Source organism: Hyalella azteca, unplaced genomic scaffold (genome assembly GCF_000764305.2).
Source record: "Hyalella azteca isolate HAZT.00-mixed unplaced genomic scaffold, Hazt_2.0.2 contig8321, whole genome shotgun sequence".
Classification (NCBI taxonomy): Eukaryota; Metazoa; Arthropoda; class Malacostraca; order Amphipoda; family Hyalellidae; genus Hyalella; species Hyalella azteca.
The window spans coordinates 1-130,640 of NW_025938418.1; the positions used below are offsets into that span (position 1 = coordinate 1).

The 130,640-nt window shown below is 36.8% G+C and overlaps 2 protein-coding genes across 6 annotated transcripts in view; one reads left to right on the forward strand and one right to left on the reverse strand.

Annotated features, from left to right (window-relative positions):
* Positions 1-19,382: 19,382 nt before the first annotated feature.
* On the forward strand, positions 19,383-97,249 carry LOC108667827 (receptor-type tyrosine-protein phosphatase kappa). 4 transcript variants are annotated; one of them, XM_018154900.2, is made up of 16 exons: positions 19,383-19,676; positions 62,334-62,449; positions 66,711-66,798; positions 67,978-68,054; positions 68,690-68,824; positions 73,494-73,628; positions 74,870-75,018; positions 75,470-75,605; positions 77,835-77,981; positions 83,833-83,932; positions 84,664-84,740; positions 89,746-89,883; positions 92,504-92,629; positions 93,707-93,894; positions 96,380-96,515; positions 96,946-97,249. In XM_018154900.2, the coding sequence occupies exons 2-16, from the start codon at positions 62,360-62,362 to the stop codon at positions 97,018-97,020; spliced, it is 1,797 nt and encodes a 598-aa protein (XP_018010389.1). In that variant the 5' UTR covers positions 19,383-19,676; positions 62,334-62,359; the 3' UTR covers positions 97,021-97,249. The 4 variants fall into 4 exon arrangements, with proteins under 4 accessions (XP_018010389.1, XP_018010386.1, XP_018010387.1 ...); XM_018154897.2 differs by lacking the exon at positions 19,383-19,676 and adding an exon at positions 24,907-25,858; XM_018154898.2 differs by lacking the exons at positions 19,383-19,676; positions 89,746-89,883 and adding exons at positions 24,907-25,858; positions 91,177-91,308.
* Positions 97,250-99,388: 2,139 nt separating this feature from the next.
* Positions 99,389-130,640, reverse strand: part of LOC108667826 — a 48,223-nt gene continuing 16,971 nt past the window's right edge. Inside the window, exons 2-12 of one of the 2 annotated variants that reach the window (XM_018154896.2) lie at positions 112,157-112,238; positions 111,438-111,528; positions 106,278-106,355; positions 105,640-105,782; positions 105,085-105,318; positions 104,125-104,598; positions 102,999-103,108; positions 102,618-102,765; positions 102,124-102,289; positions 101,134-101,520; positions 99,389-100,890 (exon numbers count right to left, since the gene is read on the reverse strand). In XM_018154896.2, the coding sequence (XP_018010385.1) occupies positions 99,655-100,890; positions 101,134-101,520; positions 102,124-102,289; positions 102,618-102,765; positions 102,999-103,108; positions 104,125-104,598; positions 105,085-105,318; positions 105,640-105,782; positions 106,278-106,355; positions 111,438-111,528; positions 112,157-112,238 (3,149 nt within the window). In that variant the 3' untranslated portion in view covers positions 99,389-99,654. Of the gene's footprint in view, positions 100,891-101,133; positions 101,521-102,123; positions 102,290-102,617; positions 102,766-102,998; positions 103,109-104,124; positions 104,599-105,084; positions 105,319-105,639; positions 105,783-106,277; positions 106,356-108,377; positions 108,533-111,437; positions 111,529-112,156; positions 112,239-130,640 lie in introns of those variants that run through there. The other variant, XM_047881587.1, reaches the window with a different exon arrangement.

Here is a 130,640-nt window from a genome sequence, read left to right on the forward strand (position 1 = left end):
CGAAACTTAATCTTTGTAATTGTCAAATTGTTAAGTTTAGGTGTCGTCGATGCATTCATTAGCCGACTTTCTGCACCATATTTTACCGAGGATTAACTGATTATTGTAATGGAACACGCACTGCACGTCTTCTCGGTGCGAAAGAATTTACATCGCGCATTGTACACAACATTTTTTATGCATGTGTCTTGTTGCAATCGCGTAATTGCAGATTCTATGGAATCGGCAGCCAGCTTGCCGGTTCTGTAGCATCAGCATTTTTATACTATATAAATCTGAGGTTAGGTCAGTCGTAACATTTTTTAAAATATTTAAATATGAAGGAACTTGAACGAACATGCCCTAACCTTTCTAACTCTATATGTCGATTAATGTTCTAAATCTAACTCTAACGTTTGATTTCGTTTGTCGTTTCTCGTGCATGTTTGTCGTTTCTCGTGCAGGCAAGACCTACACAATGATTGATTGGCTGTGGCGAAAGTCCTGGGATGCTCCCTCTTGCCTTCAAGAGCGATAACTGCGACTTCGTTACAAGATAATCTTCGTACTAAACTATAACTAAAATTTTTGCCTCAAATTTACTAATCCAATCTCTAAAACTGTTTCGAAAATCGAAGACAATATCAATAGCTTTTTGCGAAAACTCAAGGGCAAAAGTTGACTGCCACGCATCAGCCCAGTCAACTAAACTATCAAGATCATTTGCAGTTGCATTTTATTTGACGCATCCTTAACTGTATTATAAACTTTTGTGTCATCGGCATACATGGAGCACACGCTTGACACTACTTCTGGTAGATCGTTTATAAAAGCGACGAACAAAACAGGTCCAAGAACGCTTCCTTGCGGTACGCCACTTCGCACAGTTACCCAGTCTGATACGGTTCCGTTAATGCTGACACGTTGTCTTCTGCCTACTAGGAAATTCCTGATCCATTGGAGTACATTTCCCTCTATTCCCAAAGAATTCACTTTACGTAACAGTCGCTCATGCGGAACACTATCAAATGCCTTGGCAAAATCGAGGTACAGTGCATCCACTGGCACCCTTTCATCCAGCAGGCGAGTCCAATTATTCAAGGTAGACAGGAGATTAGTGGTGCATGATCCTGTCTCTTATACACATCTAGATGTGTATAAGAGACAACAGTTAACAGTTCATTTCTTTTGTTCAAAACGGAATCAGAGTTCGTGTAGAAACATTTCAAAACTTTTTGTGCACTTCCATCTTGATGTATGAATAAACTTTTTACCTTATTTACAGAACTAGATTTATATACATGATTTCCATTAGGTGAATAGTTCAAACAATAAATATTTAGATCATGTTGAAGTAACAAAATTATATGTTTTAGAAAAATAAGCAAGTGTTTACGCCGGGAGAGCAACGACGAATGATATTATTTTCATGGATTATTTAAATAGGTACGTTTCAAGTTTAAACTCCAGATTTAACACAATATAGAATAGAATAGACAGAGCTGGGCAGCGCCACTTTGAAATGTAGCGGCGCTACCGCTACCGCTACATGCTCTAAATGTAGCGGGCGCTACCGCTACCGTTACACCCACTATATTGTAGTGAGCGCTACCGCTACCGCTACAGTAAAATGTAGCGCCGCTACATTGGCCGATACAATGGCCAAAATTATTGGAAATATCTAAATATTTATTGTTCTGCTATTGGGATTTACTCATAAACATTTAATGATAATAAAACCTTTTCATAATATATCAATGCAACTTTATTGCAATTAACCCAACCGAACTAGTACGGGTTAGATACAGTAAATAAAAGATACAGTTATTTATATGTTTTACCTTCCCCTATATAGATGTGTACTTTAATCTACCAATCTCAAAAATTATCCATATATACATATAAAAATCAGTCTTTTATTTGTATATATGTGTGGATTATTTTTGAAATTGGTAGATTAATGAAGACATCCATGTAGGGAAGGTGAAACATAAAAATAACTGTGTAAAAATAACTGTAAGCAAACTGAAACATGAAAAAATTCCTGTAAGTGGTAACTGGTAACAACTTAACAAGTAACAACTAACATGTTGACACTAGTAACAGGCTGAGGTTGGCAACATTACACCGAAATCTTTCGTACAGTTTTATTCTGTAATTTATATTATGTATGTATCATGCTGGTTCTTAAATAATATTTAATAGTATTAAGTAAAATCTAAAGGCTTTATCTATAAATGAAGCGGTAACGCTGTAGCGGCAAAACCTCGTATCGCTACTTAAATATGTAGCGGACGCTACCGCTACCGCTAAATTGCCTTAACTGTAGCGCCGCTACCGCTACATGTAGCGCGCTACTGCCCACCTCTGAGAATAGAATAGAATAGTCTGAATAGAATAGAATAGAATAGAATTTAATAGAATAGAATAGAATTTAATAGAATAGAATAGAATAGAAGTGTCGGCATTGAAGAAATAGGCCCATGGCCTGTTGCCGATCCATGTACTTTTCGTGACTTGATTCACAAGATCCGGCGTTAGGAACCCGATCTTTCTATAGCTGACGATTGATTGAGATAGCTGCTGGACTTATTGCCTGGTCCGTAATTTGCTAGGCATTTTAAGACTGAACATATGCTCCTGCATAGCTTCGTCTAGTCTGTTCTTGAAGGCGTTCATACTCGGAGCGTCAACGATGCTATCAGGGAGGCTGTTCCACAGGTCGGTGACTCGAAGCGAGAAGAAATGTTGTCGCATGAATGTGTTACAACGCAATTTTTTTAGTTTTTTCAAATTCTAGTAATCCTTCTGGGACCTTGTATATACCATGAGTATACTTGTAAGCTTCAATGAGGTCCCCACGCAGACGTCGATAACTGACGCTTGGAAGCTTCATTTTCTTTAATCTTTCCTCATAGGACTTGCATTTCAAGCCCGGAAATATCCTTGTTGCACGTCTTTGAACACTCTCGACTAAATTTTTGTCCTTTTCTAGTTTGGTGACCACAAGACGTTTTCAAACCACAGACGTTTAGGTGACCACAAGACGGTTAGGACGCACGACAGCGACAAACAACAGCTTCATCGCTTCAGCATCTATATACTCAGCGTCTGATCAGTCCAAGTCGTTTATTGGCTTCATTAACTTTAGCTTCAATATGCTTAGAGGCATATGTGCAGAGTGTTTATGAAAACTCTTTTGATTAATTATATGGCAAAAATTCCCCGACACAACGGGTTGCGTAAATAACCGTTGAACAGAGAATCTATTCGATCAAAATAAGCCTGAATAAATTAATATATGCGACGCAGGCTTATGTTGCGTGTCGCCATTAAGGACTGTCGAGGCGTCCATTACGCGGAGTGTGTGCCCAAGCTCTCGCCAGGCTCTCGCGCTGCCTCAGCTATTATGACAACACTTCAATAACTATTGAAACTAATTCTAAAACTGCTTAAACTTTATTTCATATACATTATTTTATTTATGCTTGTAGCTTTCCTCATTTATATGCGGCCAAATTTAAGATCATGCATTGGAAGAAATTTAAATCACCCAGATGGAGATAGGCTGAAGATAATTTATTTTCAGCTTTTATTGCGGTTGAAGTATATGATCAATGCTCTGTGATCAGACTAACTGTCACTCATCAATTGTAATACAATTATGTATTGAAGAAAAATCCATTTGTTAAGTTTCAAAATCTAAAACTAGCGTTAACAAAGCCTGAATATAAAAACATATGGAAAGAACGAATGAACTTCATTCTTTCAAAAAGAGATTGGACTAGGAAACAATAATTGGACTAGAATTGAATAATATTGAAAGTGGATAAGGAATTGACAATGTTGAGTTATCTTTTTGAGGTAATCTACGGTAACGAGCCCCGGTGAGGTGCAAAGGTAGAACTTATTTTTCAGACCAGAGGAGTTATTAGGAGTCAGACCAGGGCTTACGATCAATACATTGCAAAGCCTTATTCTACCACACAACTGCCGAAAACGGCCATTAGAACTAAGCATATAGCAAGGTATCACATACCAAAACTAAGAAATTTTCCTCTGGTCAATTATATAGAAGCTTGCTCAATGCAATAAGTGCAGGTAAGTCTACAAAATATAAATGCGACATAAAAATATCAAAATTGGTTTCGCAATGATGAGCGTTATTTTGCAAGCAGGTGCGGAGCAAGGCTGTAAGTTATGTTAAAAATTATGAGCTACTGAAAACTCAGAACACGCAAAAAATGAACAGAAAAATAAATGATAAAAAATCAAAATTGTATAATTTAATAAACCCCATAAGCGCTGTAGCACCGCATTTGAAACTGGTGCTTCTGGTGCAAGAAGAAGCAGGAGTGAAGTTTGCACGAGATGAAATTCAATTTTTTTAGGAGAAAGCGGAGAAGCATATCGGCGGTGAAGCAAAATGAAGCGAGAATCGTTTAACTTAAATGAAATTACTTTTAAATAACATGCATTTAAGAAGTACTTATTGAATACCACACATCTGAAGAGGCCGGTGTCTTTGATGTTACAATTGAACAATGAATTTCTTATTTTTATTTATATACATATTTAAATATATATACATAGTTCGAACAATTACCGGACAAAATTAATTACAATTCGTAACATTACCGGACATCGGGTACAAAACCGGACAAAAATCGAGTCCGGTAATTGACGCTAGTACTTATTTATGTATAATAACCGGACACGAAAATAAATGAACTACACTACCGGACACCAAAAAAACGCCAACCTCGTTAGGTTAGGGTTAGAGTTAGGGTTTGAAGTGTCTAAAACCCTTCTTTAGGTTGCTAGAGACCGTTTTACTGAGGTTAGGTCCAGCCAGGTCAAGTTTTTTTTTATATATATATTTTGCAATTTAGAAAAAAAATTAATTAAAGTCCGGTAAAGTGGAACTATAAATATATATATATATATATATATATATATTTATAGTTCCACTTTAATATATATTTTAGTTATTAGGAACTTTTTTAATTAATATTTTATTCTGTTAATTGATTCATGCATTGTCTCCAACTTTACGCAAGTGTGCGAAATTTCAGATCGATTGAACAGGTAGAATTGTGTTAAATATCGATTATAAGATTTGTCGCAGACATACTATTGAATTTTTTTATAATTTTTAATAATTATTTATTCTATCAATTAATACATGCATTGTGTCCGACTTTACGCAAATGTGCAAAATTTAAGATCGATTGGGGATGTTGAAGTGTGTTAAATTTGATTATAAGATTTGTAGCAGACAGACAAACAAACAAAAAAACAAGAAGTGAAGTTAAAGAGAAGTGTTGTAAAAATAGAATACAATTACTTTTTTATGTAAGCACTAACAAATCTCATTTATTTGCTTCTTTGTGTTAGGACTCAAGGAATCTTCGAGACGCTCAGGCTAACCCTCAGAGGAGGCTCATATTTTACTTGCAGGAGTTTCATGGTGCTTTACTTTATCGTAATAATTTCTATTAATAATAATAATATAATTATTAATAAATAATAATATTATAATATAATAATTCTATAATAATAATATTACCAGAAATTTTGTGATTTTTAATTTTTCTGTGTTGCTGTCATTCTTAATTTTTTAGGAATTAGTGAAGTTACGACAATAATTCTATTATCATAATATTCTATTTTTATCATAATAATTTCATAATCATAATTAATTTCTGCAGGGCGCCATGGTGCTTTATTTCTTCCGATTTGTCGCAAATTTAGAAAATTTAGATTTTTTCAGTTACTATTTTACAAAAATTTTGAGGGGTTGGCAAAATATTTGTTAGGATTTCAACCTAAAAACCAATCACTATTTAACAGTTTTCGATTCCATTGATTCATCATCACATCCCATTTAACATGTAGAATTAGAACAACTCAATAACAAGTTTGAACAACTAATTTCTTTCTAATTTCTAACTAATTTTTAATTTCTTTTGATTTCTAATGATGCTAAAACAAATTTTATTATTTATGAGAATTTTCGCATTTTTTAATGCATTACATGCTTCTGCTTGCACCGCGAGCTCCGCTCAGATCGTCGTCGCTGTAATCTGTGCAGAGCTCGTCTTGGACGCTCAGATTATCCATGACTATGCTTATTAAACTTTACTTTTTTAAAGTGCATCTTTGCCACGTTTGTTCCATTTCACTTTATTTTAATCCACAAAACCAAAAACATAAAAAATAATAATAGTGTGAATTGTTGTAAACTTACGTCTGAACAAATTTAGAGGCACCATCAGAATAAAATCAAGTTGAATATGAACCAAACAAATTTTCTACTCATTTCCTTGGAAAAAATAGATGAATTGTGCTAAATAATTAAAAAATTAATTTATCGTGTCGTAGCAAATAAATTTGTGTTAAAGACATTTGTAAAGACACTGGCATGCGTAAATATATTTATGTACTTAATAATATTAATTGACAAGCAATTTGATAATTGGGGAGAATAATAAGGCCATGCTTTTTGAAAAGTAAACAACACAAAGTGAAATCTGGAAAATGAGACACTTAGAAATTAAAAATAGTCCCAGTTTTGAGAGGCGAGAAGCTGCAACAAGCGTCCCTAATTAAATAGAAATGTAAGCCTTACGCCGCACACGGCCAACTCCAGATTTTCACTGAATAAATATATTGCAAGGAAGTAATCAATCCCCGCATAATACAAAAGCTATTATTAACTATTATAAAAAAGAGTTAGAGTTAACAAAAGCAGTCATTTTGAGATTTAATTTACTTTAGATTGAATAATATATTAAAATTTTTAGTCGCAGGCGCGTCTCACCTGGCGAGGCGCGTGATCCACACGCACGGTCAGGACACGAGGGAGCGAGGGAGGGGGGGGAGGCTCCCAGACAAGGAGGGGGGGAGGAGACGTGCAGCCATGGGGGAGTTTTTGTGTTAGTAAAACATTCAAGCAGTTAATAACTGACTAACTGAACATTTTTCGTTAGCTTGCATGATAGGGAAAATTAGAAATTGACGAACTTAGCAATAATGTACGTACTGGCTGCATGCTAAGGAATATCATCTTCACATAAAGTGCAAGAGATGGTGAGGGTGAGACGGAGAGTGAACAGGAGGGAGGGGAGTGAAAGAGTATGTACGGCGAGAGGAGAGAGGAGGGAAGGGGTGGGGATGGGTAAGAGAAAGAGAGGCCAGGAGAGGCATGGAAGCTGAGCTCTCATTCCACCTCGCATTCGATCCGTGTTCTTAAAATCCATTCCAACGATTGCGAGTTCAGTACAGCGATGAAACACTTAGGTCCAGTGGTAAGATTCACGTTGAAAAATCATTAATTATTTTTGTTTTCATTCCACAATAAATTTTCACCTCGGAAATTTTGTACCTGCAGATGTAAAGTTTGCCCCTCCCTGACTGAGTGACCTATCCTCTAGGAGCCTCCCTACAGGATGACCTGATCCTATCCTGCCTCTCAGTGTACCTGTGGCCACGGCCGTTACCGCACCTGCAAACGCAGCGCGCACAATCCTTTTTCCGACGTCAATGACGGACGTCCAACATCGACGGACAACGTCTAATTCACTCATTTTAGCAATCACAAATCTTCGACGTCCGAGCTAGCCTCGTCGACAGCCAACGACGTTCGAAGTTGGATGTGACTAAGTGACTTGGCCAAGAAAGCCAACCGACTTCAATATATATTGCAGGTTGAATTGCATAAATTTTTTTGCAAATTTCACATAACTGAACTTTAATGACCTGGTATGGCTTATTGTATGCAATCGAGAATATTCATAGAATTGGTACAGCTTTTTATTACGTTCATATGTGTTTGTTATTCGAATAGATTCATTAGTGGAGGCCTTAATTCGCTTACACTCGACTCCCCAAAGAATTTTGACTCGAAGAAAATTTTTCCGTTGGGGAGAATGTTGAATTTTGAATATGGTACTCGAAGTGCAAATATCTTCCGTTCCATTCCGTTGACATCCGTTGAATCAAAAGCGATTTTAGTTTTGAGTCTTCGTTGAACTTGACTATCACATTTTGTGTTGAACTGCCCCCCGAATTAAAATTTGTGTTTATTTTCGTAACGCATTTCAATTGTGAGAGGCTGTCTGGACCAAAATTGAACTAATGTGTTCAAATTAAAATTATTTGTTCTGCGTTATAGTGCAATATTTTTTCCAGTTAATACTATTCCCGTCAAGTGTTTTTCATTTAATAATTTAACAATATTAATTTCTCTCGTTTGCACATGATGAAATTTATATTATGTTATGAGAAAAAGAGGTGATCGGTTTTAATGTAAAACATGTTATTTGTGTCTCTATGAATAATTTCTTCGCACTGACATCATACAGTCACCAATTATTATAAGCCATCGGATGTTTTTTTACCAGAAAGCCAATACCAATTAAACTGGTACAGGTTTTCGGGTACTCAATGGCATTTCATTGGTATTGGTTTCAAAAACCAATACCAATAAAATAGGTATAGGTATACCATTTTCATTCCCGTAGAAATTCTATACCAATTTCATTGGTATAGGTTTTCTATATTTATACTTTTCTTAAGGATCGCTGAGTTTATTGAAAATAGAAGCTAGTAATTAATTTACATGTAGAATGACAGTTGAGAATCGTTTCGATGGATCTTTTCATTTTGTTCTATTTTCATGAAGACTAAACTTTCAGATGGACTCTGTTAGAATCTAGCCGAAATCGTTACATGATTTGAATAGAATCAGTTTCATTTACAGCTTTTGGAACAAAACTGAAAATATTTTCAGCTGCCATCTAGTCTTAGATGTCGTGAGCCGCATCGAAATTATAAAGTGATTTGCCGATATGTGAACCATTTCTTTGGAGTCGAAAGCTGTGAGCACAGTTGAAAATTGATACGAGTAATTGCGTTTTGCGCGGGTTCCTTCCTTGAACATAATGAACATTTAACGTTGTTAGTTGATACTGATGGTGGCAGCTGAGGTTTGCGAACTCACGGAAAAGTATAATTTTGGTATAAAGCTTAGATTTTTTACTAAGTCAGTGGTGTAACACACAGTGCCTACCACTTCTGTAACTGTTATCTACATTTGCCTTGATTGCATGTAGTAGTGCAGTAGAACTAGCTGGCAAGGGTGACTTAGGTAATTGTGTTAGCAAATAAAAATCGATCGCAACCGAGTAACTGCCAGTAAATATTCACTAGGATCGTGAATATTTTATTCAAGCAGCTCTCAACTCAGAAAAAAACAGTCAAATTTTTGATCGGATGATCAAGTGCTGCGAGCAATGTTGTATGATGTTGAACGGTCCACGAACGTACGGAGAAAACAGCGGTGGATGTTTCCACAATACTGACTCGAGGCGTGCATCAACATATTTCAGGTATGGATGAAAAATTTAGCAGTTGTGATGCTGGATATGTTGATCCTGTGTCCCTTAATTAGTGCTAAATTACCAGTGAAATATTATATATTCAAGAATGGGCAAAGAAATCCATTGCATGTGCTCCTTGCTTATTGAATTACTTTCAACATATCAAAACATAGTTTACTCGCGATAACATTATTTACCTGGCTGTGGCTAAAGCTAATGTCCCCAATTTTATTTTATTGAAAGATTTATTTATTTATTTATTGATAGCCAACGTTGGACAAATTTTGAGGGATATAAACGAAATCCCACCAACAAAGGAACAAAATAATTTACAGAAAATCACAAATAAATACGAAGTCAAACGAACTTTTTGCGAGCTTGCCTCATTGGCTGGAGAATATCAAGAAGTGTATAGATGTATGGGATGACACATGTTCTATATTCTTTGCAAAGCCGCACCTTCATACCAGAATTCTATTTTATTATTTTTTATACAACCGCTCCATCACACCAGAATTGTACGTTTGAACATATATCTGTGAAAATACCGCAACTTCTCAATAATGCACATTTGATAAACAGTAGGAAGACAATAGCGTCATGTGACCAATATTATTTACCATTTGCAAATTAGTCATCAGATAAATTTGCGAAGTGATTCTATTTTTACCATAAAATTACCTGAAACGATTCTATTTCTACAATAAAAATTTCAGCATTTAGGCTGTAAAAGTTTAAAATACTCAAAAATAAAAATACTGTGAGACTAGAATGAGTTTCCGAGCATTTCTCATACATACTGACATTATTCCCATCTAGAGGCATAATTTCTATTACTTTTCTCATACTGCTTTAATCTCGTGCGAAGAGATTTTAGCTCGAGAGACGGAAGGCCTGGAGATTTCCCGAGGGCGTCTAAGGTGGCAAATTAATTTCAGGAGCCCAGCAGCAATCTTGCTCATGGAGGTGCATTTTTCTTACCAAATTAGACCTGGTCAAACAACGGCAGGCAAAACCGGCCCATTTATGTCGATGTGGGGCGGTGAGGAGGCCGAGTTTATTAGATTTTCACTCATTCGATGATAGTTGATTTTGAATGGGATATCGTTATTAGACTGCAACTTCTGACAAAGTATACAAGATATATTATAAGATCTGTTTATTTTTTTGGTCAGTACCCAATGCGAATATTGGAATAGTAATATTGGATGGGAATTTAACTTCAAATCGGTACGCGTATAATGTGAAATAAATTTTTGAAAAAATCCGTGTTTATTTGCAATAGGTAAAAAGTGAACTGTTCAATTTAAGTGTGACATAAAGTAGGAGAAAAAAATGCGTTTTATTGATAGTTTAATTTATTCATTCGTTCATATCGGGCAGGAGTAAAACCTTATTGCACAATCAACAGTTATTATTTGAACCAATACTATTTAAAATCAACATTAAAGTCTATACATTGCTTCTCATTCCACTTCGAGCTGAACAGCTTTTGCAAGGTCTTCATTCCTTGTATTATATCCCCACAATAACTAAGACAACATGCATCACATTCCGTACACATTTTCCACTGAATGCATCAAACCGACAAAACATTTTTCGCAAGGCCCAGCCGGCTCATTCGAGGACGAGTAATCCGCTTACTTCTGGCAGCGGCGGCTCTGCATTAGCGGGACGGTTGGACGACGTCAGTCTCGAAGGATTTTCCTAATCAGATGCGTGATAGATTCCAGTACCTCCGGTTTGATCGAGTCCTTATCTGCCGGTTGGTGCATTCCGTTACCTTGTAAAATGCGGGGCTTGTTTTATTGTTTCAATATATATATTAATATACAATATATATTTATATCATTAACAATATATTGTTCAATATATTGTTATATATTGTTTATTCAATGCATCTTTCAAGAAAACCCGTCCTTGGACGTAGATGTTGATTCTGGTGTCTGCAGTCTGACTCATTTTGTGTGCCAATAGTTTATTTCTCATGGCATCAGTAATTTTATGATTAATAAGATAAGCGTCAATTAATCAATTATTTTCATTTCGATGCATCAACTATTGCATAAATTCCGGTACCAACATCTTTTTATGATCATTTGAGCCTACGTTCAAAAAAATTCCGTTCCAGCAATTAATCTTCGATTTTGATATTACATTTTCTTTGTCTTACGCTCACCTGCAATTTTTTGCCAGCTGGTGCCCAATATGAGCGAGATGATGCATTTCACTGTTATGTTGAAAACATTCCAAGGTTAATAAGAATTTGGTTCATGAACAATTTGAAGCATGGATTCAGAGTTCGGCGGCCTGTTGGAATTCAGTATCAACTGAATTAATGGCTCCTAGTAAGATTTAGAATGTTCAAAGTAAGAAAACTCCTATATATATGATACTCATTGATGAAATCTGGTTGTACTTTGGAGGCCTGAATATGCAATCGGTCATTAATTAAATCACCTCAAAATCAAAAATGATTACAACTTTGACACTGCCAGAGTGCTTCTACATTTCAAGGAATCTCGCTAGCGACGACGCACACCACGTTCCCTGCTCGTTGATGGCAACACAAAGTGCGTTTCTTCTCGCTTGTGAATAAAATACACAGCTTTATAAGAATTGTCTTTATACGGTCCATATGAGAAAATATATACCGGACTCGACTTTTAAAAGAATCATTTTCGTAGTTGCTGTTTCCAGCAATACGGACATTCAGTCTAGACTCCAAGTGAAATATTATTACACGACTTTACTCCATAGATAAAAGACGCATAAATGTGCGAATTTTCATGGGATAGATTGAGAAATTTTTTGGCTATATGATGTAACAACAAATCTCACAGTTATTGATTAAAGTTATTAGCAAATGATTGAGTCTCATGAGAGCTGTAATTGTACTAAATTTCATGTTCCAGGAAATGAAATCGGAGTATTGAAAAAGTTGCCTGCAAGAGGTGGCGTGACCTTCAGTAGTTTAGGAAATTTTGTGAAGTCATCTGAAACTCAGGTGCGTGGCAAACTTGGAAATAAGCAGCAGGCTTTCCAATTTTTCCCCGAAGCGTTTTTGTGCTCTTCCGAGAGGTTGAGGTTTTATGGGCTAGCGTCTCTCGCATTGAGTCCAGTTTTGGCTAAAGCTTTTAGGCTGAGACCAGGTAAAAGCGCTCAGGAGCTTCCTCAAGCTTTGGCTTTTCCCTAGAAATTTTTCGACTTTATGAAAGGTTAGCTTACGCACGACTTTCACGAGAGGATTTGCATGGAGGAGTCATTGGACGCATACTGAATAGAATATCTCGAACTCGACTCCTAAATGTGTAAAAAATCGCTCGGAACGAAGGCTGCACATTGTACCCATTTATCTGTTGAAGCAACATCCAAAGTATTGCTACTCCTATTTGGCGTTCAGCAATTTTTCTTCCGCAGTCAATTGCGCCGGTAGCTCTGGTCAAGTTTTAAAAGCGAGCCTCGCTGGAAAGTCTGGAGCTTTGGATGGCAATCAATTCTCCCAATCTCTTTCCGGCTGGGCACCAGTGGGTTCAATCAAAGATTGACTCTTAAACGCATTTCCGCTAGCATTGACTTCCCTGAAAAACGCCTAGTAAAATTGATTGGAATAAATTGGAATTGATTGCATTTAGTCTAAATTTTAGATGTGCAGAAATTGCATGACATTTGCAGATCAGCTTGTCAAGTCAAATATATGCAAACTTGACTTGTGAACATCGAGCATTCCACTCACATTAATTTAGCAAGAGTGATCAGAAACATTGTATTATGCCTAATAGTTTTAATATCTTGGAATCAAAGAGAGTATTGAATCATGCAAGAATTGTTCTCTGCAAATTCATACAATCAGGAAGTGTCAACTTGCAATTTCAGTCAGGTTTTCACTGCATTAGTGTGCAGCATTTATATATTTTCTACAATTATTTTGTGGTTTGGGTCATAAACGAGCCATGCAGTGAATGTTTCTGAAAAATAACATGGGTGATTTTATCTAAGAATAGTCTTCATGTACTTTATGTAAAATTCGTAACTGAATAAAATCAGATAATTTTCTGCTGGAGTCCCTTTTCAAGAAGCGGACAATACGTACAATATTTTTTCGCTACGCTGGCAATCAGGTAGTTCGCATAGTTGGAAGAGCGATATCATTCTTATTTTGATTGTAAAGCGATCGTTTGAAATGAAAAGTCACCGTTGCGTTGAACAAAAAATTGCGTTGAAAAGTCATCGTTGAACTGGAAAGCGATCGTATGCACCTGAAACGATAGTTTGGACTGTAAAACGATCATGTGAACTGGAAAGCGACCGCTTGGAGTGGATCACGATCGTATGCTATGTAAACGATCGTTTGGATTGTAAAAAGATGAGAAATTAGCTGCATCCATTCACTGCTAAGAAGCTTCTAGGAATCTGGTTAGACTTAGATGAATATTACCGTCTGAAGCCTTACTTAATTTTACAGAGGGAAGTAGTTAATTTGTTGTTGATTTCGTTGCTGAGGGTATTTTTAACGGAGAACATAGTAAAAACGTTTACATTTAAATTAGTGAAATAGGAAAATAACTTTGTCCATTACGCCGATTGTAAAATTTGTGGATAAATAATAAATTACTGAATCAATTTCATGTTGTGCAAATTGACAATAAACCAACTAGAAGTGGAGTAAATTACATGTCAGTTATAGAAGAAATTGATCAGACTGTTGTGAGGTCAAAGAAATATTCGAATCCGTAGAGTGAAGCGGGGAGGCACAGGACAAATTAAATAGAAAAGATTAGGTTTTCAAAGAAACCAAGAAGTTTGATCTCACGAAATAAGTATTAAAAAGCGTTCTGGTAATTGCTACGCAAAAGTTAGTTTGAAAAAATTAGAAAAATTGAGAGTCTGGAATAAAAGAATAAAAGAACTACGGCAACAAGTTTACGTAATTAATTAAATTAATATAACTTCGTCTTACTTTTTAACCTCGTTGTTACTCTGATTTTAAAATTTCAAGTAACTCTTGAATATGGAGACAGAGTTATGAAACCAACATTGAAGAGCATGCATGCCATAAATGAAATTACGGTGATCAGAAACACGAGGTCGGGCGCGGATGGCGACATTTTCACCATTGATGCCAGGCCGCTCGTTTTACGAGCAATGAAGACGAGCGCAATTATTGCCACGTCACAGCTGCTGGAAATGCGGGCAACATTCAGTCGACATAACGCCTGGCGATAATTTGGTGGTCCAGTCAAACAGCATCATCCCGATATGCAAAACGCAGTCGATGATAAGCATGTCAGTTCATGAATGTTTATACCATCATTGTGACAACACACTCATGTCGAGGCGATCACGATAGCTACAAATGAAACTTTATTTTGTAATCATAATGCCAACACATGCTTTTCTATGCTATCAATAGAAACACATGCCACTTCATACCATCGTACTGTCAACATGTGCCTCTTCCTGCCATCGTAATGCCAACATATGCCACTTCATTCCATCGTAATGTCAACACATGCCACTTCATTCCATCGTAATGTCAACACATGCCACTTCATTCCATCGTAATATCAACACATGCCACTTCATTCCATCGTAATATCAACATATTCCACTTCATGCCATCCACTGAAACACATGCCACTTCGTGCCATCCTAATATCAACATATATGCCAATTCATGTCATCGTTCATCGTAATGCCAACATATGCCACTTCATATTATCGTAATGTCAACATATGCCACTCCATGCCATTGTAATGCCAACATATGTCACTTCATGCCATCGTAATGTCAACATATGCCACTTCATGCCATCCTAATGTCAACATATGCCACTTCATGCCATCGTAATGTCAACATATGCCACTTCAAGCTCTCATCCTGTCCACGATCAAATTTTTTTTCGAGAGTTCACATTTAAAGTCAGGAAACAAGACTTATCATAAAGTGATTTTTCGGAGGTCAAAATATTAATATTTACCGTTCAGTAAAATCGACGGGCTTGACTAATGATGCTCTCAAGTTCGCGCGGGACTAGAGTACCAGGAATTGCGTTGGAGGCGCAGGGAAAAAATAAATATGATACTTGTAAAATTAACCGAATGGATATAATATATAGCTGAACTTTTGATTTTCTCTTAATTTATTCACGAAAATATTTTATGGATTGATTCAAGTTTATAGAATATCATAAAAATTCGTTCCCAACATTTTAAATTAAATTTTTTAACTCATAATTTTGCATGGCACGCAAGTGTCAAAGATTCCGTGCCATATTTGAACATTTCAAGCGGTTTTTGCGCCCTTACGGGCACTGCCCCAGCCTTGTGACTCTAATTAGTCTGGGATAAATCTCCCAAAAATTTGTAAAGCTCTGCGGATGCGAGACCACACGGCAAAATATGAAGGCTAAGGGAAAAATTAGCCTTCATATAGCCTCCATATAATTTTTTTTTTCATAATTAGTCTTCATTAGAAAAAAAAATAATTAAATTGAGAATGTTTAGCATGTTGTTCTTCCAGAATATATTATTTATGAGAGATGGCGTAAAAAATTTTAATTGCCTTGTTAATTAAATTTTTAGTATTTATAACAATTAATTTTAATGGAAAAACCTTTGAATTTTTGTGCCACCAAAACATGTCCCAACTCAAATATTAGGCTCGTAGGCTGCTGGTATTCGGCAAGACGAGAAATAAAAGCTGACACATACACTATTATTTACTATTATTACACTATTAATAATTAATATTATATACACTAATAAATATTAAAATCAATATTACATACACTATTATTATTTGCATTGTTATTTTGATTGCGCTAAAAAAATCGCACAATTTTATGTCTTTTAAAAAAAATTACTTCTTCTAATGCTCAATATTCGTTGTGAAATCTTATTAGTATTTGGGATTAATACATTAGAGTATATAGAGCGTGTTTTATTTACAGGCAAGAACGAAATTTTCGATAAAAAATTCTAGTTTTATTTAAAAAAATTGATTTTCTTCTTTATAATTAAAAAATGGTTCCTTAGTAATTCATGTTGATATCACACTTTATTCGTTTTTATTTTTTTCAGGTTTGCGTGGACTTGCGGTGGGTGCAGCAAGTCACGAAGATAAGTGATTCTTTCATCCATTCAACTCCAAATAAGTTTTTACAAGGAGAAATCAGTCACAAATAAGCAATTCAGGAAAATTTGTGATTGTAGCTCGAGAATTTAATTACAGGTTCAAGTCAACCGTTCAACCAGTACCTGGTTTCAATAAATTGAATGGAAAACAAGGAAGGATAAAGGTTTCGTATCTATTTAATATGCATATCCATTGTATAATTCATTGAAAATTCTTCCAAATAGCCCTTTGATTTTTCAGCCATTGTTTATTTTATGAAGTATATTTGACCTTCAAAGCTGGCTTACGAGCGAATACGACGGGATCATAATGCGCTAAATGGCTCATCTACTGTTTCGTTCAAGAGTAGGTTGAAAAGTCCAGGTACGAGGAGAAAATTGAGAAGTAATCTCATATATACTCTAGTCAAATAGAATAATTGACATTTTACATTTACAATGAACAGTGATAACGGCAGGTCGTCAGTTGGAGATCAAAGAAGAGCCAAACTAGGAGCCATCGGTCGATCGAGCACACTATCCCAGTCCTTTGAGATCAGTAGCTATCCTCGAGAAGACATCGTCACTTGTGCCGAGTACCCGAATCCTTTCCCGAAAAGGTATTACAGTCGAAGATACCGACAAGGGCCTGGTGCCTGTGGAGGAAAAGATGGACTCAATGATTTCTACAAAAGTGAGTACACTATCCCCGAGAATCCGGTGTCATGTGCTTCAGATTCTACCCCACTTCTAAGGTTGTCATCGTTATCGTCGCAGTACAACGTTGGCGTCTACTCTCAGTCTCCACCTCTTTGCTCATCTTCCGCGCCATCGGAAGAAAATATTGGAGGTTCCACTTCTTCTCTTCACCAAAAAAACTTAAATGTTCACCACAACGAAAGCCGTAGCATGGACAGACTTTCTACTGGGGATTTGGGATCACATTGTGAGTGCCAGAGATCGCCAGGAGTTCTCTCCAAAGTCAATTCTAACGAATCCCTTATTTTCGACCCCACGGAGCTCACAATCGAAAGTCGCACTTTGAGCAAATGCAGTATCAAAGACACTAACAAAATGAAGTTTGGATCTACTGGAAATTTACACAACAGCTGGTCGTTTGGTAGGAATGGCAGGCCTGGATTTGAGACTGGTATTGCAGCCTCTAAAACAATTTCTGGAAGTCTGGGCTCCAGAGGCATAGTCGGAGCAGCCGGATTGGGTATAGGCATCGGTGCAGGGAATATGGTTACGGCTCCAAGCATTAGCCATTTTGGGCGGGAATTTACTGGAACAAGGAGCGTCCAAGCTACATTGAGCATAGAAGAAGACGACGAACCAAGGAGAACTCTGAAGCTGGTACTTAGCGCCGTAGGGTGGTGGGGAGTTCGCATCTTCCTGTACAGCTTTTATCTCGGAGTTCTTATTATTTTGCTGACATACACTCACGTCGCCACGGTGTCCATGGTCCCAATTAACGTCTTCCTGATCGTACTCTCAGTGTTCCTCTTCGTTTTCATTCTGTTTTGTGTGTGCTTTATTGTGTTTATTTGATAATGAGCGGGACGGGTCATTGGTCCGTCCCGCGTCAACAAATATTATCACTTCACTGCTGTGCTCTTCCCCAAGGTGTTCAACAACTACAACCACAGCTACTTATTGCTGCTCTTCAACGATCGAGTCCTCTTCAATACTTTTACCTCCGTCTTCACCTCCTTATGTTCAAACTGAAATTGATAACCTAGCTTCTTCTTCATCATCTTTTCCTAACTTAGATACGAATTTTCTTCAACTGCCTCTTCCATCTTCACGTAGTCTGCCTTCCACTTCCTCGTCTCCTACAGACATGGAATTGACGCCGTTTTCATCTTCCTCTACATGTTCTCCACCTGGACCAATCCGTTCATCTCGTTGTCAGATTTCAAATTCGTCAATTCCACATGCAGTAAACTCAAGGAAGTTGGTGATCAACAAACGCACTTCTGTCACAGCTCGAGTCACCAGGCGTCAGTCGCTCAGGAAAATAAGGCTTCAACCACCGGATAGCAAAAAAACATCGAAAGGCTGCAAGAACATCATAGCTTCCGACGAAGCGACTACGGTTCAATTTACCGATCGTGAATTTGTAAGCTATTTTTATATTTAGCTGCAAATGGTATGTTGAAATTACATCTTTGCTGGTATATATACTGTAAGTCTGTACGGCTTGTATCGTGTGTCTTGCAGTGGGTGTTTCTGATTATATAATTTACCGACCCTGAAAACGTTTTTTGATGTCGAAATAGGAAATAAGTCTTCTAGTGTTGTGTTTGTTGTCTGAAAATAAAATAATCCTCTTTGAGAACCAACATTTTTTGCTACTGTTGATCGTTCCAATCCCAAGAAAAACAAATGTCATAACTGTGGACTCTTGAACATGACTGATGAGCTGTTAAGATAAATTTTTATACCCATTATACAATTACGCACTAGCATGCAGATCTCGTAGGATTAGTAGGAAGCAAATGTATGCCTACTAACCACTCAAGTGAATATATGTGCTTGCTGTGCAACGCTCAGTTACGTTAGAACTTAGTTGCAACTAGAAAAATTTAGTCATCGATTCCTTCATTACTCACTGTAACCATCATCGTATTACTTCACCTTCGTCGTTTACTGGGAAAGTGTAACACATGTGTCACTTTTTTCACCATTTAACTGCACATTATGAGAGCCCACTTTCAATTATTGTTGCACGAAAAAAGTGTTGGGAAATTTATCTAGTTATTGAGTAAAAAACTCATCGTCACATTTGTACATTGGCCTGCATTGCGGGCGAAGATGTAAGAAATTCATCGTGAAATAAAATACGGAGTCAACCGATGAGAGCAAAATTTTGAAATAATGTATGAAACTATGAAAAAAAAGATGAATAAAAATTCAAGCTTAAAGATATTTCGTAAAACTTTCAATTTTCGATGTCATTTTTTCGTCTATGGAAGAGCTGATTCAGTTTGAAGCTTAATAATCCGTAAAATTACGGCTTTAATAATATTGGTTTCTGAATTGAAAAAAAAACAGAACCGAAAACCAATAAAATGAAATATTTGATTTATTCGCTACACTGAAGAAATTCGTCCCGCAGCGCAAACTTTCAACGCAGAAGACTTTTCACACAAGAATCGCCAGCCCACGGTCCGTCAAGCTGCTCAATCACAGCTGGTGAGTACCGATGCAGGCAACACGGCAGCTATACACAGGTCTTGTTCCCTGATTGTTAAACGTAAGTAGTGATGTCACTAATTTATTGTAAATATTTAAATATGTAAGTAGTGATGTCACTAATTTATTGTAAGTATTTAAATATGTAAGTAGTGATGCCACACAACTTATTATAAATATTTAAATATGTGTAATGAAGATCAAATTTAAAGTCGAATTTTATGTCTTCGGACTGTAATTCTAGTTATCAGGCACTTGGAAACGCTAGACGCACTGGTAATTATTGTTAATCCATCTTTAGACATAAAGTGACATGCTGAATACTTGACAACAATTCAAGAACATAAAGTAGACCCACAACGTACCTTTCCGAGCAGACTCCTCATTTTTGAGAAATTCTGAATTCTGCGTCTCATCCAGCAAGCATGTTTCTGTCTTATGTTTGTCACGCCAGAAAAGTTCGCTATATTAGGCGACTATTTTGCTGCGCAACTCCATCGGCAATAACTTCGCCTCGAAGGCAGATGTCACCGCAATGCACAGTGCAATAAGCCTATTTAAATTATATTAGAGCAATGAAACCTTTTAAAATTCTTATTTTTGTGGGTGGCAGGGATTTTTCGTCCGTTTTACAATTCCCCCCTCCCCTTTTTTGCAAAATATATTCCAAGCTATAACGAAATTACAAAAAAGCTACGACCATTCTCTAGATCGTTTATTTACGAATCGAATGGTGTATCTCTCAATGCTGTAGCTTAAAATCATAGGAGAAGATATGTTTTTAAGATTGAAATATAACTTTTCATGAGAGCCAAAAACCGAAATTTGTCATCATTGAAGGTATAGGCTTTACTTGCGCTTCGACGGCTGTCGTGAACGAACAAATGAACGCACAAACATGACTTTGGGCTTTTTAGATGCGCAATTTCTGGACCTTTAAAATGGTACTAAAAACCGGAAAAGTCAAACTGTTCGATTTTTGACCGAGACGCTCCCCATTTAAGCCTATATATGGAGCTCTGGAAACAGTATAATATAAACAAAAAGAATTAGAGGATGTCAAACTGAAGTATGGATGATGCAGCATATAATTTTTTGGGGTTGAGACAAATCGAAAGACAAAGAAAATTTTCTATAAAATTCGGAATTGCCGCGTCGTAATTTATAAATGTGGTCATCAAACGAATATTTTCGGAAATTTATAGGAAATATTACTTGATTGGATGAGCTTCCTCTAGACATAATTGAATAAATGCCTATAACACCAAAGTAACTTTAAATGATATATAATTATACTGAAAATAGTAGAAAATTAAAAAGTCTTTTAATTTTTTGATAATTTTTTTCAAAGAACTACGCGCGAAGAAGGGTAATTCGCGTTTCTAAAACAACTCAACATAAATCAATATATTTATAATTATATTAAAACAAATAATTACCTATATTTGGCGAATTCTAATATTAATCCATATGGTTTTTCTAATTTAAATCTTGTATATAATGCTTAAATTGTTGAGTTACAGCGCTCCCGAATATCTCTCCCCCAACATGCAGAATTTTCTTGAGGTTCGATTGTTTTGTTTTCATTTGATCGTTTCTGAGCGCAACAATAATCTTTAAGTGATGTATCATGACTTACACTTGCATTAAAAGTTTGCATTATTGAGAGGAACTAAAAAACATTAAAATTCGTTCCTTTTATAACCATAAAAACGCCTCGTGGTGCCAGAGATTAGTTTGTGTTGAGAGGCTAGACGCACAAACGAAAACAAGTGAATCATCGACTTCCCAGCGCTGATGTAGCCACTTCTATTTTTGTCATTGCTCTATCGAAAAACAAACGGCGGATGATTTGGGTAAAATTAAGGTACATTTTCGTCGCTATCTTGCTACACTTTTCGCCGTTCGTGACTCGCGCGCACGACACTTCGATGAAAGCAGGCATGAACTCACCTGAGAATAATATTAAAAAAATATAACTCAGTACTCACTGCAGTGAGTGACAGAGAGCGCATTTTCTCGTCGACGAAAACTTGAGGTCACGGACGGACAGACAGACGAACGGACAGACGGACATGGCCAGCACAATAGTGCATTTTTTCCATAAATGAGAAAATGCGCTAAAAATGGACATGTATATGCACCATCCATCGATTATCGTCGAGTTTTTTATATCTGCGTCCTACTTATGAACGTTCATCAAAATATGTATTCATGTTCATTTTTACTTCAGACGCTACCAACGAAAACAAGTGTACTGCACGAATTTAGCCGCAGGTAAGCCATGAATATGAGCAATGTAATAGTGATAATGATGTACAGCAAGATGACTGGGTGTTGCGGATGCTAGTTTTAACATGTGGAAGATATTTTCGTGATCAGTAATTAATTTTTATACTGATAATTACGTTGTTTCTAACAGATACTCTTCCCAGTTGCTGCCAATGTTATGTCAGGACGTCTTTATCGTTACAAATGTATTAGTACACGCTAATGGATTCGCATGCGTACATGAGTTATAGCATAACCAGTGTTTGTTCCGGATGCTATAGGCAAATATAAGTTTTAAAAACAATAATGGAATCAAATCGCGGGGGTCCAGCTGTTGGTTTTCTTTTTCGAACTGACTATATCCAAACAATTGAAAAATTGTTGCACAAATTCAGATCTCATCGCTTGAGTTTTCTAATAAACGCTAGGATGTGTTGATGGAGGTTTCATTGACGTGCGTATCGACGGTGACAATATTCAAAGCGACGAGCGGCGGTAAGCTTTTGACATATGAATCCTTCCCACACATATTGCAGCTGAGCTGAAATTGTTCGTTCCTGCATGTTATGTCACTAATGAAACTGCCTCGTACGACAATTAACTTTCCAGGCAATTTTTCTTCGAACGCTGAATTTATGTAGCCAAAAATTTGTGTAGCTTTTCATACGATGGAAATACTAATTATTATGTTATTATGTTATTATATTAATCAGCATCCTTAAATGTATATAAAGGTTTCCCCAAAATTCCGTGAAAGTAATATGATGAATATGAGACTTTGTATCGGATTTATTAATGGTAATTTCTGCAAAATTCAAAAGACAATTTTGTGACACGAAATAAAAAGGGTAACGTGATATTCAACAATATGATGCAAGTAGATAACATACAAGAGACTATAGACTAAATGAACTCACTGAATCATCGGAAGAATTGGCGTAAATTTCTAGGTACAAAGTAGGGAAGCGAACAGCGAATTCCAAGGTTGTGTACAGTCATGAGTCTATAAATGTTCCATCTGCCGAAGAATTTGGACCAGATTACACATCCTATAGCAGCATTAATTAATGGATGGTATAAATAAAAGCATTAACAATGTTACCATTGCGATCAGAATAGTTTCATATAGAATTAGTATATATCGGCAACAGAACCAGTGAATATAGTATAAAATATGGCGGTACACTGTTAGAAAAAACGGTGAAAAAACGTTCTAGTGACCAGTCACTCCGTGAAAATAAACTGTTTCACCGTTTTTATCAGACGTTTTACGGATTTATAGTGTTAAATTAGAATAAAAACGGCGACACGGTGTTTCTTTTCACGTCCCGACCGGCCACTGAAACGCCGGTAATACCGTTAACGGTAATTTTTCTAACAGAGTACATCACGTTTTGTGGTGAAGGAACTTAAGGAACATGCATGAGCATAGAAAAATATTGTGGTGCAGTGACACACATATGCAGCTTACTCCTTTCTGCTGCACAAACTGCATGGCACAAACAGGCGTCTCCTGTACTCGTGACCACATCTTGTGTTGCAGTCAGGATCCAAGATGAAACGTAGCGTAGGATATATTTGTGTGATCACGGCCTATGCCCACATATATAAGATGACGGTTGTACATGCATGTTACAACATCTGCGATGCTAACACAGTAACTTATAACTAGCAGAAACAGACGATTTGAGGGCGCGACGAGATACCAGCGGCTCAACACGAACGATTTACCTTTGCGGTCAAGTGAAATGACCGAAATTTGTGACCGGTTGGTTAAGACGCGTTCAAGATGAACGAATACCATTTCGAACGCATCGTGTGATAGATTTTTCGTAATAGTTTGTGCATCATAATGGCGAATGCTTCATAATAAACTTAAGAGAATTCTGTTCCTCGCTCGACATCCTGTGTTATTCAAACCAACTTCGATTATGTATTTTTTATGTATCGTAATGTACTGTTATTTCGAGGGCTTGCACAGTGAGGTTGCATGTGTCGTGATGATATTTGTGCCCTGTTGGTATTCATATCTTGGAGATGTATATTCGGTGGAGACGGATTTTTCGAAACAAAATAATTTGTATCATGAAAATATATGTTTCATGGTGTTAGATGTGTCGTGATGGTATGTGTGTCATGATAGTGCATGCATTTGGTCTATTTAGTATGAGAAACGTTACAAGCGTTTGATTTGGTCCCAAGACAAAGTGTCCTTGGCACGGCCGTACTGCAGCAGCAGCAGCAGCTGCAGCAGCTGCAGCAGCTGCAGCAGCTGCAGCAGCTGCAGCTGCTGCAGCTCATGCAGCTTCTAGCGGGTAGGCGGTTCAGTGCTGTCGTAAATGTGTTCCGTTGCTGCAGCTCCGTCCGCTGCCTCGAGGTGGATTCCCGTGCTTACAGCAAATTTTTAGTGACAATTTGGTCTTTGTAAATTCGCGTTTCGCAAACGTCTAGTGTTCCTCATTATTAATTAACGGGGAGAGCGTTAACATATTCATCCTGTGAAATTTATTCAAAAGTGAATATTAGATTTGTAACAAATATTCTCAATATTTTGATTGCCATCACGCAATGTTGTTCGATAGCTTGTGGAGCATAAGCAGCTGATACTTATTATTAACGAACTCAAGACTCTTCCTGATAATGTAAACAGTGCAGACATCATTCGTACTGATGAGTTGTAATTAATGTTACCCAGAAGTTTTCGAGAATATGTTCAATCGTGTTAATTGCTTAACTTTTCTTAGACGAAACAATTTATTAACATGAATTTAAAATATGTCTTTCAAGTTTATTATTTTTATAGCACCAAGCTAAGAACGCATTAACGTTGCTAAAATTTCGTTGATTTATTATTACCATATAAGTGAGCTCTCATTCTTCAGGCAAGTGTCATCAAAATTCAAAGCATGAAGTGAATTTTAGATTAATTTTATAATTTGTCCTGCTTTTTTCAGGGAAATGTCGTGTATTTTAAGTTTATATTAATACGAGTATTTTCAAAATGATGAAGAGACGCTCGATTGCCAAGCATCTACTGCCGCAGTTCTAGTTTTGGTCGTCAGCTTATGACTTGAGGAATATGTGCGCGGTATAATCACGAATCGGTATAATCACCACTACGATAAAAATATTGAATGAATATACTTCAGTACTCTATTGATAAAACAGAAAATTATTCGTAGAGGAGCGTGAAGAAATATATGTGTCAGATAACTTTAATATGATACTTCTGAAATCTGATTATTTTTTGAAAATTAGATTGATGGGTTTATGAAATCCTGAAATTAAGGAAACATTCCATATAATCTTCAGAAATTTTACTAGGAATCAGATGCAAACCAATAGCTTATCAGGTTGAAAAATTCGGGAGTTTAAACTTTACATTCATTCGCCATAAATTTTTGTCTGCATAGAAAGGGTGATTCAGTAAGTGGATTGATTCGGTTTTTGTTGCGAATCGGAAAGCGTTTGATATCATAAAAAATCTAGGATTTTCTGGCGTTTAACGAGCAAAAAATACATTTAAAATTAGGCCCTGTTATTGACGGGATAAATACATAATTTTTTTCGCAACAAAATGCGGGACAGAGGAACTGTTGGGGTGAATATGCCGAGCCACGCGTCAGAGAATTTGGAGCGGGCAGCGTCCTTGGGCGCGGATGGAACCGAAATTTCCGTCAACGAAGACTCCAGACTCCGAGGAAGCGAAGGCAGCGACACCGCCGTTGCCGTCAATGGAAGTTCATCGCATAAAAGTCGGTCTAGACCAAAAGGAAGATCTAAATCTTCATCACGGACTGAAGAGAGGCCTCGCAGGTCAAGAAGTGTCTTTAATTCTGCTTCTGCTTCGCTGTCTTCCATACCCAACAGAATACAGCTCTCCATGCTGTCTTACGGACTCATCAAAATTAGTAAGTGTGTAATGTTCTTAGTGTTTTATTAGCATTCATGTGAGTCCATCTCGAGAAGCTGAATTTGACTACAGAGATATTCAGTTTACTATCCATCAAAGTTGTTGGATAATTTTAGAACAGCTTGTAAGTGAATGTACATCTAAGTTTAAATCTTGAAATTCCAAATTCAGATTGGATGCTTGACTTGTTTGGTTTACATCTGGTGCTAAATTAACTAGATGATCGTGCTTTTTAATTTGAGTGTATAAACTGATATCTGATTAATGGTGATTTGCGATGCTATAGACTCAGAGTATTTTGACTTTTTTTTCCTAAATTCATCTTGATTTTTCGTGAGCAGCTAAAAAAATCATATGATATAAGAGGAAACTGAACATTTATTGTTATGAACACGCCGAAGACATTCAACGTTTCTGTTGCTTGCTGTGCACTGTTGCTTGCCGTGTGATGGTGTGCACTGCTGCTTGCCGTGTGATGGTGTGCACTGCTGCTTGCCGTGTGATGGTGTGCACTGTTGCTTGCCGTGTGATGGTGTGCACTGCTGCTTGCCGTGTGATGGTGTACACTGCTGCTTGCCGTGTGATGGTGTGCACTGCTGCTTGCCGTGTGATGGTGTACACTGCTGCTTGCCGTGTGATGGTGTACACTGCTGCTTGCCGTGTGATGGTGTACACTGCTGCTTGCCGTGTGATGGTGTGCACGTTGCTTGCCGTGTGATGGTGTACACTGCTGCTTGCCGTGTGATAGTGTGCACTGTTGCTTGCCGTGTGATAGTGTGCACTGTTGCTTGCCGTGTGACGGTGTGCACTGTTGCACACGGTGCTTCAAAGCACTGCTCTCTCTGGTCGATTGTCATAATAACGGACATTGACAACAGGAAATTTTTTAACTACATTAACTTTGAAGGCCTGCACCTGAAAGCAATTTATGTTTTCATTTCTTTCGTATTTTTCATTTCTTTAGTCTCTCTGCAGCGAAAAATTTTGATTGCTCTACACGCTATTTTATAGCACGCGCGATTTCACTCGAGTCATAACCAGCTACGTTCAACATAACAGCAGCAATTTGAATTTTTTAGCTCACATTCTGGCTTGTTACTCAGCTGTCACTCATCAAATGTGAAACCTGAATTCGTGACGATCTTCAAAACGATCTTCTGGAAGACTTGATTCATATTAAAATTTTAGATAAGAAACTTAAATTTTTTCTTCATAACTCGACTAACTCTCCATCGACTTAGCCATTTATCCTAACAGTTCTTTACCACTTAATATGGAGGAATAAAAAAAGTAGCTAATCAGAGACGGCCGACAGTCGGCGTGTTTAAGCAATCAACAAGGTTTTTTTTTATTTTTCTCATGATTTTTTTATTGAAAAATCGAAAAATTGATAGAGCGCGAGACGACATTCAGTCGATTTTGCAAATGAGAAGCTTCTTTATATCTATATAGTGATTTTACGGTAAAACTGACGCTTGTTTTCACCAGCTGCGCTCAAAAAAGTGAGGCACGTCAGTCGATTCTTCTTGCATAAAAACGACGGTGAATGAAAGGTGGATTGTTTTGTCCTGCATTTGTAGCTATGATAAACAGAGGAGCAAATGGAAATATGAAATTTAACTGCAATAAATCAAAGGATACAGAAGATATATTTTCAAGTGATATTGAAACATTATGATAGTGTGTACGGAAGACGGAATGTGTGTTGCAAGGTCAATAGCCGAGGAGATATCTTTCAATACAATCAAACGAATGCATGAGCATTTGTGGGAATATAAAAGATATTGTTTGAAAATTCCGTCACGAATGGGATTTATAACATAATGTTATAATCATCCTTCATAATGTTATGAAGAACATTCTAGGACGAGTTTTATACACGTGCACTAACTGTGCTTGTTACGTAATTACGTTAAACTTTTAGATTAATTGAAATTTTTCGCAAAAGAATATATCAATTTTTTCCTAATATGGGATTGAGTGTTGGATAGTTTTCGTTTCATTTAAGCAAATCTTTAAAAATATATAAGTTTACTTCATACGAAAAAATGATCGAAGCATCAATGAGAATGCATATTTGAATTCCAAAAAGTTTAATTTCAGATGATCAGCGCCCATCACATGGTTTGTGAATGCTGTAACATCTTTCGCGGGTAATGAACAGTAACCCAATTTATAATACAAGCAATTATAACTCAAGAAGCCAGAATAAAACTAACATTGTATTTTATACTCGATACACAGACGAAAACAACAGTCTCTGGTCTACTATCAGTCAAAACTATTTTAAAAATTATCTTAACTCTTATCTTTCCAAACAAATCCAATATGAGATTTCCTTTTGAATCTGACAATGAACCATTTATCACCACATCGAGCAAACTCATGATTTTTCAACATTCAAATAGACGAGTTCCATCTTTAACCCACAACTTCAAGATGTTTAGGGATGAAAAAATATAACTCAGTACTCACTGCAGTGAGTGACAGAGAGCGCATTTTCTCGTCGACGAAAACTTGAGGTCACGGACAGACAGACTGACAAACAGACAGACAGACGGACATGGTGAGCAAAGTAGTGAATTTTTTCCATAAATAAGAAAATGCGCTAAAAATGCTCAGTACTTAACACAGGCTTGGTAAGAATTCCCTCCTGTCTCTTTCATTTAATCAAAATTCAGCTTCCTCCTTCAATTGACTGTCTCTCCCTGTCCTGGATTTAGAAGGCTTCTAAACATTGAAGTGCAAGGACTGTCGTTAATTAATTTTGATGACACCTCATTGAAAATTAATTAACAGACAAACTATTCAGACCTGAACGTTTAGGGGAACATTCGTTTTAATTTGAGTCTGAATATATGGTTATTGAAACATGTTCACTTTTTGACGTAGATTTCTGAACGAATGCTTTCCCAAGATTTTACTCGTTTATTTATAATCAAAATATTAGTTTAATTGATGATGTTAGTAAAAATATCATTTCCAAACATTTCACTGGAGCCAGCAACAAAGTTATGATATTACCTAGAAATTTCCCATTTAAAGACAGAACAGATGGTCGATTGTCCAAGTTATCTAATTTGCTCTCCAACTAAATAAAATTTTGTGAGCGTACTTAAATGATTTAAAAATGTAAAATATTATGGTCATAAATGGAAAGATTAGAATGTACCTTCTGACATGGCGCAGAACCAAAATCTTCCAAGCAATTTTCAAAATAGTCTCTCCAAATAACTTAAATTCATGTCGAAACATTTTAATGGGCTTGCCAAAGACAACTATTGCGAGGCTGATGTTCACTTATGAACGTGGTTATTCAATCAAGGAAATCAAGCGATGAACTTTGCAAATCAGAGGCCGCTAAAGCAATGATTTTCGCCGAAGTGCACGGTGTATAGTTTACGTAATTACACGAAGGATGTCTCTCAATGGAAAGTACGGCAAACGAAGAGAAGAATTTGTTTCCATTGACTTATTTTATAAAACGACTCCACTATATGGGATTTAAAGTTGTATTTTGAAATTGCATTACATAAAGTAAGGAAATTGCGTGCTTTTGGCAAGCGTCAGTTGGCACCCGTTCAGGAATGAATACAAACCTTAAAACTGTGTACGGAGGAGGAGCAGCCAAACGTCTGTTCTTGAAAGGCCTTTTGTTGCATGGTCAAGATTTTCATCAAGGTTTTCAGCAGCTACGCGCAACTTCCGCCTGGCCGATATATCAGGACAGACCTGCGGAACCAACAAACTTCTTATTCTTCTCTCTTACTATAGTCTCCACTTTGTTATTTTCCTTTTATTGTCAATCAAGGCTTACATTATAGTCTGTTATTACATTACAAGGCTTACATTATAGTCATTATAGTCTGTTAGTAAGCTAGTCAACTGTTCAAGCAACAGATGAGTCAGGTAACATTTATCATCACTTAATTCAGTTTTCTCTGCATTTACTAAGGTTTTTTGCCTACGTACCCTTCGCTGCAGCCTTTCGTTGCAATTCTTTCTGAGCAAAATCTAAGTTTAACAAAGCTATTAATTCTAGTCCCGTACAGTATTATTGGAGCTATTAATAATAAATCACAGGACAAACCAAGAATTTCAGAAACAATGCTTGTAACACAAAAAAATGTGCTTAATTAGTATAAAATGTCAGTATAATTACATTCATGAGCCTATACATGCAAATATTGAAGTTTAAGGATTCAAATTCACCAAAAAAACTCTATATTAAGCTTGCAACGCCCAGATTTTCATAATGTACGTTGAAGGTTTCAGCTGCTATTTTGGTGTTATGAACGCGTAAAATGCATTAGTGCTTATTAACTAACAATTATAGGTTTTTACAAGCAGTACCATCTGAGTCCACTCTGAGAAACGAAATCTATTTTGCACGGGTTATTACCCGGTCTCAGATGTTCATGAATTATCTAGATTCGTGCTTCAGCCATCATCACGCTCTCGTTCTTGCGCAATCGCGCTTCAGCCATCGCGCCTCAGCATTTGCGCTATGGTGCTAGAAGAGTCGCACTCTTGGATTCTACTAGCGTACTTCAGCCGTCACGCTGTTGTATTTGCGCTAGCGTGCTTCAGCCGTTGCGCTGTTGCATTTGCGCTAGCGTGCATCAGCCTTATGATGAGTTCGGGACACTACTCTCCCCTGAAAAATAAAAATACAAATTATCATCGGCTAATACTATATCCTAATATTATTATCACAACGCACAAGCTCCTTACTTACGGCTCGTGGGGGCGGACCACTCGAGGGCGTAGAATTTTGTACATATGTGGAGAAAGCTAGGTCGTGTTCTTCGATGCTGGCCGTGCATGTTAACTATGAACATTCTTGTAATAAGTGCACCGCTTGTCGTGCGCCAGAGGAAGACCGACTGTTGCTGCGCGCATTAAGCAGCGTCTGTTACCTATGCGGACCTAGACAGGCAACAATTGCGTAGGTTGTAGAGGCTTCGTCGTAAGGAAGCGCAACTCTAATTACGAGTCAATGACATCCTTCCTCAAAATATTGAAATTAGACCAACGCCGTAACAAAATCTTCTCTCTGTTAGAATATTGTTAACATTTCTCGCATTACATGGTAGAAGATTCCGGCTTTCAGCACTAATCCAATTAAAGTATAATTTTGCGAAGATTGAATGTTTCTCCTGCGATATTGTCTTATTAATGGAACACTAGTTTTTGCTGGATGTATTATATTTATAATTGCTTTTGTTTTAATGAACTGTGCGGTCTTTTTTCATACAGCTAACAATATACTGCATGGTGTGAACTGATCTACGATCAAAGACGCGATATCTCATGTGAAGGGAGACCCATATTCATAAGATGACAAATAGAGGCAGCTGAGGCAGACGTCACCTATACAACAGCTGAGAGAATACACGTTTTTTCCATTGTGATGAAGTCAAAGCAACTGAACAGCAATTTTATTCTTATGCGGGAATTTTAATGAAACCATTTCAAACGCGATTAAATCCACAATGCACCAGATATTTTAAATGTATTGGCCCATTTTCTTTGGCCGTAAGGAAGACTGAAGTCAAAATGTAGCGGTATTTCTGTTGCTGAAAGTCGGTCGAGTTATCACGGCAGACAAATGGCTGGGTTAGGCAGGAGGGCACGTGTGACGATTAGGCAGCAGTCGCGATTAGGCAGCTTTTAGCCATAATATTTTAGTATTTAAACTTTATTAATATCTGCATAGGATTTAAGCAAATAATTTTGTGCACAAAAAATATTTGTTACGAGAAATGAATTCGGAAAATCATGGATTTTTAAATTGTTACAAAAAATATTTCCGTATTGTCATAGCATGATCATGCAGTTCGAGCGATGAATCATAATTATTGAAGATATCAGAGTTGACTTAAGTACCAGCTGCTGAAAAATACTGAAAACTTGTCATGTAATTTATTTAATAATATGTGGATACCGATCATATATGATACACTCTGTACGTTTCAGCAGCATAACAGATCACAATTTAAATTATTGGAATTTGATCGCATTAACAGGACCTAACATTTGTTTATAATAAATTTTATTGACGCTTCAAACATCCATTGTGCATACAGACGAAATATTACTAAATCCAATAAATAATGCACGAAAATAACATTTATCATCCGAGAGTTAGTTGGCCTCAGCATTTAAGTATTATTCCTGAGAGTGAATATGGCACCCGAAACTGTAGGAGGAAGTCGCCAACAAAGGCTTAACAAATTGCCTTGTTGACTTACCGCCCACTCAGAGCCCCCGTACGAGCCAACTTGTGCAACCATAATAATACGCGTGCCAAAGTTCCCTTACCGTTCAAGTTACCCAATAGCTTCCACTAGGTCATATCATATATTGATATTTGCATGAAATATCAATTGTCCGTAGCTACCATTGCGCAACAGTTGATGCATGATGTAGATTATGATATTGAGGCATTTAATTCTGAGTTCTTTAAGTAACTCAATATGGTATTAGTTTAACTTAAGTTTAAGCAACTCAATATGGTATAGGTCTCCATTATAATTATCAATGACAATCAATCGCGTGTTTCCGCCTTCTGCATCATATAATGAGAGTTACAGATATACTTAAAATATATAATATAATGTAATAGCTTTAGTGGCAAAATATAATATAATTGACCTGGCTTGACGCAACTCCATTAAAAAATATAACTCAGATACTCACTGCAGTGAGTGACAGAGAGCGCATTTTCTCGTCGATCAGTTGCACATTTAATTACACATTAAACTGTGAGCATACCCATCTTTTAAATGAACAACTAATATTTTCTTTAAGGGTTACGTCCTAACCCTAACCTAACCCTTCTAACACCCCTAACCATAACTTAACGAGGTTGGCGTTAAAAAGCATGTGGTACAATACGAATATTTGGTCCATCTGTTGCCTGCCGGACAATTTTATATAAACTAAGTACCGAATAATATGTGTTTAAAAATTAATTTTTATAGACAACACTTCCAAAGAGGCCATTGCCTCCGATGTTACACATTGAAAATGAATTTCTAATTTTATTTGTAAATATCAAGAAATTTAATATTAAAAAATTTATAATTTAAGAATATTAATTCTGTCAAATAATTCAAGCATTGACTGCGATTTTACGCAAGCGTGCGAAATTTCAGATCGATTGGACAATTACAAGTGAAGTTAAAGAGAAGTGTTGTAAAATGTAGTAGTGCTGCGCGGTTTTGTTGCCTAATTACCTCGCGTCGCGAAATTCCATCAAAAACGTCTTGCTATTGGCAGACTTATGTATATTTATCTTAATATATTATATATAGTATATTTTATAAATTAATATTAAACATAATATGTATGGTATCGATATTATTATGATATTATATAATCTGGACAATAACCGCAAAACTAATTTTAGAGGATTCATCGAATAAAGGTTATTGTTGGTCTATAATTAATTTATTTAACATTAAATTTACTCAAAACGAAATTGTAGCTAATTACACTCATTCCACAGTTAATTACAACTCTGAGTTGCACACGAAGTAATTCATCGCTGCATGAATCATATAAGCAGTAATTCTGCAATCAGAAAGCTATAGTCAATTAAGACCGATTTGGATCGAGATGTAATATTGCTGATTCGACGCTGATGTGCTAATGAAGTCATTAAAGACAATCTCTGAACCTTGAGACACTTTGTAGTCGCTGGGCTCATCTTGTGCTGAATGTATGGCACCTGAAATAAACAACTTGAGCAACGTAAGCTTCAATCAATGTTACGTCTCAAGATTTAAAGTTGGGATATTGCAACATCTAGAAACATTTTTATATCTGTCATTGAGGACTGTAATTGCGGGAATATATAATTAAGTGCATTTGTCATTCTAGCGCCTATCCACCCCATCCGCAGCACTTATCGTTTAATAATACTTCCATGACAGGTAAGTTAAGACCAAAATCTATTATTTGACAGGCATTAGTGAAGGAAAATGAAAGTTCTACGTGCAATTAGTAATTAATGAATTGGTTAATTGAAAACTTAATGGCAATAGAACGTTCACTATCGCATGTATTACACAGGAATACTGAGTAGACTAGCTTCATGAATACCCAAAATATTATTCTTGCAATGCAAAATTCACTGTTCAATAAGACCGGGAATTTCAGCTAATTATTATGAAAAATTTACGATGCAGAATTTTTTCTAAGCTCAACAAATTTCGTGTACAACATTTACTAAAATCAAAAAGAAATCAAAGAAATGTCCCAGTGAGGACATTAAATACATTAATAACAATAAATACAGATTAAGTCAAACGAAATTAAACCTTACATTTTTAAAAGGTACTCCAGGAAAAGCTGGACAGAATTAATTATAGTATGGGACTGTTTTAGCGACATATAATCAAAATTTGCAGAAAAACACACATTTTTATCCTGAAATAACCAAAACTGCCACCGGAATCACGCAATTTAAAGCAAGAAATAAAGTGCGCCTTACAGCCCGGCGTACGCGAGTTATGATCGCGCGAGGACGCAACCATTTCCCGAGAAAATTTCACTTATAAAAATGGAGAAAATTCTATGAATAAATTACCTTGGATCCCTCCTTTTATTAAAATGTGTCATATGCTTACAAATATTTAACAGAATTAATCAACCTTTAATTAAAATTAACTTTTAATACATAAGCGCTTCAAGTTTTGTGAGGCATCAATTCGCATTTCAAAAATTGTGAATGAGGATTCATGAACACATCCCGCGTGAACTCTTGATTTGATTAATCGCTCAAGAATATCAAATCACTTCAGAATTCTCGATAGCTCACGAGGTCAATTGTTATTGGACCTGTGTTTGAAATGCTAGCTCCGTATGTAGCGAAGGGATTCGGAACGGTGGTGATAATGAATAAATAGGAATTCGGAATGATGAATAGATTGTATTATTTAACACGCCGCAGTAGTCGAGAAAGAAGTTCATGTTGGAAAATTTCTATAAAACATATCTTCACATATATGCCACTCTCAATTTTGACGTGCTGTTAGGAAATAAAAGTGGATGTTTTGTCGTTAGCCACTTGAATTGTTTTACGCTTAGAATTCCTGGTTCATAACAGTGAGCAAACTGGATTTACAGCGATTGTAAAAATAGCGAGAATGAGAACTGAAAGAATATCGCAAACAGGGGAAAATGCAGAAGAAAAAAAAACAAATGTTGCAAGCAGAGTTAGAAAAACATGAATACGACTATGTTACTTAACTATAAACTCGTATTAACTTCTTGGGAGGAAGGGCATTAAACTTTTTAGAAGAAGGGCATATTATAATTTCTCTCTTTCAGGGCACCAACTCCAGAATTCCCTCAAGAATCGGGCAATAAGACCAAAATCGATTTTCTCGGGTTTTTAGCGTTTTGTGAATACATTTACCTACGTTACACAAGCAAAATTGCAATTTCGCGCCATCAAAGCTCGGCTTGCCGCAGACTTCCAAATTCATGAAAGCGGTCAATACTTATCTACATTTAATGAACTTGCAGTAAAGCACAGTTGAAACAGCATAGCGGAGCAGATTGGCGACCAGCGAACATATACTGCAAAAGGAAGAAATTTGTGAGAGACTTAATAAAATAATAGTTCAAAGTGAAAGTTTTTCAATATAACTGTATTTAATTGCAGGAGCTAATTTTTCATTTCGAATTTGTGTTGAGTTCAATAATTCATTAGATATTATTATCTAAATGATGAATTTCATTGATTATATTATATTATAGCGCATCTCCGCATCCACAAAGTTTCAACGATCAACATAGCCTATCACGCGCTAAAGCTGTATGGATTTCATTACATTGCTTTACAGGCTGACAATTGGTGACAATTGATATTTATCAATGAATTTCAGATTGGCTGGCATGTAGTATAGGTCGTATGGAATTTCCTATACACAAATGTAGCTGTGAAAATGTAGAAACGAAGGGCACCAAATGACGTTTCCGCCGCCCGAATACAGGCTTTTCGCTCAAACAGAGGAGCCAAGCAATCCTCGACTGGCCACATCTTTGATTTCCCCTGCAAACGCAGGCCGCTGAATTGCTCGTGTAATTTCGTATGCCCACTGCCTGAATATCGAAGGGTTTTTATGAGTGCAATGTTGGGAAGTCGAAGGACGCTCGCTCCTGCAAATGAGGTCGCGCGCGCTTTTCTGCGGCCAGCTTCATTTGAGATGGTATGAAATCCCCCGTTTCGAGTTCGACACAGTGAATTTATTTACGGTGAATTTACGGCAGGAATTTTCTCAGCTAAAAACTCAATGCAACTTTTGTATAATCTCAAAAGAATTTGAGTATCTAGAATTTTTTCGCTTGCACGTGTTTCGATAAGTTATTTCAGATATGAAATTCAATATAATTATATATCTCCGGTGCATTTAATATGGCATAGTTACCTATTTATTCCAGTAAAGAAATAATCCATTTTTCTAGTATGCTAATCATTTTCCACATAAAGACTTTATTTTCCACTACCTAAATGTTTTCCGTTCATAACGCGAAACAGATGAAAAATTGTCAGCGTTCCTTCTTTTATTTGTATTTTTGAAAAGGACACTCTGCACTGCTGGCCATATCGAGCCTCGCACGGCACTCCAGTAACTCAAGGCGCCAGGCGATGTCAATATTCCGCGGTACACAGACAGCGGTGCATAGCAGCATAGGAAATATGAACACACCTTGACCTGAGCACTCAGCCGATCGACGCGCGATTGAATAAATATGGAATCAGAGATGCACCTGAAATCCATCACTTTGTGAAACTCAGCATTTCATGAAATATACCGATGCATTCATCTAGTAAACGAACGACCTAAGAAGCGACCATTTCATTGCCAGTAGACTGACACTAAAATGTTAATTGACGATGCCAGAATGGCCAGTAAAATTCCTCTCGGTGAATCATCATTACTTCTGAAGCAAATAATAATTAATAATTTTTAACACGGCATTCATCACAACGACTATCATGTCAAAAATTTATTTATAGCTTTGGAATCACTATTTCCTTGACGCCTTTAGCTTTGTGGAAGGTGGAAGAGACCGTAAAGACCTCAATGGAATGTAAATCTTTATTCACCGTAATCCCTGCGGAGCCACATACTTGGTTCGATGTTAATGCGGAATGCGGCCAAGCAGTTTTAGCTCGGGGTTCATGGGGATGAAAATTGGGGTTGGAACTCCGTAAAGGCAAATCAAATTTCAAGTCAAATAGTAAGCTGAATTAATGCTAACCAGCAAACTCCCAACGTCTTGTACTTTAGCTGTAGAAACGAAACTATATAGAACCCTTGTCCACAGTGTGACAAAATATAATTCAAAATAATTCTCATTCTCTCGCAACGTTCCACAAGCTAAGTAGGTACTCTTTGATGAAAAATCTAAAATTTACTCCCAATTAATATAAATGATTTGTTTTACATATTTACTTGATTAGAGCTTGAAATACTACTCAAAAATATTGCTGATCTCTGTTGATCTCTGTTGGATTCTCAGAACCCAGATTCTCCAGACATCAATTGCTGTCATAACCAAAAGTTCTTCGCCTGTGTTTTGGAAGGTCTAAGTTTGTCTGTTTTTTAGGAAGGACCATCGCGAGATTTAGGATTTGCATTTGAATGCGGTAATTTGTTTCCAATGTCACAACTTCAACAGGAACTACCGTCATATCAAAGATATTTTTCTAAGCGATGAAGTCAAGCATTCAGTCATAGAAAGTTAGGTTTTAAATTTTTTTGCTTGTCATACGTCTATAGTGCGGCGAAGATGAATTAACTATAAGGCAGTAGAATAAAGCCCTCACAGCTCACGGTGAAAAGTTATCAGTATTAATTTCCTTTCAGCCGTAGTTCTATTTGTTCCTCGACCCTATTGTTGCCTTCCTTTATACTCCTAACTTTTTAAGGGAATATTTACTTTGATATGCACAAAATTTTATTTCTTTTGAGCACAAGAATTTGTATCGTATAATAATAAATATTACTGCGCTTACGCTTCCTCTGAAAATGACTCGGATTAGTAGAGCGTATTACCTCAAGTTATGCCTTTTTAAAGCTGAAATACTCATATTGATCCTGCTCTATAGTTGAATACACTTTAAATACCACTCCTAATCAAATCCTTTAATTATTACCGAGGCGTGTTGTAACGGGACGACTAACTACATTCAAATATCGAGGATCTCTGCACGCGGGCCCTAACATTCGAGGTTGAGAAATTACAGAGTACGAAATAGTAAAGGGACACGTAACGTACTTACTTAATACTTTGCTTATTAAGAGCTTACACAATGGGCATGGTAATAGAAATACTAATACAACATGCAAAAATACTAACAAAAGATCAATGACATGAGTTCAGAGGGGAGCCCAGCTACAGCTAGACTAATGATTTCCACGTTATACGTAAGATTCGTTCCTATACTTTTCATCTTCATACTTTTTTAGTCGGAGAATTGCGGCGACTTAAAACTAACATACCGGACGAAAATTGGCTCGCTACAGTGTCAATTAAGTCCACTTTGAATAGCATTAAGTCCACTTTGAATAGCTGGTCAATGATTATTTACTGGCCATCCGTAACTTCAATTTAGCAAAACATAAACTTTCTCAATTTTATCCCAAAACTGAAATTGTCAAAGTGTTCAAAATTGACTGTGGCGAATACCTACAACCATCCGATCCTTAAATTTTACTTGCTCGTTTGTAGCACAGTTCTATAGGAGCACAGGTGTTCACATATATATATGAACAATATGACCATTTATGAAAAGTGAATTAGTTAACTAATAATAATATTACACACAAAAAAAAAGACTCGCAAAATAGCGATGATGCAGCGCACGCTATTTCTCTTATGGAGTTCTCTCCACCCAAATCCTGCGACGTGAACTATTATCAGGATTATTTGGAGTGAATAACTTATGCGAGATACCACCTTAGAAAACTATCCTTGATTAACATATATCTGCGCTTGTATCGTTTGCAGCGAGCCTTGCTTCATAAAACTAACTTCGTAATATAACTGATCCGTCTCTATAAATTCTCTGCATTCTAGGAGTCAACTTTATTTTTAAAAATGAAGAATCCATCGCTAAATTGCCAAAGATTGTCTTTCCTCCACATTTATTTTTGCGTACAGATGTTCTAGCAATAAATACTCCTTGTGACCACAAAAACTCTACCCAGTTTCAATTTATTTCTTGCTCGTTATGTCTTATCGTTGCATTAAATATCATGAACTGCTTTTAGTAAATGAACGTCATATTCAATATTAAGACATTCTTGACGACGAGCAACTCTCAATGAGATATGGTGGCATACGAGCATTCGTTTACACTGCGGTATGCATGCTAACATTATTAGTGGCAGAAGGGTCGAAACTGAACTGCTCCTTCAATGAATCATAGAATAAAAAAATAGTCGAGCACGCACATAACTGTTAGAAGCCTTTTATTTTGGGTCACTCAGGCCGGGCTTTAAAACTCAATGCACCATGCGACTGAAAATGACAGCATCGGGATGGTTCGAGGAAATAATCTTGATGAATAAGCACATGTTGTGTGTCCTTGTGGGTTGCCCCTCTGCAGTTGGATCGATGAAAGGCGCTATTAATTAATTGCACCTTCGAAGAATCGCCTGCGTCTAAAATGAACTCCTGGCCATTCCACGGGCAAATGATATCACGCCTCTCTGGCAACTTTTTTGTCGAATATAGCTGCACATATCTGCTATAGATGACAAGCTAAATCAACAGGTCATTATTTCATTGAGGTTTTGTGGGAAGACGATAATGTTCCAGGCTTTTTTAATTTACAAACAATTGGTAGCATTTGGTCTCGGACATTCGATCCAAGAAAGAAACTCGCAGCGGATTTATCTTCTTTATTAAGGTGTAAATCTGAAAAACCTGAAAAACGTATTGACATTGCGAAGGGCTTTCGACGTGAACAAACAAACAAACAAAAAATATAACTCATTACTAACTGCAGTGAGTGACAGAGAGCGCATTTTCTCGTCGACGATAACGTGAAGTCACGGACGGACAGACGGACGTGACGAGCACAATAGCGCTTATTTCCATTAATGAGAAAATGCTCTAAAAAGGATGCAATCCGAACGTATTAACAAATTAAAAAACACACTTGCAATTTATTAATTATTGCAATTACGAGGGTGGGAGTACGAAGTCAGAGGCTGTTATAGTGAGACTGGTAAGTATGCCGTGCGAATTAAATTGCTAGCTAAGTTCTTTATCTCCTGATATCGGGTTTAGGAATACTGGCACACATTTATTTAGGGGCTTATTTGAGAATTGGGCCAGCCGAGCAACTAGAATGAAACGGTGTAAAAATACTTAAAGAGAGATTTTCTATATAATGCTTTGGTAAATATATAACAATTCATTCTAGCCTAATATTCTAATAACGGAAAACTATCCGAAGGGAAAATGACAATGAATATTAAATAAAAAGTAACTGGCTATGAAAAGTAATCGTAATGAATAATAAACGACTAATAATCAAGCTAAAATAAATTTTTCGGCTATTTAATGGATTAGTGTTCCAAATCAAAATTCAAAGTCGAAATCTTAAATGAATTCATGCAATTTATCCGCACCTACTGTGTTTTAATTCATTTATGAGAATAATTTTTGAGCAAATTTTGCTATTCAGTCAAAGCCGCTGCACTTTAAAAATAAATGTTGCAAATGCAATCAACGCTGCTGATAATTGGAAAATTAACTACTTTATTGGTCAAATAACACATGAATTTTATTATGTGTGAAATTTTCAACTTATAGTTGGCCGTATTCAGCCTGCTGAACAGTTTTGCAGCAATGACTACAGGAAGAAACCTTGAGAAATTTGGGAATAGTTCCATCGGCCACATGCAAAATTCAGCGCCTGACTCACCTGACTTTCAGAGAATTGAAACAAACTATGAAGTAAAATTTTTTGTAAACCTACGATAATTTGTCCACAAGTAAACAGTATGAAAATTGCTATTTTATATTAAAATCACAATCAAGTTACAATTCAGATCGTTGCATCACCTACAATCAAAATTGCAGTGGCGATAATTAGCTCAAAGTCATTATGAAGCATAAGATCACTAAGAATTCGATCATTGTTCAACATGCAATCATTGTTCAACGAAAATCAGTGAAAATCTAATCATTTTAGTATGTACGATCATTGTATAACATAAATTATTGTTCTATGTACGATCTTTGCGCAGAGTGCAATCAACGTACAAATGCGATCAATGAAGAATGTCGAAAATAATTGTTAAACATATATCATTCTAAACGATTCTCGTAAAGAGTACGGTCACTGCAATTATAGGACGCTTGTTGTTTACGAAACAGTCAATGTACATCGTGCGATCATTGTACACTGTACGATCAATGGGGAACTCACGGTTAATATTTCACTGCGTAACACAAAGTCATGGTAAAACTTTTGTTCATGTTAAACTCAATTTCTCGCATAAGAAATACTTCGCCGAATCAGAGGCGTGATGAAGATCGGACTTTATAGTCTGCCATAGCGGGCCAAGCTAGAGTATATGTTTGTTGTGCTCCGCTGCTACTGTGTCAAGGTTAGTCGCTCGCTGGGTAGATTTGGGTCGCGTAGATGCCGAAAATAACCGGTAGATGCTCTGCCACAAGTAGAACTCAAGGGTAGAGCGATGTATGTAGCTTTGTACTCACGTCCTTGGCAGTGCTCACGAATAGCAGGAATAATTGAATGTCAACACAACATTTTCTCTTAAATACAATCTTTGGCTCGAATAAAAGTCGCTGTAACTACGTAGGAAGGCTGATAAAAGTTAGCTAAAATCTACCTCAAGTTTTTTTATTAGCAGACTTTCTATCGGCAAAATATTCATAGGTCCCCCATTAGAGCATTCTAAAAATTTTAAAATTTTCAAAATTTGCAATTCATCGCATGAAAGTCGTGAGGCTTCAGCGTCGTCGTGTCTTAAGTTTAAGAAGTTCTAGTCTCGACAAGCTTACGTTACGTGGTTCACGTACGGCGACGTTTTAAGGTTATGAAGTTAAAGCGTCACGATGTTTTGCTGCCACGAAGTTCAGGTGCCGTACATATTAGCGTCATGAAGATTAAGTGCCGCGCCGTTTTAGCGCCATGGAGTTTGAGTACCGCGGCGTTTTAGCGTCATGAAATTCGAGTGCCATTCATTTTAGCGTCATGAAGTTTAAGAGCAGTGAATATCCAACGTCGTTAAGTTTTAGCGTCGTGAAATTACTTCGTATTTCAGTTTTAGCATCGTGAAGTTCACGCGTATTAAGTTCATGCCAAAAATTGACAGTAAAACACCATTAAGTGTATTAGTGCAAATGAGAGTAAATTAGTGCACCTAATTTCCATTAATGAATAATCGATTATTTAGGGTCTGAATTATCGATGACGAATTCCTGGCACACTTTTTATAAGGTACCGACAAACCATCCGCCAATACTGAGCAGCGCACGAAGAAATATGTTTCTGAAAATAGGCTTATACCATGACCTCGTTCGCCGTGCTTGACTCTTAAGATTTTGATTCAAGCAAATAAAGTAATCGGAAATTTAGCGTTGAAATCACTTGAAACATCATCGTAAACGTATTAAGGCAATCCCGTCAACAGGTTAAACACCATCGTCAACAAATTTAGACACCAAAGTTATCAGGTAAGCGCGCCCCAGACGACTGATTAAACCGCCCACAGCTGGCTAAAATACTACCGTCAACATTTATATATTTCACTGTTAGCAGGTTAAAGATACACCTTTAACCTGCACGTGACGCTAGAAGTCAGCGCGGTTGCTGCGAGCAGGAATGTCAGCGATAGTTGGTCAGCGCGGTTGCTGCGAGCAGGAATGTCAGCGCTAGTTGGTCAGCGCGGTTGCTGTGAGCAGGAATGTCAGCGCTAGTTGGTCAGCGCAGTTGCTGCGAGCAGGAATGTCAACGCTAGTTGGTCAGCGCAGTTGCTGTGAGCAGGAATGTCAGCGCTAGTTGGTCAGCGCAGTTGCTGCGAGCAGGAATGTCAGGGCGGTGGAGGGCAGCAGCGTCAGGCTATTCTCGTACGCAGAGCTGCAGGCCTCCAATGCAGTTCAGCGCGCGTACCTTGAATTCACTGCCGTTGTTCTCATCTCAAGTATTGGCATTCCTCTGTTGGATGAGGATAGGGCAATATCGTTATCGCACTAAAAATTGTAGATTCGTGTAACTTGATGTCGTCGTGAACTTAATGTTTACTTACAGCATGGCCGTTGAATATAATAATAATAATAATAATAATAATAATAATAATAATAATAGCGGTTTCAGCGTTTATTAGGCCGTAGGCCTGTCGCCGATTCTTAACATCGCAGAATATTCACAGCATTTTGAGGTCTCGAACTCGCAACGCACTTCTACAATTCTGCTGTGCTTAACCGCCCGGCCTCCTTGCCGATTCTGACCAGAAACTGACGCACAGAGCTGGGATCGAACCCGCGCCTATCTAGTGCGTCAATCTTGGTACTCTGAACTGTAACCACTGGGCCACCCTGCCACATAATGTGGCCGAATATCATTCAACTCATTACTCATATGGGTACTCATTGTTTTGAAATAAATGCATGTTCTTACTCATGTCAAAAAGTCTTATTCACAATTGACACGCATTCTCCCTGTTATGTTTTCCTAGACATTCATGCGTAAAAATACGATATTTGTTTCAAAAAACACGGATTGAAATTAATTAAATGATTCAGGGTCAACTACAAAAATCTCCCAGACTTTATAATGGAATATATTTCTCCTTAAAATTTAATTACATTCTTTTACAAAGATGTATTTTTTTATTTTTTTCAAATTAATACATTTTTTGGAAATTGGTTAAATAATCACTGTACAATGATTGAGTTACTGAATGGGGTAGAATTTTTTTCAAAAGAAAATTTTTCTGGGTTTATTGTCATGTTATATTTATTTATATTTATATTTATTTATATTTATATTTATCGATGGTTCGCTCGAAGCAAACGAACTCTGGGTCTCCTGAGGGACTTAGTCTCAGACCGTCAAGTGAACGGAAAGTTTCATTGCCATCAAATTTTGGCTGTCACGGGATCCATGACTCAAAATATTAAGCTATCGGCAATAAAAATATAATTCATTCATAATATTCTACAATTTTAAATCGATTCGTTCTCACACACTATTTACCAACGTTACGGCTCATGATATTGATTTCTATTATGATTTGGCTTTAATATTTTGGCCTACCATTAAGCGTGCCACAACGAAAACCTGAATGAAAGACTTAATTAACTGACGAAAATATTTAAATAACTTAATTTATTTCGTCGAACACTTTTACTGTTTCTCTCGTAACGTAGACCGTACAGGACTTTTTCGAATGCTAGTCCTTGAAGAAAATTTACCGCACTATTCAAGAAAATACGAAAAAATGCTCCGTGACGTATGGTTTCTAGAAAACTACAAATACATGAGATGACAATATTAACCAAGACAATCAATATTAAAAAAAACAGAACATTTATTTAACTCAGACACAAATCAAACGGATCAAATAGCTGGTTTCCTTAGGTACTGCGGGCATCGGTATCTATATGATGGTGGTGGTGGTGGTGGTGGTGGTGTTGGCAGGGTGGTGGTGGTGTTGGTGGTTGTCTGTTTTTTCTCAAGAATATAGAGTCTTCCATCATGCAAGGCACCTCACGGCTCAAGCTGGCTCCTTCGGTAGGCAAGCCAATCTGCAACAAGAAGTGTCATTAGACTTCACTGGCACGGCAGGACCGTTATGGGCTCTCAGGGCTGGTCTAATAGTTAGTAACCCTTACCTAAGTCTAGGTTTGAGTTTTGGACACATATGAGCTCATTGGGCCAGATGGTCCAGGCTGAGCTGCATTGCGCAGTTTGGAGCATCTATATTATTTTCTCGGATATCAAAGACTTGTGAACATAACGTGTAACAGTCGCCGTTTACTCCACCACTACCACTTCCAGACTTGGGGGCAAATTCATGATCCGAAGACTTAACCTACGAACAGCAAGATATACGTGCAGCAACTCTCCTTTACAAGTTATGTACTTACATGTCCTATGTATACACGTGCAAGAGGAATGTTGGAGGTCAGTTGCTAAAGGGTTCCTTTAAAATTTAACTTCAATTATGGTTACTCGTTAGTCCTAAAATTCCTTCAACCTTCCAGTGAATGCCAGAAAAAGTGACACATATTGCACTCTTTCAAATTGAATTTTGGGCGGTCATTCTCGACCTAGGATACATTTCAAGATAACAGAGACTCGAATTGAATGTAATTAGGTCTACATAATTGTGCGACTGTTAAAAAGTAATGGACAAGGCAGAAAAAATTCTCACTTGATTCCACTTTCCCTCATAAACAAAGATCCGTGTTGGATTAAACAAGTTAGATTAAACTTTGCAGGTGTTGCTTGAGCCCAACAAGCCCTAAATTAAATTTGTTAGATGCAGCTTCCATGATCCTGGTATCATAATTTTATACAAATGATACAGGAGTTAGGAAAGTGATCTATGTCGAATACACTGTTTCTTGTTCGACAAATTCCACTAGACATGGAAAGTTAAAAATATTGAAACTGCGACTAACTAGACTCCAAATTCATATCTATGAAAGTTATTTTACACACGATTGCAGTATTTGAAAATGTAATGTCTTTGAAACACTACATAACGCAGTTATAGACAACTGAATAAGAAACAGGAAACTTTGAAATACATTACTAGAATATTAACGGTTGAGCAAGGGTTTGTTGTTCAATTATTCGTTGGAAATGTGAAGTTCAAATAAATTGTTCGCTTTTTTGCAATGATATCAAGGTGCGTGGTTTCAACCAATACTGATCGAACGTTAAAAAATGATTATCGTTAGAAGCTAGTAAGATTCAATAATTTGACTCACAAAATTTCTTACTTGAATTAATCGCATAAAATTAATCTATCGTTATTTATTCGAGTCAACGGCAATTAAGGTTGCGGCGACGTGAGAAATGATTTGTCATCAGTGAAGCCGTTGACACGGCACAGTTCTAAAGTTGGGACTTAATTGCCTCAATTTAATATAACAAACTCTTCGTGTTAGATATTCGTGAACCATTACATAAATGGATGGCTCATCGTAGACAGATTTCCCTGGGTAAATACAATGACTATTTAATAAAATAACACAAATGAATTTGAGGCCGAGTAAATAATAAAGTAGTGAAAGGCACGCCTTAACAAGTACATGCAAAGTTTTGCTAAAAATTAATACGACTACAACGCATATGAGACTCGTGTATACAGAACACGTGTAACTCGAGTTCTAGAACAACATTCAGCAGCCGTTGCTTTAATGTCAATAGTTCATATGATAATTGAATGAAAAGTTAAATGGAATGACCTGATGCGCTAAAAATATTGCGAATTTTTACGACTTTAGTTATAAAATCATTCGCTAGCCTTGGGTCAAGGTTATGCTGTTGAAATTAATGATAATTCTGATACGATTGGGGTAGCAATTTCATTTGTAAAAGAGAATAAAAAATATTGTCAATTTAAAATTAAGAAATAAATGAAATAAAGTTGTGTTTGAGGTCTGGCTTTTGTTAGTAAGCGCATAAAAAGATTATTTAAATTAATAATAACATAAAATAAACATTAATCTTTTACCAAGCGATTAAAGGATTGAATTATAGAAAGTTCCACACGCGATCAAACTGTCGCCCTCTGACGATTATCATGGGAGGGAATTAAGGCCATTATGCGGCCTAGTCTCATTACAGTTGAGGACGCTGGGATGATTAGCTCATGTCTCTTCTAATTAGCGGAGCCTCCATCGAGCAATGATGGTTCACGGATGATATTGGGAGAATGCGTACAGTGATCATACTGATGCTAATTAATTTCTTCTATTCCACGCATTTCATATCTGGGAAATAGGGAATCCTACTTTCCCCTGACGCTCCAAAGCCAGGAATTGAAACACGCTGAATGAAAAATTTTAGAGTAGTATATGGATGAGTTTTGTTAAAACACTTTTAAAATTCGGAATCATTTCTAGTATCTAACATCGCTTTCATTCAGCATTAATTTTCTAGACTCAACCTCTCACGATTTCACTCTGAGCTCAGCTGGAGCGGCAGTGGGATCACGCACTTACTTCTGGGGCCAAGTAATATCAAATGCAAGCAAAAAACTTTAAAACCAATAATAAATTTTCACCTGTGAAAATTTCTTAGATCACGTTTATCCTATTGATCTCAGTTTTGGGACCGCCGTCGACTGACCTTGTAAATAACAGTGATGGTCTATATATGAAGCAAGGTGCAGTTGCTTATAGTCGCTTAGTGTGTGAGGTTTGACAGATGGTTGAACGGTGACGTTCACAGCTGGTGAAAGCACGCACAGCTTAAAATAGTCCCTCTGACGTGTACAGAGTACAAACATGAATGAACCCTAAAATAAACGCTGGCAGTCAATATTATTTCATTGACAAATACTCTTCAATATGATTGTGGTTTACCACCGAATATGTGCGCAAGTGCGCAGAGAGCAGTAATTTATAGATTTTCGAGGGCTTCAATAACTTGAATTAGCTTTTAGTGTCAATAATATCGTTACCAATAAATGTAAGTAAAGAAAAATAATTTTAGCAAGAATTCATAATCTACATAGCAGTATTTAAATACTTTAGATAGTAAAAAGTATGAACCTATTAACCATTGAATAACCTTAACTTCTGGATGTGGAATTAGGATAAAAATACATCAAGGTCTCGTATTTTCGAATGTTGTCTTATATGTTGTAAATCAAGATCAAATACACACGTTTAAATTTTTTGTATTACGTAATACGGAGTATTTTTGATGTTTCATCCAAGGTTGTATTGAACTTAGAAAATTTGTAGATTTGATTTGTTTATTTCTTCATCAATATAATGAGATCCCACTCTGTATATTCCGAGCACAACTCTCTCAAATTATTGTTCCGCTTGAAATTGCGCATCAATCTCTACGCGCTCCAGTTTTTTAGCAGCCCGTCTATAACATTGTGTCAATTTGGCTTGTGTCTTGGCGAGGCAGAAGCAGTTCCATAACCTGTCTTTATTCAAATGGAAAAACAGCAGCTATCATATAATCACGCCTTTTATCCCTCATTTGCATTTGTTAACTGCACATGACGCGATGTTTTCTAAGTACGTACACATATAAATGATAAGTGAAGCTGCAAAGAGATTCAAAAATTCAAACAATGTCTTCAATGTGTTTATTTTAATACGTTTAGAAAAATGCTGTACGATTCACCGTTGAACGTATTAATTTTATATTGACTTTGTCACCTATAGTATAGTTTATTATTTTGAAATATTTTAATAAAAACGTATACTTAACTCTGTAACCACCTAGAAATACTTTAAAGATTCGTGGCAGCAAAAAACAATTCTGAAATAATGCAATGATACATACTTCATAATAATGGCTTTGTTTTACTATCCAATTCCTCAATGAATGAATCCAATTCCTAAATTCCTGTAGACTGAGATGTCAAGAAATTGTTGTTTTTCAGCTATGAAATGAACTCCCTCTGAAATATCCCAAAATCACCGGCACACGAGGCAGCTTCCATGCATCACTAGTCCTGCAGCTTCGGCTTCAAAGTATCGATGCGACGTCGGACTTACCAAGCTCCTCTGTCACTTCGGAGAGCTGCCCAAGGATTCTTCATTTAGGATAAAGGGTGAAAAAATATTCAACAAATTTTATGTTAAACTTTTTTGCTAAGTAATTTAAAATGCGCTATAATTTATCTGATAATTGCCAAAAATCCAGAAAAAAATATAACGGAGAAAATTATTCGTGTACATACGCCAGGAATTCTTTTCAACATCTTCGTGCGAAATTCCACCGAATAAGGGTTGTGAATGAAGGAGAATAAAATAAAAGAATTTGAAATTGTTTTCTGGAGAAAGAAGTTAAAAATAAGAATAGAGGGAAACAAATAACATTATTCTAAGAACAAAATTAGGAATACAATATTATCAGAAGCAATGACCTGGCGTGAAGGCTTGCATTTGCGTGAGGTCAAGTGAGAAATTTAGTAGATTCAGATATATCTCCCTCAAAGCCGTGCAGTAATATTAGGCTCGCATTAGACTCACCGCAGCGGATCAGCTGAGCAACAATACGCTTGTCTCGTCGAGCATAAAACTTGCTAATTTCTATTCCTGTTCTGCGATTTGACCGTATTAATATGTCCAGCTCTCTCGCGAAGTGGATCTACAGCGGCTGTACTATCAGAACTCGCTTGAGTACACACGTACATATATATTGAGTACACACGTACACACTGCCTGATGCACTGCTCAGTGCCCACTGCTCAGCAGTAGCAACCGTATTCTCGTCTGAAATTCGTGATTTATCTTGAAAAACCCGACTAGTGACGGGATGGCAGATGGGTTCACGAACTCCTCACCATTTTTTATATTGATGTTGCGGCCCTGGTTGGGCACTTGGCGTTAAACCACCTCCTGACGCCGATGTATAACAAATTCCATTGTGTTTCGCAGATATCATTGCTAACACACTACTTATGTCAGCGTATGCAAAGTTTCAGTATTTTTGTAGGCCATGATAATTGTGCAAGCAGTGACACGTAGAAGATTCAAAACTAAAATTAATTTACAGTTAGGATGAGTGTACAGTGTACACGGTAAAAGTAGAGTCAGCTAGTGTATCAATCTTTTCCGTCTCGAGTATGTGTGCGCTATTGGCCAGAAAGGACCCAGTAATTCTTAACACGAGGCCAATAACATGATAGTCAGTAGCTATTAGAAGGGGTAAATGGCGGTCACTACTGTCCCGTTTACTGGCACCTTAATTATGAAGGATGGGACAAGAATTGTCCCTTGTCGCTGATGGAAAAATGCTCAACATGGCAGCAGTCTTCTTCTGGAGATGTGTGCATCATTAGTTAAATTTTCTTCTGAATCCTGAGATGAGCATGAGAAAGTGTGGCTTATTTATCCCTAATTTGTCAAAAATGACAAATAATTTTTGTTGACCACGAGCTACTCTACTTATCTTTACATTTATATTAAACTTTAATATCTCGAGCGATCAGCTCCGTTCAATTTATATCAGTGTCTACAGCCCGAAATTATCGGACTTTTAATAATTTAGAAATTTGATTTATTCAAAGTCAGGATACAAGATTTATGACGAATTTCATGACTAGAAGGCTATAAGTGATGATCAATGTGCTAGTCCGGAAACAAAATACATGTGGAATGCCATGACAAGAGGCAAACACGTTTTTTACGAATATGGTACCCAGAAACCAAGATACATGTAGAATGTTATGACTAGAACGATAAGCGTTGTGAAGTTTATGGTAGTACGGATACAACACATATTCACGGAATGTTATGACTAGAATAAAATACGTTGTATAAAATATGGCAGCTAGAATACAACAGAAATATACATATTGAATCTCATGACTAGAAAGAAATACGTCTTTAGGAACACGGCAGTCATGATACAACCAACTGGCATAACGTTCCGAATAGAAGCAAAAACGATCGTAGAAATCTTTTAGACAGGATACAACAAACAACTCTAATATGGACTAATCCATTGCATGCCCATCTAATATGGACTAATCCATTGACTAATCCATTGCATTGCATTGCAAGTACAACATGCAGACTACAGAGTCGGCGATTTCCAGATGTTCATACGCAGTTTCAAATAATTTTAGTTTAATGGTGAGATACGAAGAACCCAGATGACGAAAGATCACATGTCACTAAATTGACCCATTGAATGCGAGTGACAGAAGTTCCATCGTATATCTGACTACTGCTTGAAATATTAACGATTTTATTTCGAATCCGAGTTACAAATTTGCTTTCATAACAAACCAGATTGGTATATTTCCTAGTTGATAAAATAATATATGTTATTGTTGTTGTAGATTAGTCATTAAATAAATAAGCACTCTCTGTCCTCGAACACTTGGCCAATGATCGCAATTAAAGGATGAAGAAAAACTGATGAATTAAGAAATATAATAATAAATGAACGATAAATACAAGAAAACAAATATCAAAAACTATAGACCGTGTGTCTATCTAGCCCTTCACTTTCAACTTTTAAGAATCCTAGGTTCGGAGCCTCGCTCTGTGGTGGATCACATAACAATGACAAGTTACATGACGGATCTACACGAGGTGACGTAATAGTTCACTCAAAAAGCAAAATAACAAAACCTGTAGCCTAACTATCTATGAAATTATTATCTATAGGCAATCCCTAACATTATAACGTTGTATTGAGATGGCATAATTTGTTCAGGATTCTATGCAACGGTGAAGATTTGAACAGAGAACAGGGATCGAGCAATGCCAGGCTAGGAGATTGTCCTGCGGATTTGGCGATGTTCCAACTCATTCACTGTGGCAGTGGATAATGTACACGCAGGAATGTTGGCACTGCCACAACATTGCTCGTGTGCATGCCGGGCAACACGGACATGTACAGTTGAGCTCTGCGCTCACACATTGTAAAATTACACAGAATTTGTCTCCTCAATTTTGGGTCAGAGAAACACAATGAGGAAATTTCTGTATGTAAAATCGTTTTTCAGAACGTTCTCTACAGCTGGATGGATATTTGTGTCGCTATTCATGGCTTGCGACTGGTGCGACAGCCCGGTGCCCGCACTGTGTGGTAAGGGACTATTGCTTTATCCTGATTATTTATCTTGTATATATACGTCTTAATTTCTGAATATTTATGTTGCACAATTGTGCTTGTATCAAAGAATATTTTTTATAAAGTCTAAATTTGTTCATTTATTTGTTTTCAGCAACCGTTGCGATAAAAAGAAAATTCGTGGCAATATTTGACATCCTGCGCCGCGTAAATTTTACAATAATACACATATTGAATACGAAAGTCATTCAATAAATTTATGCAAATATAGGGGACGTCATTATCCGTAATATTGAATACAATATGAATTGAAATTGGCAGGAAATTATTTTAAAGCCTCAGTTGAACTTAATAATTAATCGGTGCATTCGTACAAAATTAAAAACGCTTGCAAACCTATGTGAAGATGTCTATAGAAAAAAAAACATTATAATTGAAAAATTTCCACAGCAGTGGAAAGTTTTATTTTGATGAGTTGTGAAATTGAACGCTTTGAGCCTAGAAATCGAGAAAACAATCCTTCATTATTCAAATTATTTTCCCTGAGATTTCATGCCGTGTCGCATCAAAAGTTTTGCACAAAAACGAACAAGCGGCCTCGTAAGCTGACGGCGATACAGTCTTACACGACTAAGGGATTTTCTTTTTCTCCCTTAACCCTCTGCCGCCGTATGTCACTCTCCGGGAACATAACTTTCAACTTAAATTATGCGTAAACTATTGAGTGTAGCAACCTGAGTACGTTTGTACACAACAGCTAGAGAACATTTTAAAGTTGTCGTGCGTTGCGGCAACCATCAGTGCAAGTCATTTTGCGCTCACTAGAACGTATCCTTTTAAGGAAGTAGGCGCGTGACAATATTGCTCCGGTTACTCATGTCAGGCGGTAGAGGGTTAAGTCGTAATGTTTTTGGAAGTCGCCTGAAGATGCGCTTTAATTGTTCTAAATCTTAAGTTTTATATTGTCCTCTTAAATCAAATAACGATGAAAGAGATGCACTTGTACAGTAACAAACGATTCCTGTTTACTTGACTGTGTATAATAACTATTATATCTTTGATTTGGCTTCACGCTTTGATGTCGACATATTGTTTGGACTTTCATTGTATTGTTCGTTTGTATTGTCTGAATTCAGAAAATATTTTTCTCACTGACAGGATTTTCTAGTTTGAATGTTAACAAATTTTTATTTTCTATCCCATTAATATTCGGGCAGGTCACAATTCCTCACTTTCTTTTCATTTTAGGAAAACTTCGGCGATTAGGATTAGGAAAACTTCAACGTCATCATGGAACTTGGCGTGCAATCAACACATCATATTAGGTAATAAAATAACTTTTATAGCAAATCTTTCACTGATTCCCGGCTAATCAAACGATTACTGATGACGCTGCCCCTTTTGCAGCTATTATATTTATGTGCATAAATAATTGTAAATATAAATAAATTATTATATTTATGTGCAGCACCTATTATATTTATGTATTGGCAACCGTTGAAACGTAATTAAGCTCTCTACTCAACATCTCTGCACTCGTGCTGCGGCAACTGGCGCAATGTTCGTCCCGTAATCCTCCAAGTGCACAATAAATCAGACGTCAGTTCAAACATATAGGAAATACGGTATAATATGAGGTTTAGCATCTATATTCAATTATTGAGCAATAGAAGCTCAGCGCAGTGCACAAAATCTACGGATTTCTTCTCTTAGATTTACATTACTTGTTCCTTCTGATATGCAAAGATAATTCTTGCTGTCTTCGTGTGGTGTTTTTGAGCAACGAAACTTTGTTTCGAAACCAAAAGCTTACTATAGTGACTTGGTTCATCGTTTATATTTGATGCAGCTAGCATCAGAAAAAACGCCGTTCCCGTTTTTAAATCTAATAAAATTTTTCATGCTGCTTCGCGATATCCCAAGTAAAAAGCTTAACTTTTTTCTGTTGACAAATCGGAAAGAAAAATCGAGTTTCCGACAGCAACGGACTGGAAAATTTAACGGTGTTTGATTTATTTAAAGGAGCAAAATTCATTTCAGAACTCCAAAAATTATCCGTTCTCTTCTTTCTCTGTGCGTCTATATGGCACTGTTTTCAAGCAATTTTATAGTACTTAAATCCACAGATATTCAATTAATTACGTGGATGTTACAATGTCTTTACAAGTGTTTGGTATTTGTTGCGATTTTAATGTTTAATATTATTAATATACTGTATGTGACATTGGTAGTCGGAGCTGCAATTGTTTCATCAACGCTAACGTTGACATTGCAATTAATTGTAATTAAGTTGTAGGAATGATCTCACGTTAAAAGACGCAAAAAATGCAGCGCCATATTTCCACACAGTTACTCGTGTCTGCCAAGCATCGTCGGTCAGCTCGTGAAACAATTCAATTGCTATGCATCGCTCGATGGTGAGAACGTTTTATTAGAGCCACTGTATTTTTATTTAAATTTCTGCTTAATGAGTTAGATGAATAAATTGGAGCCGGAGTCCTTCTCACTCGCAAGCTCATTAATTAATAATATTTTATAACATAATTATTTTTACCCTCAGCTAATAATATCGCCCATAAAGTGAAAATTTTCTGGCATTAAAATCTGCTCACACTTAAGCGTCACCGTTTGTGGGAACATTTTGTTTCTGTTTGAATGCAATCCTGTCAAATTGTGACATGACGTTACAGTCAGAAATTGAATAGAATCTTCTGAAACAATCTAAGGTTTAAGCAAGTCTTAATTATCAAGATCTTCAGAAGAAGAACGGCGTTCTAACTCCAATTACAAACTTGTTCTATCCAAACTCATCTGCATTATTTGATTTGCTTCTGTCGCGACGATATTTACAAAGCTGTATATCTACATAGTTTCCGTCGACGCTACAACCTTGAAGTCTTCCATGTACATAAGTTTCCTTTCTTTGACTCAGGATTCATCACAGAAAGACATAATTGATCGTCCACATTTATTAAATAAAGCTTGATTAATATTTTCATGATCATAATCTATTGCAAAGTGGTCTTAGAGATACCATGGCATCGTAAGCCAGCATGGATCAATGTTTTAGAAATAAAAAAGGCAGGTATGATCCGATGGATGGAGTCAAAGGTTGGATGAAACTAAGCTAAAACTGAAGTCGGTGTTCATGTTTGGGATGATCAGAGCCATACAGGCTGCTGGGAAAATATTGCAGATAAGAGTTTGCGATAAACCAATTACCAAATACATTCCTTGTATAACAATCCTTATTATTACTTTACATACTTATTTACAATCCTTTAATCCTTACAAAATTATTTATACCTTATTTTGCATTCGTTGGAATTCACATAGATATATTTACACCGCCAACTGCTACCATTGAAATCTGCGAAAAAAAAATTAAGCTCTTGCCTTTATAGACTGGTTAGGATTGCAGAATGCGCCGGGAAAAAATTTCTGCTGTTAAGGTTCTAATTAAAGATAACTGTCTTAAAGGAAACAAGTTTAATAATGCCCGTACTGAAACGGATAACTGTTTAGAGTCGTTAACACAGTAAGTTATGGCTCCTTCTTGTGGTGTGCTTAGACGCTTGAAGCTATGTTTTGAAGCTTTCCTTACAGGACAATTATGCAGTACGAAAATTTCCAACGAGTAGTGTGCAAATCATAATAGAAGTATTCAGAAAAATGAAGTCTGAATATTCGCAAAATCTATTGACCTTACTTTTTTACAAATTAGCATCACATCCTAACGAAGCACATATATCCCTGCTGCTGCAGCTTAGCTTCCATCTCACAACCATCTTCCAGCTATGGCCTACAGCTCTTTAGCTATGGTTAACTCTTCATTAAAACAACGAACTTATGAAACACATATAACTGCGTTGTTATGGTGCATGTAGCATGAATGGTTAAGGATTTCTATCCCTTACACTGCTCAGTCGTGTAAAAATGTACTATCGTTACGTAATTTTATGTGATCGCCTGTCGTGGTGAGCATTTCATGAATAATCTGGCTTCAAAAATAGACTGAAATAAGAAATTGCCATTTTTTAGGAAATGACTGAAAAAATATCAAAATAAAAATATCTTTGCAATAAATATTGAACGCTTGTCATGAATCAGTTAAATAGATCAACGGTCGAGAAGTCTACGGGCGCGAACAGAGCTGAATGATATGCTAAATTATTTTCTATTGCCGTGGAAAATACAAGAATTTTTTAGCTTTTCTCATCAGAATTAAGAGAATATTAATGATTCATCATCATTATCATGATAATGCAATCAATGATTGATTACTATTATCGCAATTTTATTAGCGAAAAATCCATACATTGATAAAAAATAATTGAGATACAAAATTAAAAATATTAGACTCTAATAGTAAGATTGTTTGAATTAGTTGACATGTGACAGCTTATAAGAGCTCAAAGTAATACCTCATCAAGTCTTAAATTTCTAGATCGGCAGCATGTTTCTCCCTAAAATCTGGAGGAACCTGTTTCTCTCCAGCAAATGTTTCTCCCCACACCATCAAAATTTATTCTCCAATAAGATCATTAGGAATAATTTTATAAATGTTTTACTCATCGATTTATCACAGTAGCATATTACCGGTTCAACATGAACGACCATTTTCACAAGTTTTCGTTCTATTTTTTGTTTCATCCATGCAGCATGATTAAAGAACTTTGGGAAGGAATTCGATTGCCTGGTATTGACACGAGTCAAATTAAATTTTCCAAGTTACATAGTCGTCTACCCTCAACTCGTGTATCTGTAGCACAACTTTTCAAGTCGCAAGGATCCCTCAAACTTTGGAATAAGTTTCATCAGCTGCATTTGAGGCTTCAAGACCCGAGAAACACATTCCCTGAATTTGAAGTAATTTCAGACGGTTCGATGAAACCCGGGAAGCAGCGTAATATGGGGTAGAAATTATTAAACCTTATTATTTATTTCCCTAAACATTTAGAAACGCTGCCTATAGGAATGTTTTCTTCATCCTTAAATATTGACTACTTAATCCCAATTGAAAATTTATCCTAAAAAAGTGATTTTATCGAGGAGTAAAAAGTGTGATAATTTTTGTGGTATCATTTGCATTTATGTTTGTTTTAGTGGCCTTAGCTGCTATTGCGCTTCAGATCGAGCTATCTTGCGCCGAGTGTCGCGTCATTTGTGTATAGAAACGACAATGTTTCTTAGAACAGCTAAAAAGGCTATAGATCTCCTATAATAAAAAATTTCATAGATTTCTTTTATTCTCATAAAACTTTCAGAAATAACATTTAAACTTTTAGGGTAGTATTCATGACCATAACATCTGGTGCGTTTTGTTTCGGAATTTAAGTTGCCCAGTGCTGGTCACGCTTTGTTTTTTCAGTGCTGACTGTCAGCATGAACAGAAACAGGCGTCGTGATTCTCTAGCCATCAATATAATTTGTTTGAATGCAAGACCGTGGAGCGAGTGAATAATTTTGCTATTTCTTTTGAAATAGAAAAGAATTAGTTCGATGTTTTCTTGCATGTTAAAGAAACTTCCAAGTAACTGGACCGTGATAGAGCACTAGAATTCCTTCTTTGTAATCCAATGTGGGACAGCAATTACGTCAAACTGCTCAGAATGAGACTGTTTATTGAGTTAGAAGACAATTAATTCGTGTAATAAGAGACTCGGTAGAACAGTGCAGCGTCGTCTGACAACAGCTAGAGCTCGAGAACACCGCATATTAAAGGCAAATATTTGGTCGTCACTGGCAACAAGTGCGGCGCTGCTTCGGGACTCAGGCGAATCTTGTGCCCTCGTCCAAGAGAAAGTCTTGCATAGAAATCAAATGGACGTTGGAATTGCTAAGAGCATTGTCAAATCTCAGGAATGAAAAGCTTGCTTGTTTTCAAAGCTTGGCGAAGTAAGCTAGAGCAAGGGAGGAATACTTTGATCGCCGCATGATACAGAAATGGAAATCTGAGCAATGCACTGTCGTAATTGGAAAGCAATTGTAGCACTCCACATCTCTCTCGGAATATCATTTCAATTTTTATAATCACATGCTATGCCCCAAACCCTGCCCGGAAAATTCCTACATTTTCCTAAAATTCCTAAATTCCTAAATTCAAAAATTCCTACATTTTCCTAAAAATTCCTAAAATTCCTAAATTTTTAACTGTCAACAAATTCCTACTCTTAGTTCACTCGACATTTTTGTATAGGGATTTATTCTTGATATTTTAAATCAATCTTTTTGCCTATCTATCGTATTTATCTTGAGTAATTTAATTTCAGTTAGAAGAAAGCGAGTTATCGTGCTTTGCTTATATACATGCAGTATTTTAGCGAAGGCTTCGGTTTTAAGGTCAGTGTAATTAGAGGCGGAAAGGCCAGGCAGCTCAGCGGGGCCCAATTCGTCTGCAAGCTCTGAAATCAAAGGAGAAATTCATTGGAGGATTTCCAGGGCTCAATAGGCTAGAAATAGGCTCCTTAGGAGCCGAGATTTCAGTAGAGCAGCACAAATTTAATTTGATAGTCTGTGAAAGTTAGAGTTTAAAACTTTTTCATTTCTTCGCTACATGCATTTAAACGATGAGAAAATAGGAATTTTTTTAATCTCCTTAGTTTGGTTTTCGATTAACATAAATGCAGTTTTGATGAATTTAAACACACGTGTCAGGACAATGCTCTTCCACCGTAGATATATTTGTCTATGCATCCCGATATAGATCCAAGTGAATGTCAATTTATGATTAAATTACACTGTACTACGATGCTGCATTCAGCATTGTTGAAAACCCTTGGCCACTATTTAGTTTTCTGATGTTTATTTTCCTGCGTAGCGCATTTTGTCCTGATCAGCACGCTACACATATAGGTGTTAAGATGTACCACGAGAGTTGTAGCCAGAATATGGGGTATAATTTCTTACCGTGCCCTAAAACTTAATAGGATCTTTAAAATTAAACTTGATTTTTTTCCCCAGGTGTGTGGTTTACAACCAAATTAAAAGAATCGTACAAATATTTGTGCAAAATGTCATATCTTCCTACTGTAAACTATTAATATATATTTCCCTCGTTACGATATAGTCTTCATTTGACCAACATAACGTTTTGATTTACCGATAAATATTTTATTACATCAGCAGGCAGAGAAATGAATGACAACTAACGCAATCGGACATTTCTTAAACAGACTCCTGATTTTTTTTAATGAAAGTTGGCTGACTACAGAACTAACTTGTCCGAGAAATAGGCTCGAGATCCTCCGTATATGGTTGATTGGCTAGCGCTAGACGGTTCCTAAACTTATTCTTGCTCTGTTAAAATGTTGCTCTTTGTGTGATTTGAAGGTTGGTTCTGTACTAAATTTTTTAGTATCAATTCCTTGGGTAAGCTCGGCACACATTTACTCCAGAATTTAGGTGTCAGCCACAGTTCCGCAGCACTTCTCCGTCGAGTAGTCAAGCTGCCTCTAACAAGCGTCTTCAGTCTAATGAGCTTCGTCAAGCGCGTTGTTTTTGTAAGCTTAAACATAACGAGGTCGCCGCGGCAATGTCGAAACACTTTTGACGAAAATTTTTGTTCATGTTGTATGCTTGGGCTTGGTCTCAAGCATGAGTAATTCCATGTTTTTATAGTTAAATAATTCTGTTTATAACATCTAACAATTGCTTTTGGTCAGCATTCACACAAATTTATCCGCAATAAAGGTTTTGTTTCTACATGTATTGATCTGATCAGTTGTTTTTAAAAGTAGGATTAAAGAACTCCAATAATTTTCCTGGTCATTCACTGCTTTCTAAATGTGCAATATAAGCATTTCACAATCACTCTATCATATTTTTTTGCTATATCTATAGTAAAGACCCGTGAATTTCGTCTACACCAAAAATGAATATTACTAGCCTGTGACGACAAATTTTAACTTTAAGTATTCGTTATTGATTGGTTCTAATTTTGTTTTAACGATGAAGTGCGATGAGAATATGGCAAGACGTGATTCGAAATTATTCCGCTTAGTAATGTTTATCAGGCTCTACACTTATATTTAGTAGTGCCTAGTAGTAATTTTTACCAGGCAAATGTTTACCAGGCACTACAAGCGCTTTCGGCACCTTCAATACTTGTTGTTTCTCACAACATCGTTCTAAATATCGTCTAGGAAGCCTGTACATGAAGAGAACAGCACCTTCAATACTTGTTGTTTCTCACAACATCGTTCAAAATATCGTCTAGGAAGCCTGTAGATGAAGAGAACGTTGCGACATAAGTCGGATATCTGGGTGACATCAAGAGACAAGCCGTGGCTCTCAGACGACTCGAGTCTTACAATGCCGTCGCTTTGGCCGGAGTAAAACGAAAATGGTCTGGAATTGAAGACAAATTTTGCACTCCACCACCACTTCAGCTTCACGCGCGAGACCATTTCTTCACAAATTTTACCTCAATAATAAATCTCAACAAAGTCCTAAATTCTGCAGTGGAAACATTATTCACACACTGGTTTTTCTACCTCAAAAGCTTCAGGCAACAGCGCGATTACGATTAGTTTATTCGGAATGATTATTTTTTTCTAAGATGTCGTCGTGCGAGACTGTATCAGGGCAAGAATAGTAACGTCCTTGAACAAAAAAAATCGTGCTCGAGTAATACCATAAAATCATATAACAAGATACCATTTGGTATCTATTTTTGTCATATATATACTTTATAGCAGCCTATAGAAAAGTAAAGGATAGTCCCTTCAACTGTCAACAAATTCGTGCATAATCAAAATTTTTTAATAATGTAAGTTGAATTGCGGAAGGAATTTCATCATGCGTTGAAATATAAACTGAAGATAGAATCATTACTTTTAAAGATTAATTTCAAACAGTAAGATTAGTAATATTCAAACTGGTATCATGACTAATAATATTGAGCTCACTTTCATCAGTCAGTACCTAGCCTCATGAACTCATGCGCCTCATGGATAAATAAGGCAAGATTTATAAGTTAGATGAAGGCGTAGACGAGTTGCGTTCACGTGTAACAATCTTCTATTAGTCTCTGCTCATTGAGTCGCCAGCTTCTCTTTTTGTTTCAGATTTACACTTTCAAAGCTATTAAATTGTTAGGTACCAAATAAACCCAGTTCAGGCAAGGGGCTTTATGGACTAGTTTCCAGTGCTCCTATAAGAATAAATAAGAAGAAGAAGAAGAGTCGCCAGCTAGCACTAACACTCTGCATGCTACGTGTGCTTGACTGATGCACGATAACGAACAGCCAGCCCAGCCAACATTGTGTACTAGTGTGTAGTAATGTGTACATTGTGTACTAGTGTGTAGTAATGTGTACATTGTGTAGTAATGTGTACTAGTGTAGTAATGTGTACATTGTGTACTAGTGTGTAGAGAGCGTGCAACTATCATTATCATTGAGCTGCCAGAATGGTAAGCTCAACGTACCCGGGTTAAAGAGTTACTTTCCTATATGTTATGAAAAACATTTTACACTTTCATACACTTTTGGGCATTAATATCTATGAAAACATAAAAGATCCATTAAAATGATCATCATCAAAATGATTATGTATCCATGGATCCATCATCATTTTGATCCATTAGGTTCAGCAACATCAAATAACCAAGGCAATAAAACTAATAGGAATCTAGTAACAGGGGAAACATCCTTCTCAAAAGATGCATAAGATGCTGTGCAAGACAATCACTTTCTTTCAGTTTACATGGCGTACGCTGCAGGCATGCAGATGACAAACAAGTAATCTTCATGGACTATCATTCGTATTTCGAGAATGCATTATTTCAGAAATCTGAAACCATTATTTGTGAAAGTGAAAAGAAAACGCACCGCCGACAATTGACGTTACTTCACCAACCAGTGGCACTGTCTCAAACGTTATATGTTACAACGGTTAATGAATAATGATATCCGTCACAATGGTAAGACAAGAATTAAAGTGAATATATCGAGGGCGGAGTGGCCGTTTGAGAGCGCTATAAATTAGGGCGTTTGAAGGCCTTCTTCCATATCGCTGCAGTCATAAATAAAATCAAATTAAGGCACATGCAGTCATAAATAAGAATATAAAACCTCATTTGATTAAACTGCATATAAAGTCATTGCGACATTTTCGAAATTTTCTACATTATGTAGAAAACTTCATGCTACAGCATCAAGTCGCCTCATGTTAGACAATTCTACAAACTTAACATTTTTCTTTCACGTAACTTCCTCATTGTGTTTCAAATCCATTTGCTGCTTAAACATCGGCACCGGGCTTTTTACTGTAAAAATGTAGAAGCGAGTGTGCGTTTGCATTAATGGAGTAAAGATTCAGAATTTTAAATACTCTTAATCATGGGAAGAGAAACAGGTAATCCATCATAGGTACAACCAAGCCAACCTAACTCCCCACTACTCCACTGCAGCATTTGATACATGGCCATTGGCCAACTACCCTGTGACGCGTCTGGATGAATGTCGATGATTTCTTTCCAGTATTTTTATGCTATTGGATGAGACAAGGACTGTTTAGACTTTCTTAATAGTCCCTAGAGTGTCAAGTCGTTTGGTAATCTGTCCTAATATCTTATAATTGCAAAGTTTGACAATAGGTAATTTTTTCAGAGTTGTGAGATATTTGTCTGTGCTGCCTATTATAATTTTAATTTGTCCTTTTGTTCTTGCAGCCGAGGAAGCGAAAGCCATCAACTCTATGAGCACGCGCCCCTACCCCGCCAGCGATCACATCCGAGTGTGCGCTCTGCACCGGCGCTTTCCCATCCTCTATAAAGTCGAATTCCAGGTAACTTTACCTCGTTAAAATTCTAAGCAGAGTTTAGCTGTGCCGGCAGTGACCAAGGCAAGCAAGACGCAGCAAGAGAGGTAGAATCAGGCCGGAATGTTGGGTTTGGATGCTTTTTATACTCGTACATTAACTGCTGTGCGTTTTGCAATTTAGGCCATAAATAAAAAGAATGAAATGCTTTTGCGGGTAGGAAGAGCTAAATAATTAATTTTAATTTCAATTATTATGTATTAATCATCATGATCTGTGCCCAAGTAGATTGCAAGAAACACAAGTCTACAGGGTTGGCGGCGGAGATCTAGGAAATTAATTAAATCGATCAATCACATTTTGCATAGTTAAGTGCATAGGTGGGTGGATGGTTTGTGGCAAATAATTTGGGAAACTACCAGTTCTCTACCTCATAATGTGTATTATTGCATATCTATGAATAACAATAAATTGTCAACCGTGCGACAAAAATTACGTGCCAACGTACATGCGTATCAGCTACAACCAATCCATATTGTTGATTTGCTAGTTTTTGGCATTTCAGCATCAGCGCATATTGAACTTTCGTAGGAAAAAGCTCCCCAGAGTCGACAATTTACCGTTCAGCAAGCATAGAAATTTCATCAGCGTTCTTCTTCACCTCAACCTTGAGCGCAATCTATATTCACAATCTAGTCCGTAGCAGAGCAACGTTGTCGCCGAAACTCCATTCTCTGGTAACCAAAGGTGAACTCTAATTAACCCAATAGAGCATTTGCATCCCGGGCCTTGACACTGGGTTCTAGTGAAGGCAATTATAGCATAAACTGTTCATTCGTTCGCATTTCTGACGGTGTTGCCTTCCTGTTCTCAACAACGTTCAATTTCCAGGCCACCTAATTCAGTGGTTCTAATCCTAGGCTGCCAAAGTAAGTTTAAATCAAGTTTCAGATTGCAATATGGATGTAGCGCCACTTCGTATATCCATGAGGGTCTTGTATTTTGAAATTGGAAATCCGGGGCGTAGCCTCCTTGGCCTTTTGAGTCATCGCCAATTTCTGTGAATGGGAAATGATTTAAGATGCAAATCAATTCTATCGACGACATAAATAGGTTGGCTGTGTGCAATCCCGTCACTTTAATTTTCAGTAACATCGATGAAAACATTATCCCGTTCATTATGAATACGAGTTCGGATGTTTTCGTTTGTGAAATTCGAATGAATGTTTTTCCTAGTTTCAGTGCTAATCTTTCCATAATATTTGACTGATATACACGATTTGCATGCGCGGATAAAACGCAGCTTTGAACTTTAACGAACGTCATATTTTCAATGGGGTTGGGTTAATGGACGAAGCATTAATGGAGTTGCGTGCCTGCAGTGCGCTTATACACCTGCAAAAGTTGGCTCTTAAATTTGAGCATCTTGCTACTTTGTGACCAATTAAAAAGAGCTCAGCTTCACAGCTTAAACTACAACTGCAGTCGAGTTACGTTCCATGGGAGATTTGAATAAAAACTTGATGGATAGCTCTGTTCAACAGGATATTCATTCCAATCAAGTGTCTTCCTTAGGAGTTCTAGTAACCTGTGGAATGAGCTGTTTTAAAAGCAGGTTCTATTAGATTAACACTTTGAGCGCATCACCTGTCTCAACCTGCATCCTGCTCCACATGTGGTACACCCGTTGAAATTCACAGTATCTCTTGAAATATTATTTCGACTTACTTGTAACTCCTTCCTCATAGGACGCTACATCTAGAACGGTTCATTTCACTGCACTATTTCTACTTCCTGACGCGCTGAGCTCTAAGCTAAAGAGGAGGTTCAATAATTGTATACTATAAGTTCGCTTCGTCGGTGTGCGAAATGAAGTAATTAACGAACCAGTTGCAATTATTGAACAAATCTGTACATAACATAAAAAATTGATACACAATAGAAATGCTGGCAAGGCTGTGATAAATAAATATCAGATAATTAATGAAATGCACAAGAAAAAATATGAGTAAGGAACACTGATCAGGTAAAGCGACATTGGTCACAGACGTAGGAACAGTTGACGGCGGAGATATATATGTACTTGTCCGCTACATGCTTATTCTAGCAGATGTTGCAGTACGGGAATCTCAAAAATGAACAATTTCTAAAGGTAATGAGCTGCGGCTATATTACTGATTTACTTTTCGGTCAAAACAACCTTCCAAAGTTGAAGAAAAATGATTGAAAAATTATAATAAAAATGTTTATTGATGCTATACCTTTACAGTGATCAGTATATTTTAGCATCGTGTCCGTTAGGTAGAATAAGTGAACTAAAAAAGTAATATATTATAATAACTGACAAAAATAGATCTATTTTCTTGCTCAGCTGCATCAAAGCATGAATATTTTCTCAGTCTTTAATTCTATTTTATAATGAAAAATTACTCGGAATGCCTCAAATTGAAGCTCGATGATCACTGATGGTGTAAGCCTTCACACGAGTCGCTTCATTAGCATAAATAAAGTGAAAACCATTTCAAATAATGAACCAGATTTACCTATCAAGATGAAGCAATGTATTATAATAATAATAGCGGTTTCAGCGTTATTAGGCCGTAGGCCTGTCGCCGATTCTTATCATCGCAGAACATTCACAGCATTTTGCGGTCTCGAACTCGCAACTCACTGTTACAATTCTGCTATGCTTAACCGCCCGGCCTCCTTGCCGATTCTGACCAGAAACTAGCGCACAGAGCTGGGATCGAACCCGCGCCTCTCTGCGCCAATCCTGGTACTCGATCTGAACTTTAACCACTGGGCCACCCTGCCCTTAACCACTGGGCCACCCTGCCCAGGTATTAGGTATAACAAACCAAAGATAATCTTTATAAACTCGGTTACCCCGCTGACTCACCTGAAAACAGTGGGAGGACGTGAACTAAATCTTTTAATGAAATTCTACCCCAAATAAACAATGGTATGGGTGTATTATGACTGCTGAAATAAGGCGGACGTACGAATGCCCTTTCATCTGTATTTATTTGTAATGATAAATACAATCCTCCCGTTCTCCGGAGAAGTCGCTTTTTCGTCAGTTTTAGTTAAAAAGTTTTTCAGTGAAGCTTCAATCCTTTGCGGCAATAAGCTGATAAAGAATGATCATTTACTGGGGCCCATTACATATAGCGTATGAAAAACTCCTTTTATTGCATTTATTTGTCTGGAGTAGCTCTCTTAACGACTGAAATTCCACCGATATCTTCTCACTGACCATTTTCTAGCTTTCTGATTGACTCCGTCTCCCTGTGTAACTTTCTGTCTGACGAACTTTCTGTGTGAGATGATCACTGTCGGAAGAACTTTCTGTGTGAGATGATCACTGTCGGAAGAACTTTCTGTGTGAGAGGATCGCTGTCTGAAGAACTTTGTCTCTGGAACTTTTTTCCTGACGAATTCTCTGTATGACAAACTTCGTCCGAGATCTTTTCTAAATTAGGATTTTTATATCTGAAATAAATTATGTATGATAAAATTTCTAATAAATTTTCTGTTTGAGAAACACGCCTGAAATACTTCCTACATATATGAGGACACTTTCTGTCAGATGAACTTTCTGTCAGATGAACTTTCTGCCTGATGAACTTTCTGTCTAATAAACTTTCTGTCTGAGGATTATTTTCTCTAATGAACTTCATGTCAGAAGAACTCTCTGCCTGAGGTCTTTAGCGAGGCCGGCCAAATCGACCGTTCATTTGATGAGCTTTAATCAGTCCCTGGTCTTCCTGCCTGCCAGATAGACACTTTGAAAATCTGGCGTTTGGATAAATGTGGAGTTTTTGGTCATTCCTATATTTCTTCTGAACATCACAAACGAGTCTCAAGTTGATAATTTTTGCTCTCCTCTTTTTTTGCTACCATTACGTTTCTTTTACACATACCTATTCCATCTTGCTCTCATGTAGCTCTGTCCATTATGTGCCCCGCTCTTTCTCCCGTACTCATGAATAAGGCAATAAATAATTTTGTATTCCCATTCCCCCGCACCTTTAGTTTTCCGCTCAATGTGCAGGAGCCACTCACGATCTAAACTTCTAGCTGATTCTTAAATGTTTTCCCAACATCAAGGCCCGTTTCATACCGGTATGATATTGCTACTGCTATCCGAGTATGCTTATTTGCCTTTTTTAGCCTTCAACTTGATAACCCAGTTGTATGTATTACCTTCCAGGCAATCTATAATGACTGTAATATATCTCAGAAATTGAAATTTCTCAATAGTAATACAAGTTTTCTCTTTCCTCAGATGGCTACGAAAGTCGAACCGCACACAATCAGACACGCGCTCAAAGAAGCCAACGAGCCCAAAAACCAAAACAAGCGCATCGTCCCATGTGAGTAAACTCTGATTTTCTTCAAGTTTTTCCATCTCGTTGACAAGTTATTTATTGTTTCGCCCGTAACTAAGCGGAAAGTATCTTATTTTGACTCTGTTTTTGGTGACTCATTCGTATTCGAGTATTTTCTAGGCAGGTACAATATTTTCCTCTTACCTATTGCCTTCTTTCTGTAATGGGGATAGAATCTATCACAAATTATTTTAAATACTTTCTTTTGAAGAAATGCGTTCGAAAATCTTCGTTCTTCGTACCGATTTCGGAAGACATTTGTGAACCAAAACCCAATACTCATCACTAACCCAATATTTGATTCCATCTCGGTTTGTTGTTCACGTAAAATTTTGCAATCATTTGCGTATGTCGATCCAATTTCACTAAAGATTTGTTTTCCAGCTTCTTTCCAGCTCTTCCAACTATTAGAGGAAGAGTTGTTATTCGTGAACTAACTTATAATGCATGAACCTTATTTAATTACGATTCAAATTGATAGCCGTGCTCGCATCAACCTGTAATTTTCAATACACTTTAAAAGAGAAGCAGGAAAAAATTACCGCTCGTGCTATTTAGGTTTTTGTAGTCCCAGTCGACCACATATCCCGCGAACTTTAATCAAGTGTCAGTCCAGCGATAATTAATCCGATTATTCTCATTTGCAAGCGTCATTAGGTCCAGACTAAAATCCGAGAGGATTGGTTTATTTGATGGTTCATAACTTAGGCAAGGTTTCAATGATTTATTTCAGACATACAAAATTTTCGTTGAACCTAAAAAGTGGACACACCAGCTTTTGACCCTTCTATGTTTATTCATGTATGCATTTTACATTTATTGAATTCAATCAGTTGGTTTGTCTTGAATACGTACTAACCTTCTTGAACCAATTCACAACCTGATTGTCCGAAGGAGATTATTTGCTGAATATTCGTTACTTTAGAGAAATATCAGGTGCACGGCGTGTCAATTGATGATGCGTACAAATATTTTAATTCGAAACCTGCAATTAATTAAAAACCTTTTGATTAGGAATCTGCAAATCAAAGCAGAACTGGACGCTCTGGCACAGTAGTCAAAAATCTGACATTAATGAGCTTTGTTTTATGAAAATTTAAATCTATACGTGCACTTGGGTTGTAAATGCTATGCTAGCTTTTCATCATTTTGCTATCGTTCCAGATGACTACAACAGAGTGGTACTTGATCCAATACCAGACGTACCAGACTCCGACTACATCAACGCGTCCTACGTCGACGTGAGCAATTAAGATGATTTTAAACAGTATGCCATAAGTCGATTTAAATGCTAAGAAATTTATATTGATATCGAAGACTTGCCGCAATAATTTTCGTCGAGCGCTGAAATACTATGTATTAAGTACCCTTCAGTACAGTAAGAATTAGCATCGAGATTGCTTCCTGCAGATTTCCAGTATAAATCTTTTTTATTTCCTGAACCTAGATCAATTTGGATGAACCTAAATTTCTGTTTGAGATGGAACATTTCTGGAGGCTCTCTAGCTGGAACGTTGGCCGCGGCTACGAGGTCACTTCATAGCCTAGCATATATTGCATTACTTCTAGCCAGCTTAAGCCATTGTTGAAAACTCGTTCATGTCGCTCTGACAAAAACGTGCAAAATCGTTGAAAGTTTTAGTTTTTTACACATCTTCAAGTTATCTAAGTGACAGAATTAAATTAGACAGAACTAATTTGAAGTATGAGAAAATCCGTAACATTCGATCACTTACTGAGCAATTTACAAAATTAATCTACCGACGTCGCAGTGATGTTTCTTCATGTAGGGCAAGAGAAAATATTCTGTTGCATAAATCACTATATTAAGTGCCTCGTGGCACTCTGATCAATTTGGGATTTGTGTCTGCCGCAGAGCTTGCTTACACCCAAGTACTACATCTGCTCGCAAGGACCCAAGGAAGGAACCGTGCCGGACTTCTGGCGCCTCGTCTGGCAGAAGAACTGCAGGATTATCATCATGCTCACCAAGACATTCGACTTCATCAAGGTGAAGAACTAATTTAAAAATTAAAGACAATAGGTGGATGAACTTGGAGACATATTGTAAAATAATTTACGATTGAGAGTACTCGCTGACAATTAGTCAGCGCTCTTCAATGAAACAGTAGATGCTCAAAAGACTATAAGAAATATCAAGTAAGTCAGAGGTTTCAATACTGAAGGTTAGCAGCAAACGAACACTATTTCATGTTTCTCAAAGAATGGAGAAACCTTGATCATTGGTGCAAACATGTGTGATTAGTTCATCATAGCATGAAAAAATTCAGGCACGCCATCGAAGGTGTAGTGGTATCAAATAACATAATTCATTCAACCAAGAAGATATGCAGAAAGTCTGCTGAAGCGCGCTCCTCGTATCACGTGTGCATCCGAGACTAGAACATTTGAATCAATAACTAGAATATTTGAATCAATAACTAGAATATTTGAATCAATAACTAGAATATTTGAATCAATAACTAGAATATTTGAATCAATAACTAGAATATTTAAATCAATAACTAATCTATTGCATGTACATGCAATTCATTATAGTTTGACATCAAATGACAGCCAAGAAATGACCATTGAACCGCCAGCAACATTTAATGAATATTGATTGAATCGCCAGCAACATGTGTAAAGTTGGATTTATCATGTTTACATTCACGAGAATCCGGATCGGAATATATTTCTGGATGAATACAATTTTTCAGGTTCTCACTCATTAAAACGACGAATTTTTCCTTGATAAAGACGAGGAAAATACGCAGCCTTTTAGCCTCAGGCTAAGTTGTAATCCTGACGGAATCATCAACATGAGCTGAAAAAGAAATTTGTCTTCATTGTATAACGCATGCTGTAGCAGAGCAGCTTGTCCATCTTTTAGCAGGGTACCACTGGTTTCTTCTATAGGAATTTATAATTTCCCCGGTTCACTACCAATGACCTTCTTTAATTACTTTTTTCCTTCTTTTGTCGCTTTGCTTGCAACATCATTTCGTTATTTTTCTTTTCAAATGATATAGTGACTCGTAATAACTAATAACTCATTATGGGGTGCGATGACGTCGTGGCGCGAGGGTGCGGGCGTTTGCTTTATGTCGTTAATTCGCTGTTCGATCCAAAACCATTAACCTGGTCTGATATTAATACATAAATCAAATCTGAAGCCTTCATGTTTTATCTTTACTTTGAATTATGAAGCTTCTAGTCTCGATTCTGCTTCTCCACTATCATTTCGAATGTAATTAGTGATATAAAAATATGTAGGAAGCTGTCAGGAAAGGTGGCTGATGGAATGAAATGTATCAGCAGTAAGAAAAACAGCTCGTTCACTTGATCAATTAACGGTTCGTCTCAAAATTACCTAAATATTTTAGTCTCTTGACATAGACTAATAAACATTGCAAGTAAGACGTGAAGTGCTTCAATATCGAGTACTGCCCACCGGCTAAAAAATGCGACGAAAAAAAACTTATTAAGAAAACATGCGAGGTTCTGTGAGCTTCGCTAGCAAAATTCAAACGATCTCAAAGTTTGACGAACACGAAATTAATTTTCGTGACTATTTTCCAAATGAAGCCACAAACGCGCTGCCATCTGAACAGATAAAGGCTCTAAAAGAGAGGCATCCCGAAATTGAACCATCAAAAATGGATGTAGCCGCGAGCAGCAGCATCAGGGGAGTGTGTGGAGGGAAGAAGAGGGGAAAACGAGGGAGAGAAGAAGGAACATAATAAAGAGATAAAATCGAGGTCGAGGCCGAGCGAAATAGATTTAAAAACTGTATTGTGTGTGTTGGAATATTGAAGGCAAGGGAGAATGATCGAGGGTTACTAGGATTGAGGAGAGGGTATAGTTACGGACGAAGGCTTAAGCAAGATCGCCTGATGAAGTAAGCATTACCAAAAATATGTAAATAATAATAAGTTTCTGTGCTTTATTTAGAATGAAATCAAATTCTAATTCGTTTCTGATTTTGAGGCGTTGAATGCCAAAATATAAAAAAATATATTAGATCGCATTTTATTTTGGATGACCTGGATGATTATTGAACCTAACACGAGTTCTAGAAAAAATCCTCAAGAAAATTCCTTAAGCAGGAATGAACCATGCGCTCTTCAATGGTCTGTTTATTGAGCGAAATTTCGGATTGTGGGCTTCGGAGATTCAAATAAACATACACCAATGTTCAATTCACGCTTATTCTTCAATGATTAGAAGGGCACCCAATCATCGCCTCTCTGATGAGCCTCTTTTGAAAAAGTCAACATAAATTCCGTGAACTCTTTATCTGAACTGGTGCGGACTAATGCTTCAATGCAAATGATGAGACATGAAATCGAAGTTTGCATCAAAACGAAAGTCTTAACTGACAAGATGGAGCTCCGCAGGAGTTACAATTATAAGAAAAAGAGATCTAAGAAATATTTGTTTTGCCATTCTAAGTTAAAAATTATTGTGAAAAGTTTTCCGTCCTAATCTAAAAAATTCCTATTCAGGAGGGACCCATACATAACTTGAAGCGGACATACTTGGGGAGCGAAGAGCATGCAATTAGGAGTGAGGAATGTACGGGGGAGCAAGGCAGCCATGGGGAGAGTGGGATACCTGTAGGAAATACTTAAATGCATGAGCGAGGGATACTGCGTGAGGGTAAGGGGAATGGGCGTAGTTGGAAGAAAATTAATTGGGAGATGAAATGCACGTGGAGTTAGGATATGCATGGGGAGAGGACATGCATGGGGAGAAGGGGATGAGAATGTGGGGAGGAGAAGGAGGGTTGGTGGGCGGCAGAGCTGCACGTTAAAGCGGCACACGCGGCCTGTCCATCCGCAGCTCGTGCGATACACGCTGCTGTTCCTGCGATACACGGTTCAGGTGCTGCGATACACGGTTTAGGTGCTGCGATACACGGTTCAGGTGCTGCGATACACGGTTCAGGTGCTGCGATACACGGTTCAAGTGCTGCGATACGCGCTTCTGTTCCTGCGATACACGGTTCAGTATATGCAATACACGACTCAGCTTCAGCGATACGCGACGCAGCGCAGCCCCAGCAGCCACATTTGCATCGTGTTGCGCAGCTGCGGCGGCCGTCTGCAATTCACCAAACGATGCAGGAAATAATTCACTGTGGAGACTTCGAAAATTTTTGTTAGCCTTTCTTGATCGAACATTCAAACTTGGAAATGACTCCCCTAGTCATTGGTCAAATTTTATCGGCCCCGAAACCAAGCAAGTTGTCTGAGGACCAGTGTTAAAACGTATATATTTGCTACACTATTTTAAATTGAACTACTCTTCGCTCCAAGTACTGAAGAACTGCAGTCATATATTCAAGCTTCACACTGAACCAACAGCCAGTTCTTGGTAGCGGCGTGCCAGTTCTACTAAGAAATGTTGGTTTAAATTAAACTATTATTGCTTCTACTAAAATATTGCATAACATTTTTACTTTACGCTACCTCTTTTGTGGAAGATCGACAGAGTACATTTTTTAGCGTCGTAAAACAGACCAAACGACTTCTTCTTTGCAATAGATAATAAATGACTTCTGCCTTGCATTTTGGGTTCAGAATGCATCTTATTCATCTCTTCTGGCCCAGTATTTCAGAGTTCAGTTCAGTTAATTTCAGAGCAACATAATGCAGGATTGGCGCAGAGAGGCGCGGGTTTGATCCCAGCTCTGTGCGCCAGTTTCTGGTCAGAATCGGCAAGGAGGCCGGGCGGTTGAGCAAAGCAAAATTGTAGCAGTGAGTTGCGAGTTCAAGACCGCAGCAAGCTGTGAATATTCTGCGATGTTAAGAACCGGCGACAAGCCTAAGGCCTAATAAACGCTGAACCCGCTATAACTATTGCTTTATTTCATCAGCGATCGGTTCACAAGACAGAATTCGTCTTCTTATATACGATATTATATAAACCTTGTTGAATATAATACATGATCATTCTTTTTTTCTGTCTATAGTCTGCAGCTATTTTGCGTTATTTGAGTAATGGCCTGCCTCGTTATCTTCGTTTAGTTCAAATTTCAGAAAATAAATCCGGCAGCCTCAAGATTACGAACAAGTCTTTCCATTTCTTCAATCATTTTTTAGATAAAAAATTGAAACTGGTTTTAATTTGTGCGCGTAATTAATTTATTGGATCCCATTAGGGCTGGGATCTTTCTTTAATGAGAAAAGTTTTAATTTTGATGCAAAAATGAAAACGTTTCCTACATTCCGTGTTAGTTTATATTGATATAATAATTATAATAATTGACTCATTTGCATTCGCTACCTACGTTATAGTATGATTTTGCCGGATGAGGATACATCATTCACTTTTGGAGGCTAAAATAATTCTTCCCAACACTAGATTAGCTAAATTTTTCTACTTTAGGCGATCATAACTCGCATTTTAATCTAACGACGACAGCAGAACTCTTTATTTATTCTATCTCCTTTTTTCGTCGCTTAATTAATTAACCACGATTTTTTTTGTCTGTTAATTAATTACCCACGGGTTTTTCGTATGTTAATTAATTAAGCACGGTTTGTTTATCTGTTAATTAATTAACCATGGCTTTTCTTGTCGCTTAATAAATTAACTACGGCTGTTTAGTCGCCTAATTAATTAACTACGGCTAATTAATATTGTAAGTACGAACAACAGCTTTTTTGTCTCAGGTGATGTGCATTCAGTACTGGCCTGCCAATGTCGGCACCAAAGACGACTACGACGGCATTAAAGTCGAGCTTCTCAAAGAAGAAGAACTCGCAAACTTCCAGATGCGAACACTGCGCGTGTCCAAAGGCAACGAGGTGAGCTTGCAACTACATTATGTCAGTTGGTTACATCAACATTTTGTCACTTAGTTGCAACAACATTTTGTCGTTTGATTGCAACAACATTTTGTCACTTGGTTGCAACTACATTTTATCACTTGCTTCCTATAAGATTTTGTCACTTGGTTGCTACAACATTTTGTCACTTGATTGCAACAACATTTTGTCACTTGGTTGCAACAACATTTTATCACTTGCTTGCAACAACATTTTGTCACTTGGTTGCAACAACATTTTGTCACTTGCTTGCTACAACATTTTGTCAGTTGGTTGCAACAACATTATGTCACTTGGTTGCAACAACATTATGTTACTTGGTTGAAGCAACATTTTGTCACTTGGTTGCAACAACATTTTGTCACTTGTGGTTGAAGCAACATTTTATCACTTGGTTGCAACAACATGTTGTCACTTGGTTGCAACAACACTTTGTCACTTGGTTGAAGCAACATTTTGTCACACCCTTCAGTTGCCTTTTTCGTATTAAATTTAACAAAGTTTTTATGAAGACCACCATGGAAAAGTTCTACAGACGAATGAAAAATTATAGTATCAATTATTATATGGTAAAACATGCGCTTCAAAGGTGAACCATTTCCTAAATAATACTCATATTTTGTTCAGAGTATTTGAAGTAAAGATTTTATTAATGAGTCTGAACAAGGCGGACGTCCAAGTCCCATTCTTACTATGAATGCTTCGTTAATGATAAATGTGAATATTAATTAATCAGCATTACGCATTTTCTTGCGCGTAAATTTACTTCTATCCAATAAACGGGAGCCATAATTATGCATTTCTTCTACTTTTAAGATGATCTCTCTAGCTCTTTTTAAACGATAGAAATGCACTGAATTCGAGACGCAATCATTAATAATTATTCTATGTTGCACCTGTATAACTGAACTGAACTCCAGCGCTGATACATTCATAATATGAGACTTCCTGCACTTGAAGTGTCAGAATCAATGTGAAAGAATTTATCATTAGAAAAGTTCAAATCTTTACACAAGTTCATCATACTTTATTTCTGCTGCTCTGATCACAGTGATGTAACCCACCAGACATCTCACGTTGAATTAACGTTGATTTAACGTGGTATCAGCGGAATTAACTGACAATCAACTTTGTTCCAACAAATCAACTTTTAATCAACGTTTTCCCAACATCATTTGTCTGAAGAGAATTAATCCTTGAAATGTATACAAAATATTCAGGTGCGGGAGGTGGTGCAGTTCCACTACACAGGGTGGCCGTCGCACGCGATGCCGTTCATCAACGCGCTGCTCGAGTTCCGGCGCCGCATTATGTTGTGGCGGATGGAAAAATCCACGCCTCGAGATGGTCCAGAACTCGTGCATTGCAGGTGATGATTGTGCCCAGTACTTTGACTCCGATAAAACTTAAGCGAATGACGTAGAACAGACGTGGATTACGAGTTGATTTCGTTGAAACAACGTTTTATTAATAATAACTCAGGTTTTATGGCCATGTTAATACCAAATACTTCAGACTTGCGCGCGTCCTTGCTCGATCATGGCTCTCTTTTATGACTCACCACAACTCAATTTATCCAAGTTGACGATCAGACTTGAAAAATACTATCTAATCTAATAATTTTACCGTTGGATCCCTGATTGGTGGCTGCTCTGTGTTCGACACGAAGAGTGCCGTTCGGAGACGAAGTGCTTCAGAAAAACGCTAGTTAAATCAAGGGTTTGTTTTTCCTACGAGATGATATTGTTAAAACAACGTTTTATCAATGTAATTTTACCGTTGGATCCCTGATTAGACTATTGAAATTCATTCTGTAACAGCGACGGCGGTGGACGGTCTGGAGTGTTTATGGCCATTGACGCCAACCTGCAGCAGTACGAGGAGGACGGTCTCTTCGATATCTACGGTTACCTGAAGAAGCTGCGTCAGGCCAGGAGGGGACTCATCGAGAGCGTCGTAAGATCAATCTTGATTACTTCCTTGAAATAGGCACAACTCAACGTTATTATCATCGTCATGCGTTTATCTGATTCAATATGAAACCAGTTTCCAAAAAATTGGTGGCATGGGTAGACTAAATAGGTATAGAGGCGAAATAGGCAACATTAATTCCATTAAATAACATAGAACTTTGCAATAAATCGTTTTGTGAAATCATTTTAGTGTGAAAAAAAGTATTCCCCAACTATAAATACGCGTACAAGATCTGATAGTTGTTTTAGTTCTATGCAATGATTTCTGTAATGGAATCAATTCCTTAATTTCCTCATTATTCATAATACCTTTTAGAAATTAATTAAATTTTCTGCCAAATAGTTACATATATCCTTAGCATCACTATCTAATTACTTTTACCCAATCACGAAAAATTATTTTTTTTTTATATCAATTTATCGAAAATATATGTATTATTTTTTATTTTGCATTTTTTGCTTAGTTGTTACCGATGACTTCATAGTGCCTTTTGGAATCGAGCGGGTTTTACTTTCATAAGTTTGCGCTTATTCAGACTTGCGCGCGTCCGCACTCGATCATGGCTCACTTTTATGACTTAACACAACTGAATTTATTCAAGTTGACGACCAGACTTAAAAAATGCTATCTAATCTAATAAGTTCAAGCGCCTTTCAAAATTATATTTGAGTCATCACTGAACAAGCTTAAAGTTTACATGAGGCAGCTGCTCCGAGTGCCAATTAATTCTTGGTTCTTAGCCCCCTCCTTACCAAAGAACTTAAAATTTACGTACAAGAACAAATCAAATATTAGAAGTCAAGACGAAAATATCTACAGCCGAATTATAATATTGGAATAGAAATTCAAATAATTATTTCCATGAACGAGTGCAATAAATGAACATTGAAATCCTTTCTGAAGTCAGCAAATCTTGTGATTCCTATATATGAACAGAACTATATAATTGAAATGTATTAGCCAATTATTAACCTCGTTACAGGTCAAAGGAAATCTAGGTTCACATTAATTGTATGACACTGCCCCTGCACTTACTTTTTTTAATTCTTTTACTTTTACTTAACTTTTTCCTAAATTTTATTTTGGCTTCTTCTTTAGCGATATCTTTAATTCGTACACCAATAGCAGTGTTTCACGACGAATTCTTCAAAACATTCAAACAATTACAAGTGTGTTCAAAAATTTCCTCCATTGTCTTCATGAGCAGCGACTCTTGTTTTGTTCCTGGTCGTATCGATATATTTCTGTTCATGTTCGGCTGACAGGGATTGTCAGATTTGCTTCGTAAAATAGACATGGGTCGCAACATTTGGTATAAGAGAAATCAGGAGACATTTCAAGAACTCGAGAAAAGCTACGAGGCAACTTCGCGGGGGTTCAAGTTTATCGTAGCTTGTTCGTCTAAGTCGTATCGTAGTTTTTCAAGGGGGTTTATCGTGAGGTTGCATCAAGAAAATAACTGATACTTTTCGTGGCTTCGGGTTACAAGAACTCCTCGCGTACTTACAGAATTCATAGTAACTGATTTTATTATTCTATCATTAAATTACAAAGTGAGGTTAAGGGGACCGTCTAACCTAAAATTTTCAATTTTGGCGTTTTCCACTTTTTGGGCTCATCTTAAAGCTCACTTTTCAACGCATTCAACGGTACCAGAATCATCCCTGTGCGTCAAAAAATGATTTCGTGACAGCTTCCCAAAGAAGGGCAGTAAGATTTTCTGAAGTACCCGTTATTTGTCCGTTTTCTATGAATATCACGTTTTCTATCAATTTTTTCGAAAAATTCACAGGAGCAAAATGTTTTTCTTTTTACATTTTACGTATGTATGTGAAGTTTCATGTCAATCGGATAATAACTATAGAAGTTATCAAAATTATCAATCGGTCCCCTTAATGCAAGGTTTTCATAAATACCAAGTTATTCAGTGGGTCGATAGGCATATATTTTTTGTGCCACCACTTTTGTGTCAGACCCTGGACTTCAGCCTCTAAATACAGGTGAAATTCGTAAGCATTTCAGGGAGGACTTTTTTATACACAGCTAAATTTTAATGATTTTTTTTTATACACAGCTAAAATAATCTATTAGAAAAACCCAAATTTTTTCAGGAAGGATATTAAGGAGGAATTTTTATACTCAGCTAAATTTTAGGGAATTTTTTTATACACATAAAAAACGATCTATAAGAAAGACTAACATTTTTTTCAGGAAGGATACAAGTTTGTTTACGAAGCGTTGGAAGAATATCTTACGTGCGCGCAAAGCTACTTTCCCGTGAGCGAGCTATCGCAGCGCCTCAAGCATAAGTCCACCAAGGGACCTAATGGCAAGAGTGAATATCAAATGGAGTTCGAGGTAAGAAATTCTGAAAATAAGATTAATATTTCTTAATTAAGCTTTTTCTGTCAGGATCGAGAAGATTTTCGAGTTCCATCTAATCATTTGTTACATGATTTAGAACCTAATAATGTTATATGAGAACTGGGAATATCGATTGCTGCCCCTTTTAGAATTTTTGCAAAAATTAGAGTGAGTGTAAAGCTGATCACGTTCGTAAAGTGTCATTGAACTCTAATTGGAAACTACGGTAAGGTACCCATTAGAAATATGTGTGCAACTCATGGGCTGGTTGTATGTCGAATGTAGTGAACGTCGTAGCTATTCTGTAATTAATTAACTCTTCATTATGGTTCCTCAAAGCGCAAATGTAGCTCAATTGGATTTTAAAATTTTGAGGTTTCAGATTTATATTAATAACCCCGTATTTAACGAAATTAATGTAATAAAACTCGGCAAATCTGAATGTAACCTGCATGTTCTTTTCTTTCTCTATCTACATCAATGAATTTTCCATTTAGGTTAAAAAATTTCTAATATCCTCCAGCAGAGGCTACTAAATAAGAATGTTCTTCTTTTCATGCAGCGTCTGCATAGGAACTCGGAGTCTTTTATCTTCACAAAACACAACTCAAAGTAATATTCATGGCGATCATATGTACCCAGCAATGAAACAGTTTGTTCTCGATTCATTAGAACCAATGGAAAACTTGCTCGTCGTTGAACATAAACATTAAGTTTATATTCAATTGCTACTCGGGATTCAACAGTCATGTGGAAGTCGAATGATTTTTTCCGATTCAAAACAAGTAGTTATCACGTGTCCTTATTATCTACTTCAATTCGGTTCCATCCAAAATTTAAAATTTTTTACAATGCCGTGATGCATCTTTTCTCTATGAACAGAGCTGCAACTTTTGAATATACTCTGTATATGTGAATCGGTTATGAAAGAGATGTCAAAACTAAAACACCTACATATTTAGAGCCGATGCCGTGCGAAATTATTCAATAATCTCTTTTAATTTCCATAAGATGATTTTCATTTCAGTAATGACGATGACGTTGTCAACAGATTCGTTCCTTGATCACTTAACTCGTCTCCAACTTTTTGGTCGTTTAAAAACAAGAGTGGCTGTGCCTGGTAGAAAGAAATACTTAGCATATTGTTATAGAATGAGTCAACTAGCTTTGTCATGGCCACATATGCCACCTTCTAATTCAATTTTATTCAAGTATCGCCTGTTAACTCAATGATTCGATTGTAAACAATATACAATCAGTCTCAGCTCTCACGGCAGTAGGGGGCAAATCGTTAGCATCGTTGTGGACTTGCAAGGAATAATGTTCATCTAAAATTTGTAAACTAAAGTTCAAATGAAAAGATTAAAAGCTCGACTAAAAGTCATTTAAATGATAAAATTAAAATCTAATTCATCCAGCTAACAATTTTCTAATGAGGGCTTGCCACGGTTTTCCTTCTTATCTTGCCCGTGTATGAACGTGTATTATTCTATTTTCCATGTTGATCGACACTTGCTATATCATCATATTTGAAAGGCAGCCTCATATTTCACGCATGCCATTGACATAATAGGCCTGAAATTTCATGGATTCTTTCCTCAACGTAGTAAGGTAATGGTTACTTGTGTTAACAATATATTTCATGCAACAGCTTGTACATAACAATTAATCTCTATTTTAGTATGCACCTATAAAGAAAGATCTACTTTTCTTATACGAAAGTTAGGCAGATTTCGTGGAGCGATAGGATATTGGCTTCGAGTCGAAGTTTGTGATAAAGAAAAGCAGTTTCGTCACCTCTCGTTAATTTAAGTTTGTATGCACTGAGATAGTGAAGTGATTTACTTGGAGGAGAGAAATCGAAAATTTGGTCAGGACATTCACCGTAGATAAAATTGGCGAAGAAAATTAGCAAATACACAAATTCAACTTGTGTATTTTTTTGTAAATTATAAGATCAAGCAAATCAGAAAACAGTTATGTCTACTAAATCTAATAAAAAACATTGTTATAAATAAAGTCGAAGTCACGTAGTTTCCATGAATATTTTCTAAGGTGATGAAGCAATTGCCAGAGGAATGTAGAGTGACGCACGGGACTCGCGACTGTATAATTAAGCGGTGTGGCTGTTTCTATTTTACTATCATATGTTTGTATTGAGCTCCTATGGCTGTATTTTAATACTATCTAGCATTTATACGAATATTATGCGTGTATATAAGGAATATGTACGACTTCCCACAAACTTTATTTTTCCATTTTTCATTCCAGAAGCCAGAGTTTTTTCAGCTTTCTCACTTACACTCGTTGAATGGTCTGATGAATCTGATTCTCCATTTGGAAAAGCATGAACTAATTGCACGAAATTCTAATATATTTAATTAATTTTATGAATTATTAATCAAACTCATTAGTTGCTGACCATATATTTCAAAGCATAGTGGTTCGGTGCTACTCCAATGCATTGTCAGCTCTTTATACTGTTGATTATCATTTCCATTTCTATTTTAATCCTTCTCAATACACTGAGTTTTTCCCGTTTCGCTTGCAATGCTTCTCAAATCTTGAGTTACTAGATTGTAAAGGGTTAAAATCTTCTCGTATATCCCCGCTTTTCGCGGTTGCCTGTGATGCTTACATGCATAGCAACGGATAGATGATTTAGAAGCGTTATTAGTCCGCTCATCGATGCACTGTGGTGATAACTAAGAATCTGTTCACTTAGGCGATTCACTTCGCACCCTTTATTCAGTACATATAAAGTTACTTTTACCGTAAGAATGCTTAGAAAACAAGTTGGTTTATGACCTGAAACTGAACAATTAGCGCGGTCGTTACCCGCATCGGTCACGCTGGTTCCATTTCTTGTGAGCTTTGAAATGATAATTTTTTTCAAAAAATTATAACGATTTTTTTAGCAGATCTCTCTTTTAAAACTAAAATATAGGCAGTAAATCTAATGCATAAAGTTTGTCATAATTTTATTTTATAATTCCCATTATCCAAAATAAGTTTACTGGGACACAAATATCATTAATCGCAAGTTAATCAGGCATTGAAATACAAAGAAATTACTAAATAAATTCACCATGTATTCTTTGGAGACGTTTCAGAGGCCATCTCTATCATCAGTTTAAAAAACTTTGTTGAATGATGATGGAGCTGGTCCTCGAAACATTTTCTATAAAGATATGATGAAAGTTACTAGGCATAATTTTTTCATTTAAATTAATGGTTCACTTAGATTAATCAGCATTATATAATGTTTTTATAGTGCCAATAAATTTTGATTGGATTTTTTTTTATTTTCATTTATGTCAGTAGGTTGTCTCTGCCCACTCACATCTGAATTATTTGTAAATATTGTACATAGTTTGCCGGTCCCAGCCTAAGCCGCTTCATTTCTAGCTTCCCACGATCAGAAATTTTAAGCAAATTAATTTCCCCCTTCATATATTTGTGTGCTAGATAAGTATATTATTTGTAATTTTGCATCAACTGATGTCATTCTGGAACGTTTCCTCTATAAAGAGAAAAATCAAAACCATGATGTGCACCGCTTCAGCATTATTAACTTCAATAAGACAATCTTTAGGTGATAATTCAATTTGTGAACAAGTTCTGTTTTGCTTGTAATGTGTGCGATCGAATATTTCATTGGTCTGCATTGAAAAGTTATTTCTACTTTATTAGGCTACAAGAGTACGAGTATAGATTACTGAATTGTCATATCGATGATCTAAAAAAGTTAACTATGCATGTAAAACTGTGCTCCATATTCATTCAGTTTGGCAAAAATACTACTAATTTCCTTGGCTCAAGTAGGATATTTCAAGTGTTGTTATCCTTTTTGAAAGGTAGATGTTCTCATATATCCTGGTCCCCAGCGTTAATTTCAAATTAACATATACTTTTGGTGTATAGTGGTGGTTTTCAATGGAGCAGAAATAGGAAATTAGTCAGTGCGTTCTCACAAAAACTTGAAGTGTAATGGTCATTCAGCGGTCAAGTTTTACAAAAAAAATTTGCAATTTGCAGTTTTCCATTCTGACCTTGCGATGTTTCAATAAGTAGAGAGTTGTGCTAATCTACTTTTGATTTGCTTGCAGGTTGATTACGTATCATATAAATCTTATTCGTGTATTATGTGTCTTAAATTTCATGATAGTAATTTTAATGAAAGATGAAATTATCATTTAGGATTCAGCGAAAAAATGTAATTTTTATTACCGTACTTGAATGTTTTCGAAGCCCTTAATACTCAGAGTCATTCTAATTTATTCGTTGATATACTCATCCTAATTCCATACGAATATGACACTGCTATGTGGACCTCTTCGATCATTTCACACCGACTACTTTAAACTTTTGGCTCCATCAAGAAGCATATAACATAATTTGTCCACAAAATTGAACCTGCAATTCCAGTTAAATTTCTTTAATTGTTTGCAATCGTACATTAGAACTTAAGCTGAGACTCATCAGTTTGGTCATAATGGTTCCTTTGATGATATAGGTTTGCAATTTTCGAATCAAGTTGTATTATTGCAATTGGGGTCTTGTCGATATCGGAGGCATGGTTGAGGCGTTCCCGATTTGCTCATTAATCATAGCCCAATAATATTGTAATAAAGTGTGTATCATCTGTCATTGATCCTTTCACATCGATTGTAGCTGGAGTTACTCTGATAATAAAATTCTTAGTATTTTGTTGTGTGTTTCCTACCAAGTCTAATTCACAGAAACTGCAGTGTCTATTGTGGCAATTGTTGCATTTAGTGTCTTGCATAGATATTAATTTAGGAATGGAATTTTATTCACGAAAATGTTTTAAACAATTTTTTAACGCATGAGATGAATTCCACGAAGCCGTCAATGATATTACGACTGGTTAAAGTAAAGTAAACTTTACCTTCTATTTATACAAATACCTTTTGCTTCAGATTTGAATATTCTTTAAAACAAATTCAAATGTATGGTCGGTATTTGGTTAAATTTTTCCCTACCTTTCATTAAAGATTCTTCCTAAATTGAAGTGCTAATTTATGAAAAAGTCCTCTACATTTTTGGGAAAACACAGAAAACTTAATTTTTCCTTTAATAATTTTTGAGAATTATTTTTTAAGAAGCCACATTTTCTCGGGTAGTAAAATCAAAATGTGTATTATGGTTTACGCCACTTTGGCGTCGAAAAAAGAAGACCTGGAATAAAAAGACGGGTTGCCAGTGGGAGCTCATATTTAATAGTCAGCATGCAAATGACGTCGAAACAACGTTTAATAAACGTTGACTCAACGAAATAACATTAAATTCAGCGTTCGTGGTCTTGTGGGAAGGTGCTCAACAATTTAAGTCTTTGCATACCTCCTTACCAATACTGCGTAGAGTCAAGTTCAACATTTCAATTCATTTATTGCGTCCCTATCATATGTCATATTGTAAAACAAATTTGTTGAATAGACTTGAATTAATTGCTCTGATCACACTTTCAAAGACAGCATCATTCAATGCTAGTTAGGTATTAACCAAATTCTGTTAGAATTTATTAATGAGTAAAGTTTTCTTAAGCAATATCATTTTTCAGACATGCTAGAATATTTTCCCTGATTAATCATTTTCTTCGTGATCTTATTTTTCAGTTATCACCATTAGAATTTTAAGTTCATTGGAAAGTCAACTCTATTCCATGTACCTAATGAACCATCTAATCTGGCAATAATGTGTTTTAACAATCAATCAATTTGCATTTGTGAGGACATTGTGATGTTCACTTATAGTCGACGCGAAGAACATTTTTTCGTGTTGACCAAATAATAAAATTTGATACTAACCAACATTTCAACAGACAATTTGCAAGATGACTCCTCGTTTTACAATCGGCGACTGCGCCGGAGGCCACAGAGCTGACAACCGCTTCAAGAACAGGAACGTTCTCTGTGTGCCGCGTGAGTTACTGTGAATAACATTGTATTTGTGCTGTTGTACGTATGTATTTTACTGTAAATATTTTGCATTCATAAATTAGTGTCTTCTTATTTGCTGCTTATATCAACTGGACTTTATATGCTACCACCAGTCATTATTATATATTATATTATATTATATTATATTATATAAAGCGATTTATTCATGATCATGAAGTGAATCATCTGAAGGTATCAACAATTAATTAATAAGTTCAACCTGCAAACATTAACACACAATTCCAAATTACCTTTGGCGGAAGCGAACACAACCAATTAGCGAATTTCGCGATTTTATTTTCTGCGGTTTGAATCCTCATTCAAAGAAAAATTTTTGTTTTCACCTGAAATAGAATTATTTCAAATAAAATTGTATTTTTCACTTTCGTTCCGTGGCACAGTAACCATTAAGTGTTTTTTTCTTAAATAAAATATTTACAGTTAGAATCATTGTTATAAATAATGAAATTCAGGACGAGCATCGGTAACTATCAACAGCAAATAAAATCCAGAACAGGATTTCAAGCGAACGTTGAATTTCATCCTGCTGTCGAAATTATTTTTAATTTTATAAAAAGAAAATAAAAACTATTGTCCAATTTTTCGTGATGCTGGGCAACTCATTCACTTCAGTTAAATTTTTTCAGTGCAGCTATTTTTCATCATTCTAAAAGATAAATTTTTGATAAATCTATTTCCATTTCACTAACCAGCGGACAACTTCCGGCCGTACCTGACTTCCTTCCAAGGCAACGCCTGCACCGACTACATCAACAGCGTCTTTGTCGACGTGAGTTTACAAAAAAATAAGTCTTTTTTTTCCCCATAGATTCCAGAAAATCTACCAGATACGTGGATTCTATCAATATTCGGATATAAAAGTTCCAAGTTCAAGGATTCGGATATAAAAGTTCTAAGTTCATTCTAAGTTGATGAAGTTGCTATTGGCGGGCTCATGGAAGAATGAATGTTCTTCTTTTCCGCGATAATATTGAATTGTGTAAGCACTAATCGGTAAATTGATTAGTTCAAACATGAAAAAAGAAATCGTGCAATTCAACGTGCATACCATGTTGACATGCACCGTTCATTAGTAAATTGACGAGTTTTGCTTCTATCAAGAGAAAAATTTTCCTTCCCCATTGTAAAATGTTGATTTTAAAATTTGGCACAGCTTGTAATAAAATCGAAGGTAAAACTAGCAAATTGTTGAGGTTATTACATCAATTTCACTAGTGTGACGAATAACTTTGTTTCTACCTGCATATCCCTCAAAAAAGCGTAACAAGATATAAATGTATTTAGTATGGAAACCTAATGCTACATGTACAGGAAACTGACCATATTCGTTACTTTTTTAAAATTTAATCACAATCTGATGCGGACATTCGATGTTTTTTTTAATCAAGGTCACAACATGTGTACCTGTTAAGCGCACAAATGTGACCACTGAGGTAAATTCCAGTTATATCAAATTTACCCATTCATAAAATTCAATTTCTACGCGTGCTATTTGATTTTATGGCAGAGATGAAACTTTAGTCATTTTCGAACGAAAATTTGAATAATTCACACTCAAATGCTACGGTTTCAATAATTCATTTCGTGTCCAAAGATCTTCCCTTCTTTTCAGCGAGTACCGCTAAATAATAAAATATCTTAAATTTGGAAACTGTGAACCTTTTCTACGTGTAGTTCATTAAGATCTTGAAAACAACATTCAAATTAATTGAGAAGCAGTCCCTCTACTTATAACTGAAGTAATCAAAAGGTAGTAAATAATCGAATTTCTGAACGTCTTGTTAATTTGAAGCACTCAATATCTTCGAATTGATGATATCAACTGTCTTTCATTAGTTGTTGAGTTAGGTTGATACGAGACCAAAACGTGTAGTGTTGGCTCGGTAATAGTGGGAGACTTGACAAATTATACGGTATATATGTATAACGTGGAAGAGCCATTGCTAGAATAAAGTCAGGAGTCGGCATGATATATTTTGCTTTAATGTTGGAGAAAAATTACAAAAATTACTGAACAATTACAAAGTCGAAGTAACGCGGACTGATTGAAAAGATTGAACATTGATGATATATTTGTTACAGATAAATGTTGTTCTGATTGAAAAAAATTGTAATTCCGTTAACAAATCATTGTTGAGTAATTTTTTGTAAAGTGCCCTAATATTAATAAATCAAAATCAATTATGCAAATTAAATTATTTTCATATCAAAAGCCATATATTTCATATGTTCAGGTTTTGCTAAACATCAAATCATTGAACAATGGGCACGTAAAAAATTTCAAATGAATACAAAAACCAAACAAAAATTCATGACTTCCCAAACGATTTTACAAGAATTGCATTATATAGTTTGACTTCTAATCATTATTTTATAATATTTTGCACATATATATCTGTAACAGTTACGTGAAAATACCTGTAAAATTTTCCCGATATTGAATTGAGATATTTCAAATTTTATGTCTGAATGGCCGACGTTCGGGCTTCGGTAGTGCACCGATGATTTCCAATGAAGAGCTGGAGCGACTCCAGCATCGCGACGCTATCAGATGATTGCGACCATTGATGCCATCGAGTTTTCTGGCTGTCATCAACATGACGTTCATTTTATCGTTTTTCAGAAGCGCGTGAATGCGAGATTCGAAATATTTTCCACGCGATGACGAAGATGAGCGACGTTCAGAACGTAGCTGGAACACTTCGTTGGTAATTAATCAAAGTACGTGCGTAATTTCCATACGAAATTTGTTTCACACTTCCTGTTCTAAGGATTTATCAATTCAGAAAAAACTCGATGCAAAATTTCGAGAACTTGTCTAAATTAGGATAAATGCCAAATGAAAAATATGTTGAGATAAATGACTTGATTTGCTCTGTTGTTTATACCTTATAACTTCAATTTCTCTGAGAAATTGCTCATGGGAATATTATCCAAAATAACAGCCATATCCTTCATTCAACCTGGTAAACATTATTGCTGTGAAACCCACATAAGTTGTTTTAAATGGTGACCAGTTTACAGTCCCACATGAAATCCGTAATATTTTGATTACGTGGAGCATTTTGTGTAAGCAAATTCGGATTCGAATTTGCGAGTTTAGAGAGGATCTTTGTATTGCCTGCTTCTTTTCATCGTCCAAAAACTGAACAAGTTTAAGGTGTTTGATATGCACAGTGAATATCCCCATTATCTCTCCCTAGCAGCTGTCGATTGTTAGAGTTTTAAAATTTTTGGACTCGTAGCTCGTTTTAATGATTTTAATATACAGAAGATTCGATATCAGCAAACTCATGCCAATGTCATTTCGTTCAGAATCAGAAGTTATCGGGTTTCCATAAGCCTATTAACCCCAATACCTGAAAACCGAGAGTCCATGGCATTTATTCCTCATCTATTCTCCGGATTATTTACGAATCAATAAAATTTTCGAATTGTCTGTTCCGCACCCAATAAAATTATTACATAGCAATAAGCTAATTTCAAGGCGTAATGTTAGCCACCATAATCTTGTTAGAGTACAAAATTTTATCGCGTAATTTTTGATTCGTAGAAGACGCCACCAGGAAGACAAGACGCGATTGATGGTCTTATGTTGTGTTCTCTTTATGTGTGAATGTTCTCCTCCGAGTGGCCTTAGAGCTTTACTGCAACACGGGCGCCTTGGCTGCGTCAATAATACAGAAGAAACAGTTTGAATGTTATGCTAAGTTTGCATGAACTGAATAGATTAGTATAAATTATTAAAAATATATCTACTTATTATATATATATTATATACAATTATATATTGTATCGATATATTTAAATAATATAATATATTAATAATAATATAACTATTAATATATACTTATATAATTAATTATATTATATAATTATTATATAGTATAGATTAATATAAATATAATATAAACAGTATATACGTGGATAGCAATTAAACTATTTTACATGCAATTAAACCACTCCTTAAAACAATGGTTTTATACAGAGACATCACGGAGGTGCATTTTTATATTTTATTTCATAATTAATGCAGTTGTTGTATTATATTTTATAGATAGGCTTTTGGTCTTCAAGTTCAAAAATTATAAAGACAATATTTACCAGCATTGTAGGTATTCCTTAAAGTTACTATGTAATTTGGAGCTTTATACTTCATGTGAACTTTCGGACCGTCATGAAACGTTTCTTGAATGTTCGAAGTGAAGGAGAAGGCAAGTTTTGCAGCTCAATCAGCCGAATTTTTGAGAGTTGAATACATGAGCTTAAACATTCATAGTTTAAATTTTGAAATCATGGCAACCAACTATAACCTTGTTTAAAAACTTCATAGAAGAAAAAAACTCAATGTCACTAGAAACCTTGTATTAAGAGATTTCAACATGGAGAAACATCAATCGAACTAAAGAATATTCTATTGAATAACAAACAAAAGACAGGCTCATTGAAAATACAAGAACGCTGGCAGCGTAAAAACCGGCGAGCGCAGCATCGGAGCATCTTAAAGAGGAACGTTCGACTTGCTGCTCTTCCACGCGCACCTAAATACTGTTCTCTCTTATATTTATTGGTCGAACACTTCTCCCATTAACGATATTTTAAAGTTTTATTGTTTTAATAATAACAGGGATGGTAGTGGTGAAATGTTACTTATCATGAGAATTATAGGTATTTATATGGGTATTTTCTTTTGAGAAAAATTAGGTATTATTGATCGCTAATTTAGTGAAATATGACCTGAATTTTCACACATAAGTGTCCATTATAACAAAAGATTTGGTGCAACCTTTATTTTTTAAGTTCTTTAATGTTACCGGTATCAATGGTGGCTGAATGCCTTCAGGTGTATTTTTTCGGCTGAAAACTTTGATTAAAGAAAATGTCTAAATGTCGCCGCATTCATTCACAGGAAGTTCTTTAATAACTCGCACTTCAGATATATTATGTAGGCCTGAAATACCTATTAAATAATTCATAAGCTACTGTTAACGAATGGACTTCTTGTTCACTTCGATTTATTACCATTAATTTTACTTGTTTTCAATGGCCTAAGGGCCCCTTAACATGACCCTTAGGGCACCGAAACATGATGGCCGGTCAAAGCGCAGTCGAAACTTCTTCACAAAAAACTACTCGTCTTCCACGTATTTCCTTGTCCGTTTCCAATTGTTATTTTTGTCAGCAAAAATCAACGCCCATAAGAGATGGTTAGAGCCTAGAGGTCAGTAAAGTTTTCTATATCGACCCCTGGATTCTGAAGACAGAACTGAAGGATTCGATATATATACTGGAGGTCGTATGTATGAGGCAGTAAAAAACACTATATTTTAAAAAACACTATATTTTAAAAAACACTATATTTTGCAATGCTTCGCATTCAGACATGTGCTGAGAAAAATGCAGAATTACTTCTCAACTTCCAATCTACAAAATTACAGCCGTAAACACCAAATAAATTTGTTATAAATCAAATTATAGTCTTTTAGAGAACTATGCAGTAACCGCATTTAATACATGTTATCCAACTATATACGGGTATTTGTATATATTCACGTGATGGGACCGATATAAAGTAAAATATATTTCTAGACGGCGAAGTGCATAAGAAACAAAAATTTGTGAGAATAAATCTCAGTCTTGTGGATCATTCAGTTAACATGAATAAGCTGGAAGAGGCCTGCCGAAATTTTTTTTCAAGACAAACATCACGAAATAATTTTACGAGGAATTTGATGTGATATTAAATACGTGCGGCGTTGCCCTGTCGTCACCAGGGCTACGTAAGACCACGCGAGTACGTTGTGTCTGAGTGGCCCATAAAATCAACGCTCGGTGACTTCTGGTCCCTGGTATACGATCACGACGTAACCTCTGTCGTGGTGCTCTATTGTCCGCACGCGTCAGAACACTCGGTAAGAAGCTGACTTCGGTGATTCAATTTCCAACACTTCCCAAAAATGTATACTTCGCTATCGCTTATGGATCAAGAAGCAGCGCTATCTGTACGCGTGTAAATAATAAGGCATAGAACTTTTTATCGAACAAGTTTATCAAATAATGCATCAGTTGTAAAGTTTTGTCATTAATTTGATTAAAGTTGGAGTTTTTCGCCAATTGTCTTTACAATTTATTAAATATCGTAATGAATCAAGACCGCTTGCTCGATAAATGGTTAATAGCAAAGAAATGTGACAAAGAAGCCACCGGATAATCATGAGTTTTCTGCAGTTGGCAAGTCCCAACAACAGTTGAACTCTACCCTTCCAATCATAAGCTTCAACTCGATGACTCATTCATAATTCTTTGCTTCCTAATTCCTTGCCTAATTGATAGTTCTATAACTAGATGATTTGTTTGTAAATAATTATTCTTTTGATGACAATTTCGTGCGTAACTCACTGACGAGATGTGTTTTAAATAATTTGTTATAAACTGTTCATCATTCTCGGGAAGATTTCCACCTGCAGACGCTCCTCTAACCGATATTTAATTGGTCCAGCACAAGACTCAGAATGTGACTGTGAAAGTTTTACACCTTCGAACATATTTTCTTTTGGTGTCCACATAAGTTCACACTACTTCATGGATGTTACAGCTCGGCAACATTAATTACTCCTGCTTTGAAATACTCGCTCAATAAACGTTTTAAATTTCTGATGTTGGTAGTCTATGCTGCTTTTTAACATCTGCAAAACAATTTTTGCTAGCTTTTCCATTTCTCATGCATTATTTGCGCTTTAAAGTATGCTATAAATGATCGAGGATCTGTTGAAATTCACTACCATTCACTCAAACGGCGAATAATCTTTTGCGGACTGTTGATTCAATATTCATTCATAATGTTAGACCTCTTTCCTTAATATCAAATTTCGCTCGCTAGATAATTATAATGGAGTTTGAAGCGTGTAGGAATGATAGTGTGCGATTCATTCGACTCATTTCTTGCGATTCTTTCGGCCTATTCCGATCAAACACTCTCTTCTAGTTACGTTTTAAAATAACGTTTAGTTAATGTTACTTGTCATTTGAATATCATTTTAACGCCAACTTCACGCTGCGTCACTAAGGAAAGTTGAAGAATTTACTACGTTAGCATGAGTACGCATGCGGTCGGCGAACAAAGCCGAATCTCTTCATGGTAACTTAATTAAAAAAGTTCGTATTGACTTGCGACTTAAAACTGTACAGTGACTGCATGTCCACAGGGCTACACACATCCTCGAGAGTACATTGTGACAGAATGGCCTATTCAGACTTCGTTAGGAGACATTTGGTCGCTGGTTTACGACTACGATTGCAGCTCTGTAGTCGTACTCTGCAATCCACCTGTTACCGCGGTATGAACTGCAATCCCTTCCGTGTTTGGCAATCCCTCAGAAAATCCCATATTCAACCAGTCGTTTGTTGAAACTCTACTACAATTTTCATCCCTCGTCCTTAGCGCAATGATCCTTCTGACGTATTATGATCCCTGAGACGATGCCCTATTCAATCCGTCGTTTATTTTAAACACAAATTATTGAACCCCGACTTAATTTTGATCCTAAAGTAGTCCTGCCTGCTGATTGTGAACCAGTGCCGTACTGTACCTCGTGTAAGAATGTTTATTAAGTTCATGAATTATTCATCATAAACTACTTAACCGCTATTGGCCTAGATTAGAAAATAATCGTGTTGCTTATGAGCCATCAAATTCTGGCCCGCCATTTTACTGTTAGGTGTCCAGCGGTGGAGCGTAGATTGATTTATTTTGGTTTCCTTCGGAAGCTCGTTTTAAAGCGTACAATTTTATTTTTTTCACGGTGCAAATTAATAGCCGTTAGCCAATAGCCGAGCCTTTTTTCATCAATATTAGAAATGTTGGCATTCTAATTTTTCATTACTTAGCAACTTAATGAGTATGACCACCAGCGAAATTATTCCTTCATTTTTCCCCCTATGATCCATTTTGTCTGCTATTCCCACAAAACTTGCAAAACTTGGGTGAACTACTCTAACAAGCTATACTAATTCTTCCTTGGTTGGCTTGCTATCTAATCAAAAGCTACGAATGTGATAATTGAGTTTTTTAGCTAACATTATTGGCACAAAAGAAGCATATTGCTGGAACCTGCCCAAGGCAGCCAGGTAAAATGCCGTATATGTTGTTAGAAAAATTGGTTTAGTGTGAATAATCACTCAAAATATTTCTATTTTGCACGTGTGTTGGTGTTCCACTGTGTCTTACATGTGTGGTTTTTCTTACGTTAAAAATAATACAAAACCTAATGGTGCATTGCGTTCACTCTAATAAATAATTATAGAACTTCTAGGACTATTTCTAAGGAAAATAATTTACATGCCATGCAAATAAATTCATTCTCAATTTTTCCCTTTTGTGTTATAAATTATTTCAAATGACTCTCATTTTCCACACTAGTTTAAATGATCCTGTAAATTATTCTTGAGAATAAGAGTATTTTTTCATATAAACTTTTATGTATACCTAACTAAACATGCCCAGAACTCGAACTGACGAATTTTCATGCACAGAATTATCCCCCGTTTTGGCCTGAGAAACAAAGAACCGTCAAGTACGGCCCAGTATTTACTCTGGAACATCAGTCGCATGAACACTACGATAACATTCATACATGGGTCTTCAAACTACAAAAGAAGGTGAGATTAATAGTTCTTTCTTCATAGTTGCCATGCACATTCTGATTATTATCACTTGACATTGTTGTATATGACTTCGCTGCTTTCATTTCAACCAAAGTGTCTGAAATAGAGAAGTGTCACAGGTCATAAGATATACAACAATTGTTTCAATTGAAAATAAGAGATTAGGGTGTGCAAGTTAACTAATTATTAACTTAATAACACGTGCCCGGTTCACCGTTGAAGATAGCAGTGAATTTGGGCGAGAAGTGCGACGGTCAGGAAAGTCTGCGGAAATTGGACCTAATATTTAGTTATCACTCGACATTTCAGCCTTGGATGTCTACGCCGAGTTCAGCCTTGGAAGTTTACCGATGGCCGTGTCTCGCGAACGTCAAAGTTTTTCCCAATGAAAACTTTATTATCTTAAAATTAAGACGTTTCTCAGCCCTGGTTTGGAATTTGCTGGGTACTCAGATAAATAAATCATATAGGGACCGACTCCGTACAATGTAAATCGCGTATTAATGAGAGGAAATTTCTTAATATAATTCATAATTTTTAATCAACATGGAGCGTGTAGAATTTACATGAATGATGGACATGGCTGACCATCAAAATTCAGAATGGGTTCTTCAAATGAAAATAGGAAAGAATGAACTTATTCCATTTAATCTTGATAATTATAATTTGCTTGTCCAAAACCTCCATAAAAACGATCTCATGGCTGATTAACATGGCCGTTTAAACTGAAGCCAAGCATTTTCCCGTGGTAATAGCATGGACAAAAACATTTATTTAATGAGAGGAACTTTTTCTTTGACACCAGGTCGTCATTAATTTGTTTTAATTGGAGGATACATGATCCCGAGCTGAATACGCTTGACGCTAATTTCTATTCAAAGGACACCGCACTACGCAGCTTCTATCGGAAAAGATCAGTTTTATATTTCAGTTTTAACAACCCTGCAATCAAACTTCTGTGCATCGTCCGGTTTCTTTTGGTCTTCTTGGGTCGAAATATACAGGAGTTGGAGTTTGCTTTCTATTTCCTTGTTTGTTCTTGTAATTTTATTTAGAAACTCGATTTGGCAGATAGTCTCGCTGACCGAGCTGATGGCAGGCATCAAGGCTGAAGTGAAGACATGTCAGCTGTTCCAGCTGATGTGCTGGCCTCAAGGGCACAAAGTTCCTTCGTCCACGAACGCGCTCGTCGAGCTCATGAACATGGTCGAGAAGTGGAGACAACGAACTGGATACGGACCTGTCATCGTTGTCAGTCCGTGCGTCATGGGGAGAGGGTTATATTTCGCTATTTACATTTTTTATTCTGCATAAATATGCAACATGTATGACTGTGAATACACTGTCATACACTGTAAGTCATACACATTGTACACAGTCATACACTGTAAGTCATACACATTGTACACAGTCATACACTGTAAGTCATGCACACTGTACATAGCCATACACGGGAAGTCATGCACAGTATACACAGTCATGCGCTGTGAGTCATACACACTGTACACAGTCATACACGGTAAGTCATGCACAGTATACACAGTCATGCGCTGTGAGTCATACACACTGTACACAGTCATACACGGTAAGTCATGCACAGTATACACAGTCATACAAAGTGAGTCACACACTGTACACAGTCATCAGTATCAAGATTTACATTAAATTAATATATACAATTACTATTATTAATAATTACCCTCCTAGACATGAATGAGACAATATAAAGAAAAACGCTCTTTTTTCACCTGTATGGGTCAACCTGACCCAGTTTGGCCAGCCAAAAGGACTTATCAGTGCTACGTCCGCTCTCTGCTCATGCTGTGTGTAAAGTTTGTCACTATTAAGACAATATGACTCATTTATTCCTCTGCGTGAAGATTTAGTGTTAGTGCGTAATCAGGTCCTGTAATTTATTTTGGAGGGAAAATCAACGGTCTTATTAAAGAAAATCTGACTTTTCTGGTCAAGAAATGACGATTATCTTCCCGTATTTTTAAAAATATAATATATAAACAATAATTAAATCCTAAAAAGCGCTTCTTGAGTCGCCAGATGTTTGCATTACGACTCGATGTTGTAAAAAAGGAAAAGATTGATATGATGACGTAAAATCTAAATTTCAATTGCTTAGGATAACCGAAACGGATCCAAGAAGAAGCAAAAAAATATTTATAGGTACAGTACCTTCATTTCCCGTCACTTAATACTCGTATTGAGGGTACCATTATTGGCCACTTAACATATTTTCCTGTTCAACGCAAATAATAATGTATAAATAAAATTTTTATCAAAGAAATCTTTGCGCCGATTGTGAGAAAATGGTCCTTCATTACATGTTAGAAACTGTTGCACGCACTAACTAAACACATTGTTTCATACCTACAAAACGAGATCATAAAACAAATTATCAATTTTTTTTAACTTTGTAGTTAGGCCGTCCCCTTGTTCTGTTTATTCGGCAGACTCAATGTATAACTTTAACAAGGTAAATTTGGGCTTATAGGTTTCACAAACTTACCAATCCTACTGGCATTTGACAGTTTAAATTTTCAGTAAAACTCCAGCATATCCTCTTCACACATTTTATTTGGACAGAATTTCAATAATTTGTATTCGTCAACCCAAACTGAGTACTATTTATACCCTGAATGCAACGCATAGTACAATTTAGTTCATTCAACTCCTCAGCATTTCCAGTTGCCGCACTTGTAGCGGAAATTGTTGTTCTGTTTGCTCGGGCAGTTTTTAGAAAACTTGTCGTGCAGCTCGCCTCCAAACTTTCTGACCAAAATAATTGCCTGTTTTTTGGCATTTTCTTTGTTCAAAGCAGACCAGTAATCTCAATTCTAATTCGGGCAATATTGATTGCATAATACGAGTATTTCAGTGATCTCAGGCAATATCGCTTTCAACAGCATTAACTGCACATTGTTCAATACAATATCTGTATATTTGGCTTGTTCTTCTGTAGTTTTATGGCATAGCGACGTTACCTGGTCATAGAAATTTAATCCAATTAAATTTTACTTAGAATAAGGAGAAGAATATCTGAAATTGAGCGTAATTTGCAGAGACGGCATGAGTCGAGCGGGTGAATAATACGAGTATTTCAGTGATCTTAGGCAATATATTGCTTTCAACAGCATTAACTGCACATTGTTCGATACAATTAATGTATATTTGGGCTTCTTCTTCTGTAGTTTTATGGCATAGCGACGTTCCCTAGTCATAGAAATTTCCGATTAATTTTTTACTTAGAATAATGAGAAGAATATATGAAATTGACCGTAATTTGCAGAGACGGCATGAGCCGAGCGGGCGAATAATACGAGTATTTCAGTGATCTCAGGCAATATTGCTTTCTACAGCATTAACTACACATTGTTCGATACAATATATGTATATTTGGCTTGTTCTTCTGTAGTTCCATGGCATAGCTACATTACCTGGTCATAGAAATTTAATCTAATCAAATTTTTACTTAGAATAATGAGAAGAACATCTGAAATTGACCGTAATTTGCAGAGACGGCATGAGTCGAGCAGGTGAATAATACGAGTATTTCAGTGATCTTATTGCTTTCAACAGCATTAACTGTAAATTGTTCGATACAATTAATGCATATTTGGCTTCTTCTTCTGTAGTTTTATGGCATAGCGACGTTCCCTATTCATTGAAATTTCACATTATTTTTTACTTAGAATAATGAGAAGAATGTATGAAATTGACCGTAATTTGCAGAGACGGCATGAGCCGAGCGGGCGTGTACTGTGCTGCGAACGCGTGCATAGAGCAGGTGGTGCAGCACGGCGAGGTAGACGTGTTCCAGGCCGTCCGAACTGTGCGCCGTCACCGTCCTCAGCTCGTCAGCAGCATGGTCGGTCTATACAATTATCATAAAACATCATGATATGTGAACAGCATGGTCGGTCTATACAATAATCATAATACATCATGATGTGTGAACAGCATGGTTAGTTAATACAATTATCATAATTCATTATGATATCTGAACGAACAGCATGGTTATTCAATACAAGGAATAATTATTTATAATTGCATCGCATCGAACAACACGGCCGATGAATACAACTAATCATTATTTATTATGATATCGGAGTGAAATCTGTAGGCGTAAGGCGCCGTTTTAATAGACTCTTTACCCATGAAAAAGTCATATATAAAGGTTAAAACTCTGCGTTCTAAATCTTGAACATATTAACTAACGAAATTCAAGTCATTTCATGTCTAAAAGTAGTAAGTCGTGTTGCAATAATGCTTAAATGGTATTTCCCTTACGTTTACAGACGGAATACAAATACTGCTATGACTTGGTCCTGCACTACGTCCTACATTTCCTGCAAAAGGAAGTCAAGCAGTAAAACTTGCCCAACCTTGTCTTGCCCAACGTTTTCTTGCCCAAGTTATAGCGGGTAAAGTTCGTCGGGAATCACCGGATCTGCTTTAAGTTGTCCCGCAGGAAACGTAAAATTTAAGATTGCCTTTCCCTCGTTTCCACACTTGTATTCCTAGACTTATTTATCATCCATCGTCAGTTTTCGTGCATTCAACCAGAAGTTCTAGGACAATTTTTTAGGATTTTTTTTTTTTCATTTGAACAATCAATTGAAATTCTCGTGCACCGCACAATTAAAAAAAATCAGTTAGATTCTAATACCAAAGCTTGTTCTATATAGCCTAGGAAAGGTCTAATTCTATTTTCTTTTCAAATGCCATTCAAAGAACAAGTGCGAAACATTCGTTAAAGTTTCAGTTGCAAAAATTAACTTTCTATCTCCTCGATCATTCAAACATAATTTTTCCCTAGACGATTGCGCCCGTTGCTCATGTCCTTTGAGTAACCTGCTATGCGTAATTTCCATTAATATGATTAAAGATTAGAAAGATTTGTCCTATTTTAAGTCACAATTTTCCCCTTTATTATATTGTAGTTAACACACGACCACACAGTCCAGCTGAACTACGCCGTACTGGAGTGGTTGCTTCCCATTTCCGGAGTTCAATTTATGAATATCCATTCTTTTTTCGAGTTGCACTTCTGATGAGTATGACGTTTTTGCATTCAGGTATTCTTATTATTTCCCATTATTTTGAAATGTTTTCAGTTATGTCAGAAGATTTTGCAAAGCTTTAGATCAATTTTAGTGCGAATCTGGATTTAAATTCGGATAAAATTAGAAGTTCCTTATTGCAGGGATAGGAAAAATCAAATTGGCAGCTATTATGTATACTTTAACAAATGTTAACGTATAATTAACATAAAAAGGAGCAGAATTCTTGCTAGTCTGGAAATTCTCACAAAAAAGCCTAGTCTAGTTTCCCCAAAAGAATGCAAGGATAATCACCGAAATGAGCGAAGTTTACGAAATTAGGCGTTGTACGTGGGTTCTCGTATGATAAATAAGATGTTATTTGGATGTCTGTTGCTCCAATCGACAAACGGTTATAACAGCAGTGCTAAACAGATGCCCATAATTCGTATAACGCAAGTCCACATATGGAACATTGTATTGTAATGTCCTTATTTGGAACATTGGATTACCAGGGACTACTTCTGCAATGATGGAATGAATGTCTGTATCGTTGCAAAGTTTCTTCAGGATCTAAAATAAGCTACACAAATTTCTATTGTGAAATACTGTTTGAATAATGTGTTACATTTTTATGGAATTTTATTTAATGAAGATCTACCAATCAAATTATACACACATTTTTGTCAATTATTTTCATTAATTAAATATCGCAACAATTCACCCACCGTGCTCATATTCTTTATTATTAAGGCCAAGTTTTCCCCCGTTTGTTCCATTCATATAATTAAAATATTGTTTAAAGAATACTTTCACAATAAAATTTAAGAATACTACAGAAAATTATTTTATTTACATTCCCAAATCCTCTTGTACGAGTGAGAACTTATGGGATATGAGCAACTCATACGAGCGAGTAGTAGACTTGAATTGTTGAGGATAATTTGACGTTATTTGAATGTTTGACACTATACGAATAAGTAAGAAAACCATGTCGGTAGCTAATATAAATTCTAGTACTTAATTTTTCTAGAATACCTTTATACTCTTCAATTTTCATTATATTCAAACAACGAGCTGCGACCTAGAAAAAACCTTTGCGCTTACGAATAATAGAGATTAATATAAAATAAAGTACGCAATAAACGTTTGCCTGATGAAACAATTATTCCTTCTCATCAGCTTGTGAGATCAATAAAAAACTCTCGCAATAACTGCGAGTTTTAACCGTGGCAACTTAATTACGGATAACTTACAGAATAAACACACAAATTTCGACTATTTACTGCCATTGCCGTACATTTGTTTGAGATTATATCTTGAAAATTACGTTAATTTTTCATGAATATACGATATTCACTCATGAGTTTAACACTCCAAATAGCACAATTAACCACGACATGATAGTAGGTTAAACATGAATAATGATGAAAGTTACATTTCCATAGATGACAACACATTTTAGTCAAGGGTGGGCAGGGTGGCCCAGTGGTTAAAGTTCAGAGTACCAAGATTGGCGCAGAGAGGCGCGGGTTCGATCCCAGCTCTGTGCGCCAGTTTCTGGTCAGAGTCGGCAAGGAGGCCGGGCGGTTAAGCACAGCAGAATTGTAGCAGTGAGATGCGAGTTCGAGACCGCAAAATGCTGTGAATGTTCTGCGATGTTAAGAATCGGCGACAGGCCTACGACCTAATAACGCTGAAACCGCTATTATTATTATTATTATTATTATAAGTTAAGTTGCCAGAGTAACCTCTTCTGTGCTTATAAATGACGGAATTTGAATGTGCGTTTCCGGCCTCGTACGTCATAGGACATAGATGATCAAGCCAAATCATAATTTTCAGTTAGATTGTGACAATAATGAAGTATTATTATTAATACAAACATCCAAACATATATGAAGTTAAAGCTTGTTATCTATTATAGTATTATGCTATGTAACCAAGATGAAGCATCACTGCCTCTCAGCACCAGTCGCCCGGATCGTTGGCAGCGCCCGCTAGCTTCATAACAGAACTATGGCGAGGTGTGAGTGGCGTGGCGGGGGCATGGTCTGATGAAGCCTTGTTACTCCGAGCAGTGTGTCTTTTCAACGATGAAAATAAGTCATGATGTGATGAATAATTATCAAAAACATATGAAGAATAGCAGTCACCAGGGTAATTCTCTTTCGCTTTGATAGGGTTCAGCGACGTCGAACTTCTTTGTTTGTGAGGCCTTAGCTCTCGTCCGTCCCGACCATCATTTGGGGATATTTTTAACCGGTTGTTGGTATCTCGGGTGAGGTTTCTCTGGTTGTGAATGGAGGATAATGTTTGAGATTTCGGATTTATTACTGGAGAAACATTTTCCTCTAGCTTGTATAACATAGATGGAAGCAAAGGTTGCGTCTGTTTTAAATGCTGTGCGAAGCGATTAGAATCCTCAGATATAGCTTTGCATTGTTGCAATTCACCATTGCACTGTTTTTCAATTTTTAATGCACAAAATTTTGTAGGGGAGTTGGTCGGGGTTACTGATTGACTTCGGTCGTCAATAAAAGAGCCGCTAAACACCGTTTCGTTGAAATTATCATCGATTTCAGGGTCGTACGATTTTCTACTTGTGTTGCATGAACTCCCATCCGAGGATTGAGTTTGAGTTAAAGAATTATTTTTGTGTGGGCCAGAGTCAGAACTTGGTTTGAAAAAATCGGTCTTGGCAGCAGAAGACCAGATATCTCTCAAATGAGGATATTTTTCGTCCTTGCCCCGTGGCCTGGAAATATCTGAGATTATTTCCCTTCGTGAGCTCGAGTTTTCTGGGATTATGCATGACTTGAAATTTTCAGATTGACGTCTTCGGTATGATGAGTCACCTTTAATTGTTGAGCTTGTCCTAATCACTTCATATTCTCTGTGTGTTCTAGATCTTCTCTTGTGTATCACGTCGGATCTGTAACTTGAAACACTTACTCTACCAGAAACTTGAGATGACACTTCACAGTCAGTTTCCACGTAGTCTCCGTTCAGACCATCCCCTATAGACTTCCATGCACTGGCAGAGCGCATCCGTTCTTCATTACCTCGACGTTTCAAAGACCGCGAGCTGCTCGCAATGACCTGATCCACACTCAGCAAACTCGTAGCTCTGTGCAGGCTCAGACGTTCCGGCTTTTTAGGAGGCACAGGTTTGGTTCGAGACGCTGGGTGCATGTCCGTCTGTAAGTCGGAAAACATTCACATGATTGTCGTTAAGCATGTGCATAGGGTTAAAGGCTGTTTAAACCTGGTTTATCTCGATTCTATTAAATCAATATTAATTAAAAAATTGCTCCTAAAGAGATGAATTTTTTCGAATTTATTTAGGAACTTGACGAAAGTATAGGGCGTGACATGTGTTTCAAGATACCACAAAACTCATCGAAATGCAGCAATGAATAAGTAAGAATTAGTCAGACTTACCGTGATTTGTGAATCAGGTCTCGGTGATGTCACTCTTCTGGACTTCCTGGGTTCTGTATTGGAGGCTGGTCGTGTCAGGTCTCGTTCTTCCACCTCATCCGAATGTTTCCCAGAACTTGCAGGTTTGACTTCCAGACCCGCGCTAGTTCTTAGCGATGGATAGGACGAATATCCAGAAGAAGATGAATCACACGAAGGATTGTGGGTGCTGGATTTGCTGGATGAAGAGGATGAGGTGCGTCGTGGAGATGATCCTGGGAAACTTACATTCGGTCGAGAGAGATCATTTGGTGACATCGACGGATGATCGGTGCAAAGATCGTCCGAAGAGGAAATTTCTGAGTTTGAATTTGTTGCAACCAAAGGATGCTGACCTCGCTGGTGCACCTGCATACAGAACTTGAATTATTCTTCTCGTATAAATGCGGAAAGTAAAACGTGCCTACTTTCTATGACAAGAAAAAATTCCAAGAATCTCGAATTAGATTGATCGGAAGCCATTTTCAGAAATTTCCAATAACAACCTAGGAAATGATTACTTTGATTGATGTTAGTTAGAATTTTGCAAGAGAATCCACTGTGAGAATATGTGAAAATGAGTGTCCACTGTGAAAATATGTACAAATTATAATGAAATAAGAAAGCACCCATTCATGTTCCTATAGTCAGCAAATATCTCGATTAACAAATCTTCGTCACCATATTCACCACCTTCAGCCTTCATAAAAATTGGAAAAGAACATTACTCACATAGATAGTTACATATATTTTACCGAACTAAATTCACTTAGGCACCTTACGACACATCCCGATTAAAAATTTGACACAATATCACTGCAATGACCAACCTGGATGACCGTGGCTCCCGAAAAACATAGGGCGGGTGAGGATGAAACCGAGGACGGAGCAGCAGAACTCTGCGAGCCCTCGTTCTTATTAATATTAATTAATTTAATATTAATTTGACACAATATCACTGCAATGACCAACCTGGATGACCGTGGCTCCCGAAAAACATAACGCGGGCGAGGATGAAACCGAGGACGGAGAAGTATAACTCTGCGAGCCCTCGCTCTTATGCTGAGCGGCGGCCTCGAACTCTGCCACTTGGTCCTCGAGGTACGAGATGCGGTGCGTGAGACGCGTTGCGTCGTTTCTGTAAGTAAAAGCGTAATTAATTTTATAGCTTTTACTCTGAAATATTAATATAATTTGTACGAAATGAGCATGTAATTTTATTAGATTATTCTTGTATAATATTGATTACAATGAAAAATCGACAGAAGCCAGGAGACTAGAAGTTAGGACGACACTAAATTTCTCCTCAAATATTAATATAATTTGTATGGAATGAGACTATAATTTTATCAGATTATTCCTGCCTTTTTAATGACAATGGAAAATCAAAAAAAGCCAGGAGACTAAAAGTAAGAACGACACTAAAATTTCTCGCGAGAAGGTCCGATGAAACAATGGAGACCTACTTGGCGGTCTCCTTCTCCTTGAGTGCTCGGTCGAGCTTCATTTGCAGCTCTCTGAGTTCCCTGGAGCGGTCCTCAACTTGCCTCTCAGCTCGTCGTTGAGAACTTGAGCATTGAATGTCTGGTCCACTTGAGGGCGACACTGAGCTTGCTGTCGAAAATTGAAATACCTTCAGACACAATTTTCTCATTTTTTATATAGATTCGCTTATAAAAAGCATAGCGCTGCAAATAATTTTTAGAAATACTTTCCAATGTGTAACTCCTAATTAACAAAATAATTTTTAGCAGGAACCATATTTATTTAAAAAATCATCACGACTATTTTATTTTACATTGCACGAGTGAGGATATTTTTAGAAGAGATATTTTTTTAATTCGAACCTGCCAAAATTCTGAGCACGACGATGTCCATGAAGGCGTGAGCAGCGATGAGCTGCAGCACAGCCTGCATGGAGGCACCCAGCACCATGTGACCGTTCACCTCCAGCAACCTGTGCAGTCATCCACCATGTAATTATTCATCCATCGTGTAATTATTCATCCACCATGTAATTATTCATTTAACGTGTAACTATTCATCCACCGTGTATTATCGTGTATTATTATATTATTATTCACTATCCATCCGCCATGTAATTATTCATCCACCATGTAGTTTTATAACCATCATGTAATTATTCATACACCATGTAGCCTAATTATCAATCCATCATGTAATTATTCATACACCATGTAGCCTAATTATCAATCCACCATGTAATTATTCATCCACCATGTAGCCTAATCATCAATCCATCATGTAATTATTCATACACCATGTAGCCTAATTATCAATCCATCATGTAATTATTCATACACCATGTAGCCTAATTATCAATCCACCATGTAATTATTCATCCACCATGTAGCCTAATCATCAATCCATCATGTAATTATTCATCCACCATGTAGCCTAATCATCAATCCATCATGTAATTATTCATCCACCATGTAGCCTAATCATCAATCCATCATGTAATTATTCATACACCATGTAGCCTAATTATTCATCCACCATGTAATTATTCATCCACCATGTAGCCTTATGAAAATTATTCTGTTCGAATATTATTCGAAGAACTATAAAAACTTCTTGACGTAAAACCTCGTTTCGAATATCCTTACGAGTCTAGATACTTCGAATGATTTATTTCAAGTAATTTTCACACATGAAATGCCTTTAGCGATTACGTTACTTTTATGCAGTCAATTTATATTATAATTTACATTGTAGTGATACACAGTTTAATTTTCTTCAGAATTATTACCTGTATTTTCATTTCTCAAACAAATTGGAATGAGCGACGATTACCGACGTTGATTATTTATAGATTGTGTCTTTGAAAAGCGGCTTGCAAAAGAGATGGCCGAGGACGTAGACCTCTACAATATTACTTTAAACATGATAGAAATTGATTATTTTTAATGTTCGCAAATATTGTACAAGATATGTGCAATAGTAACCAACCTGTCGCCCCGCTTGAGTCGCGTTTCATCGGTGGCCCAGTTCACTATACATCCTGGGGAGTGTGTGCGCCAGCTGATCCTAAAAGAGGGGTTCGAGGGGTTATATAGCACCCGTACCGACACGAGCGTTGGGATCACTGGCCCTTGAATCTCAGGATCTTGCAGGAGATCTTTTAATGACGTAACGGCGCCTTGGTTTAGCGTCTTGTGTAGGGCGCAGGCAACATGTCGCGTACTCTGGGGTGAATGAGGAACACTTGTGAATGACGACCTGGACATTTGTGACGAGTTCAACGAACTGCACGACTCTTCGGCTCTCAAAGTTGAGTTGACGTTCGGCGGTGGCAAATATTTTGATGGTTCCTTAAGTCGGGCCTCGAGAATTGTGGACTCTTCTCTCAAGTTCAAAATATTGAGTTCCTCGCGCTCCAGTTCGTACTCGACTTCAGCGGCTCGGATCCTAACGTCAATGTTCCTGCAACAGGAGGATAAGTTTCAGTTTCATCATTTGCCGTTGGAAGTGACATCAGATCACTAACAATTTACGATGCAATAATTCAATGCAAAGGTTATAGGGCAGTATTTCAATTTTTCTGCGAGTCATGGATAGTTTAAATTGTGCATAAACTCGAGAAAATTATGAAATTTTTACGATAATACAATTAAGGAATTAAGGCTTGAAAGTCATGATGAATTAACAAGAAGAAAACCTGTTAATTATCGCGTGCTAAATCACAATGAGCCTCAAATGTTGTGAATACCCTGTTTCGATCGTATAAAATAACGAATATTGCAATATTTTGAGTCAGGTAGATTCTCACATTGCATTGCTCATTAGTATAGTATTAGAAAAAGGATGCAACAGAACTGCAGTGAGTTATTGTATAAAGCCAACCAAAGAAATTTTCCAGAGTAAAAAATCATTCTATACCGCTGGCGTCATACAAACGGTTCTGCTCACTCTGTTGTATCCAGGTTGTCAAGAGTCAACTTGAGATTCTTCACTGCTATTCGCTTCGAGTCAATTTCCTTCGTGATCGACGATATTCTTTCTTCGATTCGCTTTCGTTCTGAGGCTGACAATAAAGTCGGAAGCGTTGGTGCCAACTGGACTACGGACGAAGAATCAGCAATCCGGACGTCTGCAGGGTCGAAGTTTGCGTTGCCACCGAGAGCTGTGACTTGGCACTTCAGGCTGTGCGAGTATAAAGAGAATAGAGCATCACTAATGAGACAAACTTTTGTTAAAATCATACAAAAATAATAATTATGCTCTTTTAATACTCCTGAACTTTTCTTCAAAACCTCATCGTAAATAGTGTGGCCTAGAATTCAGCCTTTTTTAAACTCCAAGATAAACTGCCAAAGACTATAGCAGGGGGACGACACAATTCAGACAAAACTTTATGGTTTTCTCATCACCATTAAAGCCGTGTTATAACTCACGCCTGAATGGCGCTGTCTTTGTCGTGATAACTCACGCCTGAATGGCGCTGTCTTTATCGTTATAACTCACGCCTGGATGGCGCTGTCTTTGTCGTGCAGCGCTTGCTGCATGACGTCCAGCTCGCGCACCAGCTCCCGCGCCGCGCGAGGCAGCGTCTCCAGCAACACCTCGCGCCGCTTACGAGACCCCAGCGAGACCTCGATGCTCGCCATCTGATAACACGAATAAATAAAAAATACAATTTATATAAAATTATCATATTTCATACCGCACATAAATAGATCTGATATCACAAATTGATAAGGTGATATTTCAATCAGATCACCTAGCATTTTCCTCGTTGGGCTTCCACATCAATTAGAGGATGGAATATTGACGTATTATTTTTCATCTGAAATTAATAGAATTCCACAAGTAAATGTTTAGAAAATTTAATATATTGACTTGATTCACTACTCAAGAGCGCAGTATCTAATTGCTTCGTGTTTTTAGATGCATTGCAATTACCCCGTAAGTCATTTTCATCAAAATAATGTATAGTCAATTAACGGTATTTCGTTAATCTTTTCAATATTTCATAATCAAAAAACTTTTAGCATAATTATTACAAATTTATGCTGCAAAGTTAGACGCCTAATAACATAAAAAAATTAAAGAAAACATGAAAAATAATATCTTGAATATTTAACGCACATAAAATGACTCACCTTCGCCTCGACGGTCTGGAGCTTGTCCACGCGGGGCCTGCGGTTGCCTGTTGATGGTCCGGAGGGCAGGAGGGTGGACTGAAATAACAAGGTGCAGAAAGTCATCCATCGGAATTATTTATCTATTCACACAAAAATAATTATTTAAAGAAATAAAACGGTTATTTTGAGTAACAACACATGTTTAGTTGCACGCGCCAAATCAAACAAAATGAACAAAAATTTAGCATTGTTAATTTTCTCAACAGAATTTGTGTAGTCCTAATTAATATTACTCAAATTCACACAATGCTCATAGACACGAAGCTAATTGCCCGACGTTAATTTCTGTGATACTGATAGATGTGGCGTTGATTGACTTTACAAGTAGTCATGAAGCTGATTCATACGACTAATAGATTTACGAAGATGATTCATATGAAGCGAAGAGACATGAAGCTGAGTCACATGAAGCGTGGATTTATGAAGATTATTAACATCACGCGTAGTGATTTGAAAATTGGCATTACGACTTATGATTTAAAACTTTATGATTTAATTCATGGAAATATGAAGCCGATTTACATGCTGCGTAAAAATATGAAGCTGATTGCAGTCAACTCAACTCCATTGAAGAGTAAAAAAAATCATTAAGCATAATGGCCTTGGAGGGAAGAGCTACGCGCGGGTTTGAGTTGAAGGCAGGAGCGGTGAGAGGAAGTCATTGAGTAAAAGTATCGACGAGGCTCATTACGAGATTATCGCATGATGAGGCTGTAGCAGATGGTGTGACTTTTATAACGCAACGTGACAGTGTGGCAGAGGGTGGAAAAAAGGTTATAACGATACGTGACCGTGGAGGAAAGGGTGTATCTTGCATAACGCAGCGTGACAATAAGGCAAATCTTGTCGATAGTTTTCCAAATTTGATCGCATGTGCAAAACAATATGACGCGAAACTCAAGTCAGACGTTGTGCAAATTTTTCAACATAGACATGGTTTGGTCGGTCACTGCATTATATCTAGGAACATTTGAGCCCCTAATTATGTGTCATCGCCCGTGGAGCTTATTCCGAAAACCAAAAATTAACTGACTCTTTTTGCGCGCAATGGCATTAGATATTACGGGATACTTTACCATTATGTGTAATATTTCATAACTGATACATAATACATATGATCGAATACCTATAATACCCTATAACATGCCACTGTAGAGGCAGGAAAGAAGTTATCATACGTATGTACGGGACAATGTATAGGTCATAATAAGAACGGGCTTATGACTAGTGAGTATTACAGAGCTACGCATATTAAAGCAGGCTCTGTCGAGCAGGAAGTGTGGAAGATAAACAGCAATCGATGGCTTCGACCCTGCCCCACTACATGCGTCACGATCATCTAACGTATACGAATACGTTCAACGATCGTTGCGTTCGCCCAACGGTCGTTGGACGTACGTTCATCGATCGCTGCCAAATGGTTATCTTCTCGTAACTCAAACTACTACTACTTGCGTCAGGCAGATGCAATTAAACCATGATATATCTTGCCCCCATGAGTTATGGAAGAAGAAATGTGATAGGATTAAATGTTATATGTTCAATTATTTTGCTTGTCGGGTTTGATTGCGCTCCCGAGGCCATCATTGCTCATTGTGGGTTGTAAGTAATCTGGACAAGACTCATCATGCACAATATTGTAAGGCTGAAATAATAGGATAACGAGTGTAGGCTGGACTTGTGTAAAAACAATTCAAATTGCGAAATAAAATCATATCCTTTGTATCCAGCTGTGCACGGGACATAACATTTTCTTGGTAGAAAAATTTGTAATGGAAACATCTTCAAATTAGAAATGGACATAATTGAAAAAATAAATATAACGAGCTCAATCTTTGGTCTTGGGTAACTTTGGTCCATAGAAGTAAATTTTTTAACATTTTATTCCAGACGACGAGCACAATTTGTATGAAAACATGACAGCATGAACCTAAATCTCTTTGTATTCAATAGACTTTTGCGTTCAGAATGGTTTTTATATTATAAAATTTTTGAGGTAGGAATTTATTTCACCGACTCGTGTTATAATCTTCTAATAGCCATCAACCGCCCACTCACCCTCACAACCCGGAACCGGCTGCGGTTTTTATAATGCCGGAACACCGGCGAAGGAGCGAAAAACGGACCCTGGTTTCCTTCACTCAGAGCCATTTTACGACTTCGATACCGAACTAACATAGTGTCTCAATATATTTATTACCACCTTCAGAATATGAGCCCTCGATTTGATAAAATAAATTTACGGCTAAACTTGTCAGTTCAAAGAAAAGATATTCTTGACTCACATAAAATAATTACTTGCACAATAACTTCTGCAATTTCAAGCTAATCTGCCTCTCAATTTATACTTGGGGTCGTTTTCTTGCATGTGGCCATACCTAAAAAATTTTGAATTCTATTGGAAAGACTTTCAAAATTTACATATATCAATCAGTATTTGGGTTACAAGCATGATTGTTTAGCGAGTAAATTTTTGTCTCCATATAATTTTTGTAATGCAAATAATTGTTGCTGAGGATCTCATCACACTTGAGGTTATATATACATTTCAGACTAAGTATTTCAAGTTGCTTGTTCGTTTCCTTATGACATTTAAGATTTTCACTTTGACACTAGTTATCTATTTGATGTTTCATTTATAAATCAAACTCTATCGAGTTGGAAACGTCGTCCGTACGCACCACTCGGCAGCAACGCTGCACTGCGACTGATTGAGCATCGCGCGCGTGATTCTTTCCCAGCAGCAGATGCAGTTTACGCGCGTGAAGGGATGCTTCGATATCAAATGAACCAACGAAGAATACTTTCTTTACTGATCATTAGTAATAAAATGGGGGCCATTTATCAAAGTTTGTTGTAAAATGGTCAAAATAAAGGCAAAGAACATACTAGTTCAATGCAGTTTTAAAAATTCCGTTTTTGGTTTATTACTTGTCAAGATAAATATTAGGAAAGGTAGTCAAATTTCACTACTGATATTTACAACATCATATTCAACTGATTCACACACAATTCATTCAAATGTGAATACACTGGCGTGTCACGATGTATTTATCTCATGCTGCAATAGTACGCAGGGGCAAGCGAGGTCGTAATTTTTTCTTCCCTTGACATTCATGAAAAGTTGATAATTTTCCTCTTCAAGATCCTTCGTGCATATAATCTCCCACCTTATGACCGTATAAATTCAGATGGAAACAGGGGAAACTATTCTTATAAAGCACCCATGACGCAAGAGGAAAAGAAGCGTAAATTTTAATTTATCGCTTATTGTTCCTAGATTCCTGATATTATGCGCGGTTTATCATAAGGAACTGAGGAAGCATAATATTCCGGACTAGGCCGGGGCCTCAACGGCGACTTGACCTAGACAACAAACGTGGTTGATTTGATAGCAAATAGAATAGAATAGAAGTGTCGGCATTGAAGAAATAGGCCCATTGCCTGTTACCGATTCTTGAATTTTTCATGACAGGATTCCACAAGGGATCCGGTCTTTGGAACCCGATCTTTGCATAACTGACGATTGATTGAGATAGCTGCTGGACTTATTGCCTGCTCCGTAATTTGCTAGGCATTTTAAGACTGAACATATGCTCCTGCACAGCTCGTCAAGTCTGTTTTTGAAGGCGTTAAACAACGATCTTCAAACAACACTTGGAGACGGTAAAATTTCGGTTTCCATCAGTGGCCATTTCAGTGAAAGATTTCTATACATAATTATCAAAATATCCATTGGTATATCATACCGTTGATTAAATATTGGCAGATGGTGATTCAAAAATCATACATAGGTAGAATGTATGAACATGACTACGTTTGAAGGAGTTAGCCTTCAAAATCGTCTTTTCTCCGTAGAGAGATAGAAAATTTTTACGGAAACTATGTAAATTTTGCGAAATTCTCATTTTGTCAATTTTAATTTCAGAATTTTCGTCGCGTAATAGAAAATATTATACCAAAACATACAATTCCATTTATGTTACCGGTGTAAATGATAGAAATACATCTATATGTTTTCTTTTTTTCTCATTGTATTGCTTAGATTTCATTTCTCTCGATATACCTATTTCATTAGTTCATAGAAAATACCAAATTATAAATCATTGTTATTTGCCGAGTTTTGCGCTTGATAGACGCAACAGAACAGCATTATAATAATGTGGGTTTCCGCTCAAAGACTACATAATATTCTATCAATAAACACCGAAAATATCAGATTAGTTTACCAATACCCATTGATAATTAAATGAATGTAAAAACAGTCAATCATTTAAACATTCCTGTTTAAACTAATCTCCTTAGTATTCACGAAACTGAGAAGTAAAAATGCATTTAAAATAAATGTTTTTCCTCACAATAGTTTCAATTAACATAATCACACTGATTTTGTTTGACGTTTTTATATTACTTATATATTATATGTTTATATATAGCCAATAAATATTTACATTCAATGTGACAAAATGCACGTCGGATTCCTGTTATCAATGATTAGAAATAAAGCAATGATTTATTCGTGAAATAATCAAAAACAATTAAGAATTCGATTAATAAACCAACTTCTAAGTCAATTATTACAAGAGTTCACTTGAAATTGTGACAATGTAGCAAGAAGGAATTAAGCTCATAGTGCGCTTACTTTGATTCAATTTAAAATGATTTAGTTTGAATTTTGATCAATTACATTCTTATGTAATTAAAAATAGTGTCGTTTTTTGACTCTCATAATGCAATAAATCCTTTCGAATAATTAACCTAATATCAAAATAATGCCCAGTAAAAGACACGAAAGGTACAAGAATCGGCAACCGCCCATGGGCTTATTTCTTCAGTGCCGACACTTACATTCTTAAAAAATAAATTGACACGAGAGTGAGAATTGACACGAGCTTCCTTTCCATCTTAAAATGCCTAGCAAATTACGGACCAGGCAATAAGTCCAGCAGCTATCTCAATCAATCGTCAGCTATGGAAAGATCGGGTTCCAAAGGCCGGATCCCTTGTGAATCAAGTCACGAAAAGTTCAAGAAACGGCAACATGGCATGGGCCTATTTCTTCAACGCCGACACTTCTATTCTGTTCTATATAGCTGCTCTTGAAGCACCGCAACTCACCAGCGACACTGAGCGCCCAGGCAGGACGCCGTCCTGTACGCTGCAGGACTCAACGTCCGAGGCGGCAGAGAGACGACTCTTCTTAGACGACCTGCGGTGGGAGGGAGAGTCATAATAATAATATAAAATAATAACAGCGGTTTCAGCATTTATTAGGCCTTAGGCCTGTCACCGATTCCTAATATCGCAGAATAACATTCACAGCATTTGGCGGTCTGCCACAGTTTGAGGCAAGGCATTACGTCCACTAGGCAAATGACGTTGAAACAACGTAGATTATGAGTTGATTTCGTTGAAAAAATGTTTCATCAATGATATTGCAACGTCAAAAGTCTGGTGTGAATCTTAATGTATTCAAGAGATCATGTTCGTTGCGTTATACCTGCGACATTTGCTAGAAAAACTTCGGTCTATAGGAAATACTGTGATATTATATCCTATAATTCGAATTAAAAATAAATATTTGGGTGAATTTCGAGTCATGAAATCTGCAGCATATTGTACAAGAAGTAGCGATGCATCAGAAATAAACCGTAATTCCTTATTCCTCACAATTTTCAAACGACTGTCGAACATTGAATTATGACAATTATTTATCCTACAAGGAAATTGTTCGATTTTCAATGTGAAATAGATTTAATTGAATTATACACTATTTTCATTAACATTAACAATTTCTCAACGAACGCTTAGACCCACAAGAAATTTTCGGAACGCACCTGAAGCCTCGGGACAATTTCTTCAAGTTGGATTCGTTCAGGCGCGGAGTGGGAGACTCCATGCGCAGAGCGCGTCTCAGATCTGCCCAGGGATAAGAAATGTGTTAATCTGATGCCGACACAAATGATCATAAATATTGAGGGCGACAAAATGACCATAATAATCTGAAGGCGACACAAATGATCATAATAATCTGAAGGTGACACAAATGATCATAATTATTACAGGCGACACATATGATCATAATTATTACAGGCGACACAAATGATCATAAATATTAAAGGCGACAAAATGATCATAATAATCTGAAGGCGACACAAATTACCATAATAATATGAAGGTGACACAAATGATCATAATAATCTGAAGGCGACACAAATGATCATAATGATCAGAAGGCGCATAAATGATCATAATAATGTGAAAGCGACACGAATGACCTCGCTAAAGTTAATTACGCACACAAAAATTTTTGCATTAAGCCAATGTCAAAAACTGACAAAGAAAATAATAAAAAGAAACTTCACATACTGATAAATGAAATCCATAATATTTTGGGTGAAAGAACAAAAAGTCTTGAAAATAATATAAGAAAAAACTTTTGGTGAAAATAACAATAATCAGCAAGCAAAAATTAGAAATGTGATATCGAAGAAAAATCAAAGAATTTTGCTTCGAATAGAACGTATCAAATAAATCTGAATATGGTTGGAGTTGTATTGTGGCAAATAAATCAATGTGAGTGCAGGAATATTAGTCCTGGTATTCGCTGAAAATATTCAACATTATAATATACATTACACTAAGTTTCAGGCAATTACACTAAGTTTCACGAATATTACTTGTCATATTTAACAATGCATTACGATTCGGTAATTTTCAACTAGTACAATAGGGAAAGTGAAACCAATTATTGTGGGCCTTTAAAATATTTCATACCAACACTCGAGTATCGAAATTTTTCCATGAAATAATGTCGAGACACGTACACAGTTATTGAATCAATCCAGTTTTATTCAGGTAACATATTATAAAATTACGAATGCAATTTGAGGAATATCTTCATTTCATTTCTGTGCTTATATTGATTCCTAATCAAAACCACATTAAATTAATACGAATAATTTGAACTATTAAGTTCAAAGTATTACGAATATGTCTGAAATATTAAGTTGCACGAATCATAGAACTTAACTAAGAATTAAGTTCGTAAAGGACACGTCACAACGAACAAATAAATTTAACGAATAAATTTTTATTGTTTTATCAGACATAATAGTTCGTTTACAATTACTTGATATGTAAAATTCGTAAAAATTAATTTTCCGACAGCAAGAAAGCCATATATACTAGCCTCAGCTTACAAAACGCTTGTAAACACCAAACAATATACAACTGAACTTTCCCACTGTAACAAATTCGGTTAAAACCAACAATCTTCAGGTACTAAAACGTCTTTTAAAATCCCGTTTGTGGTAACTTTAAGGCTTGACAAAAAAGCCTTCGTTCAATTATTCTTCAATAAACGGGCAGCATCAGTACAAAAACAATCGTACAAAGGGCACTTATTCGGCACTGAGGGCGGTGGCTCCCTCCATTGTCGGGAAGCCGGCAAATTTTCATGCGATGCAAGTACGCTTAACTGCCACTTTCTAAAAGAAAAACTTCCTTTCTTTCCAGAGACGAAGTCATTGTCATCGATGTACGTAGGCCCTTTCAATACATTTCATAATAAATTATAAGTGACGAACAATAATTAGAGTTATTTGATCTTGTGCATAAGGTAATAGAACAATGCCTTAGAATTTTGCAAGCAACTATAGCATTAGTTCAGCCTTGTGCAAATATTATTTTAGGCCCTAAACATAATTTTTTTATTCTTCTTATTAAAATAACACAGAGTGGACCGTTGAACAAGTAAACGAGTCAAATGAGTACACGAAACGCTGCACGGAGATCTGAAATGTTTCATATGAATAACTGGGTTATGAATCTTACTCTCTTGAGTGAATCAATTTACCAATCTCTTCCGACTTCGGAATCGAGCGTCAAATCGCAGAGACATCTACTAACATCATTAGACAATAATAACCTCAAAATATATTGTGAATAATTTATTTTTCCATGGAACCGTGCATAACGCAATGTCCACGGTAAGACAGGCGGCATGAGTGTGAAGACGAGCCGGAAGAACGGGCGCAGCATTCAGGCGACAACAATACTGCCTTGAGCGCGATCGACGGGCTGTGGCTGTGATAGTGAATGCGAGGCAGGAGATCGTGACGTAAAGCTCAACCAATCATTTCTATTGTGTACGATGAAGAATTGTTGCGTGCCCGGCCTGGCATCATTTCAATAGCGGTTCGTTGATAGTCAGAGACTTTGAATTGAACCACAATTTTAGACAACAATACTGATACCTGTTGCGCAACGTCACCGGAAACTGTCCTTTCCTTTCATTTTTCTTTTGGGTAAAAACAAGAGACTGATGTTTTAATTGTAGTAGAAATGTTCGTATATATTCAAATGATAGAAAATATGTTAAAATTTTATATTTAGATTAAATACAGTATAGAACATTACAAGAAATTTCATAATACAATTTTAAAATCTGTCTCCACCCGTGAGGTCCTTTCAAATAATATCGAGTTACATTCGGGTCCCATCATGTGTCTAGTTTTTCGAAACTTCTGTTATGTTTAAATAAATTTTAGCTTAAATAATTTGTTCAAAGTTTACCGTTGGTGATATCATTCATGGGTCAGAGTTGAATTGCAATACTCTTCATGTTAAAATAATTATCCTTTTAAGAAAAATCAGAAAACATCCATAAATGACAGTAGACAACATGCGCAGTAAAAACTTGAATTTCTAAATACTGAATAATTAAAACCCTGCCCTAAATTGGCCCTTTCGTTCGACGAAAGGAGGAAACATAAAAAAAACGTCGGTCGCTCAGGAACGAAAGTTGACAGTCTCGCTTTGCCAAAGATTGCATATCGACCTGATAATTGCTGCACTCGTAGCACGCAGCGCACCAGCACAGTCGTGTATTTGAAAACAAATACATTCGTAGGATAACAATTCGTGGTGCGGTGACAAAACTTAGGGGTGCTTTCACTGCACTGGGGGATTTTTGCCTGAAGTAAAAACGCATACGCACAATATTCGAACTAAGTATTCGGCTAAATTTGCTTGCCGCACAATTGAGAAGTAACTGAGGAAAAAAACTTAAATATATCGTTATGCACATATCAGTCAGCGCGCAGCAGCAAAAATTGTTTCCTTATGTGAATCTACGAAGCTGAAATAACGAAATGTCTCATGTGATGACCTCCTAGTCTAATGAGGTGTCTTGATTAAATTCCTCCATAGTCTTGAAATTAAATTTCCTTGATTTAAATTAGCAACGCTCACTGTTTGACTGTCATATCATTGATTGTCGGATTGCTTATCTAATTTACCTCCAGCAAATGCTGCTAATGATGCTCCTAGAAACGATATTAGTAAAAACAATAGACATCGTATTACCATTGGTGCTAAGTATGCAGTGCAAAAGTGCTTATCATATGTTAGGTACCGGTACTTAAGATTTTGGTGACAAGTCACCTCTGACGTGACCTCGTGTAGGCTCGACATGTACTCATTCATTGTTTGTTTATCCAACAGGGAGGTACATGTTAATATTTGGTCTGTTTATTTTGAGTTAATCATCATTACCGATTCAGTGGTGGTTTATATTGGTGATTATGAATATTATAATTTAAATTAGTCGATTACACACATGTAAAAAAAATTTTGCGTTGCATACTGCTTTGTTAGGGTTAGGTTAATAAAGGTTCTTGGGTTCGAATCTTGAGTCCGAACTTAGAACATATGAGCAATAGAAACAAAGTTTATTTATTGGCTTTTATCATTTGTTTATTTATTATTATAATTTTCAACGTCTCTTTTATCCATCCTTTATTTGCCCTTATACCCACGACATTTGGAAATAAGCTATCGAATTCATCATCACAAAGTGATCAGAAATTTTTTCAAAGATCGTTTCATAACTTGAAAATTTTTCAAAAAATTTAGAGCTGTGCTGGGGTTTTACTTTTCGGTATAGTAGTACCAACTTTAAGAAAATTTTGTTTACGAGAATTCTAGAACAGTACAAAAATCAAATATAATATGACATTTCTAATCACATAGTTGTTCGCGTTATAAAGTTGGTATTTACACTTGCTTGTATATTTTCCCAATATTAAACACTATTTTGCGGATAACTCGTGTATGTCACCACGTGCATTGTTCTTCAGTTTAATGGATAGTTCCAATTCACACAGCGCCAACTTTACGAATGAAATTTACCGCCGTAAAATCAACTGAGGCAAAACAATGACGGCGTTAATGATGATCGAAAGTTTCTTGACTATACCGGCCTCTGTTTCCGGAGACTATTAATGCTGGGGAAATTAATAGAATTAAAATAAACACAGTGTTGTTGGGGAAAGTGTTTAATTCTGAGTGTTGGGGAAATTAATAGAATTAAAATAAATAATTGAATTTAATTGTAAATAGCCATTTTGATTTGGTTCAGAGGGAGTTGTTAAGTTTGTCTATAAAACGTTCAGCGTGTTATCTGTTGAAATGACAGACACGCGTTTCAACTCGAGGATACTTACCAACTGCGCTGCAGAAAATTTAGCCAACGGTGAAAAATAAATTCATGATTGGTTGTGAGACAAACCTATTAATACTTTTCAAGACGACGAAGCAGCTTTTTATCAGTACAGATCACAGGTCATCATGTGAGGCATTAGCCTCATAACTGAGTAATTCAAGTGGAAAACATTACTCTGCGGTCACCTAAATTATTTGCGACGCTGAACACAAAAATCAAACCAAGACGCGCACTGTTTTCCACATCTCAACGATCCAATTCTCTGCAGATGAGCACCGCTGGGTTTCACCAAGCGCAAGACCTAATGATTTCGTGACGTAGCTTTTAACTGGTGCAGTATTTCATCACAGGATGTTCCATAACACTGCATCGTGAACCGCAAGAAACTTTGAGCCGTTACTAACGACGTAACTTGGAGAAAAACTAACCTAAAAGAAATGCTTGAATTATCGAGAAAACCACATCATATTTAAGAACGAAATTCCATAAAAAACTCAGTCTATTTTGTACATAATTTTTGGTGCATTACTGACTTTTCATTTCGTAAATGGCTATCTTCCGTTGAAATAAAAGTAGTTCAATACTATCACTGAATAATGCTGGGACTGATCGAAATTTCTAACTTTTAACTAGGTGTAATTGATTTGATTTTAATTTTTTGTTGTGTGTGCCATGCAGTAGGTAGCCAATTTTAGCTAGCATATGCAGCCTTCGGTCAGACGAGACATTACAGACAGCAAATCCAAAGTATCAATCTACTCTTATGTCTGAATTGCAGACCTGTGACCTGCATGTCTCATCAGACCATAAGGTGTTTAGCTCGTAGCTTATAATAACGCATCATATGCGGGTAATTTATTTATCTTAGAATATAATAGAAGTGTCGGCATTGAAGAAATAGGCCCATGGCCTGTTGCCGATTCTTGAATTTGATTCACCACAAGGGATCCGGCCTTTGGAACCCGATCTTTCCATAACTGACGATTGATTGAGATAGCTGCTGGACTTATTGCCTGGTCCGGACTTTGCTAGGCATTTTAAGACTAAACATATGCTCCTGCTTAGCTTCGTCTAGTCTGATCTTGAAGATGTTCATACTCGGAGCGTCAACGATGCTATCAGGGAGGCTGTTCCACATGTCGGTGACTCGAAGCGAGAAGAAATGTTGTCGCATTGATGTGTTCCAACGCTGTTTTTTTAGCTTATAGCCGTGGCCTCTGGTGTTGGTTCTTGTTTCAAATTCTAGTAATCCTTCTGGGACCTTGTATAAACCATGAGTATACTTGTATGCTTCAATGAGGTCCCCACGCAGATGTCGATAACTGAGGATTGGAAGCTTCATAATCTCAAATTATGTTATCAGGAAAAAGAGAATCACATGAACAAGGCTTTCGAAATGTATAGAGACATTCTACCGTTGATATCATCATTTAAACAGAATATGACTTTGACTTCAACGGCGTGAATGTGACTCAACATCGTGTTCTGAAATAATTTCAATTTTCGTACGAAATGACAACCAGCAGCAACTTTAGGCTTGTATATGCATTGAATAAATTCAGGACATCCAATGTGAGTTTCCTCATTGCAACTGCATGTTATAGTATAGATTTCTCTACTTTGGCGCTATATATCAAATCTAGGTATATCATCGGAACAAGTACTCTTTCGGTGGAAGAGATATAAAACCAATTTTTTTTAATTTTCTATTCACAATTTCAAAGCAGTTTCCAGTCAACTTGTACAGTTCCATTTTCAACAATCTTTCATAAGTCACATTAAACTTTCAAAATCAACCATTAAGGGTTCACGGATAATGGTCAAAAATTTAACAGTCTCAAACACAAGTCTCTTTAAAGTTCTAATGATAGCAGGAAGCATAGCTAAATGAGTTTGGAAGAAGAAGCCTTAATTACCGGAAAGCATCCCGAAGCTCGTAAGTCTGACACCAGCAGATGGTCTTGGTTGCAGAGAACGGGGTCGTTGTGTTGGTTTAGAGATGCTCAAGACGTTCATTTGTGTTCATCCGTGACAGACGGGAACTTGTGGCTCGACATCCTTCCTGATCAAGACGTTTCGAAAATTTTACGAGCTGGTGACGGATACATTTCTATGCCACCCGACAATTTTCCAACAATTAATTTCATGAGGAAAGTTTGAAAGTGCGCAATGAATTTAACTTATTGACGATTTGGTATCTTTTCTGCTCGTAGTGAGGTAAGTAGGCTTAAAAGCGTTTGTCTGGGACAAATCCATGTGATAGATTTGTTTTGAAATCTGAAGTGCCCAATACGTTTCTATTTTGCAAATCCAAGTCGATATTAATCATTAAGCATGATACGCGATCTAACCACAATGAAATATTCGTGGCGCGAGCCGCTTTGTAGAACCAGAATTTAGTTTCTAACGAATGCTTTTCCATAGTTACGCTATACGACACATCTAAAGTCAGAGAAAAAATCAAAATATCGTGAGACCTTTTCAGTGTTCGGCCACTTAGGAGCTGTTCTCTACTAACAGGCAGCACTCGTACGACCAACTTCTTTAACTAATACTTATTAACTAATAATATTAATAATATACCAATAAAACCGTTTGGGTAGCTAACTGTTGGCCACCAGAGATCCGCCCGTAAATCAGATAAAGGACAATGGACAGGAAGAGGAAGGGAGTCTCCTCGGTTGCAGCGCTGCGACTCACTTTATAATTGTTGTATATTACAGCGTTCATTGATGCCATGAAGTTCACTTAGGTTTTTGGTCTCGAATACACGTAGAGGCGTTGGAGCATCAAAAAGAGCTTACTCGTAAAATTGCGACAAAAAATTAAGATCATTTCACGATAACTTAATACTGTTCCTGCAAAACAAAAAGTGCAATAAGTAAACATTTCGCCCCTAATTGAATTCAGATAATTCTCATGAAATTAAAGTCGTATAGATCATTTTGCAATCGACAAAGTTGTATAATGAAAAAAAATGCAGATAATAGTTTATTTTTTACGAGGCGGAGGCAGTTACCGCGTCAAATTTTTTTAGCTTTCGAGCAACAAAAATGAGGAAAAAGTGGTCACGGCAGCGCGTGCAAGACTTGAACCTTGGTAAATCACAGGGCGTAACCGTCCAATACGAGAATAATGTACAACAAAAGTCAAGAAGTTTATGTACAGCAGTAGTATAGAGACCGAGCGCATGGCGCCATTTTCCATAAACAGCTTAAATCATAGGTTACCCCAATCTTACCCTCGAATATTACCAACAAAATTACCCAATTACTCCTGAATAAAACCTCCTTCAATATTATTACGAACAATTACCCTCAAATCTTACCCAACAAAATTAACTAATTACCCCTGATCCTTCAATATTATTACGAACAATTACCCTCAAATCTTACCCAACAAAATTAACTAATTACCTTCAATATTATTACGAACAATTACCCCCGAATCTGCATAAACAGCTTAACAGGGTACCGATCATTTACCCAACAAAATCAACCAATTACTCCCGAATCATGAGTTAACTGTCATTTACCCTGATTTTACTACACTCTTTAACCGAAAACTCAGGGCTTAACCTAGAGCGGTTACCTGAAAAATACTTCTGTGGAATATATAATTGATTTAAATTTTTGAAATACTTTCCAGAACTGGGATGCTCATCTTTATTGATCAACACAAAACAGTACCCTGTTAAGCTGTTTATGCAGATTCGGGGGTAATTGTTCGTAATAATATTGAAGGTAATTGGTAATTTTGTTGGGTAAGATTTGGGGTAAATGGTTGGTAATAATATTGAAGGAGGTTTTATTCAGGAGTAATTGGGTAATTTTGTTGGTAATATTCGAGGGTAAGATTGGGGTAACCTATGATTTAAGCTGTTTATGGAAAATGGCGCCATGCGCTCGGTCTCTATACTACTTACAGCAAACAAAAGATTACTTCAGTTAAATTAGAATGACATCTCACCCGAGAAGTTATGCAAAAAAATAACGATTTACAAAGTAATTTTTACCCCTTTAAAATTAATTTTTCGGTGGAAATCCATTAATAACAAATAATAGATAAATTTAACTAATTTTTACCATAACTAATGAACTTTTTAACCAATGAAGTCTATTCATCGAGTCTCTAGCTCATTCATATTTTTTCCACACAAAAATATCAATTATGGAATTGAATTCTAGTTTATAGGTTGCCACAGTTCAAATTGATCCTAATATTTCAAATCTAGCAACAAATTTTGGTGAGGTAGCTCAAAATGGATAATAATGCTTGATTTTCAAACAATCGGCATAGGTTGTTATTGGCATAAGTGGCCAAAGGTTGTTCTTTGGCCACTTATTTCATGTAAATAATTTTAAAAACGTCAGCAGAGTTACAGAAAAATCGTGTTGCGTCTGCACAATTGTTTATATATGAGAGTACCGAGGCCGGTGCAGTGTGCATTAATGAAACTAATCAGTGCTGTTCTTAAGGTCGCTAGAGTGTGAAACCTAAGTGCACGCAATTGCTGAGTCACGGAAGAATAATTTCCCACTCACACCTGGTAATTACAGCGCCCATTTATCTGGTGCGTGAGAAATGGGGAGCTTAATAATGAGAGTGAAAACGAAATTGTTTCGCTGGCGCTAGACTGACCAGCCGGGGAAGGCCTTCAAAAGTGAATTGGTTTCCTGAAATTAATACCAGCGGTAATTTAGCAAGTATGATTGCAAGAGAGAAATGTTGAATTAAAAGGTTGAACTTAGAGAGCAGATAACGTTTCATTAAATGCAAAAATTAAATTCAACAAAGATCCCAGTGTGGACTGGAAGAAACCGCTTTTGAGGGTTAAATCCTTGAACAAACCGTTTTGCTTTCGCATTTCCAATCTTTAATTTTTGAAATATTGTAAAGTTTGTTGCGTAGAGCACAATGTCCGGAATACTGAGCAGGCCGGCAATATTGCAGTTAGAACAAAGAATTTAATTTGTTCTTGAAATTCAAACTATCAATTCTTGTAGAGATGACGAATTTAATTTTTTTTTAAATTCAAACCACCCATTCTTGTAGAGATGACGAATTTAATTTCTTCTTAAAATTTAAACCCCAAATTCTCGTAGAGATGATGAATTGGTAACAAAATTAGATTCTGCGCATCACAGTAGAACTGGAGGCTCGGAGCAACTAGAACGCAGCAATGTTCAAATTAACATTCAGGGCCCATACTTTCAAAAAAATTAAAGAGATCGTAAGTTCATCAGCCAATCATTGACGGCCTTTCAAGCAAAATCCAACAATAATAGACAAGAAAATGGAGCGTAAGTAATATTCTTGTCTCATGTTAGAGGTAGCAAGTGGTGTACTGCGCGTAGCAGTAGCCTGGAGGCCAGGCCGCAGTACTGGGGAGAGGATGTCGCTCATTACGAGCTGGGGAGACACGACATAGACGTGGGAACCGCCGAGCGCAGCGGGACACTTGAGCAGCTCTGGAGCCGCTTGTTCTGGACCGCGGCGAAGGTCGATTTTTGTTTCAGTTAAAGTGGCACGAAAAGTGGGATAATCGCTTCACTTAAGGAATAATCTTAAGTACTATTGGGGAGAGTTAATGGGAGCATCGTGCGCTGCTAAATTCAAGGAGAGCACCATGCAAAGTAATTAATGTACCCAATGAAAGCTTTAATAAATGGATAAAATCAGAAAAATCTAATGTATTATCTGCATTATAGTGATATTTGGAAGGCCCTGAAGAGGACATAAATCGACATCATTGATCGCAAAGAAAGATGGCTTTAATGAGCACATGCAGTGGAAAAAATTTGTTGGCACAAACATTAACTAAAAAATCTATAGGTAAGAACAAGCGCTTGCTCCCTTAATTGGCTCTTCTCTGCTCAGCGGGGATGGTAGCGGGTGTGGCGAACAACTGGGATGAAAAATTACAGTGAACACGAAAATAGCGTGCCTTGAGCTATGACAATGGTGGAAAAATATCAGTTAATTTTTGACGAAAACAACGCGGCATTCCTATACTAAGCTCGTATCAAATGATTTAAAAAAACTAGGCTTTTGTTGGCGGCTGCAGCGGCAAACTAGCATAAAGAACATCCTGTTTTGGCGCCCATACCAGCACCTGGACAGGATGTGAGAGACGCTCCCAAGACTCTGCCGCTTACAATCGCCAGCCACCGCAATCTTATCATGTTCTCTGAGTAGACACTTTTTCACCTATATTGATTCGAAATTCAGGTAAGAGTATTACTATAGTATTATTGTGTGATTTACGACGAAATTTAATGAATTCCTAACTACTTTCTAGCATTTATGCTCAGTTCACAATAACTTTTTAATATTCGTGAGCTAACACAAGGAAAATAATTGAAAGATAGTCAATGAGGATTATATCTTGGCAAAAGCACAGCCAGTCATAGAAGTGAGACACGTGGATAGAGGCAATGTTCAGTTGATGGTAACCCGCACTTTAATTATCGTGGGAGAGAGTCTAGCCTAAGTGCATTACCTCCTGGTACAGAAGCCTGTTCGTCGGATGCCGAGAGCAGATGTCAGGTTTTGATTCAAATTATGGAGCACAAATGACAGGAAACGAAGTTCGTACATTTGACTGTACGTTGCAGTCAAACTTGCATGCTCCGTCGTCAGGCCGTGCGTGGAGGGAGCGATGAACCGAAGGCTCCCAGAAGGTTCTTAGTACAAAGACTAAGATTACTATTACAAATAGTTACTATTTTACAAAGACAAATAATTACTATTTTTGGGATGGTCGACCTAATTAAGGAGATATCATCTGTAATCCCAAACCCTGCTATCTTCGCTCAAAATGCGTTTCATGGTCTTCATATAATACACAAGAATCAGAGGAGCAGTAATCACAGGTACAAGCTAGTTATTTAAGTTTGATGATCAAAATACGCCTTCATTTCGCGGAAAAAAATAACCAACTTTAAAACCTGCGTCATATCATTGTATATCATCCGTCTAGTTTGAGGATTGGTAATTCAGTTTAATAAAAAGTAAATCATTTGAAAATTAAGTTAGAATAATAACTAAACAAGTAGATGTGGGAATTTTTATTTAAATTTAAGGACGAATTACGCCTAGAAAAAGATATTGCATGGGATCTCCTTCAAGGTTTCTTAAAAAAAATGAGTGCTTAGTTCCCAAGCTCAAGATCATTCAGGAGAGAAGAATTCCTTAAATTATTTAGATATCATTTTGGCAGTGCGATTCCGTTTCGAAAGCTTCAGCATTTAAAAACAAACTTGTCAAATTGGGCAGAGAAATCGAATTTGTTGTTGTATGCTTTGCGACTCAGCATGCTTAGCTTGGCGACGATCACCGGGTGCTTGCGGTCAAGATCACACCCCATCTTTGTTTGGGTATTTTTGCTGCACCATTAATTATAATTCAATAGGAATGGTCAAAAAAATCTTACGCACAATAAAATGATGGTTCTGAGCTTTTTAGGTATAAGACGAGCCTTGCACGGGCTCACCCGTCACAAATATCACACCAATGTGAGTAGATACCTTTTTCACAAGATTTGAAAGTAAACAAAAAACCATTCGAATACATGGCAGCAAGAAGGACCGATTCTAATTTTGAGTTGTTATAAGACATAGGTAACACACTTATTTGACATCATCTTCATTGATTATATAGCATTCGAAAACATTTCCAAGTTCAAATATATTTCCACTTAGAAACAGGTTAATATCATAATATTAACATAACATCATATTATCAGCAATATTCTTTCATCAAACTGATTACGACATTACCTGCAAAGATTGAGGAAGTCAACTATACAGCGACGATCAAGATTAGTCAAGCAATCGGTATTTTCGTACGTCAATTTTGTCCTCCATTGAGATTCATAGAGGCAGAGGGTGCAGCAATGAGAACGTATTAATCGTTGAGGCGTGTACAGGCTTTCATTGTCTCGTAGTTTTATTGCATGGGAAGTCTAAACATTACCGAGTTCATACAATAAGGAAACAATGTCAGAGACATAAAATTGTTGTTTATTGTTGTAAGGCGAGGAAGTAATTGAGAGAGATATTAGTCTAGCGATTGATCCTACTTCCCAACGGACTTTTAAATCATATGATGCAAATAAATGCTGACAGATGTTGAAGGAAGGTTCCCACAGTACGAACATTTTCGAAGAATAGTATTCGGAAAATTCAACCGGAAGAGCTGGATCTGCATCAATTTAATAGGTCACATGCAGTGGCCATGCCATGAGATGATGATACAATATTGATGAAACTGAATGGTTTCATATTTTTTTAAACAACAACTGGATACTTTACACAGTGTGTTCAAGTTGTTGGGTTATAAAAATTTATGTCTGGTAGGACAGAGCTGGGCAAAGATTTCCTAATGAGGGCGACATCGAAAACTTATCAGAGATTCATCTATAAATGTTTATTATTTTATGCAAGTTTAATGAAAAACCAGAGCATGATTTTTATTACAAATCTTCTTATTCCTGGATTAAGTTAAGTTAAAGTTAAGTTATATCTTATTTGATATGATTAATAATAAAAAACAATCAAACTTGCATAAAAGAAAAGCTTCTGCCGAATTACACCAAATGTCTATTCATGCATAATACTTATCTTTATTTAAATGTCAATTCACGATTAATGAAAACAGTACTAATTATAAATAAATATATATTAGTGTTTTAAATTTTTCCTAACTCGCACAAACACGACACAGCAGGCAGGTTGCATTGCACCCACTGCTCCTGAATAGCGCAGTTAATTCCTCAATGGAGACATTCGTCCAAAATCTATCATTTGCTTGCATCAGCCACGGTCAAATCAAAGTCTATTATTTTGTACAAAGACTTTTAAATTACGAGATAAAACGGAAACGTCTTCTGAAGAGGGTTTGATTAATTGGTGTTAATATTATTAATGATCCTGATAAATAATTTTCAAGAGCCGAAAAGAAATAATTCAATATCACTGCAATTTAAGGCTTTTGAAAAACTTAAAATTACCAAAGTATAATATAACTATAACGAGAGAAAGTCCTCGCGGAAAATCAAAGTGCAAGGAGAGTAGCAACGCATGCATGCGTGAAGGCAGCAATTGAGCTCCCCTGCCTTAACTTTTTTGGCTAAAAAACTTGTTTTTGCAATGAGGGAAATTGGATATTTTGAAATGCTTCCAGGGACAGTAAAAAATGTATTATAATCCAATAACGTTCGATCTTCAAGTGATCAAAGCTCGAGTGGAAGTAACTCACGCTGTTCTGCTGAAAAAGTTCACCGAACTCCATCCCTTCGATCGCATTCTTCTCGCAGTTCCCACGAGTGTCGTATCATGAACAATCAAGCGTGTTTTTAAGTGTTGTGTTTCAATAAATACGCTTTATATATTCGTACTATTTCCTTCGATTAAACCGATTACTCATGAATGAGTTTTTCTCAGTTGCAGTTTTTTTCACAGTTAGACGTTTTCTAGTTTACAAACGTAATATTTATTAGTAGTAATTTTCTACAAGTAGCAAGTTTAATTCTTTTACCAGAGCCCAATTAATTATACGTTCAAAATGCACCAAATCTATCGCAGGATATGGTATCGGTTAAATAACGCAGTCGTTCATCGATTGTCTAATAAAATCTGAAGATGAGTCTGTTGCAAGAACAACGAAAGTTCTAACGAGTCCAAGGTTTGATCGACAATGTCATATAGTCACCGCACCAAGAACAAACGTAAGCAATCAATGACTTGATGGCACACCATAAACCGATAATGCCCAGAGTTATCTACAGCAATGAGCGTTCGCCGCGATAAGCTCGGTAATTATTGAAACCATCCACTGATTTATAAGTTCATTCATGTCGCTCACAAACCTGTTCAGCGTTTGAAAAACATGCACCAAATTAGCCTTGATGTCACGCCAGAACGTATTCTGCGATGGAAGAACACGCGATTCAAAAATGTTCAGCTCCGAGTCGCTGACTTTCACAGGAGTTCAGCAGTTGACGTATTAGTGTGATATCCAGCCGAGTGATCTATGGCCGTTAATGTTCAAGAAGGTTCGAGATAATATAAAAGTCCAGCTCAATCTACTATGGTTGCTAACTTAATATGCTAAAGGCTCAATATTATGCAACGGGAAAATAAATTAATTTGTGGTGATGTTAATGCAAGAGAATCAATCATAAAATCCCGTTAACAGTATACCGTACAGCGTACACTGACTGATGGACGACGCTGGGCTTGAGGCTAAAATCCGGAAAGTTTTTATTTGATTTTCTTTTCCCCAGAAGACAAAGCGGCTGTCAAGCAGGCCAGCGGCTCAAAGAAATAATATTCTGGAGCAGAGAAAATAGCGCAACTGCAACCTGGAGACAAAGAGACATTCGCGAGCAGAAGCTGGCCTTGCTTCTTGGTAAACCTGCAGTGATACAAAGCTTGATTTATGGGAGTATGTTGGAGCAGCGTCGATTATAAATCGTGCGTCTTACTCATATTTACGCCGTGTGCTCTGATAGTTTATGTCTTTATAGTAATTCGAAATTGTATCACGGTCTGTATTAAGCTCCGATTGTTGATTCAATAGACAGCATCTCCCGTTTAAAAGCATTTTATTAAATAGCTTGTTAAAATCGATATAAGCTCTACTCGTGGCCCAAATAATTTATAAATCGATTAACTTAAGATCAAATTCATATCGAGTGATACTGCACGCATGAATATGATTGCTTGCAGGCTTATTCAAGCTTGTGAACACTTTTGTCTCAATACCATAAAAATTAATAAGAATAATAATTCTGATTTAAATCCGATTATTACGTTGATTTGTATACATGGAAAGGATTCTATTATTAGGCAAGTTCTAGTTCATATTATAACGTTATAAAATGGCTACGGATCGTACTCGAATGCTCCTTGAGATCTATTCATTTCGCTACTGAAAGGCAAAGTTTTATGAAAAAAAATTAGATAGGAATAGATGTTCTATTGCCAGTTTTATCAGTTTTTCTAAGCATTTCGGCCATATTTGAAGCATTCCTTACGCATATTCATGAGCATGGCATCGCACTTGATTCATAACGGCATATCGATTTGAATTCCTGCAATTTTCCAGAGGGCAACATAATCAAATTCTTCAAAATCGTGGAAGCAAAACATCCGCTCGCACGGACAATAAAAACCACCAGGAGCTTTAAGGTGTTTTTTTTAGAATTTTCTGCATTTGCGTTTCCATCTGTCGCCATATGTCAGTGAATAACTCGACGCCGCTGGTTGTTTGAAGTTCCTTTGCGTCAGAAAAACGGCACTTCCTTGTCGTTGCAATATCACTGGTTTGAATTAAAAATATCACCGGAAATATCACTGGTTTGAAATAAAAAATAAAAATTAGAATTCTCAGCTACGGTGAGTATATTGAACAAAGTAATTTTTTACAGTCACACTGGATTCCTTATAAGCATTCAAAACATTTAATTATAAAACTCAAATTCAGTTTTTCATTTCAGAATTCTTATCTCTCCAACACCAGCTACGACGGCAGTCCTCTGAAAAGAACATTATATACTCACTTCACATTTACTATCAACGGTAATATCGCTAGCGAACATGTAAATCACTCGTCTATATACAGTACATATGTACAGACATGCAACAAAACACGGCGAACTGTATAGAATCATTTAATTCCATACCAGCGATTCTTCGATGCGGAAACACGCGTGAAAATAAATTCCGTTATATCGCACGAACAATGGCGCTCCGTCATTCCAGTAATTCAAGTATTTGAGATGTCGTCGTGAGATACAAGTGCTTGCGTTCGAGAACTGGCAAGGAAAATGAATAAGCAATAAAAAAATTTATGATGTTTTACAGGTATTGCCACCTTAGTAAGCGAGTATATTCGCATGCTCCATTTTTGAACCTAAAAATCAGGAGTATGAAATTTAAGTATAAAACCAATTGAAAAAAAAGTTTCCTATTTAACTTAACTCTCAGCCGCTCTAAGAGAACTCACATGAGCCAAACCATAGAAGTTGGACGTCGTCTAATGTCAGACAGGAAGGATCACACATACAATTTACTTTCTTTTCCTCTTCATCTGCAGTCAATTATGGTATTTCAACGCTCGCAGGGAACGATTTCGACTTATACGTCTTGGATAAACAACTTCATTAGTGTTCTTAACTCAACACTGATAATATTACAGCGGGTAACACAAAACTCTTTTAAAATATATGTGTAGTTCGTTACAGGCCATGCGATTATAGTTGTGTTAGCTGATGAATTGCCATGTTTAACATGCATTCGCTTCAGTTCTTTGAATTAGTTAGTTACGGTACGGTCTTTATTAATTCTGTTTATTCATTCTGTTGATGACGTATGTATATCCTAGCACGCGTATTTATACCTACTTCATGCGTGTGGTATCAGCTTCAAAAATCGAGTGTTGGTAGCCATCAAATATAATGGAAAGCACTAATGGATTTCATTATTAGATAATTCTAATCTTTCTCAGCTGAAATGGACATAATTCCATGATTCCTCCATTCTTGTTATTAAACAAATCCAGGAACTAATGTTCGTTTCTATACAAGTTCTTTTATAACGAGTTCTTCTATAGACAAGTTCATCTTTCAGACCGTTTAGAAGGCATAGGTCGAAGCCCGATCGGAAGAGTTCACTGACTGTCCATTTCTGGCCACATGACGCGGCTGTATATATATGACACCGCCTTCTTTTAACTGTAACTCGAAAGCGGACAGTCATGACGAATAGCCAGCCATGGGCACCAGACATCTGCCAGTAGTGGGCCAGTGGAGGACCAGTGATGGCCGAGTGGTGGTCCGGAGGTGGGCCAGCGGTGGGCCAGTGGTGGTCGAGTGGTGGTCCGGAGGTGGGCCAGCGGTAGGCCAGTGGTGGCCGAGTGGTGGTCCGCAGGTGGGCCAGCGGTGGGCCAGTGGTGGCCGAGTCAGTGGTCCGCACGTGGGCCAGCGGTGGGCCAGTGGTGGCCGAGTGGTGGTCCGCAGGTGGGCCAGCGGTGGGCCAGTGGTGGCCGAGTGGTGGTCCGGAGGTGGGCCAGCGGTGGGCCAGTGGTGGCCGAGTGGTGGTCCGGAGGTGGGCCAGCGGTGGGCCAGTGGTGGCCGAGTGGTGGTCCGCAGGTGGGCCAGAGATGGACCAGTGGTGGACTAATGGTTGATCGATGGTGGACCAGTGTTCTCCAGTGATTTAACTAGAATGAAATCAACGAACTGATTCACATTGAATCATTCACTTTTTACGCCCATGGTTTTAAATTCGCTAGTCATTGTTGACGCGAATTATTGAGGCAATTAAAATACGATTCCACCTTGCGGTAAAAATGCGCTTCAACGTTTGTTGAAATGCTGCTTTGATTTGCTTCATTTACCTTATCTTTATTTAGTCTTATCCAGAATTTATATAGGTACCAAGGACTACTACACACAGGACATGCATAGCCTATGTCCAGCCTCTGCTAGCAGAGGCGATCGCCTACACTATGAAAATGCTGGTGTTTTAGTGGCATCAACAAATGATATGCCCATAATTGTTTCATACAATAGTATTACAATTGTCTCTTATACACATCTAGATGTGTATAAGAGACAGGTTCTATTGTGGCAAGAGACTAAACGAGACATTCTATTGTGGCAAGAGACTAAACGAGACATTCTATTGTGGCAAGAGACTAAACGAGACATTCTATTGTGGTAAGAGACTAAACGAGACATTCTATTGTGGTAAGAGACTAAACGAGACATTATATTGTGGCAAGAGACTAAACGAGACATTCTATTG

Bases quoted from the DNA above. Each gene is read 5' to 3' on its own strand.
- LOC108667827 (XM_018154897.2), top strand. From the start codon at position 25,525: ATGCGGGACAGAGGAACTGTTGGGGTGAATATGCCGAGCCACGCGTCA. The intron at 68,055-68,689 runs GTGAGCAATTAA...TGTCTGCCGCAG, and splicing joins TCAACGCGTCCTACGTCGAC to AGCTTGCTTACACCCAAGTA. The intron at 68,825-73,493 runs GTGAAGAACTAA...TTTTTGTCTCAG, and splicing joins AGACATTCGACTTCATCAAG to GTGATGTGCATTCAGTACTG.